At 40.2% G+C, this 143,208-nt stretch overlaps 2 protein-coding genes across 3 annotated transcripts; both read left to right on the top strand.

Moving 5' to 3' along the window:
- Positions 1-24,347: 24,347 nt before the first annotated feature.
- On the top strand, positions 24,348-58,066 carry NFX1 (nuclear transcription factor, X-box binding 1). The gene is made up of 24 exons (XM_054384856.1): positions 24,348-24,372; positions 31,233-32,279; positions 36,191-36,352; positions 38,293-38,370; positions 39,259-39,364; positions 39,940-40,011; positions 41,156-41,295; positions 42,291-42,390; positions 42,493-42,710; positions 43,345-43,442; positions 44,897-44,927; positions 45,935-46,017; positions 46,897-47,005; positions 47,641-47,760; positions 48,430-48,509; positions 48,798-49,028; positions 49,330-49,403; positions 49,679-49,780; positions 51,161-51,202; positions 51,475-51,573; positions 52,770-52,836; positions 54,558-54,703; positions 56,857-56,958; positions 57,931-58,066. The coding sequence occupies exons 1-24, from the start codon at positions 24,348-24,350 to the stop codon at positions 58,004-58,006; spliced, it is 3,408 nt and encodes a 1,135-aa protein (XP_054240831.1). The 3' UTR covers positions 58,007-58,066.
- A 16,488-nt stretch (positions 58,067-74,554) lies between these two features.
- Positions 74,555-137,782, top strand: LOC128969780 (solute carrier family 12 member 7-like). 2 transcript variants are annotated; one of them, XM_054384697.1, is made up of 27 exons: positions 74,555-74,691; positions 88,160-88,164; positions 90,874-90,968; positions 93,741-93,863; positions 96,402-96,548; positions 97,198-97,252; positions 99,254-99,384; positions 100,989-101,230; positions 103,248-103,459; positions 107,100-107,267; positions 108,729-108,827; positions 109,497-109,554; positions 111,496-111,670; positions 114,348-114,466; positions 116,144-116,242; positions 117,666-117,785; positions 119,754-119,858; positions 121,497-121,665; positions 124,260-124,455; positions 124,900-125,069; positions 125,815-125,946; positions 127,727-127,834; positions 130,436-130,552; positions 133,427-133,608; positions 134,538-134,552; positions 137,060-137,193; positions 137,691-137,782. In XM_054384697.1, exons 1-27 carry the CDS (start codon positions 74,555-74,557, stop codon positions 137,780-137,782), a joined length of 3,405 nt encoding a protein of 1,134 aa, XP_054240672.1. The 2 variants fall into 2 exon arrangements, with proteins under 2 accessions (XP_054240672.1, XP_054240673.1); XM_054384698.1 differs by lacking the exon at positions 88,160-88,164 and having other exon boundaries at positions 74,555-74,660.
- The last annotated feature ends 5,426 nt before the right edge of the window (positions 137,783-143,208 follow it).

Below are 143,208 nucleotides of genomic sequence, written 5' to 3'. Positions count from 1 at the left end.
GTTTCACAGTGTGTATCCATATCCACCACACTGTCTGCTCCTACACAACTGACTGCCAAAGTATTCTCATTGTAAGAGTCTGCATCTAGGACGTGTGATTTAATAGACGCCTGAGGTTCTTTATCTACTGGCTGCTCATGCACATATGGAATTTTCACATCAATTTTGTGTCCATGTTCCCTCTCAGGGCAGTCCAGTTCTCTGTGCATGTTGTCACTTGCAGCAGACAGGATCTCAGCATGCTCTTCCAAGATCTCTGAAGAACAGTTAAGCGCTCTAACACGATTTTCATCTCCTTTGGTTTCCCATGTATGGGAAGCAGCATTTTCTGTGACATTGGTTTCAACAAAACTAACGACTTTCTGAAGACTGACATTTAGATCAGAAGGCATGGTGGATTCCAAACCAATTCCCACTTGCACAGCAGAATCTATTTCTTCAGTATTTATACAGCCCATTTCCAAGTCCCCTTGAGTAGAAAAAGCCAAGTTACTATTAAAATCCATGTCAGAAGTAGGCGAGCAGATGATTTCTGGAATATTTTTCTTCTCATCGTTCTCTTCCCAGTTAAATGAACTGGAACAAGTCTCAGTCACCAACTCCTCACTTTGTTCATTTAATACCCCTTTTATTTCATCACATTTAACATTTTCAGTTACCAGGAAGTAATTCAAAGGTTTTGCAAACTCTGTTGGAGAAGCAAGACTACTTTCTACTAAGACAGACTCAACAGCATCCACTCTTTCTAACAGCTCACTGCTTTCCTCTCCAAAACTTTCTGGACTAACTTTAAATTCAGTCTCTTGAGACTCAAGCTCTCTAAAGTTTTGAGGTTTGGACAACCCACATTCTAATGTACTACACAGATTTTCAGGTTGTTTTATTTCACCTTTTATTGCCATAACATCCAACACAGAGGATTCACACGTAGCTACACTGCTTTCTGCATCAGTAATGCTTGCCATCTTTGGCAGTGCAAGTATACTTTCCAATTCTGACTTCTCTTGTGATAAATTACTACCATTTTCTTCCAGATGTGGTTTGCCTTTTAAATATCCCCTTTCATTTATATCTACTAATTGTGCATTTTCTGCACTATGGAGTAGCTCTGATGATTCATCTATTTCTAGAACACATTCTCCATTGAATTTTATGGCTAGTTCAATAGTCTCAGGTCTGGTTGCATTCATGTCTTCAATTTTGATGTGTTCATCATCTTTTGTAAAGGCTGACAAAGTAGTCCACTCCATACCTACACTTTTGTCTATGTCGTCCATAGACAACGAATTTCTGATTTCTTCAACAGCAGATAAAGGTAAAGAATGTCTAGAGACTTGAACTGTCTCTGGTTCATACTCTGTGTCTTCCCCATCTTTTGTGGTTTGCATACACTGTTCCTCCAGTATCTCTTCACTGTTGTGTTTTATTTCAGAGCACTTAGAGTGTGCAAAGAGCTCAACAGATCCAGTGTTTGCCTCAGTTTCTGTAATTATTCCCTCCCCATCATGCTGTATCATAACATCTTCAGGACACTCCACTTCACAGAAGGATTTTGAACTACTGAAATCAGACAATACCCTTTCAGAGAGTTCTCTCTCATTATTTGCTTCCACCTGTATCACAGCTGTTATTTCCTCTCCACTTACCGCTTGTCTTATGTTTTCCCCTATGTCACTTGCTTTGGTTACGTTTTTTGATTCATTTTCAACCACTTCATTCTGTATCAACACATCAGATTTCTCCTTAGAATGTTCTCTTTGAAGCACAGTGTATTGCTCAGGTGGCAAATGAGTAACATTTTGGGGAACAGATACTGCCCTGGGAGTTTTGGTCTCTCCTGATAATCCATCTCTTCCTGCTGTCATTAATACACCATGCTTTTCATGTGTACCCTCATAATCAACAGCTCCAATTAAGATTGCATTCTCTTCTGTTTGCTCTACCTCACTACATCTTTCCATCTGATTCTGAGGGTTGAAGTTGTGTAACGTAAATTCAGCTGAAGAACCTTCCTCTTCACTGTGCATATCCCCACTGTCTCCTTTCTGGTTTTCAATGGCTTCCAATTCATGTTCTCTTGCTTCAGTTAGGTTTCTCTTCTCAGTTTCCATGTTCTCAGAATTCTCCTCCGTGTTGGTTTCCATCTTTGCAATTAAAGTAGTCGCACCAGTTTGCTTTGTTTCAGCATCACTCTCCTGCTTGCTTGACATCTTTACATTCCACCTCAGGTGATGTGAGATGTCTGCATCAAGACCACGCTCACATGATTTGCTCTGTCTGTTATACTCCTCACTGAGGCTGAATACATTACAACTCTGAGGCCCCACTTGGTCTTGTAAAATATCCTCTACTGCAGAAGCACTGCAATCAATTTCTTCATCACTGGAACATGTGACTTCTCCAAACAATATATCCTTTAATGAAAAATACAAAGTTAATATTCCACAGCTTGGTACCAGATTTACTATCTATTTCTCTCAAAAATGGTGGCCCTGACCTTCAGTGGTTTTGACAAATTAAGGCAGACCAACAGAATTACATCCTCCTTCATCACTGTTCTGCATAGCAAATGGAAAGTATCTCTGTGAAAATTCAGAGACTTCTTTACCTACCTACTTGTATTCTAAGATTACTGAAAAACAACACTTAAGTAGGCTACCCTTGACTTTCAAGCTGTGGAAGTTTGCTATGAAAGCCACATTTATACCCAGCATCAGTTTAAACAAGGGTGATTTTGCTTTCAATATACTTCTGAAAATTATGTTTTGCCCCCTGTTGCAGGCAGTATGCTAGAAGGTAAAAATTCTATCTATATAGTTCTGAACAGTCAGAGACCCTTTCAGTGCATGAGTCACTAATGCTGACACTCAAAAAATAGAAAAGCCCAGGAATATCAAATAATTATTTTTACAGTAATTATATGGCCCAATTAGTGCCAAGTCAGACATCCTGAAACTCACCTGTGTAGTTAGTGGTGAAAGTTGTATGGGTGACAGCAGAGCAGGGAGAGGCCTGGCCCAATTCAGTATATCCATCACAATTCCACCTGGCCCCTTTTGTTCCTGATCGGAGCAGTCTGAACTGCTGTGTGCCCCATCTGTCTGTATCATTGCATCTACAGTTTTATCCTCACCACCATGCAGACATTCTTCAGTAGTCCTCTTCTCAACACAGTCACCTCCAAAAGGCTCAGTACTCCTTTCACGTTGCACAGCTGTAACAGAATTTTGCTTTCCAGCACCTTCCAGTGAAGAATACCAAGGCAGCATTGTGCCATCACACTTCCTGATCTTCTGCTGAATTTGTGCAGGATCTAAGACACAAAAATATTGTTAAGAATTTTTCCCCCTCACATTTTTCTGTAATATCATAGTAATAAGAATGCATTACCATCCTTTCAAATGTTCCCATAGACTAAGGACAGGCTGGATAATGCTTTGAGCAACCTGGTCTAACAGGAGGTTTCCCTGCCCTTGGCAGGGAGGTTGGAACTACATGATCTCAAAGGTCCCTTCCAACCCAAACCATTCTATGAATCTATGAATATCACTTTCAGAAATACTTACAGAGGTCACAAGCTGATATTCACAAACAATTCTTTTCTTTTTTCACATAAAAGGCATATGTACATGCAAAGAGCTCCCCTCCCAATAACTTTTAGACTTGGATCGTTAAGACAGTTTCGCCTAATTTTCCTTATCAGGAAGGGCCACACTGAGTAGGACTGAAGGTCCATACAGCTCAATGATTTAAGTTTTAGCTTAGCAGATGATGTTCAGGAAATGTAGACAAGCATGTGGTGACATTCCCCAGGCCACAGTTTTTATCTTAAAGCAACCTTCATCTTTGAGTCAGCAGCTGAACTTGCAGGCCAGTTACAGTTACACTGTGGTCAATACAATTACACTATAATGGCAGGATGAGGGAGTTCTAGAAACTGTATTCCTAGTTTTATGATTTGAAACCTACATGCTTTTGTCCAATTATACAAAATTTTGTCTTAAATGATATAATTTAGTTAAAACAGAACCCATCAAACTACCTCCCCCCCCCCCTTCTTAGAAGAGAGGTTCCCCCTGCAATATGCCACCTATGTACAGTGTTTGAACCACCAAGACAACAGAAGACACTGAGCAGTGATAACCCTTCCAAAGATAATGTCATCTCTTTTTATATACACAGGCAATCATTTCTTGGGCACACAGACAAAACACATTGCCCCAAGAAAGACTAAACAGTAGGAAAGGAATTTAAATACTGATTACAACTGCACTAGATATTTTTAACAGTGAAAAGATTGCCCACTTTTCTGAAATTTAAATGCTATGATTTAATAAAGAGGAAAGATGACCGCCAACAACACAGCAGAAAACATCAATCCCTCAGTATGCCACATTAGTATTTCACACATGACATTTGTATGTGTGATCTGTTTATAGGGTTCACAGACTGCTGGACACAGAATTAGCAGTATTCAAGCAAGAGACCAAGGCTGTTCTGTGTACCTAGTCAAGTACCATCCTACAGCACAAAGAAGAGAACATGCACAAAATGGATTTGAGCAGAGGATGTACTGGTTTAACTGGCACAATTTGCATTCTGTTAGAAAAATGAAAAAAACAATAGCATACTTCATCATTGCTCTTAGTATTTATCCACAGCTAGAACTTGCAGAGATACTCCTGAAGCAACATCAATGGTATTATATAAATACTAATTGAATTCCATAGCTGAAAGCAGCCTCCAGAGATCACCTCTAAGCACCTTCTGATACGTTAGCAGAGTAGGAGTTAGTAAAAATACTGATCAAAACTCCTTGTTTTCCAAGATCCATCGCAGGGACTTCATGTAGCAGTTCCATGTCAAAAACTCAACTGCTGCAACAGATGTGAGGTGGAGGGAGAAACCTTTCAGCCTAAAGGGTCTTACTGCCTTATATTCCTCAAAGGTAAATAAGCTCTGATGCCTCCTTTGGCCAGAGCAGAATCTTTCAAGCTTGAAGCTCAGACACTGTTTTATAACACTATTTACAAGCCACAGTCACATAGAGTTTCCAGGATGTTCTACAGGTTGTCACAATCTAGTTGAAGACGTCCCTGCTTACTGCAGGGGCTTGGACTAGATGAGCTTCAAAAGGTGCCTCCCAACCCAAACCATTTAGTGGTTCTGTAATTTTCTATTATTCAGGCAGATAGTAATGAAGAAATGCTTCTTAAATATTACAATCCAACTACGTTACCATGCATTTGTTTCAGACGAAGAAGAGCACTCACATCTCATAATTCACATCATACACCGCAGATTTTATGATGCTTTATAATAATGTTAAAGGTATAAACATGAGAGGTTGAGCTTGATGATCTCTGGAGCTCCCTTCCAACCCTTAACATCCTGTGATCCTGTGAGGTGAGTTTTGTCTATTAAAAACAGCCAAATCAGCTGACAGCAGAAGAATTCGTTTTCTCAATTGCAGCAGTAGATTACAACAGGTTTTATTTAGAAGAGTATTCCAGTTTACTTGACTGTTCAAACCAATATTTGCAGTTATTTCCAAACATTCTCATCACACTTGTATTTGACCAGGCAAGCCATAAAGACTTCATTCTGTCCAAAAAGTGTTATGCAAACAATGCCCAGCCTGATGATATTCCAGTAAGATGAAATTCATGCACTTGCATATTAATAAATTCATAATTACTGGAACCTACCTTCTGTAACAGCCAGTCTTCTTTTTTCAGGCCACGTCTTATCCTGAAGAGGAACTGGAGAAAACATGCACCAATATTTATTTTTTCATCAGAAAGAGACAGTTTCAAGAAAATGTCAAGACACTGCATGCCATCTCACCCCAGACAGGATCATTTTCCTGATTCTTTCTTTTTCCTGTTGCACTGTCAATGCACATCCAGAGTTCTTCTAACAGAAGTTTTATTTTTTCTGTAAAAATAAATATTGTTATAAATTGAAGAAGACATCAAATGCACAGTTAAGAATTTATGTTCATTTTTGCTCAGAACACAGACCACAAAATAAAATTAAAAAATACTCACAAGAAACATTAAGACAAAGCCTTTTAACTTCAGGGAAAGACAAATGCTAGATGCCAGTGAGAGAATAAATCCTGTGCTGGCCAAAGTCACACAGCAGACTAAAGGAACAGTTGCAGAATGCTTTGTCATAGCAGCCCCCAGAGTAAGGTGTAAAAGCACATGTGAATGCAACAGCAGTGAGATTAAATAGGTTTCTAAACCAAATCAGGTGACATGAACATACATGGGGGAGGATATCTTTTAGTAAGAAAGTACAATCACATTCTTTCTTTAATCCCACTCAGTATAACTTATCTTAGTCTAACCATGGAGCAATAGCGCATGAAATGTATCGGAATTAATTATCAGGCCACAACATTAGTAAACATTATCTGGAGTCCTAATAGCACCATTGCTAAGTGATACCAAACAACATAGTTCCAGAACCAGAAGGGCAGGTTGATGGTGAGAAACAGTTCAAAAACTCAATACACAGCACTTCACCTACATCTGCCAAAACTATCATCACATCCAACAATAGGAACTGAGACTACTGGTTTTGTGCCAATTCTCTAAGCAAAAAATCACAGCAAACTGCTACTACTTTATAAAGAGACATCTTAAAAAAACCCCAAAAACTCAGCATGTAAGAGGAAAATCTGCTATTAACAGCACTAACTCAGCCTCATAAGCAATAGAGCCCTGCTGCTATTTGAATTCGAGCTCGGATCTTAGTTTTCCCACTTTCCCATTAACTAAAAATCAAAGGATGAAAACTGGCACAAATTCAGTACAATCCAAAGGCAGCAAGAACATGCCAAAACACAGAAGAACTGACAAGGTCTACTTTTCCCAGAAGAGCTTAATTTTTGGCAACAAACTTTATACACAAATATTGCAAAGCAAGAAATAGAGCAGGGAAGATCCTCTTTTGCCTGAAAACTGCCTTCAGAATTTCTAACCATTTCAGAAGTAATATCAGCATGGAAAAAAAAAATTGCTTGAAGTTTGGATTCAGTCTGGAGAAAGTTTAGAAGGAGTGTGCTCCACTGCATAATTAGATTCATGTAATTTGTAGCAGGTATTTTACATCTTTAGAGATAAATAAAGTCAATAAGGAAAAACGAAATGATCTGGATTTCACAGAATCACAGAATGTTAGGGGTTAGAAGGGACCTCCAAAGATCATGGAGTCCAACCCCCCTGCCCAGAGCAGGATCACCTAGAATAGGTCACCCAGGAATGCATCAAGGCAGGTTTTGAATGTCTCCAGAGAAGGAGACTCCACAACCTCTCTGGGCCCCCTCTTCCAGCATTTTGTCACCCTCTCAGTGAAAAAGCTTTTCCTTATGCTCATCTGGAAACTCCTGTGCTCCAGCTTGCACCCATTGCCCCTTGTCCTATCACTGGACATCACTGAGAAGAGCCTTTCCACTTGATTTAGAGAGCCTCACATAAAATCGTGGCAGCTCACACTCCCGTCTTGTGTCTTCACTCTGCATGATTCCTTTAGAGTTTCACTGAGCTTCAAAGCCAATGTGACTATTTTTCTCAGTGTTTGGATTCTGTTTTATGATGGCACATTGACTGACTCCACACACACAGGGCTAACTTTTAATTCATACTTTTAATGAATCTAGTATATTCCTCACTGCAAAACTGAGAACAGTCATCTATAACATTCGTCCTTCAGTATATTTGCATCAACCACATCTGCCCCTAAAGCATTTCTGTCAGTATACTCTTTCCAGAAATGCACCTCCAGAAGAGTTGCAATAAACTCGTAACAGTTGGTTCTGCACACAGGAAAGTCTTGTAAAACATCTTACCTTTGTCTATATCTGTTTTAAGATCTTCACTTGAACTCTGGGTCTCCGCATGCTTAACTATTGGAAAGAGGAGAGGGAGAAGAGGAAGTGGTTCAGATGGATCAATACCACACCCAAACCTGAAGGCAAAGGTGAACAGTTACCTTTTCTGCACTTCTCCTGAAGTACACCATCAAGTTTTCCCTGTTAAAATAAAATAGTATTAATTCTTCATGCCATCATTAGTTTGTAGAGCATCTACTCTCAATTAGCATAAAATCTAAATCAATGTTTCAAAGGTCATACTTCAGATGGAACTCCTCCATCTCTTAAAATGAATTGCTATGTTTAGTTAATATCTACAACAAATGTCATTTTACTATTTCAGTATTTCTATTACTACTAGCTTACTTTCTCTTTTCCCCAGAAATGCTAAGAGAAGCTTCACCCAAAAGACCAGAAGTCTTACTTGTGCTTTTTTTAGCTCTTTTTCAAGCCTTTTCTTTTCAGTTTTCAGTTGTCTGAAGTCCTGTGTATGCTTTGTTGCAGCCTCTTCAAGAGAACCAAAATTTAAATTAGAAATTGCAATGTAAGAGACAGCTAATTTATGCACTGTTGGTCACCAGTTTGCAAATCAAATTACTAGGAAAAAAAAAGATAGTGTGAAATAAAATTCTACTAAATCTATTAAAGTTATAAGTTTGGCTTATTAAAAGATATGTATACAAGCATGTTGTCTTCCACTGCATAATGACTATTCTGAACTAGTGAAATAGATGACATTTCTCATCTAAATGCAAGGATGAAGATAGGTCATACTGAAATAGGATTGTAATGTAGAACAATATACACCAAGTAAAAAAAGGGAGTAGGATTAGAAATGAGTTGTTACGTTTTTTCATGTGTTTTATTCTCTTTATTACCACAGGGCTCCAGTTCAGAGATGACAACACCACAGTCAACTGCATTAGTATCACAGAATGGTAGGGGTTAGAAAGGACCTCTGGAGAGCACCTAGTCCACCCACCCTGCTAAAGCAGGGTCATGCAGAGCGAGTTGTGCAGGACCGTGTCCAGGCAGGTTTTTAAAGTCTCCAGAGAAGGAGACTCCATAAACCCTTTGAGCACCCTGCTCCAGGGCTCCAGCACCCTCAACATGAACAAGTTTGTCCTTCAGTCCAAGTGAAGCCTCCTGTATTCTAGTTTGTACCCATTGCCCCTTGACCTGTCACTGGCCATCACTGAGAAGAGCCGAGCCTCATCCTCATGACCTCCACCCTTAAGATATTTGTATGCATCTGTAAGATTCCCTCTCAGTCTTCTCTTTTTCAGGCTAAACAGCCCCAGGTGTCTCAGCCTCTCCTTGTAACAGAGATGCTCCAGTTCCCTAATCATCCTCCTGGCCCTCTGTTGGACTGTCTTCAGTATTTCCCTGTCCCTCTTGACAGGGGAGCCCAGCACTGGACACACTTTCAATCCCTACTTGCCTGGTGTGTTCTCTTTATTCCTGCCCATCTGCAGTCTTCCCAAGTGTCTGTGAGAACTTAAGAGATAAACTGCTCTTCTCTGCTTATTAGTCTTCAGTGCTAGCCACATCTTTTCTACATCTTTGGGATGACTTTCATGACTGGAGTGCTGTAGTGGTTGCCTGGACAGGCTGGGCAGACTCCATCTTTTGAGGGTTTCATAACAAGAAGTTCCCTCCAACCTCATTTTCATCATGTGCCTAAAATACTGGACAGACATAATTTTGCAGGAGGGATGATGTAATCCAGAGACTAAGCACCACACATAGGATTACCCAGCCTTGCTGCTTGGGACCTCGGAGTTAGAAAGTTGCCATTCTTCAGACAAAAAAAGCAATCAAGATATGGAGCCAGAGAAGAGTACAGTGACACAATGTAGAAAGTTACCTTCAAGTTTTTTCACTTTTGTTTCCAGTTTCTTTCTCCTGTTAAAAAGAAGGCATTAGTACATCATTTCTGTACATAATTATGTTGCACACACACACAAAAATAACAGCTAAGCATTTCAGAGAAAACATGCTTCCTAGCCCCAGCACCTGTGAGCCCAATGTGTCCCTGAATGTTGCCAAGGTTTTCACACATACAGCTGCACCTGTTTGCTCATAAGAGAGTCAGTCTACTAATACAGCTTCAACTACAGCTTGGAGTTACAAACACCACCCAAGAAAACTGACTTCTGTTTTTTGCATTTCTCTGACGTAATGTAAACAAGTTAATTTTACTCCTTAGAAACAAGCAAGCCTTGCTTATAATCAATAAGACCTAATCAATGAGATAATTAGGAATAGCCTTCAGGATCACTTATCCTGCAAGAGCTTTTTCTTAAGGATATCCAGGTGTTTACTAAAGACAAACCAAATTAGGCATCTGGAGCAAAGTCTGACCTCAGCATTTTCAACCCTACCTTAAATGCATGACATATGCAGAAATGGGAAAAAAACCCTAAACTAACACTTCTAACACTTTCTTCTGTTAAATCTTGGTATCCTTCTATGACAAAGTTTGATACAATATCTACTACCATTCTTTCGTCTACTCCCTGTTCTAAGAATCCATAAGCATAAAAAAATTAGCAAAATGGAAAGCATAACTAGGTAAGGTACACAGCCAAGTTCTAAAAGAGGTAAAAGGAGGGAAAGAAAGGCTGTGAAAAAGAAGCATCACTCACACAGCATCACTGTTTACTATTTCTTCTTTAATTTTAACATATTCCAGTTGACTCTCCCGATAAATCTTGAGAGAACTCTGTGGAGAAGGAAAGCACAGTTAAAATCTGTCCTTAGTCTGGGGAAAAAAATAAATTAAAAAAATGGCAAGCATTTTACCTTTACTAATGCAAACAGTGCACAGCCAAAAAAAGAGTATTTAATGAGAAAACAAGCAAGTTGAAAAGTCAGGTTATTCTTCTTGACGTTTATAACAAACAAGTATCTATTTATCTTTTGATTATGTCTCCAGCACCTATCTGGACAGGAACTCAAAGCTGAAGTCAAGAGCACAATCATTATACACAAGACATATAATCTGCTTCTATGGCAAAGTGCCATCAGGACCTCAGCTATGAATACTTCCTGAGGAAAAAGAATTTAAAAAACAGTTCCAACACAGAAGAAAAACTATGTACAGAGACAAGACAATGGTTCATCTCCTGCTTGGTACTGGCATGAAAAAACTACAAAAAAGAAGATTGGGTGTTTTTTCCAGAAATAATAGTAAAATACTAGAAAATATATGTATTTAGGTGATTTGAACAGTCAAAATCTTTTCTTCCATAGACTAAATCTCAGCTAAGGGATGAGAGAGATTGCTAAACAAAAAAACAAAAGTCAGATAATCCGATCAAAAAATCATAGGAACAACAGAAGCCTGAGCTTTTTGCCTATCTGAAATCTGCTGCAATTTCATTTTTTTTAGCCCAAAACCAGAGCTGCCTGCTCCAGCAAGCTGGAAATGACAAGGCTCATTAAAGCTTGCTTGATTAAAACGGGCATAAAATAAACACATTTCTTTCAACAGAAGTGAAAGTTATTTAAACCTTACGAGCGTACCTTTTTCTCTTCCAACTCTGCTTTCAGGGAACCCAACTCTTCCTGGCACTTTTCCAGAGGCAGGATTTTCTGTAGCATCTGCTCCACTTGGCAACGAAGAGCAGAGATCTCTCTGAAATACAAAGTGTAATTAAAAACAAGTTGCCAGAAAACACATGTGCTTTCAAACTCAGTGTTCTAATTTGTCTGGCACGTGTCTGAGTACTTTGCTTGCCCTTATGGAAAAATGCTGTGAGAGATAGCAAAAAAATTTTAATAGTTTAAGTGTTCTTGTTTTTCCATCCAATGTTTTGCATTCAAAGAAAATTCAAGATCTGATTGGAAAACATTGTGATTGGAAAACACTGAACTGAGCCAAAAGCTAGATGCAAACAGTGCCACCCAGGAGTACTGTCCAGATGCTGACACTGCAAAAGAAGAGCAGAGCTCACTTGCAGGATTTCTCAGCAGGCAAGGTGGAGTCTGCAAGATTCATATGCTACCTCTTCCTCTTTAATCAAGCAGAGTAAGTAAGGGCACACAAAGCCACAACTCTGAGACAAAATGCTTCATACAAATGTGGCTGCCCCTTACATTTAACTACCACCAAAAGACGAGCTCTGCATCTCCACTTGGTCACTTTAGACTCTTGTGTGAGACAGGGCCAGGAAAGACAGGTTTTGTAGGAGGACAGATCAAGGGTATCTCTGCTGCCAATGGATTCAGAAGGATGGTAAAAGAAAGGACCACATTAAAAGCTCAGCCTAGACCCAGGGGTGCTGCTGTTAGGTCAGACTCCTAAAGCTGCCCAAGACACAGAGAACACAGAGCACCCAGCATCTTTAGCAAATAGTTTAAATCAAACTTACCGTTCAGCAAATTGAAGCTGTAGAGTCTTGTTAAGGTAGAAAGTAAAATCAGTTTATAAATGTCCACTTGCAAAGAACCATCCAGTAAAGACTTTCACCCAAGATGACATAGGGCTTGCAGAACAAAGTGTTTAACTGAAACATTCCAATGTGTTTGAAGTGAACAAACAGAGCTTCTGCCACACATAAAAACTGGAGTCATTCTCAGCAACACAGACTTCAAATAGTGCATATTAAGCCTTGTATGAGAAACAGCTGGATCTTAAGTTGACAGTTTTACTTCCAAAGCCCTATTTCCCTTAGAAGGCCTTTCCAGTCTGTTCTTTACTACAGTTATCATCTCTTAACTTAAAAGCCTCAAGCCCTCTTATAGGAAATTCTGTACGAACACCAAGAGAAAAACAAGTAAGAAGACTTTTTTTTTAAGAACACCAATAGTTAAGCAAAGGATATCTGTGCATTTCTGTTGATACTCTGTCAGCAAGCGACTGCAAAAGAAAGAAAAAGAAGAGACATTACTCATTTTCTCACCCAATTTTGACAATGTCTTAGGGTACTTTTCCTTTAGCTTCGTAAATAAGTACAGAAGGTATAAGGTTGGTTTGCATTTTCTGACAGTAGTCAATACAGCCTTTTTGTTTCATTAAGGTGTCTGAACTGCAAATCGAGCCGCTTTAAAATAGAAAAAACCCAACCAAACTAGCAATGCCATGAGTTTGTAGCCAATTACTGCAGCTATAAAAAAGAAAGAAAAAAAGACAAACCCAAGGAACACTTAAAGAACATAATATACATATAATGAAAAAATATACACACAATCACAAAATCGTATCTTAGTTCTCAAAGGATGTTTTCCTATGACAGAACACATGTAAGAAAAATAGTTCAAAAGACCCTAAAAGGCTTTAGTCTTTACACTGTTCTTCTAGCAGCCATAAGAGGGTAACACCTACTCTGATCCAAGGTGCACAGTGGGCCACAGGTCAGCACCATGGAAAGCTATCATCTCCTTTCCTCAAATGCTCTGTTTATTAAGATTGAGAGAAGAAAAGACAAGGAAGAGAAACACCGCAGCAATGCAGAGACAGCTGTATTACTGTTGCTTGCAACAGTAAAGAATAATCAAGTAAAGTAAAAAGAAAGAAAAGGGCTGAGCTGCAAGTAGTTAAAAGAGAGGTAATCAGCACAAGAAACACACACACTGGCAGAGCGAGGAGACAAAATTTGGAAGTAGGAAATGGGATCTGTGGGCACAGAGTAGAGGAGCTTTGAAGGAAAGGATCTCAGCTAAGACAATAAGGGCTTTCTTAAACACTTTTTGGAAACCAGAATGCAGGACTGGAATTTAGTGTTGCTAAGGCCAGATTTGACACATTATGTGGGAAAGGGTACATGAGAAAAAACCCCACATTATAATTAGAAGACTTAGCAAGGATATTAGGCCATAGTATGGAGGTATACATTATGTATCTCAGTACATTATTTCATGGAATCAATTCTATGCTGATAGTTATTGAGAAGAAGGGGAAGCAATCACAGAAGAGAAAGTAAACCACAAGAAGCACTTTAGAACCTTACTGTTCTGACTGATGTTCAGCCTCACTTTTCATGCTCCAATAGTTAATCTCAAAAGCATTTCACACCTTAATGCTCGGACTAGATTCTGTTGAAAAGGTTTGTATACACCTGTGCCTGACTTTTAGTTCTCATATTACAGTCTTCACAACATAGAAAATGAAATAAATCTCCTCAAAGAGCTGCTTCTGCTAGTATTGATAATAATAAACATGCTGCTACAGCTACACAACATAGCTCTGTTTTACTACCATTACACACACGAGGTTTCAGGACATAAACTAAAGAATTCTTGCAGTCTAGACTTAGGATCTGTTCCTGAAGACATTGTTTTAATTTTCAGGAAGAATTAGTTTTGTGCATTAACAAGTACCTACGTTCCACAAAAAGTATTTGCTGCATTGCTTTAAGAACTTAAAAGCAATAAACCCCAAAACAAACCCCACCACTTTTGCAATTGTACTTACTCTCCATCAATCATTTTTTGCTTCAGTGCAATTAATGCTGCTACATATTCATTTATATTCTGTAAGGAAAAGTCTCAAATTGGTAAAGAAGTTTCACCCCAAAAAACAGTACTCTATCCTGTAAATAACATCTAAATTGATTGTTAATGTTCTACACAACATGACAAACAATCTGTCTTCTTTTTTTCACTTCTTTTGGTGAACAACCTAACTGGCCAACGCTGTATTCACACAGAGAATGCAGGGTCCACAAGGAAGTATTGCTTACTTGGACGAGGCTTTACTGCAAAAGTTCTTCAAACTTTGTCATACTAAAATACCCATAACATTTTTTTCTCTCAAAATCAAATTAAGATGTGGCAGAATATTAACAACAAAGGGCTTCCAGCTCATCTATGCCTAGGGATTGCCCAGATTCTCAATCCACGCCCATTCCAAGTGTCTGAAGACCTCCTCCGCTCTCTGAACTCTCCGCAGGCCCTTCCCCTCGTCTAAAAGGAAAACAAACCCTGTCCGAAGCGCTGCGCGGAAGAACTATCGCTGGCTGAAGCGCGCTGACGAGAGGCAGTGGATGGTGACACTCCTGTCACCATGCCGAAATAAACTCGAAAGGATACGCCCAGAAATTCACTAGCAGATCCCGCCGGGCACGCCGCAGAGACACGGGCAACCGCTCCGCACCTCGCCAGCCTCATCTTACAGAGCCCGCTCGCCACATTCGCTACCTGAGCTCCCGCTGCAGCGGGAGCGGTAACTGCAGCACCCGGCGCTCCCCGCCCGCTAGCGGCCCGGCATCCTTCAACCAAAACCCCCGCCCCGTCTGCTCTGGCGCTACAGAGCCGGCGGCCCGTTGCTACCTGCTGGAGAACGCCGCAGTTGGCGCAGGCCGCCACGGCGGCGGCAGTCCCGGCCGGCGGCGGCGGCGTCTCTCCAGGCATCATAGTGCCCGCCGCGCCCCGCCGCCCGGCAGCGACGTCCCCGGCACGCGCGGCCCGTCGCCGACAACGGCGCGGAGGCGCGGCCCGCTGCGTCACGCGGCGCGCCGCCGCTCGGCAAAGCCCTGCTCGCCCTCACCAGGGTGGCCCCGGCGCTGCCTGCCTGGCGGCAGCGGACGGAACGGCGGGAAGTGCGCTCTGTGCGGGCCTAGCGTTGAGCGCGGTCGGTGACTGCCCTCAGAGCTGATGGAAAGGAGTGGCCGCCCCCGTATCTGCCACGCTTTTCTTTCCCGAGCGCCGTGATGGTTATGTTTCAAGCGCGGGTGGTTTCGGTGCAGGCGGCGATTGGCGGGGACGGGTCCGCGCGCTGAATGGCCCCGCGTTCTCTCTCTGCGGCCTGCGGGGCCACCCAGATCCCTGCAGCCGGAGCGACCGCACTGCGGTGCGCCGAGTCCTGCTACTCTCTGTCCGCTCCGCCACTGGCTGCTGACGAGCCGGAGGTGCTGTCCAGACACGACCATACTTAGCTGTTCTCTGATACACGTAAGCCCAAGTGCAGAGTTCTGCACTTCGTGCACAACAACCTCATGAACGCTCCAGGCTTGGAGCTGGCAGAGACCCAGGGGTGTTGATCAACAGCTGGATGGATATCAGCCAGTGTGTGCCTAGGTGGCCACGAAGGCCGACAGCATCCTGGCCTGGATCAGCAATAGTTTGGCCAGCAGGAGTAGGGCAGTGGTCGTGCCCCTGCACTCAGCACTGGTGAGGTTGCATCTCGAATACCAGATCCAGTTTTGGGGCCCTTGCTCCAAGAGGGACGTTGAGGTGCTGGAACTGGTCCAGAGGAGGGCAACAAAGCTGGTGAGGGGTCTGGAGAACAGGTGAGGAGCAGCTGAGGGAGATGGGGTAGTTCATTTTGGAGAAAAGGAGGCCGAGGGGAGACCTTTTGGCTCTACAAATCTCCCAGAGGAGGCTGGAGCCAGGTGGGGCTTGGTCTCTTCTCCCTAGTGATAAGTGATAGGATGAGAGGAAATGGGCTCCAGTTGCACCAAGGGAGGTTTAGTTTGGACATAAGAAGAAATTTTAAACTGAAAGAGCTCTCAAATCCTGGAACAGGCTCTCCAGGGAGGTGGTTGAATCCTGATCCCTGGAGGCATTTAGAAGAGGCTAAGATGTGATGATGAGGGACATGTCTTAGCCCTAGACTTCATAGAGTTGATAGTTTGAATCAATGATCTTAAAGGTCTTCTCCAACCTAAATGATTCTATGATTCTGTAAATTCTTTTCTATGATTTTAGATGATCAGTCACAGTAAAGGAATTTGAGACAGAATGCCTTTTTTTATTTAATTCTTTGCTTTTTCAGGTTTTTCTTCTAGAGTAAGACAAATCCAGACACACCAGTTGAATGGTACATTCAGCTGCAGGCTTGTCTGCTGGCTTATTACTGCATAGCATTCAGAGTCCTGAAAATAAATATATAGGATTTTGTTTCAAGTGAATACTACAGGACATCACAATGGAATGTGGATGAGACAACTCCTAGTTCAGGGTAAAAATGATGTATCATATTTTTATCTCCTTTTCAGGCTTTCTCCTTTAACCTGTTTCCTGGGTGCTCTGTTTATATTCAGTATTGCAATATCTCTTTCTTAGATCTTTTTTTCCTATTTTTTTCTCACTGATTTGTCAGATGTTGGAAGGCAGCTCTGTTGCTGTAGGCTGCTCATCAGTTCAGAGGTACAGTTTCTTCTGATAATGAAAATAACTCCAAGAGAGTCTTTGGTTCTTTGTTCTGTTGCCATGACATCAAAGATTTTTTTTCTGTATTATTCCTGAGGTATCATTCTTAGTGCCTCATCTCAATACTGGGAGAACATCCAGGTGATAAATTACCTGGCATGTTCCTCCTGTATAGTACTGTGTGCAGTGAATTCTTTTACCTGTTTGCCTCTGGTATTTGAATGATAAGTGGGAGAAGGAGGACAGTGTACTGTTTGCAAGGACCTATCCTATTGAAATCCACCATGTTTAAATTTTAAGATCTTTCTTAAAACAACCCTTTTAACTTATTGTATTAAATTGAGTCGAATTTTGGTGGAATCCTTTTGTATTCTTTTCCTTGAAATGATATAGAGTAGGGAAGGTTGACTAGAAATGACAGGGCTGTGAGTCCTGAGTGCTCCCAGACCCACTGCATGTCAGCTGTACATGCAGCAGATGCACCTGGAGCCACCACCTTGTGCTGATTACTGCAAGTGTCATGAGCTGGGTGTGTTAGATGACAAAGACAAACACGGCAAGCCCACTGTGTTGGATTTTGCATGGGCACTAGAGATGTTTTGTGTTCACACTGGGCATCTCAGCAGCACATAATACTGTTCATCAAGATTTTCCAGATAGAACTATGGATGCTCATAAACTTTGTAACAAGATATAGTTTACACTTAAAAAGCTAAATTCTTCTTCTTTTAAAATAGAGTGTCTTCTACATGCAAATCAGAAGTTAGTTGTCAGGAGTCCTTTAGCATAAAGGCATTTGTCCTAATTGCCAGCATATCTTTCTAATGTGCCTTGCACTTCTTTCTTTCCTGACCTTCATGTCCTGGTTGAGGTTAGACCAGCACTGATTCTCTTCAGTGATTTTACTTTCAGCTCAGTCTCTTCTCAGTAATAACACTTTCTGAAGTCAACGTCAAGTTTTCACAGGCAGTGTCTGCTTCTAGTGGTGATAATGCTGACATTAGGATTGGGTGGAGACCAAGGGCACTGCTAAGTCTTGTTATCACACTGCAGGTGCAGAAAGTAAAAGGCCACACATAAGGAGCAAGGGACAAAAGGCTAATCCTAAACTGACCAACAAGGGATGCACCTGAAGGGCACCCTCCTTTCCTGGTGCCAGGTCAATGTGGCAGTCATGAGTAATGTGACTGTTTTCTGCCTCCTCCTCACAGACATCCACAGGATCCCTGTATTTACCTGGCAGCATAGAGAGGTGGGGAGCAGAAGCAGAGATGCAGTCCTGGCATCTGGCAAGACAGAGCTGCAGGGTAGGAATATTCATCTGAGGCTTTGCTGTGGTGCCTTACACAAAAACATGGGTGTCCAGACCAACCCGCATGGGCTGCTGAGATGGGGAAGACAAACCAGAGGAAATCTCATTGCAGACTTTTGCCCTCAGGATCTGGGTACTCCTTCACTGCAGGCAAACACTAGAAGCCTAATTGCCAGTTAATGAGAAGGTTGCACTTCTGTCATGCTGTGGACTGGACATAGTTTGCAGGGCATCAACAGCTGATTGCAGAGATGATGTGCAGGGGAAGATCATGTATTGCTCTGTGCCAGTCACAGCCAGTGCCAGATAATTCTGATATCACACCCCAAGACTCCAGAGGAGCACGTGGCACATCACACATATTTAAGAAACAGCATCACCCACTTACAAAGGAAAAGTGGAAAAGACACTGAGAAGAAGCAGAGGAGACAAGAATGATCTGTAGAAGGAGACCTTGTTTAGGACACAGCTGAAGATGTGCTCAGCTGTCCTGAAGGGGAAACCTGAAGGGGACACCTGAAGGGGACTGTGGCCCATATATGAGCCACCAGAATAAAGGAAAATGAATAAGAAGTGAGGAGCAGCAGAAAGAAACCATTACACAAATTACTGCAACCTCTTGTGCTGCCCAAAGGAATGAATTCAAGTCTGTAGAGGACATTAAGGACTTACTCTTCCTAGTAGTTTTCCATAGCCAATCCATGAATGGAACTGTCTAGTCAGCAACCACCTGGCTTCCCAGCTGGAGCTGGCAATCACAGCCACTGCTGCACATTGATGGTCCCCAAAGATACCACTTTAAATCAAATAGGCATCAGGGTTCTGGAAAACAGTCATTGCATTTCTTGCAGAGGTGTCTCAATCATGGGCCACCCTGGAAGCCAGGAGATCATGACTGCAGGACAGCCAGTATCTTTACAGCCAAGGCTACATGCCTAGTAAACGCCTGGCCTTTCACCTGAACCCCACTTGGCAAAGCTGGGGGCAGGGTTCACTCTGGGCACAAGCCATGTTAAAGAACCCTGCAGGGCTCTTGTCCTGTCTCTGTTTCCTGGCCAGGGCTTGGATATTAGCTTGGTGCTGTAGGGAGGTGTTTGGGCTAGCCCCTGCAGAGCCTGAGAGCCTGATCCCTGTGATTACCAACTCAAGAGTTCAAGGAGCCTTCACCTCTCAGGCAGGAGTGGGGACTGTTCCACAGGGGAAGACAAGCTAGGACTGACCTAATACCAGGCAGGGGCAATGCACTCACCAGTCAAGGTGCAGTTCTACAGTAGCCAAGCAGGGCTGGTGACAGTAACAGACTTAATCAGCAGTCCAGTGATCATCAAAGGCAAGGTGGCAAGTCAGATCTGAAGTCAGTCTTAAAATCCAGGAGACAGTACAAGTGACAGAAGTGGATACAAGTATGCCCATGTTACACCTATGATATAGCTCAGGCAAGAATCAAGGACACAGCTCTGAAATTAAATGGAGCTCCTGGGCTCCTGGGGCAGAATATGTGGGTGGAAGTCCCAGGTGAGACTGGTCAGGGCAAGTAAAGTCTATTGGTGCACCCACAGCCTTAATTTTCCTGTGTGGTCCTTTGGGATGGACACTCAGACATTTCAAAACAGACTAACCATTCTGTTACCAGTATCATATTACTAGTATTGCTACCCTACCCTTATGGTTTCTTTCAGCTCCTAACTTCCTTGGATCATCAGGGTTAGGGTGTGTTAGGTCAAATGAAGCTTAATCTTGACATTTTACCTTCTTTCAGTACTGCCTGGCCAGGACTGCAGATGATCTTTGATTTTACATCAAGTGTTAAAAATGCCTCGCTCTGTGCTGCTCTAGATTTTATCATCTCACCCACACTCTTTTCCAGAAGGTTTATCCAAGTCATTCATTGTAAAGAAGCCGTTGCATCCTTATGAGTCTTCTTTCCTTGCCCTTTTTCTGAACCTTTCACAGTTCCTTTGTACTCTTTTTGAGATGGAGGACCCAGATTTGTGCACAGTATTTATCTATTTATCCATAATCTTGATGTTTCTTTTGTTGGTTTTGCTTCTTTCACGCTACTGGGCAGAGAGAAGACATTTCCATACAACTGCCTGTTAAAACTGTTGCATCTTCTTGGGGCTCTTCATTTAAAATGGTCAGAATTCTAGAGTCTATCTCCCTTAGCCACAAGCCTGTTGACTCCTGTAAGTTTCACTAGGACTGTGAAGCAGTTCTTCCTTTACGGAAGCCATTCTGACTCATCCTATTACAGCACCATTATGCATATGCTCACCAATTCTAATCTATTTTACAGTTCCTGTTAATGTGCCTGCAACAGACATCAGGTCTGTACATCTCTAGATGTCTTACAGCATCCTTTTAAAAAACTGATTTTACAGCTGACACATTGCTGCTACCAGAGCAGTTTTATACTAGAGGCTGCACAGGACAGTGTGTAGTTCAACCTTGAATTCTTCTAGAAATGCGAGTTATATACCATCTGGTTCTTGACATTTGTTACTATTAACTTTGCCTTTGTTCCATAACCTGTATGTTCCATACTGAATCTCTGAAGACACAACCTGTCTGTCCCCTCATGAAGAAGAGCTGCCTTGGGAACCTCATCCCACTCTGCTGTAGTGAACACAGATGTTAAGAATTTAGATTTTCTGTTATTTTCTCTGTATCCTTCTTTACATTTCTTTTAATTTTCCTGGAGCTGCAGACTGCCTGGAAGGCTTCCAGAGCCTGAAGTGTTTGGAAAGGGATTTATTATTAGATTTTATGCCTTATGCAAGTTGTTCCTCAAACCCCTTCGGCCTGTCTCATTCTGTGATTTACTTTTCATCTGTCACATGTTTGGATTCTATTTTCAATTTTAGATCCAAATTTAGCTTCTAGAAGGATCCTTCTGAAAAGTTGTCACCAGCAACAGGCTTCCTTGTCCCTGCTGCTTAACCATGGCAGGTTCCTTTTTCCTTATGTATGCATATTAGGCATTTGCCCTGACCCTCCAGAATATAATCCTTAAAGTCTCCATGTAACCCTCAAAGTCATAATTACTTTATCTACCCCTCCATCTTTAACAAGGTTCTTCATATTTAGGTAGTTTCCTTTTTTTTTTTTTAATGAAAACACATATTGGTGAACTTTTTTTTTTTGCTTGTCTCTGAGGGCTTTATGTAGGGAAGGAAAGGAAAAAAAGAGACAGAATGTTGCTATGTGCTGCAATGTATTGTGCCCAGAGCACCTTACAACTCTTCCCTTGCCTTCTGGAGGAGTACACAGCACTGTATTAAACCACTGCTTCTGGATGTAGGAATTACAACCTCAATAGCATTTGGGAACACATTTGGGCTTCATTGAAAATCAGGCACTCCAGGAAATCATTTGCATGGAAGGGTATCGAGTTTATGCAACTGACTGGATGTGGTCCATTCTGTCTTCCTCACCAGAACCTCAGCATCATGGTAACCTTGCTCTCTTCATGTCCAAGCATCTCCTTAGCAGTCAGTGACCCATGATGGGCTGACTACTGCTTCAAAATGACTATCCTGTGATGCCAGCTCAGGAGTGAACATGTTTCTATTAGTGCTTTTATCTTCTTTGGCTTGCTGGCGTTGATAGTTATAGCAAGGGATTCCCTTCCTTCCTCCCTACCTAATCTTCCTTAACCCTTGGAGGCAAAGCTCTTTACTAGCATCCCTGCTGCAGATCAGAGAGATCTGTGACTCTAATGAAGAACTGTACAGATTTAGTCAATGGCATTTGTGCAACAGCACATACAGCTGCAAATCCCTATAGTGCTTTCCATGCCACAACTGGTTTTTTTTGGCAGCAGCAAAAATAAAGTTGAGAATACTGAAGTGGTAGTGTGGTAGAGTTCATGTAAAGCAGTGTATAGTAGTTCTATGTGAATGTTATGGTTGTATCTCTACAGAAGAGAAGCCTACAGAAACCAGGCAGCAGGTAAAACCATGCATCGCTTCTGAAAGGATGCCACTGCCACATACATTTCATTGCAACCTCAGATGATCACAGCATTTCCATACAGCAAAGCACTTCACACTCAAAATCCAAATGTAGCACCTTCATAAGGCTGTTGCCATACCAGTTTGCAAGCTTCCTTTGCAGCAGAGGCAGGTGTCTGGGGTGCATTAGGAACAGCACTAGCACTAACAGCTAGTGTTTCTGCAGTAAGCATGGTGGTTCCCTAAGGGCTTTGAAGTCCACCAGGAGGGAAGGAACTATACAGCAAATGGAACTTTGATCTGAGAATTTCACCAGGAGAGTGTGGAGGCCAGAATTCAGAGGCTGTGTGCAGCAGTGTTCTTGAGGTGCTGTTCTTCATTTGCAGTTGCTATGGAACTATGAACTCTGCAGTGTCTGAAAAAATCTGCAGCTCTTCGAGGACTCTGGAGCCACAATGCAGCAATAAAAGCACAGAACTATTCTATAGATGTACTGTAACCATGGCACTGCAAACCTCTGCAGAGAGGTGTGAATCATACAATGGTGAAACACTGGTGCTGAAACCCGCAGTATGACAGTGTGCAGTTCTATGGAGTATTTGTAGCTGGAGCATAAGATCTGTCTGCAGCACCAGCTGCAGTATGGGAATCTTTGTGTGGGCTTTCTAACAGAAGCTTAAATTCTAGCACTCATTTGAGACAAGGATAGGGCTCAGCACCTACATCAAGCAGTGCATGCAGGATGCAATAGATAGCCTGATGACACATCCACACTTTCCACCTTGTGCCTAGTGAAATCACCTCTTTTAAGCACTGAAACAGAGTGATGAGATGCCCTGTGCCCACTCTTCTGCTCTTGGCCTGCTTAGCCAGGCTTTGAAATGCAGCTAATAATGGCAAGCCCATTTCAGAGAAAGGCTGTGGCAGGCCAGATGATTGCCAAGCAAATGCCAAATTTATTGCCAGTGCTAGCCTTTCTTTGTTGCTGGTAGTTTTCCTTTCTGCCCCCTTTGCAGTACTGGTTTCCCACATACTCCAGCAGCATTGGATATGGCCCTGCACCACATCTGAACACAGAGAACAGTGGGGGTTGGAAGAGACCTCTGAAGATCATCTAGTCCAAATTCCCTGCCAGAGCAGAATCATCCAGAGCAAATCATAGAGGAACACGTTGAATGCCTCCAGAGATGGAGACTCCACATGCCTCTCTGTTCCAGTACCATGCCACGCTCAAAGTGAAGTTTTTCCTTATGTTGACATGGAACCTCTTGGGTTCCAGTTTGTGTCCATTGCCCCTTGTCCTGTCACTGGTACCCCTGAGAAGAGTCTGGCTCCAATCTCCTGACGCTCGCTGTGTATCTATTGATCAGCATTAACGAGATCTCCCCTCAGCCTGCTCTTCTCCAGGCTAAACACCCCCTGCTCTCTCAGCCTTGCTTCCTAAGGCAGATGTTCCAGTCTCCTCATCATCTTTCTAAGTTTCCATTGGACTGTCTCCAGTATTTCCCTGTCCCTGTCCCCAGAACTGTGCCCAGAACTCCAGATATGGTCTCACTAGGGCAGAGTAGATAGGGAGAAGAACCTCACCTGCTGGACACATCCTTAATGCACTCCAGGATGTCATTTGCCTTCTTGCCCACAAGGGCACATTGCTGGCTCATGGGAGCTTGTTGCTGGGTCACCGCGAACTTGTCCCCCAGCACGCCCCGGTCCTTTTCCACAGAGCTGCTTTCCAGCAGGTCACCCCCTCACCTGTACTGCTGCAGGGGGTTATTCCCACACTCGCCCCGGCTGAACTCCACGAGTTTTCTGCCCGGCCAGCTCTCCAGCCCGGCCAGGTCTCGCTGAGTGGCATCACTGGGGGCATCGCTGACGGGGTCTCAGCCTGGCAGTCACTCCCCCCGGTTCGGTACCGGCAGAACACCGGCTGAGGGCGCTCAGCGCCCCGCCTGGAGCGGAGCCCCCGGAGCAGGGCACTCAACCCCGCCCTCGCTCTCCAGAGCGGCTGCGCGCGCGAAGCCGGAGGCCGCCGGGGCTCTGGCTGAGCGCGTGCGCGCGAGAAGGCGGAGGGCGCGGGGCGGGGGTAAGGCTGCGCTGCGCTGGCATGGCGGAGGCGCGGCCGGGCGCAGGTGAGTGCGGCCGCTGTGCTGGGGAGCGGGGAGCCGAGGGCCGCGGATAGGGGCTGGTGGGGCCTGGAGAGGGAGACAAAGCATCGCTCGGTGCCCGTGACGTGGGGCCAAGGGCCGCTCTGTGGCGGTTGCGGCTAAGCTCTGGCGTGTGGAGGGGCGCGGGCTGCGGCACCACCTGTTGCCGCTGCCCTACCCCCTCCCGCCGCAACTTCGTGGCGCCTGTGGCGCTCAAAATGGCTGGGCCTGCGTCTGCCGCAGGGCGGGCTGGACAGGGAAACTTACCCTGAGGAGGGAGCTGCGAGCTTCCGCTGTGTGACAGGCGAAAGGGAACGCCAGGGAAAGTACAAAGAACCGGCTGGCTTCTGGAGAACTTGCTGCTCTCTCACTCCCTGTGCCCGGGAAACTCAGCAGAGAGAGGCGCTGGCAGCACAGGGCGGCCCTACCTGTCGCAGCCCCACGGGCGTGTCGCGGGGTCTCACTGGGCTCTGGGAGCAGGGATCAGGGCGTGTAGGAGGTGACTGTCAAGAGCAGGTGCTTCCTGCCCAGAGTGGTCCAGGCAAAGGCTCACAGATAGAGAGCCGCTTAGGGACCCGACCTGTCGTGGAGGTGAACGCTGCGAGTACAAGAAAATATTTTTTCTCTCGTTTGTTTTCCCTTACTTGCTTTCAGAATGGAAGTTCAGATTAATTTTCATTTTACTGGCTGCAGCTGCTGAGGAGGAGGTGGAATAGCCTTTCATGATCCATATTCCAGCCTCACATATGATGATTTGTCATGTACTACAGTCCTTTAAAGATAGAATAACCCTTATGTAATTGTGCCTTGAGCATGTAACTAGAAATAACACTGTTGCCCAGAGACATTCATGATATTTAGTGTTTCCATGATGTCTCTTGATTTTTATTGCAGTCTGGATAGAATTCTCGGGTTGCTTGATGAGTTAACTCATTTAATTGTTTATAAAGTCATTAGATTTCACCCAGGAGGAATCCTGGACTTTTGTGGCTGGAGTGAAGAAGAAGATATGACTCTTTACTTTTGATTAACTGATGTCAATTCAGATTAACTATTTAGTCTTTATCCTAAATACTCCTCTGTCTTTTCTATTCTGTTCTCGGCAGCCTGGCTGCCATGATGGAAAAGGTATTTGAGTTCATTTTTTGATGGGGGTGCAAATGGGAAGCTGCCTTGTGGGAAGGGATATGCCATAAGACACAGTTCAGAAAGCAGAGACTGATAGTTTCAGTAAAGAGAAGCTGGTGCAGGCAAATGCCCATTTACCTTCTGTGCTGTCAGGTTGTGAGTCAGCTCTTGTCCTGAAACCTTTTATACGGTATATATGTATTGGAATAAAGGGTCTTATGGATATGCTTAGCTGAAAATATCTTTACTGAAAAGCTATAGATTAATCTGGAGGGTACACTGTTCGTACATCTGCTTTATAATACTTAAGATAACACAGATACAGTCATGTTACATTAAGTTTTAGAATTCATTCCTTGCTATGGTATCACTATGCTACCAAGAACCATCTTGTAGATAAATTTCAAGTTGTGCTTTAGCAGTGTTAGGATGGGAACTGTCTTTTTGCCCTGCAGCTTCATGGACAGAGCGAGTGTGTTGTTTTTGAGAACTTAAATGTGAAAGATATTTCTGCTCTCAGGGTACATCAGGGGAACCAGCTGAGATTGAAGAATTTACAGTTTTGGGTCATGGCAGATGTGCAGCCCATCCAGGGTATTTTGCCAATACTGAATGAGACCCAGAGAATAAGAGAATGTAAGAAACAGGGAAATTGTAGACTGATTATTCACATTGAGGCACTTTTCTAGCTTGCAGCTCTGTGCACCTAGAAGGGACAGGTGGTATTTGTCTTTAATAGCCATTAATGGATTTTTTTTCTTCCATCAGTAGCAGTTACTGTTGAATGTACTTTTGTTTTTTTGCCTTTACAATGACAGCTGGGCCATTATACATGGTACAATGCATCATTAAATTGAAGATATCACAGAGTTGCTGTGAAGCATTAGGCCTACTGTAAAGGTGAACAGAAAAGTGGAAACTTACATTTTTTCATCTTATGCAAAATTTATTCTGTAGTAGATATGTAGGATGGTGAAGCTACTTGTGGTAAAGTTATATTTTTTCCCTACTTTCATATTTCTCCTATGTCATCATGAAATAGGTTAGCTAAAGCCTCATGTCTTGTTCAAAAGGTGGATGTGCTGAATTTAAACAATAGCATAAAAAGACAAAAGCATAGCACCATGCACTACAGGGGGCTAACTAGCTGGAAAGCAGCTCTGCAAACAGGGCCCTTGGGGCACTTGGTGGGCTGCAGACCATGAGTCAGCAGTGCACCCTCTCCACAAGGAAGGCCAGCTGTATCCTAGACTGCATTAGGAGTGTTTCCACTTTGTCAAGGGAGGTGCCTTTTGCCCACTGCCCAGCACTGGTGAGGCCACCTGGATGACTGTCCAGTTCTGGGCTTCCAGTGCAGTGAGGACATGGAGTGAATGAAGCTAAGGGTTATGAAGATGATTAAGGGATTGGGGCTTTCCTTGTACGAAGAGAATCAGAGATAGCTGGGACTGTTCAGTCTGGAGAAGAAGTCTCAGTGGTCTTCACGGTGTCTACAATTACCTAATGGGAGGAAGTAAAGAATATGGACTTAGATTCTTCTCAGTGACATTAAGTGAAAGGACAGCAGACAAAAGGTACAAATTGAAATGCATGAAGTTCCTTCTCAACAGAAGAAAAAGCCTTTTTACTGCAAGGAGAGTTGTGCAGGTTGCTCAGGCTGTAGCAAGTTTGCCCTTAGAGGTATGAAAACCCAGGTGGTCACAGTCATGGGCAACTCTAGCCTACCCTGTATGAGCAGAGTCCCTTCCAACCTCAGCCATTCTGTGATTCTATGGTAATGATGATTTTGTTCGTTAAATCTTTCTCTAATAATATCTTAGTTGTGGGAAGAGAGCATATCTTTTATTAGATGAGGCTGTTACAGTGAGAATAAACAATACATTTTGGGCATGCGGATTAGGTTACACGAAAATGGGTTGCACTGCTTGTGTCTTTAAGCCTGAAACAGTGTAAGTCCTGCTTAGGAAGAAATCCAACATTTTGTGAATATGTTCTAAGATGCTGTCGTTGAATATATAAAGTGATCAGAGAAGACAGAAAAGATCAAGTTTCATTTTCTGAAAGGAAGGATTTTAAATCTTCCACTGTTTCCAAAGCTTCCAATGTAGTTGTGAACTGGCAGGGCTCATTGAGAGGGCTTTAAACTAGATATGAAGTGGGAAGGTCAAAAAACCATATGGACTAAAGATGACCTTAGAAATGGCATAACAATGGAGGGGCTGAAACCATTAGCCCAGCTGAAGAGCCTCTGAACTTCATCATGGGCCCAGCTCAAATGCCTTTGTGCAAATGCACACAGCATGAGCAATAAACAAGAGGAGCTGGAGATGCTGTCATGCCTGCAGAGTTACAATCTGATTGGCATCATGGACACATGGTGGAGTGAATCCTACGATTGGTGCGTTTGACTAGAAGAATATCATAGAATGGTCTGGACTGGAAAGGATATCCAAATGTCATCTAGTCTGACCTCCCTGCAGTCAGCAAGGACATCCTCAACTGGACCAGGTTGCCCTTAGCAGGAAAGGACTGTCCTGGATCCTTTCCTGTGTGGCTTGCCCTAGGTGATCCTGCTTTGGCAAGGAGATTGGACTCCATCTCTAGAGGTCCCTTCCAACCCCTAACATTCTGAGTCCAACTCCTGACTCCATGGAGTGCAAACTAGAAGTAAAACAGATATCTTAAGAGCATTCTCCATGTGCTTCTTAAACACTGAAAGGCTTGGGGCCATGACCACTTCCTGTGAGAGGCTTTTTCCAGAGCTTCGCTGCCCTCTTATTGAAGAACTTTTTCTTAATACTGCCCAATCTGAACTTCCCTCCGTACAGCTTTAAGCCATTCCCTCATGTCTTATCACTGCCCACCAGGGAGAAGAGATCAGCACCTCCCTCTCCATCCCCCTTCTTGAGACAGCTGTAGACAGCAGTGAGTTCACACCTTAGTCTGTTCTTCTCCAAGCTAGTATTCTCAGCTGCTTGTCCTAAGTCATGTCTTTTAGTCCTTTCACCATCTTGATAGCCTTCTTTTGAACACTTCCTATTACTTTTATTTCCTTCTCAGATTGTGGAGCCCCAAATTGCACACAGTACACTGTTTTTGATTGAATTTATGTGTAACTGACCAATAAGTGGTCAATTAATAAATGCTTATGCAGTCAGACTGGTACTAATCAGTTGTTTATTTAGTTCCAGTTTTGTATTGATTTGAAGCTGTAGAAAGAAAATCAGAGTTCTTCATACCTATGAAATGGATCCTATTCATGGGTGATATTAAAAGTCCTCATGAATTACTCATATTTTGGAGGTGCTTTTAAATGTCTGAATCCTGGTTTCCCATCTGTTTCTTCAAACTTAATAGATGATGTGGAAAGTGCTTTCAGAAATAGCACTTCAGTAGCTACATTCCATTTATAATTTGTGCATACATTTTACATACCACATCTTGTAACAGAAGAAACAATGCTCTTTAATAATAGACTGTGCTTAGCAGAGGCAAAATGTGTGATTTTTGCAGCACATTTCTATTAAACATTAAGAAGCCATTTGTTTTACCTTGGTATATCTATCCATCAGACTTTAAACCAGCTAATAGATTGTTTCAAACAAGATTTGTTTACAATTGCAATATTGCATCTTGTTTCTCAAACCAAAATATGTGACACTGTTTTAAGTGATCTACATTTGAATGGCTGCTGTTTACATTGTAATGTAAGAGGATTACAATTTATGTTTGTAATACTTTCTCTTAGTGGTGGATTAGAAACTGAAAATCCTATCCAACCTGAAAGGGAGTGTGATTGTAGAGAATAAAAAGGACAACTTTATCTTTTGAATTCTTTGCATAGGATACATGTGCTAAGGTGAGAAAAATAGAAAGCTTTCAGGGAAGCTTCTTCCAGATGTGTAAGCCTAGTATTTTGTCTGCAGTCCTAGTGATAGAAACTGTAAGGGACCTTACAACAATCATCTAGTCCAACTGCCTGACCACTTCAGGGGTGACCAAAGTTGAAGCATGGTATTAAGGGTGTTGTCCAAGTGCCTCTTAAACACTGACTGTCCCTCTAGGAAAATTGTTCCAGGGCTAGACCACCCTCTGAGTAAAGCAATGTTTCCTCACATCAAGTCTGAAACCTCTGCTGACAGATGCAGCTTTGAGCCATTTCCACACAACCTGGCACTGGGTACCAGGGAGAAGAGAATCAGCACCTCCCTCTCCACTTGCTCTCCCACTGATTTAGATTGATTCTTAACTGAATCCACAGCTGTTTTGAAAGACCTCTGTCTGCTGTTCTGATTCTGTTCTCTCAAAATGAGGTTAGTATTGCAGCTTACAAAGAAAAAAACCAGCACTTTGTATTTGCCATTTATATCTAGTGTAAGAATAACATATAATATGGAGCAATGTTGTAATATATAATTACTATATATTATAGTATAGGCTGTTGATAATGTACTGTATAATAACATCTCTTAATATATTGAATGTCAATAAAGCAAAGAAAGTGATTTCAACTGACTTTAAAAACAAGTATGAATTAGATTGTGGTTAATAACATCTTTAAATATAATTTAAAATTTCTAACTTTTAGTAGGCTTAAAGCTTCAATTGCATAAAATTGTATGGTTTTTTTCTTTAGCCACCAAATCCCTTATAGTAGTTATAACCATTCCTAAAAAATCAATTTCCCAACCAAAAAATAAAAAAACTCTTCCATTTGAAAGCGAATGAAATTTGCTGGGGAAAAAAAAATAGCTAGTGTTCTCATTTGTTCTTCCCTTCAAATGTGAATTTCCACAATTCTTATCGAGAACTTAAAATAATAGGTAGTTGAGATACCCAGATAGCATTAGCCTTATGGAGAGTTTCTTATGTTCATAGCCCAAGTGCTTTGTTTGAATTGTCCTGAACTAGGAATAATCTGCACATACCCTACCATTAGAGGTACCCTACCTAACCTGAGCGCTACCTTCATCAGATTTCACAAGTCTCTTGTCTTTTTTACACCACTGTGTAAGAAGTAACCAATCTGCCCCAGCCTGCTAAACTCTTCCTGCAAATTCCTGTTACAGCGAGGCCTCCCTGGCACATTGTGATAGGTGACTGAGCAACATAGTATCTGCAATAGTATCTGCAACATCTACCTCTTTCTTTTATCTAGAGACATAGAAATGACAGGAGACGGCTCAGGTAGAAGCATGGTTCATGTTGATGGCCTCTTAGCAGAAAAATAATATTGCAAAGCTGCTGTGGGTAATCCCTCTACCATTTCATATGACACTATGTAGAATAGGGTAACCTGAGTTCGTTTTTCATTGCTACTTTTTGGCTGATGGATTTTAATTTATATACAACCTGCCATGTTTAAATCTCAAATGTAGACTTTGTATTTAAGGGACCCCTTTTTCTTCAGGTTTGTGTGTGTATGTAAAACTTCAGCACCTTTTAAACAGTTGTCCTCACACTTGCATGTCTTGCATGTGTACAGTGCTACTTCAGAGATTTTTTTTTTTTTCTTCACTCAGAATCATCACAACCTTTGTCTTCAAGACTGCAAGAGACAGTGACTTCCACAGAGCACTGCATGATTCCACTCTAGTTTCTGGAAACTTGTTTGCAATTGTTCTGTCTGATGTGGCATTAATTGAACTTCTGGGCCTTTGCTGGAAATAAATATTTATTATTTAATGGTCTTTACCTGTGTTTTTTTCACTTTTTAGGTGCATTGAATTTCAATCCTGATGCTGATTCCATTCCAGGAGAAAGACAACCTACAGATGTAAGTTGGGTAAATAAAGAGAGGAAAGACTCTAAAAGCAATCAGAATAGAAGTAATTTACAGTTTCCTAGTCTGCCTTCTGAAAGAAGCACAGATTATGAAAGCTCTTCCACAAAGCATCACAGTCTTCGTAATTCAGACGGTCAGTATGGGAATTCTGAAGACTTCCACCAATATTTTGGTACCAGTAAAAGTTTGAAGAATCGCAACTTGCAAAGCCAGAGATGGCACAGATCAAGAAATGATAGCACATGTACTAGAAGTAAGGTGAGGCAAAGTACTGCTGATGCTGCTGCAGGTCCAGGAATTTCAGATGCTGCAGTAGTACCTGGAAGAAGAGCACCTCCAAGAGGATATAATGACTTTCTCTCCTCAGAGAGTGACAGGGAGGTACCTAATGCAGATAGCAGAGGAGCAAAGCCAAAGAAAACACATCTGATGTATGCATCTGGAAGAGGTTTCAAGGAGAAGGGAAAGCAGGTTCATGACCGGGAAAAGAGAGTGTGCTCCAAACAGAAAGTAGAGCTGTTTGAAAATGTTCAGTCTTTTGATTTGACTCAGTCTGACTCTTCAGAATCGTCTGTTGGGAAGGCATTCTGTGATGCACCTGTTGGAAGTGGGGATGAGCAGAAAGGCTACAATTATGTAAACAAAAGATATCCCCGGAAGCCTGTGTGGAATAAGCCCCCAGCAGAAAAGGAGTGTCAGAAAAGACATGATTCTCACCGTACTAAAAATGTAAAAGTAGGCAAGAAGTCTTCTCTTGCATATAGTCCGAAAGAGAAGAATGAAAGGAAGAAAGAACTCTCTGTTCACAAAAATGATGAAAGCTTGACAGGTGAAGTCAGGCATCAGTTGTCCGATTCTGTCAGATGTAATGGAAGAAAGTTCTTGTTAAAGGGGGATCAGGCACCTGCACTGCATTTCAGCTGGACCCAATACTGGAAAAAGCAAAGTGATGTACCAAAAAACAAGGAAACTCATACAGGTAAATTTTCTAGATTCTGCTGTACTAAGGGTGTAATCTTTAGTGTTTTAAACCACCTTCACATTTGACTAGCTGCAGAGGTTTATCACTTTAACATTAGGTCAGTATCAGTTTCAGGGGGTAGAACTGAATGTGAATGTGTGGTTTCTGAATGGGGAGGTGTTCTGTAAACACACTACGCAAGAACAGATTTTGTTGAAAGTGTGTGTTTGTTTTGTTGGCTTTGTTTTACTCCCAAGCTGCAAATGATCAGGCACCATGTTAAAACATGTATGTTTTGGAAGTGGGAGTAAAATTCTGAACAATGGGACTTCTTAGAATCATAGAAGGGTTTGAGTTGGAAGGGATCTTAAAGATGATCTAGTTCCAACTCCCCTTGCCTTGCCCCCACAGGCAAGGACAACACCTTCCTAGACCAGGTTGCTCAAAGACTCATCTAGCCTGGTCTTAAATACTTGCAGTGATGAGGTGTCCACAACCACCTGTACAGCAAAGAACTTCTGAATGTCCAATCTAAATCTACCCTGCTGTAGTTTAAAACCATTGCCCCTTGTGTTGTCAGCATAGGCCCTTATGAAAAGTCCTTTCCCAGCTTTCCTATAGGCTCCTATGAGGTACTGGAAGGCTGCTATGAGGTCTCCCTTTCTCTTCTCCAGGCTGAACAGACTCAGTTCCCTCAGCCCATCCCCGTAAGGGAGGTGCTCCAGCCCTCTGATCATCTTTGTGACCTCACACAGAATCCTTTGGACTCTCTCCAACTGATCTGTATTCTTGCATTAATGGCACCATAACTGGGTGCAGTATTCCAGATGGGGTCTCAGAAGAGCAGAATAGAGGAGCAAAATCACCTCCCTTGTCCTGCTGACTGTGCAACTTTTGATGCAGCCCAGGACACGGTTGGCTTTTTGGGCTGCCAGTGCACACTGTCAGCTAATGTCAAGTGCCTCAGCAGCCTGCACGCCCAAGTTCTCCTCTGCAGGGCTGCTCTCGATCCATTCGTCACCCAGCCTGGATTTGTGGGCTTTGTTGAGGTCCCACCTCTTAAGCTTGTCCAAGTCCCTCTGGATGCCAGGCCTTCCCTCTGGTGCATGAACTGTGCCACACAGCTTCATGTCATCCACAAACTTACTGAGGGTGCCTCAATCCCACTCCCTGTGTTGCCAACAACGATGCTAAACAGCACTGGTCCCAACAGTGACCCCTGAGGGATGCCACTCATCACTGGTCTCCATTTGGACATTGAGTTTTTATCACAACTCTTTGAGAGTAGCCATCCACCCAGTTCCTTATCCAGCAAGTGGTCCATCTATCAAATTCTTCCACTTTAGAGACTAGGATGTTACATGGGACAGTGTCAAATGCCCTCAGTGAAGCTATGTTGGTTGCCCCCAACCACATCTTCATTTTCCATGTGCCCTAGCAGAGTCTTCAGGAGGATCTGCTCCATTATCTTGCCAGGCACAGAGGTGAGACTGACTGGCCTGTAGTTCCTCAGGTCTTCCTTATCTCCATTTTTTAAAATGGTGGGTTATGTTTCCCCTTTTCCAGTCAGTGGGAAGGTCACCAGACTGGAGAGGTACAGTCCTAAAAATGATTTTTGCAGAATAAAATCTTCTCATGTTTTATGTAGAAATAGGAAAATACCAGATAAAGGAACCATATTCTCCTCCTAGCTGGATTTTTTTTCTTGTTTTTTGCAATGGCAGTCTCAAAAGGTAATTAGAAATAGAGAAAGTCTCTGGACACTCTTTTTGGAAGTTGAGAATAGAAATGTGCCATTGACAGTGCAAAGCAGACCCACAGGTTTTGACTGAGTGAATTTTGTGCCAACTCATGCCATTAGGGACTTAAAACATTAAATGGAAATCAGCTGACTCTCTTCAGAGCCATAGTGCTCGTTTCTGTTTTTAGACAACCTAGGTAGATTTTTCTTAATGTTTTAGATAAATTTAAATATGCACTGAGAAAATAGTCTCATGTCATTTGTAGCACCCAGAAGTAGTTGTCCTCTTTTGTATTCTCCTGCCACCTAAAATGGTAGGTAGGCTAGATCCTCTTATCTTAACCATGGTATTGAGTTTTCTGAAGATTTTGCTTCTAAACTTTCTTCTCTTTTGAAGCTGAGAAAGTAGTAGTAGTGTATCAGGAAACATAACATAGCCCTAGTCTGAGGCATAGTTCCCTTAGGAGAAACTCAAGGATCGAAATCCTCCTTGATCTTTTCTAGCTTAAATACCTTAACTTGCATTGTGAACCTAGAGCTCGCAATCTCACCACTACTGCGAAGCTACTACTACTAAACCACATCCCTCAGCCCCATGTCCATTCATTTTTTAAACACCTCTAGGGATAGGATAGTGAATTCGCCTTCCTGGGCAGCCTGTTCCAATGTCTGAGAACCCATTCTGTGAAGAAACTTTTCCTAATATCCAACTTGAACCTCACTTGGCACAACTTGAGGCTGTTTTCTCTTGTCAGGCCTGTCACATGTTGCAAGTGAGAACAGACCACCTCCCACCTCACTCCAGTCTGCTTTGAGGTCATTGTAGGGGATGATGAGGTCTCCCCTCTGCCTCCTCTTCTGAAGACTAAGCAACTCCAATTCCCTCAGCCATTTCTTGTAGGACTTGTGTTGAAGGCCCTTTGCCATCTTAGTTGCTCTTCTTTGGACATACTCCAGCATCTCAATGTCTCTTTTGTGGTGAGGGGCCCAAAAATTAACACAGTGTTTGAGGTGTGACCTCATCAGTGCTGAGCAGAGGGGAACAATCCCATCCCTAGACTTGCTGTCCACAGTATTATTGATATAAGCCAGGATGCCACTGGCTTTCTTGGCTACTGGAGCGCACAGCTGGCCACCATTCAACTCTCCTAGGTCCATTTCTGACAGGTGGCTCTCCAGCCCCAGGTCTACTTGCAAGTGTCCCTGCTGACTGCAAGAGGGTTGAACTAGATGAATTTTAAAGGTCCCTTCTGAGGCAAACTATTCTATGATTCTGTTGAAGAGGACAAACATTAACACTTCTGGGTTTCTAGACATCCATGGGCTTGCTTTTAGTTGTGTGTGGTAGAAGCACATTTTGAATTGATAGCAATTTTTCCTTTATTTTAATTTTCTGTGTGCCCTTCACAGGGAGTTCTAGCTTCCCTAGCATTGTACCCTCTGAAAATGGTACATTTACACTTGTAAGGAAGATACTGTAGAATTGTATGGATGTAGCTCTAACAGTGTTTTTAAGGTGTATGAGTTAAATCTGGCAGAGCTGATGTTATGTGGTGCTGTTGTTACAGTTGCACATCTGTGTTGGGGTGGTTTTGTTTTCCCTGTGGAGTTCTTGCTTGAAGTACTTTACCAAGTACTTTCATAGGGCTCAAAAGGCCCTGCACCATCATTGTACTATTGTACTATCATTTTACAGTAATTCCACTCATAAAGCAGTCATTTCATGAGGGTTTGTTGCTGTAATCCATGTACTTCACTGTTAATGCTTCCTGTGTGGCCTTCTAGGGATATTTGAGGATGGGAATTAGATTTAATTTTGGCTGAAAGTTCTGCAGTTAAGAGCTTTAAGCTTTTTGTTTTAAACTTTATGCGAAGATAAAATCTCAAACTTCTACCAAGCTTCAAACTATTCCCTAATTTTTAAAATAAAAACGATTGCTGTTCATCAACAGTAATTATTGTTGCTGCTTCTGTGGAAAGCTCATGTGCCCTCTTCCTGCTGTGAAACTAGAGAAATGCATACCAAGTGTCAAACTGGAATCTTCCAGGAGTAAATTAATACCTTGCTTGTAGCTACAGAAGCAAAATAAGTTCTGTTCTAATTTAAATTAAATCTTGGCGTTTAATCTGAGTGTTGTTTCTCAGGTAGGTGATGTCTCCTGTACAAGTAATGTATTTTTATTTGCAGGGTCATTGATTGAACAGCTGACCACAGAGAAGTATGAGTGCATGGTATGCTGTGAGGTGGTCCGGATAGTAGCCCCAGTGTGGAGCTGTCAGAATTGTTACCATGTGTTCCACCTGAATTGCATTAAGAAGTGGGCACGATCACCAGCTTCGCAAGCTGAAGGTTGGTATTCTCTCTTGCATGCACTTTCCTAAACACACATTATAGCTAAGTTCATTTCTTATGTTGGAAAACTACTTACAAATAGTGTCTGAGGTAACGAGTAAGCTGTAGATAAAGCAAGTTTTAAATAAAATATTGTTCTTTTCAAGGTTCTTTGGTTGCCTTATATTATCCACCTGACTCTTTTGATCTTTAGTAATCTGGTGAAAACTAATTTCCAAGTGTGGATATATAAGTTAAAGATCAGTTAAATCTGTGCACCAAGATGCAAAGCTATTATTACACAGAAAAAACTCTCATCTGTCATCTCTGTTTGGCTGAACAGTCAAGCAGAAGCAGCACTTCAAGCATTACTTGACTGCTTTTTATTCAACCACTTCTTAGTTCTGTTCTCAGATAAAGGACTTGGAAATCAGTCAGTTATGCCATGTGGTGAAATGGCATTCAGAGAAGATGGAAAGCTTTTTCCTTTGTCATGAGCTTAAGTGGTTTCAGATTCTTTGTGTTATACCACTTTTGGAAACTCTTCTACCACTGCATTCTGCCATTTGAATGCTCTGGTGTAAATGAAGGCTGAATTGCAGCCTCTCTGCTGTGTTCAGCTGTGTGATGTAGACACTCAGAAGACTGTAATGTTAATCTTGAAGTAGGTTTTTTTTTTTGTTGTTGTTTTTTTTTTTTAATTTTGAGTGTTCACCATTCTTTGTGTGTCTCTGAGGAAATACAGTCTGTCAGCTACTTCCAGATGTTTGAGAGAAGTTCTTAGAATTTGTAAATCTCTTGCAGAAAGGATCTCTTGCAGAAATCTTGGATTTCTGAAGATGGATATACAGACTTTGGGTAGGGGCTGGTCATGTTTCATCCTGACAGTAGAAAGGAAAATAGGAATATCAGCACAAGATTTGAAGGCACTAGAGTGTTTGGTAAGGGAAGAGTTTTCTGAGTGACACTGAGATCATGAGCCAAACTCAGTTTCTCACAATTTTTTGTCATCACAGCATTGTATCAGAGGAATCTTGAATACAAAGTCTTCTTGCACTGTACAGCATCTCTCTTCTCCGAGATTCCTTCAGAAGTGGTTTACTGAAGGTGTCTTCTTTCAGACACGTCTTTGCCTTCTGTCATCTTGATGGTCATCTGAAAAATTACTTTCAGCTTGTCCAAGCAAGGTGAAATAATCCAATGTCCTGGTTTTGCTGCGTCAGAATTGTAGGGCAGCTATGGGCTGCAGGCCATTAGCAGTTTGAAGTCAGCCAGAGCAGCTGACCTGAGTTGGCAAAAGGTGTTTCCCAGATCAGAAACATCATGCTCAGTATCAAGGGAGAAGTTTTCTGAGGACAGGGTCCTTCCTGCTTGGATTCCTAGTCTTGCTCTGGCTGCTTCTGTCCCTGTTCCCCTTCCTTGTGCATTGTGGTCTTTAAATAAACTAGATTATTCTGCTTTATTCTGGAAGTGAAGCAATGCTAAATTGGTCTTCCATAAAACACATAAGCTCATAATGTGAGAGGATAACAAAAAGGAAAATACAGATGGTCCTTAAGACTAGGTAATTATATTTTTCTCACCAGTTTTCCACACTTAATTAACACTTCTTTGTGCTCACATCCCCAGATGTGGTGTGGGGATGTGATGAAGGCTGTCCATATTCTAGTAGAATGTCTTATGACAGGGTATGTGTTAGTAGGAAAAAAGCAATTTTGCAATTTGTTCTTGCCCCCATATAAAGTTGGAGATTGGTCCAATGAAGCACCACTGCTGTGCTTATCTTGGTACTCTACAAAACATGTTTTTATTAATCTGCTTCCTCACCACTTCTGAGCTATTGAAAAAACTTAGTTTGGTTGCAACTGTGGTAAGAAACAAGGCAAAAGCACTTATTCTGCATTTACAAATATCTCCTTTATTTACTTCAAGTTGTTTTTATCTTTTTCAATCCACAGATGGCAACAGTGGGTGGAGATGTCCGGCTTGTCAGAATGCTTCTACACAAGTTCCTAAAATTTACACTTGTTTCTGTGGTGAGTTTCTTGCTTTTGCAGAGAAAACCAGTTTTGTTATTTTGATTAATTTTTAATTTGAATTCCAGTATTGCTGCTTACTTGCCTACATCCATAAAATGCGACCTTGCTTAAAACAGAGAATCACACATTTGCTTAAAACATTTAAAAAAAAAACAACCTGAAATATTAAATAGTAGGTGATAAATAGTTTCACTATGTAAAGATAGTGATTTTTATAGAATTATGATAGAATTGGGCTGCTGTCCTACAAGCTTTTCCTCTGTAGAAGGATTGAAATAACCTGCATGTGCTATGTCAGTATTTGTGGCAAGAAACAACAAAGTACTACAGAATTCAAGCATACAACTCTCTAAACCTTTGAATTGACACAGCAGTTTTGTCTTTTATGTTAATCAGGGACCCATAGAGGCTAAACAGGAAACCATATTCACAATTCTCAGACCTTTATATAGGTACATGTTTAATAAAGAGGTAAATGAAGGGAGCACAGCACTCTCTTAAGCTCTAAGTGTATGTCCACACATTTCTTGAACACCTCCAGGGAATGGAGGCAGCACAGGACTTTCCCCCTGTAGTTTATCAGGCTGCATAGTAGATAAGGAAATTCAAAGGGAGGGTAATTTTCTTATTTTTTCAATTTAATTTAAAATATCTGCTACTTAAATGCCTGCTGAGAGAATAGAAGAAAAGAATCTTCTAGAGCTTCATATTCAAATGACTCTTCTCAAGAAGTAGAGTGTATATCAGCACTGAAAATGGATAAAAACATAGAATATGTTTTTGTTTTTCAAAGACTACTGTTGCTATTAAAAATACAGATTTCTCTTTTTTTCCCAGTTTCAGTATTGGATTTAAAGCAGTGGTTTTGTTTTTGATGTGGTTTAGGTAAGGTGCACAATCCTGAGTGGAATAGAAATGAAATCCCACATAGCTGTGGGGAGCTTTGTGGAAAGAAGAGGCAGTGTTCAGACTGTCCACATCTTTGTAACATGTAAGTAAATGTTTATCAAAAGAATACTGTAATGATCTAGAGAGAATTTCTGAAGAATGTAGGTGTGTATTTTGTCTTGCTGTGGAATCAGCAACTCTGAGAGCAACTGTTGATACAAGCTTCTGGTGGTGCTTGTTGTGCTATTCCAAGCACTGCTTAGGGGGTTACACTGATACTTCATGTTACGTTAAGAGTAAGTTGAAGTGGGTCAGAGTGGATTAAGTTACTTGAGAATCACACCAGACCCTTGTGGCTGAAGAAAAATAATTGACTTAAAAGTTATGTGAAAAGATTTGGATCCTTTGTAAAGGGTTTAGCTTTATCAAGGATAACATTGAAAACGCTGCATACACTGAAGATAAGTTAATACTGAAGTCTTCAGCCTGTCTTTTTGAGTTTAATTTGAGTTTAGTCATAGAGGAGGAATGCTTTTATATCTTGCAGGAGTGCAGGTGGCTTCTATAATCTTCTAATAAATCACTGCAGACTGGGTTGTGATGGATTGTTTCTCTGGGAGTGCAGTAAAGCTAAAGTTAACTTAGCAATTTTGTTTTCATTTTTGACTTATTTTTAAGATTGTGCCATCCAGGACCTTGCCCTTCGTGCCCAGCCTTTGTGACAAAAACATGTGAATGTGGACAAACAAGGTAAGAATGCTTTTATTGTACAAACAAATGTTTATATAAGAATAGTATAAGTTTATATCATAACATTCTTCTTTATTATAGTTTATTAAAAGTTTACAGAACAAAGTTTATTCTGAGCTGTAACTTTTACTTGTGCACTAAAATAATTTGGAGAGTACTATGTTTTCTGAAAATGCAATTGCTTTTAGTGGTTTAAGAAAAGATAAAAATAGTGAAGAAGAGTTGTCTGTGTTAAAATCAGTTTGATACAAGCAGCTGACCTGTCTAAGCAGGCTGTGAGTTGATTTGTTTTTGAAATCCTATTGCAGTATTTTTTCTTTTTTTTTATTCTGTAGAAGACAGGAAATGAAGTAGAAAAAGGTTCACACTTTTTATGTATGAGTGGAATGTTCCATTCCAAAAGCAGTGTGTACATTTACCTGTTCCACAGTCAAGAGAAGTATAGTATATTCTAGATTTGAAGACTGTGTTTTTATGGTTGATGCATAAAGTGTCATTGTTAACAGCAAGACTGTCCTGCCTTTACATTTTATATATAAAACTTGCTTCTAAATAGCATTTTTTCATATGGTACTGTATTAGTAACCAAGATGTCTGGTATGGTACCTGTGACTCAGAGGTACATTTTACAGCCATTGTTTGAGGCCAGCCGGAGTGGAAAAAGAGGTTTTGTCCCTTTTTTTTTTTTTTTTAAATAAGTTGTAATTAAAGTCCTTTTATAGACTACTGATGCAGATAGATACTGCAGACTCTTAGTGTCCACATCCCTATCTTCATTCAGCTCTTCAGACAGGATCATTTAATTCTTCATTCTGGGAAGGATGTCTGTAATAGGAACATTTGCTCCTCTGGCATCATGCATAACCATGCATTATGTTCAAGTTACTGTGTCACGTTTTTATTCTTTCCATTTTCTTGAGAGAGAATTATGTAGGCTTAGTACTGTAGGAAGTGTCTCACTTTAATAGGGTGGGAAAAAGGGAAGCAGAGAGGAAAAGGAAGAATAAAGGGTTATTTGTTTAAAAAAAAAATCATTATTAAGTTATCCTTCCTTCAAAGCCTTGCTGAAAAAGTATTTTCCTGTTTAATCAAAGCTCTGTTGATATTAAGGTAGCTGACAGACTGTGATGTCATTTCTCGACAGTCATTCAGTTCGCTGTGGCCAATCAACAAAAATTCGTTGTTCTAATGTATGTGGAAACACTTTAAACTGTGGTAAGCACAACTGTACTCAAGTGTGCCATGCAGGAAAATGTTCACCTTGCCAATTAACAGTACAGCAGGGTAAGTATTGGAATGGCTTATTCCAGTCTATATTATGAAATCAAGAGGGTGGCAAAAAACATTACCAAGCATTTGAGTTTTACTTAATAAACCCCAAATTTATTGCTGGAATACTTAAATATGACTAGGAAGAATCCTGCCAAGATGACTAGGCTGTTGGAGTAGGTGCCCTGTTAGGACAGGGTAGTGGCACTGGATTTCATTAGCTTGAGGAGGCTGAGCAGTGGCCTTTCAGTAACTAATAGAAGGTAATCAAGAAGGCAGAGGCAGACTGTGCATTGGTGGAGGACAAGAGATGGTGAGCCAAAGCTGAAATGATGTAACCAGCTATGAGAAAAAGCTGTTCTTGGGAACTTGGAAGTTTTCAGGACCCATGTAAATGAAACACTGAGTAACTTGGTCTGATCTCATTGGAGACTGCTTTAAGAGTAAGAGCTTGGTCTAGCTGATAGCATAATGGCCCTTCTGTCCTGAATTGTCCTATGATCCTATTTAATCTTTTACTATAATTCTGAGACTTGCTTAATGATACGTGGAAGAAGTATTGAGAAAGTATAGGAAAGCACATTTCAACAAGCTACTCATGGTTTCTGTTTAAATTTTCTAAACTTGGTCTTGAATGGAAATAAACTTGTATATATACGTGTTCCAGTATACAAATATATTTTTGTTGAACGATTTATACAGAAAATAGGAAGTTAATTTTCTCAACTTTTAAGGTAGAAATTAATCAGTTGTGTATATTGCTTTAATAAGTAAGCTTTTTGTGCAGATATTACCACCTCTTTAGTTTTCATCTCCTTATTAAACCGAATAAACCAAGAATTATGGCTTCTGTAGGAGCTCTGCTGCTGAAATCTAAAGAGCAACTCCATTATTCTTCTAAAAACTGGCTAACAAATTTTCATATTTTGTCTTTATTTTGGTCTACTGTTGGAGGTGTTTGTCACTGATATTCTCTTACATTTTTTTCTGTGGAAATTGCTTTCTTCCAGTGTGCTATTGTGGAAGCAACTTTAAAGAAGTATTGTGTGGGACAAAGGAAGAATTCTCTGATGGATTTGGGAACTTTTCATGTCAGAATATATGTGGCAAGTAAGATCACTATAATTCAGATCTTCAAAAAGAAAAAGGTCATACTCTTGGATAATTCCCTTTTTTGTTGTTTGTTTTTGTTCCTTTGTTTTGTTTTTCCAGAAAATTAAATTGTGGGAGGCACAACTGTACCCAAGTATGCCATCCTCAACCTTGCCAGCTCTGTCCACGGCTTCCACAAGTAGTGTATCGCTGCCCCTGTGGTCAGACACCTCTCAGCAAATTACTGGAACTAGGATGTGTTGAACGTAAAATATGCACAGACCCTATCCCATCATGTGGAAAAACATGTGGCAAACCTCTTTCTTGTGGTAGCTATGGTAATTAGAACTTTCTGCATCAGAGAATTCAAATGATCTCATTGTTTAAAAAAAAAAAGGGAAAAAACGTTACCTTAACTGTTTCATTTCAAGAAATAAATATTTGATTAGTGATTTGGGGTTTAAATTGAGTGTAAAAGCTACTGCAGATCCTACAGTCTGGTTGATTGTTTATAATGGTACACTAAAACCAGGAAATATATTTGTTTAGGAAGCACTAATGCTAGTTAGCCTTTTAAATTCTGTTTACATGCACCATTCCTATATGGGTAGAGGAACAGACCTGTAGGAATTTCCAGAGAGTCTGATGCCTTTTCAAAGCCCACAGAGATCATCTGACTTTCATGTGGAGATAGGTAGAGATAAATGATTTTGTTCAAGTGCTTCCAGTACATGTTCATTTCCTGCTGTTGTAAGAGTGTCATAATGCAAGAAGTAGCTTGAGAAGCTTGCATGCAGAAGCAGTTTGACATTTCAGTGAAATTTTACGCACATTTAGTCCAAATTAGTTAATTTGTTTAGAAAGCCAGCTGCACATAAGCTTATTATCTTTAACCAGCGATGCTGCTAAAAAAATATGAAGTTCCAGGTCATGGATTTTAAATTGTTAATCTTTGTATTTTCTTTTTGCTAGAGTTAATTCATACATGTGAAAGCCTTTGCCATGAAGGAGAATGTAGACCATGTTCTCGCACATCAAATATTTACTGTAGGTGTGGCTTCAAAAAAAAGGTGAGTGTATAACACTTAGCCATGGAAACAAGTAATATTTGTTGGTTTAAAGCTCCAGAGAAAAAGGAGGTGAAGTATTTGAGGAAAAGAAAGCTAAGAAGTATAAGAGATGCTGTGCTCCTTAATGGCAAGAACCTCTATTGTATACTAATTGATACATGCTTGCTAAATTATACTGTGAAATGCTGATATGGGTTACTTTTGAAGGCAGTTTTTGGACGTGTTTTGCAGAGTTGAATCAGAATTCTTTTTGTTTAAACTGGCTGCAAAGTTCTGTATTATCCTGCCCTGTTCATAAAGCTCAAGTTGTGTAAGCTGAGAAAAGAGTATACTAACATAAAAGCTAACTAAAACTTTATAGTAATAGATTGTAGATTTGTTGTATAATTTTATTTTTTTCGGAGAGAATATGAAGTTTTTGCTGGTCCTGATTCTTAGGTTCATACAATGGTTTGGGCTGGAAGGGATCTCCAAAGGTCATCTAGTCCAATACCCTGCAGTTAACAGGAACATCCTCCACTAGATCAAGTTGCTCAGAGCCTTGTCAAGCCTGGCCTTTAGTATCTCCAGGGATGGGACCTCAACTACCTCCCTGGGCAACCTGTTGCAGTGTCCCACCACCTTCATGGTGCAGAAAGTGTTCCTAACATCCAATCTACGTCTACTCTTCTCTAATTTCAAACAGTTGCCCCTTGTTCTATGACTACAGGCCTTTAGTAAGCAGTCCTTCTCCAGTCTTCTTCTCAGCAATTATTATATAAAAATTAGTATATGTTTAAACTATGCTACTTCAAGGCAATCACTGCTTTGAAATCCTTGACTACTATCATGATGATTTTTCTGACCTGTTGTATATCCTCTATAAGTAGAGATGGCTTCTGAATATGTAAGTCTCCAAGTCTATAAAAACGGCTGAGACTTTGCTTGAGATTGGAACTTTTTCTCCTACAAGTTTGCTTGAGGGTAGTTATGGGGTAGAAGACATCACATTATCTTTTATTTTGAGGCCTGAAACAGAGTAGTGAGGTTTGTGCAGAGTAGGGAGTTAATGCAGCTTCTCAGACACCACAAAACTGCTTTCTTGAAAAAGTATGAGCGAACTACACTGATAACTTGCATCAGTCTGGGAAACTGTGATGCTCAGCAATTACCACTCAGTGTAAAGTCCTGATAGCTGAAGGTTCAGATGTAGTTGATCAACAATGTTTTGGTTTTTTTTCATCTGTCACTGGAACAGGTTGCCTAGGAAGATCATGGATGCCTCCTCCCTGGAGAGGTGTTCGAGGCCAGATTGGATGATTTTTTCCAAATTTGTTTCACTTCTATATCCGGAAGTGTTATACACCTGGAAACAGTGCTGTGTCTTTCTGCATCATGGAACTAGATGCTTTCTAGCTAAATTAAGTTTCAGTTGTTTCGTGTTTTAACCTAATGGATCCCTGTTTGCTTTCTAGGAAGTCCCATGTGCTCTCCTCAGAAATAAAGGTACGGTGTTATCTTACCTATATAATACAAACTTGTTTTAAAAGTGATCCACAGCTCATAGTAATTTTGGATTATGTTGGCAAAGTTAGCAAACATCCATTCAGTACTGCTTCTTTTATCCATATGTCTGTACCAAGTTGATAATTTTTTGAGATGATGCTTCTTTGGGGAAGAGTTTTATAATAAACCTCTTTCATTTCTATCCATCTTTTGCATAAGTAAAGGCTTCTTCAGTATTTGATCTCTAAGATTCCAAACAACTTGTCTGTTTAAATTTGAGCAGTTTCTTGTGCTACCTGCCATATTCACTGGGTCATTCCCCTGCATATCTTTGGGTCAATTTGCACAGCTCACATACAAAATAGTACTTCTGCTCTGCTTTTGACCAGGTGCCTGGAAAAGTACAAGTTTTGATTCTGTTTCACAGTTGTATGTTGCTGGTCTTTGCATCTGAGCTTGGTGGAGAGTTCCCATTCTTAGTATTCTGGATGTAACAACTCAAAATTCACTTCAGTGAATTGTTTACTTGATGGACCTCTGTCATACTCAGGTGCTTACTTACAAGATACATAAGGAAGTAGTGTACATATTTCCTAATTTGAACTTTTGTCTATGAAGGCTTAGTTTTTCAGAATCCAGAAGTTACCTTTGGACAGTGATAAGGATGTTCTTTTTTAGCACCAGTTGCATGAGCATATCAGCAGTAGTTGTATTTGACTGATTTTTACTGTTTTACCAGTTTGAGCAGTCTTAAATTGGATGTTTGTAGTACTCCATTGTGTCAGGATATCCTATTTTCTGTGATCTGCAAGTAATTAAAAGTTTCCTTGCTGACTTAGTCTTTCCCAGACCATGCTCTGGAACAGCCTTAGCATAATACTGTGATCACAGCTTTTGTTGTCAGCATAACCAAAGACATAAAAGTTATGACTGATTTTTTTTTTTTTTGGGTGGGGTTTTTGTTTGTTTGTTGTGATGGTGGTGTGTTGTGTTTTTTTTTTTAATAGCTGCTATTACATTCATGTGTGACAAGCGATGCAACAAGAAAAGATCATGTGGACGACACAAGTGTAATGAGGTTTGCTGTGTGGTAAGTTAATGTGTGGTTTTATGAAGCTGCTTGCTGGGATGTGTGTTTAGTTTTGGCTGAGATATTGAAAGACTTTTTTATTGTTATTGTTGCTTTTATATCTTTCCATTTTTGAAGACAGGGTAAGAGAGCTGGGGTTGCTCAGCCTGGAGAAGAGAAGGCTCTGGGGAGACCTTATAGTGGCTTTCCAGTACCTAAAAAGACCCTAAAAGAAAGCTGGAGAAGGACTTTTTTCTGCAAGGGCCTTTAGTGATAGGACAAGGGGTAATGGCTTTAAACTGAAAGAGGGTAGATTTGGATTACATACAAGGAAGAAATTCTTCTCTTTGTGAGTGGTGAGGCACTGAAACAGATTGCCTAGAAGATGTGGAAGCTCATCCCTGCAGGTGTTCAAGGCCAGGTTAAATGAAGCTTTCAACAGGAGGTGTCCTTGCCCATGGCAGGGATGTTGGAACTAGATGATCTTTAAGATCCTTTCCAACCCAAACAATTCTATGATTTTCAGTCACTATTTGCAGTATTGGTCATGTTTAAAGTTGGTGTGTTGATTTTTGCAACATTTGTTTTATGGGTGTCATTACAAATGTAAAACTAAGTTCCAACCTAAATGCAATTAAATCACTGTAAAGATGCATTTTGTCAATGCAGTATTCCTGGGAGAATGAGGAGGGAATCCAAGTAGCATAAGCTATGATGTAGGTATGTCTGCACCAGGAGTCTTAAAAACTGCATCTATACAGTGATGGTAAAACTGGACAGATCAGGTCTAAGCTATATTTTGCACTATACAGTTTTGTCAATTCCTGTATTTTAGAGGAGAAAAATAAAACTAACAGGGTTTATAGTTTAATCCTGCTTTTCTTTTTTGCCTTCCTCTAGGACACAGAACATAAGTGTTCTTTGGTTTGTGGTCGTAAGCTCAACTGTGGGCTTCACAGATGTGAGGAGCCCTGTCATCGGGGCAGTTGTCAAACCTGCTGGCAGACAAGTGAGTTATATGCAAGAGCACCTTAGTTCTTATGCATTACAGAATTTATTCACTGACCTGGTCAGAGTTGGACAGACTGTGATCCAAATGGACCAGAGTTGGTAGAATATGCGGTTGATTTGAGTGGTATGTTTTTTTCCTGAATGAAAGTTATTTCATTTTAGATGAGTTTACAAAGTGCTGAATTTTAATAGTTAAATTTAAGTTACAGTGAAATGGATTATGTACGTTGAGCCAGCAATCACTTAAAATATCTGAGGAAACATGCAAGAAATAAAAACAATTTAGAGAATTTCTCAGTTGAAGAAACTCTTGTTTAACAATGTCATAACTGTTAAAGGGATTGAAGCGTTTAGCAGAATCTGTTTACCTGCTTTTTTTTTTTTGAAAGTTGGGATGAAAAAGCCCTTAATTAGTTCTTCAGCTTGTATCCATCCTTCCACTTATTGTTTGCTAACAAAGTTTGAAAGCTTTCTTTAAATCTACCTTCATTAAATCCTAAACTTGCAAATTCTAGGTTTATTTTTGCATCTACAATAAAACTGTGAAGGGGGAGCATTTCTAGAATGGAATGTAAATACATGGAGAAGTGCAGATACACGTAGCCATTGGAATATGTTCGATTTGTTTTTCAGGTTTTGATGAGTTAACTTGTTATTGTGGTGAATCTGTGATTTATCCCCCTGTCCCCTGTGGCACTCAGCCACCAGAGTGTAAAAAAACATGCACCAGGCCACATGACTGTGATCATCCAGGTAAGTCAGGCAATTCGGTTTTGCTTGTTGGTTTTTGTTTTGGTTTGGTTCTGCTTGGGTTTTCAAATGAAAATGTAGAAAGATATAAATAGATGTGTTTGAAAATAAAGTTCCTCTTTTATTAGATGTTTTATAGTTAGTTGTGAATATTTCCAAAAGTTTACACTTCAAAGCCAACCAATTAAAAAGTTGCCGTGAATACTAGTAGTGATAACTTCTGACTGGGAAAAGTACTGAATTTTTTCTGAATATTATTAATAGTCACAGCACATTAAATGCTATATTCCAAAGATTACCCTACTATTGCAAAGGAGCACTTAATATAGTGAACAGTTGGTTTCTACATTCCTTGGCATTACATTGGCTGATCAACAAAAGATTTAGCACAGGTCAAACAGATATGCTTTCTGAAAAACTGTCTGATAGTATAACCCTTCTCAGAAGTTAGGAAATACCTAGTTCAGAAAATACAGAAAAATACTTGCCTGAAAAATCTGCCATTGTAATTTTAGAAGTGTTTTAAAGAACAGATTCTGTGCATGAAGCATCATACTTCCTGTAAATTGTGTCATTCTGAAATGCAAGCCCATGTTCAATAATCTTTGTTTCCTGTAATGCATTTGATTGAAGTATGCTAGTAAAACTGCTTTTGTATTTCTGTGGCTGCAGTGTACCATTCATGTCACAGTGAGGAGAAATGTCCACCTTGCACCTATCTCACTCAGAAATGGTGTATGGGCAAGCACGAAGTAAGTTTGGTTACTAAATGTTTTTGAATATTAAATAAAGTTCTGTGACTGTAGGCCTCTGGAACAGAATGTGTTACTGGAGCTGCATTTAATGGGATTAAATAAGAAAAAGGTATCTTTATGGCATATGTGTTCAGACCAGCTGCTGAATTTGATGATGATATAAAGAAAAATCCAGTCTTTGTCCCAAGATATTTTAGTATTACAATTTTTTTGTGGACAGTGCCAAATGAAGGTGTAGAACTACTTTGAGATTTGCATGTTAAAATTTTTCTTCCCCTGCTCCAGCTGCGAAGTAACATTCCTTGTCATCTCACTGACATTTCCTGTGGACTTCGCTGCAATCAAATGTTAAAATGTGGAATGCACAAATGCAAAAGAATCTGTCATAAAGGAGAATGTCTTATAGATGAAGAGTGTAAACAGCCATGCATTATTCCACGGCTATATTGTAATCATCCCTGTATGGCTCCTTGTCATCCTTCCTCACCCTGCCCGACAACATCCTGCTGTGCAAAGGTAGGTAACCAGCGAGAGCTCACTGCAAAGTCAATTGTAGGGTTCTGTTACCAGCAGGTAACAGTTGTGACAAAAAAATGACATATTTAGATATGGAGAACATGATATTTTTCCCTTAAACTTATAATACTGATTTAAAACAAATAAAAAAAAAATCCCAAAACCTACTCATTATTTAATTAGCTACTATTCCGCTAAAATGAGACTTTTTAGAGGAATGTATTTATTTACCTGCCTCACATCTCTCCATTGCCATATGACAGAAAGCTTAGGAAAGCTGCTCTCTTGTGTGATTCAACAGGTTGATCTTCAATGTGAATGTGGAAGAAGGAAGGAGAGAATGATTTGCTCTGAAGCATCTAATACATATCAAAGGTTTGTACTGTAATTCTTTACATGTCTTACTGGACTGACTTTGTGGTTTGATTCAGTTTCAGGCTTGACTAAATACACCCCATTCACAAGTGTTTTCAGACTTTGTACTTCCACATACAGTTTCTTTCTTTTTTTTTTCTGTATGCCCCTGAGCTTTTATACCATGAGAAAATTGTCTGTCTTCTTCCACTTGGAGGTTTAAATGTGCAACTTCATACAGGTTTTCAAAGGTTTATTTGTTGCCTCAAATGAAATCTAACATTCTTCTTTTTCAGAATAGCTGCTATATCTATAGCCACAAAGTTAACAGATTTACAGCTTGGAGATTCAGTGGAAATCAGTAGACTTATTACAAAGAAAGAAATGAAGCAGGCCAGGTAAGGAGATAGATTTCAAATTATCTAGAACATGCTTAGTATTGTGAGGAAAATGCTATCCAAAATATAAGGACTTCAGGTATCCTCACTCTAGCTAAAAGAGTGTTTTACAGTTCCTTAGCAGCTCATGTTTTTTGCTTTACTGTAGAAATATTTCTCTGGCATTGTCTGGTGTGTCTTGTGATTATGTATGGAACAATATAATTGTGGTTTCCAAGTTTCTTTTTACCCAGAAAAACTTCTCAGAAAAGGCATAGGAAACTCTTAAGATTTCTGGACAATATAACTTTTCACTATGATCTTCTGTTTCAGCATCAAGTGTTCCCTCCTAGATGATTAATATGACACGTTTTCTTTCTAGTCATCATCTTACTGTTTGTAATAATTTTCTATTACCTTTCTTAGATTACTTATATTTGTACCTCAGTTTGATTGGCACTTAGTGTTGTCCTGCTGGCTGGAAGTGCAACTCTGCTTTTACATCATAAAAACTACTTGTGACTTAAGTTTGCTGGGTTTCTTTCTCTTGATGTTCCTCAGAATTGGACTAGCCTGTTTTTTTTGTTGTTGTTGTTGTTTTGGGGTTTTTTTGTTTGTTTGGTTGGGTTTTGGTTGGTGTTTGTGTTTGTTTGTTTTTACTTTTAATATAAGTTCTTGAAGAAATTGCCAAATTTCTCCATCATACTTCTCTCAAACTTCGACTCCCTGAACTCTTTGTCCTTCAAGTCCCTAATTTCTGATTTTAGTTGTTTTTCTGTTACCATCTCTCCTCTCTTAATTGTGAATTGAATTATTATAGTCAGATACATGTGTTTAAAATCTAGTTTTTCTTTTACATTGCATAAAGTTAAACCAGTGATATTTCCCATCCAGTTGCTTTCTGACTTACTGTTTCAAAAGCTAATAGTAGCAATGCTAATAATTTTGTTCTATTTGTTTAATGCCTACAAAATTGGATCATCTCATTAAATCCTTTTCTACACTGAAGTAATTTTAACTCTGAATGTATGGGCAAGATGAACTAACACTAGCAATGATGCATCGGAGCACCTGTGCATTGCAGTCCCCAGCTTTGTCCTAGTTGAGTCAGTGTCATACTTTAGAAGGGAGGGAAGAACAAGGTGAAAGCAGGGGAGCTGCACTCTAAATCTCTGCTTTACCCAGATTGAGCCTCAGCTACTTTGTTTCCCTTTGTATCACACTATGAACTAGATATAAATATACTCAACAGCATGAAGCCAACTTCAGCTTGTCTAAAAAGTCAGTTTAAAGAACCCAATGATTGGGCAGAGGGAAGGATGTGAGAGTGTGGGGTGGTAGAAGAAAGGGGATGACTTTTTCAACTACTGATTCTAATTGTCTTTTTCTTTCATAATTCAGGTTGCAGTGTGATGAAGAATGCTTAGCTCTTCAGAGAAACAGGTGGGCAATAAACTTGCTTGCTTTTTTTCTTAGGCACCACTAGTTCGCAGAGTTAAGGCTATGTGGGGAAAAAAAAATCTTGTCCTGTATGACCTAGAGAACTGATAAATACGGAGTAGTTCTAAATATATAGACTGTAGTTTTTGTGAGCTGTATTAATAACCCATATCTTAGTCTTCAGCACGTTTGGGAGGCTGGGGGAATTTGCATGATGGTTTTTCGTTTGGTTGTGGCTTTATGTTTCGGGTTTTCCTTCCTACCCTCAAATGCAGACGTCTTGCTGAGGCTCTTGAAATAGATGATAATTCTGATCCTTTTAACATCCGTTCTTCTGGACCAAAGTACAGTGACCTTTTAAAAGAGGATGCAAGGTATGTGTTCTAATGATGTGTCACATGTAGGTAAACAGTGTTGAGAACAAGATGGGAAGTGCAGAGTTTACCCTTGCGAAAATGCCCATGTTCCCTTGTCTCTCCAGCCTTGGCAGTAGGTGATAATTGAAGCAAAGGAGGTGTTGTGCACTTCTCAAGACCTCCAAATGAGAACCTGGAAAGTAAAAAGCACCTGGCAGGTTGCTTTGTTCTGTAATAGAACCTGATGTAGAATGGAAACATCATTTTCCGCTGTTCTTCTCACTATAAAGCAGTACCTGAACTCACATTTCCATTGGTTTCAAACCTGCATCTCAGTGTTCCTTGTGGACTTTTCAACGCAAAGGCAGAATTGATACCTAAGGAATGAAATCCACACTCATAGCCTGACATTTTGTCTCAAGTCTATTTTTTTGCCTTGCTGCTTTTTTTTTAAAAAAAATAAAGACGTGGAGTAACCCACTTGATTGGTACAGGGCTAAACCTATGCAGGTGCTGCCTGCAAAGAGGTCTGCTAGACTGAAGCATCTAAAAATGAGGCAATGGAAAGTCAAGGTCATAGTGAAAGCATCCCACTAGTAAGTAGTGACAGACATTTTAAATGATGCTTAGATGATGCCATCCAAGATGGTGTCATTCACAGCTAAAAGTACAAGTTTGTGTTAGTCCTCAAGTGCACATTGAGTTACTGGGTTTCATTTATCTAGTCTTAAAGACAAATTTGTTAATCCCTATATTAACACTGTGGTGCTAGATGAGTTGAAGACCAAAGTCAGTGCACTTTTCCTGTCTCTTGGAAAAGAGCCCCACTCTGTTTACCCAATCCTCAGTTTTGTGCCTAATCATCTATTATAATTAAGTGAAAGGCTTTAAGGACAAGTAATTTAAAAACATTAAAATCACAACTTTTAAAATCTACATTACACATTTGAAAAATGTAGAACTTTATTGTCAGGCAGTAGAGTTATATTAATAAAATTTATGCTGGGTTGAATGGAAAATAACGCATGTTTTTCGTAATTGTGATGACATACTCATGCTTTTTAATGAAATAATCTATAAAACAAAGTGCTCTCCCTTCTGCTTCAGTCAGTTGAGTTCTTTAGTCCTGTTGTTGTTGAAAATAATGTTACAAAAGATTAAGGTGTTGCATCTCTGTACACAATATTGCCTTATTTACTTTGCTGTTCTTGCAGGAAGGACTTAAAATTTGTCAGTGACATTGAGAAGGAAATGAGAATGCTTGTGGAAGCTGTGAATAAGGTCAGTATTGAGATATTCTGTATGTCTTAGAAGAAACAGTTTTGTTTTGTTTAGTTTAGGGTGAGATCGATGTTACCAAACTTTGCTATTAGTTATGAGTTGACACTGGATCTGTTTGTGCTCCAGTAGAGATTTAAATAGAACAGAATATTTAGGAGACATTGTAGTTCAGGATTGCTTTGGTGATAACCAAGCCATGCATAAAGATTCAAGCAGTGCTAGGCTTTAATGCAGCAATGGTTTATCATTAATTTTTGGATTTCCATTAATTATCAATTATCGTTATTAATCATCAAAAATTATGTTTAGAGGTTCAGACTTTGAGGAGGAAAGACTAGTCTTTTCTGATCCCTGTGGTGGAACTTGCTTGTAGGTTTATGGATGCCTTCCTGCATTTGCCAGCTTGTGAGGTAGTCCTTCTCCTTCTATAAATAGGCTCAAATTTAGCCATGGTTGTTATCATCCTCTTGGCTTGCTGCTGCACCAGGCCTGACCCAGTTTGTGTGTCCTGGTCTCTCAGTGCCCTTAAATGTACAGGGCCCTTAAATCCCCTGTCCCCTGTATAGGCTGGCATTTCTCTAGAAACCCCTGAGTCAGACTTACTCTGCTTCTGGTAGTTTGTGTTCCCCTTGAACCATGTCTGTATACCCACAGACCTAGAAGACTTTGTTGGTGATGACCAAGGCAAAGGTAGAAGCAGTGTCTTGAGTCCCTCAAGTACTGAGTGTGTTATCCTTATCTGCATTTGCTGTTCAGAGTCACCCAACCCATTATGTAGTGATCAGTGTCGAAACAAGCATTATCAGTCTGGTAACCAAAATGAAAACACATTTTGGTTTTACTTAATGTCATGGGTTGAATTCAAATTCACTGCTGTTATTCACAACCACCCTGCCTCATGCCGACGTCAAAATGAAAGTGCTGGCTGCAGCAGAGTATTGTGGGGCTTGAAGTTCAGATTGTAACATGGGAGGCTTCCTGTTGCAGTTGCTGGTTTTGGATGCTGGCTCTTTTCTGCTGAGATGGCATCTGAACAGGGAGGGATGGGGGAATAGCTCCCTGGCTTGGAATTTTAGCTCACTTGCTGCTGCTTCCTTCTGTGCTTTTCCTGCAAATAGGCTGAGGTAATTGTTGGATATTATCTCATTTTTTTCAGTAAACTCTTATCTGAACTCTTTATCTGAACCCAGAGTTTTTTACGTGTTACTTTTTCCTCACTTTGGTGTTGGGGCGAAAACACAGGTAGATGAACCTGTTCTCAGGGTTTAGCCTGTTACACTTAATGGCCTCAATAGATGTTTTATTATGTGGAAGATTTTTCTTTGGTGTAGAGGGAAGTGATAAATTTAATACTTTCTTAGCTCTATATGTGCAATGCAAAGGTAGTCTGAAAAATCTGATTCACAATTAGCAGGTCTTTTTGAAAACAAGAAAAATCATTTTATGTGACTTCTTTGGGATGTAAGTAGATGGATACATTCAGGATTTTTATTTCAGACTTAAAAGACGTGTGTGTGTACTTTGAGGTGGTGCATGCAGCAGAGAACATGTAATTTAAATTTTAAGAAATACATGGATCTTTTTTGATAAGTTGCCTGTCAATACTGAGGCATTAGATATTTGTGGTCTTCTCTTCATCCTGGTACCCTTCCGAAGGAAAACTTTACCATTTTTTTTCTTTTTTTTTTTTTCTTTTTTTAAACCTTTTGTTTTGAATTCAGGGCAAGCATACAAAGAAGAGCCACTGTTACCCGCCCATGAACAGAGACCACCGCAGAATAATCCATGAATTAGCTCAGGTTTATGGCATTGAAAGCGTGAGCTATGACAACGAACCAAAGCGTAATGTTGTCATCACCGCAGTGAAGTACGTCATCGTTACTTCGGTCAAGTCTATTAACTATAGATTAAGAAATTGGATGTGCAATGTGACATAACTTCCAGTAGAAAAGTTTTTAAGTCAACAATTTCATAGGCTTTTATTTTCACGAGTCAAGTAGGTTAGATAAGAAATGAAAAACGAGAAAGAAAAAAAGCTAAGATTTGCAAAGCTGTTTTCTGTTCGTCTTAGCAGTCTTTCGTCTTTTTGCCATCACCTAGATTTGATGGGAGTATCAGGAATAAGAAATGTGATAAAATTTTATTAAAGCTTATTGCTGCATTAGGAAGTCACACCTAAATTTGCACCTTCTTTGAAAATATCTGGTATTGGAACTTACTTGTTCTCCATCTATCTCAGCCTGCAACAGGGTATGTACTCCCTCTTTATTCAATGCACAAAGAGGGAGCTGGAGTTACTACATATTGAAGAGATTTATAATCAAAGTTAGAAATATTTGGAGAAGACCCACAGAAAGAAGTTGATAATAAAGAAATGAAAGGAATATAGCTGGGGGGAAAATCAGGGTAATTTCACTGCAGACATAGTTTGGGAAGACTTCCAATACCTTGTGATCGACACAGAGTCACAGAATCGTTTAGATTGGAAAAGACTCTTAGATCATCAAGTCCAACCCTTAACCCAGCACTGCCAGATTGCCATAAATAAACCATGTCCCTCAGCACCACATTTACACAGCTATTAAACCCTTCCAGGGATGGGGACTCTACTGCTTCCCTGGACTGCCTGTTCCAGTGCTTGACAAGTCTTCTGGTGAAGAAATTTTTCCTAATGTCCAATATAGGCTATTCAGATAGAAATAGGAAAGCAATCCAGTTTAATGTACCAGAAGTAGTTTGTTCTTCAAATGTCAGTAGTGTGGGTTTAGAGGAAAATGCAAAAAGGATAAGAAATTGACCTTGACAACGTTTAGTTTAATTTATTTGGCTAATTTGCCCCCAAAAAAGTTCAAACAAGAAACTGTGAAGGGAAAAGATGCTGAACGTGGAAGGTTTTCAAGTCCTGGATCTAAATCATAACAGTGACTGGAAGTTGAAATAAAGCATATTTGCTCTTGAAAGTGGCCCATAAATTTATAGGAAATTTTAAGACAGTGTACTAGAGAGAGAGTGTGTTTGGTAATTATTTGGACACCTAATTTATTTATTTTTTAGTTGAAATTAGATGCCTTCTTGGAGCAATCTTTCCAGAGTTGTTTTCCACAGTGCAGCCTTTGGGCAGGGACTGCCACGCTGAAGCTGAGTGTGATTCACAGCCAATATGAATCGATATGCCTAAAATATATTTATATGTGCTAGAGTATAATGTTCTCCTGTGTTGGAGAAAATACTGCCCAGTGTCCAGAGCCACAGTGTGGCCCTTGCATTGCAGATGGGACAGGCACAAGTGGGCACAACCACATTGTGTGGTTCTGATTGTATAATAGATTGTAACTGGTATGGAGGGCAGTAAGACCTGATTTTTTTGGTGGTTGTTGTTCTCCTAATACATAATGTTATTTCTGTCATATTTATTTTCACCTGGGCTGGCTGACAAGGGAGAAGCAGTGTCACTGTGTTGTTTCTGGGAAAGTGCTGCCTTGAGTGCAGAGTGGTTAAGAAGTTTAACATGACTTGCTGATGGAGTTGAAGAATGTTTCCAAAACATTAGATAGCAGCTTGTGCAAACACGGTGAATTGTGTTCACGTGATGCTGAGTTAAGTTATTTAGTTGCTTTTGATCTTGTATCTGTTCTATGAAAGAACAGATCTGTGTTGCTCTGGAATGCAAGGGCTTAATTTTTGGTATTTAAACAGATGATCATGTTGTGTGCTTCTGAGTAGAGAGTTGTGCAGCTCACATACAGAGAGGAAAGAGTCTGGGCACCCACACTCACATGTTTATAGACAGCCTTCAAGAGATATTTTAGAATACTGGACACATTGCTCTTGGTAATCAAAATAGCCTTTGCACACTGTTGGTCTCTGGTTGGAAAATTAACTATTTGAATAGATGATCTAAGTATACAGGTATGAACTCTGGCACCAGAACTGCTACTTGTAAGTGTAACTCTTTTGCCCTGACTTTCTGATGAATGTAATGCCCTACTGAATTAAATAATCTTTCTTTTATTTCTCTAGAGGGAAATCTATTTGTCCAAGCAATACCTTGACTTCTGTGCTAGATAAAGAAATGCAGAGCAGGCCTCCACCTCCTATTCCTCATTACAAACAAACAGATAAGTAAGAAACAGTATTCTTCAATATAATAGTCCCTGTTTGTTTTCCCAACCCACACACAGCTTTAGAGCTTGCAGCCTCTTCTGTGGCTTTCCACAGAAGTAAAACTTGTATGGAGTGCTAAGGAAATGTAGGGTTTTTGTGGTCTAGGGAGAGCAATATAACAAATATTGTGGACTTCTTACCTAGTCTTTATTAAAAATTAGAAAATTGGGAAGAGATGTCTCCTTTGGAGGTTTTGGGATGATTTTTGCCTTTAACTGTTCTGTGTAAAAGGGTAATATGGTAGTATTCCTTGTGAATGTGAATTCAATGTGAATTTTAAAAAGGTTGTTATTCTTTATTTCCACTTCTGTGGGATTCCTGTCTTCAGTAAACCTCATGAAAGAAGGTTATATGGCAAAATTAAGTAAAATAAGAGCTTTAGGCATTTATCTTTAAATACTTGAAGTGAAATTGCTTTAGAAGTGCTTAATTCTACAGAATCTTCTGACAGATCTTATACTGTCTCATAGAAAAAAACTTTCTAGTGTGAATTTGACATTACTGTATTTTTTTTTTGTTACTCCTCCATTTAAAAGCAAGCAGATTTATCATCAGCTCACTTGTACAGTATTTCTTCTGTTCTTTCTTTTAAAAAAGCACACTGAACATCTAGTCTTCAGTATTATCTTTGTAATAAATATTACCAGTACCTGGTATTTTCTGGTAAAACTCCAAAACAAATTCTATTAATTCAGCCACACATTGATGTACACTCATTTAATAAAGTAGATTTTTTTTTTCCCCCAGTAACCAGTTAGGAAAAGCTTTCTAGAACACAGGGATGCTTCCATTAATACATAATGTAGCACTGCATGCTCTCTATCAGTGCAGCGTGCACAAGTGCATTGAGATGATGTGGGAGCTTGTGATTGCAGTATGCTTTGTGTTTTTCATGTGGGTGAGTAACATCTAATGTTCTTACAATTTCAGGAGCAGTGGAAACGGTGGTTTATCCAAGCCATTAAAAGAAGAGCCAGTTATTGACTACTTCGATGTCCAGGACTGAAGTGATTGGTGTAGAATTATGCTATAGAAACTTAGAGGTGAAGATACCAACTTATTGTGTGAGGTGCTTTCTGACTACCTGTCAAGTGATCAGTTGTTCTGCTTATTCATGATGTAAGATCTAAAGTCAGATTGATTGTGATACTTCAGAAAGCTAGGGAGTTTTACAGTTTATCTAACTGCAGAATAACTGCAGTAGTTTAGCTTTTTAAACCTGGTTTGGTGCAATTTTTTATCTGATGTGCTGTTAGAATGATGTAGATTTCCATTGATGCCTTTAAAGTGAGAGAACTGGTAAAGATATATTTTTGGGAATAGTAAGAACAATGATAAGTCTTAGAAGATTTATTTTGACATATCTCATGCAACTTAAAATAGACAAATATTCTGTGTTGAAAACACTGACAATATTCTTCAAAGTATTTTCATATTTTATTAATTCACTTTTGTGCTAATGTGATAAACTTGGGAGTGTGAATTACTCTTCTACATGGAAGGAAATACCAGACTGAATCCAAGTATGAATATATGTACTGAATGCCCATGAAGAGCACAGAATTCCTTTGGTATCTGAAGAGTCAGGATTTGAGGGTGGTAGGGAATTAAGACTTATTTTTGTGTTTTTGATGTGTAAAAACTGAAACAATCAAAAAAATCAAACAAAAAAAAAGGAAGACCAACACCCCCCAAAAAATACTAAAAAAAAAAACCCCAAACACATCCTAAGAAAATGACAATTACTTTGTTGAAGACCTTGAACAAAATCCAACTTTATATATCATTTTGATGTTCTGTTTGGTTTCATTTGTGTTTAGGTATTTTGGCTTGATGGTCTTCTGGGGTTTCTTTTTGCATGGTTTTATTGGGGGTTTATAATTCTTTTCTGTACTGTGCAAGTTTACAATGAATGCATGAAGCTTGATTCAAGTGTGCTATGAATTTGGAACAGTATTTGTAAAATTCATGAGGCCAGCTAAGTTGCTTGGCAATGGAGGATCTCTGTTGTATGGGAAATGCCATGAACAAAATGGGACAATGGTTTAAACAGTGAAAGACACCAGAGTGGTCTCATAGACATTGAATTGTTTCCAGATTAAGGCAAGCAAGTAGCTTTCTGGGAAAGGAGATTGCAGGTCTGATCAGAAGAGGTGGCACAGCTCTGAACTTGAATAGTTATCTGTTCCCTTGAGGAGAAGACTTTTTGAAGTAGTGACTTTAGTAACTGACACTAATTGTGGCTACATGTAGTACTAGAGGGGAGTCCCCTGTACAGCATCAGAGGCTGCTGCTAACAGTGGCTTAGTGTAACAAAGAAAGTTATAGCAGAAGACCTGTCATCTGTTGTTTATTTTTCAGCCAGCTCACTACAGTGCAGTGTGAGATTTGTTGCCAAGAAAATGGAAGGCAGTTCTCCATGCTTAGATTCACTTAACTATCATAGCCTTAACTGCAAAGCATTCCCTGGCTGCATTTCATCTTGAACAGCTGGTGAAGCTTAAAAGAATGAGCAACAAATATTACAGACAAATCTATGCCCCAAAGTGTCCTGAAAGTTAAAGTGCACGCTAGTATTGCCTGGTATTTTTGTATGCAGTCTTAAAAAATTGCAATCTTAAACCTTCCTAAACATTTGAAACACGTACACTTCAGGTGAAAAACAATCATCAGAAGAATTCTCAACCCTTAAGAGCGTTCAGGCTTCTAATTTGCATGTAGTGCTTTAAATTCGTGATACCTTTCTTGTTTAATTTTGTGAACAGAAATGAAAAATAATATAGCTTAATAAATTTGCCCTTAATTTCTTAAAGAAATCAATGTTTGATTCTACAAGGTGTGCTGCTTTGCTAAGTTCAGTTGAAGAAATACATGGCTGGGCATCTTTCCAGGGATGTATTTCTTCAGTCTCTTCATTATGAGGTGTGTACTCCAGTGTGTGCAGACCGGATCTCAGTGTGGCTAGGCAAAGGCTAATTCTGGGTTTGAAGCTCAGAGCTATGTTCATATAATGCCGTTTTGCAAGCAGATAACACTTCTTAGGGGGCAGGTACATGGTTATACTGCAAGGGGAAGTTTGCAATGGGAGCTTACACACACCTCTGGCAAACTGGGAGTATGAAGTTAGGTGCATGTCCTCTGCAGCACACACTGTTCGTATACCATAGGTAAACCTAACATGACAGAAAACCTAAGTGATTTTGCTGATAATAAATTTAATACAGCTGAAGCCTATTAACTTTCACACAGTTTCACATGAATCTGAAATGTCACTTTCACACCTCTGATTTGAAATCTAAAATTTGAAAGGCTTTAGTAGCACTATATTTAGCTCATAAAAATGTGAACCTTGGTGAGATGCACTTCAGCAGTCAATTATTCTGCCAGTGTTTTTAATAAGAAAACCCAGGTAATCTTCTCAAGATGGGAATAATTGCTACTAAGTCTGCTCATACTGAGAAGGGGTAATCTCATTGCCAACCCTCTTAACTATGTGTGTTCAGTGCTTTTCTAGATCTGTATGTTATGCATCTCTGAGTCATGGCTGGTGGAATGTATCGCTAGTTATGAAGCCAGGCACAAGTACAGAAACATTTATTTTTGAAATGCATTTTAATAACTTGGTTAAAAATGTGATACCGTTTACCTGAGAAAGTAATAGCAAAAAAGAAAGTATTGATGTCTGACCAGGACATGGTGACATAGCCTTAAGAAGGAACTTAGCAAAGTTTAACAGCGGTGCTTTCCTCTCTGTTCTGGTTTGCTTTTGCTGCAGTATAGCTGTGACTTTCATATGGAATCGTACTAAAGGCTGTAATTTTGATATCTATGATAACTTATCTTCATGTTGCACGTGTGCCTCATGGAAAAAAACATTCAAATAGCTATTTTGTAAGTCTGAGCTGGCCTTTTATCTAGTACAAAAATGAGTGGGTGGAAGAAATCCACTTGTCAGTGAAGTCCATGGCAAAAATCCTACTGACATCACTGGAATCCAAGTCTTAAGCTTCAGTGTGCTAGATGTTTTCCACGGCTCCACGAAGAATATTGTTCCTTGTAAATTTATTTGAAGAGAGTATCCTGCAATAAGCATCTTTTGAAATAAACTGTGATGTCAGTTGGAATTCATGCAACTTCATGAAGTGCTTTTCAAATGGTGCATAAAGTAGGCTGTGCTATTACCTATCTATATTGTTTAACATATTTAAAGTGCTCTGAATATTCAGTGCTTGGGTTTAACCTACAATTGTATCAGATGTGTAATAGATTTCGATACCACTGTTTCTGTGGCAGTTTTGTACAGTATGCTGCATAACGAAATGAGCAAAGTAAAACTGTTCTAAAACACTTAAGTTATTTGTTGAAAGTTTTATATTTGACTTGATTTTTATCAAGTTACTGGTATAAAATTACTTTCTTTACTTCTTTTCCCGAAATAAATCTACATTGAACGTTCAGTGCTTTGGAATTGTTTGCAAGCTTTATCTTGGGATTCCAAAGTTCGAAGGCTGAGATATTACAGAGAGAAAAAATAAATTTAGATAGAAGTTTGGAGAATCCTTTTCCTCACGTTTTGAAATACGAGGTGTGATTTGAAGGGATTTTTAAATGAGCGCTATAAGGAGAAGGAAGCAAGTAAAGAGGGAGTCCCCAGGAAACAGAGTAAGGATTATCTGCTGTCTTACTGGTATTCAGATGTACAGGAGAGATGATTGTCTGAATAGAAATGTACATAATGTACATTTTTCCTTACCAGAAAATCCCTCTACTGTGTCAGCCTAAATGCTACTTGGCAATAAAATGTAGGATTTTAACTTATTGTCCCTTTGTTGTTTGCCCACTCTTCAGTTGTAATGGTGACTTGTAAAGGGTGGGGGTAGAGGGGGAAGTTCAGACTAATGTCACTTAAAATTCCCTGTGGGCATTAGATTAATAAATGCAGGATGACAAATATTATGGAGAGGGTGGTGAAAACTTTTGTCAACGTGGTTCAGTATACGACAGGGAGACTCAAAATGCAAACATCAGAAATTTGGAATTTTTTTAACTGCTTCCTTCTGTAACTTTTCTAATAAGTAATGCATTTGCAATGGTAAAAGCCACAAAAATGAAGAACAGCAGCAGAAAATTACAGTGTCTTGACCTGATATTCCAGGTGGAGTGCATGGCAGTTCAGAGAAATTCAAGACATGATCTGAGATTGAAGAATTCTTGGAATACAGCTGAAAACTTTTTGTCTTACTGTCTCAACCGCCAGTGAGTTTGGACTCTCTTTTCCAGATATTTTGGAGTATGAAGATGGCATGTTGCAGGTATCTAAATATTACAAACCAGGTCCCAGTTGGAAATCTCTGCCTGAAAAAAATACTTGTACTTCAGGTCAGGATTGTCATTGACTAGAAAGTGACCAAATGTCATCATTATCAGTGTGTGCAAATTGCAGCAGAGGGAAAAAGTAATTTTTGCTTTCTGTTCACTTATCCATGTTTGGAAATAGTCATTTAAGTCATTACATGGTCACCATAGTCCCCCTGTTAGGGTTTAAAAAAAAAAAAAGCTTAGACAGATAATGTTGAATGCTGAGCATTTTAGACTTTGTAGATGCAAAATTGCTAGCAGAAGCCTTAGGATTTAACAAATGCTATTCTCATCCCTTACTAAGATGCTGAAATTGTAAGATCGTTGATGTACAATTTTTTGTTATTTTACCATGTGTCACAGTGCTGGAGACACTAGGAAGGGTATTGTAGAAAACTGTATTTTGAATGCTCTTGAGCTCTAGACCAAGTTTCTTAGGCTTTGACCATAAGCTCGGAGTGTGCTCTGGTGGCCAAGAAGGTCAGTGGTATTCTGGGGTGCATCAAGAAGAGTGTGACCAGCAGGTCGAAGAAGATTCTCTTTCCCCTCTCCTCTGCCCCAGTGAGGCCGTATCTTGAGCACTGTGAGCAGTTCTGGGCTCCCCTCTACTGAAGAGAGTCCAGCAGAGGCTACTGAGAGGAGTGGAACGTCTTTGTGAGAAAGGAGGAAAGGTTGAGAGACCTGAGGCTGTTTGGCCTGGAGAACAGCCTGAGAGCAGATCTTCTCAATGCTCATCGAGAGCTAAAGGGTGTGGGGCAAGAGGATGGGGGCAGAGTTTTCAGTGGTGCCCAGTGACAGGACAAGGGACAGGAGGCACAACCTAGAACCCAGGAGGTTCCATCTGAACAGGAGCAGAACCTTTGTTGCTGTGAGGGTGCTGGAGCCCTGGAGCAGGCTGCCCAGAGAGGTGGAATCTCATTTTCTGGAGAGATTCCAAACCCAGTGGGTTGCTGATCCCAGGCAACCTGCTGTGGGTGCCCCTGCTTTAGCAGAGGGGCTGGACTGAATGATCTCCAGAGGTGCCTTCCAACCATCACCACACTGGGATTTGTTAATTTTGAGATATTTGGAAGAAGGAGAGCACCAGGCAGTGTTCCTATGCTCCTCCCAGGTTACCTGTCCCTGCTTCCACTGCCTGTGCAGTTCCTTCTTGCTCTTTAGTTTCTCCAGCAGGTTCCAACTCAGCCATACTCGTCTCTTGCCTTCTTAACCTGAGTTCTTACACAAGAAAAGGAGAGAGGAAATTAGAGGCTGTGGTGAAAATTGAGTAGTGGGATTTGTTAGATGGTTGCTTATCAAACAAAGCAGGCAGGAAGGTACATTCTGTCTATTCAGGGCATCTAGAGAGCTTATCTTTTTTTAACAAGCAATTTAAAAACTTTGAGAATTTATTGCCTACCCAGTAAGTCAGATACTTCTTAATAGATATTAGTAAGTGCTGCTTCAGGAAGCAATAATTAAAATCTTCAGTCAGTGCATTAGTTCCTGGGGTAAGTGCTGATTTAGGTTCATGCTTAAATTCAGTAAGTTGGCATCAAATAAATAGGTGCCAAAGTTCCTAATTAAAGTGCTTGCCTGTGTGACTGCTTAGGACCTCAGTGACTTCAACCAAAGGCTTATGTAATTCTGAATCTATTGAAGTAGGCAAGCAATGAAACCACTGGAGCCCATTGCATAGACAGCAGCTTTGTGTAAAAAGAGCTGGGGGGCAGGAGCAGCCAGGATTACAGGCTGTTAGGGGTTGGAAGGGACCTTCGAAGATCGAGTCCAACTCCTCTCCCAGAGCAGGACCATAGAATCTAGCACAGGTCCCACAGAAACACATCCAGGTGGGTCTTGAAGGTCTCTGAAGAAGGAGACTCCACAACCTCTCTGGGTAGCTTGTTCCAGTGCTCTGTGACCTCACAGTGATGAAGTTCTTCCTCATGTTGAGGGGGAACCTCTTGTGCTGTAGTGAGTGAGCAGTGCACCCCAGGGGCAAGGGCAGACAGCTGTGTATGGTGCTGTGGATCATTCAGCATTTGAGATGGCTTCTGTAGTACTGGGTCCAGCTGTGGGTTCACCAGTATGAGCCAGACTTGACTGAGCTGAGTCAAACACAGAACCACAAAACTGGTCAAGAGGGGCTGAAAGCACTGAATTTGTTCAGCCTCAAAGAAAGAAGAGTAAGAAGAGATCTTACTGCTGTCCACAACCACCAATACCCTTGGGAAACGAAGCTGATCTAGGCATTTTGAGAGGGTGGGCAGACCATTCTGGTGGCACACAGGGACACAATTGCTTGACATAAGAATGGGAGATGTAGGCAAACGTGAAACATCAAAGAAGTAGGTGGATTATGCCTGAAGTTCACAATGACATCAAACCTCACAAGTGAACAAGTTTTGCGTGTTAGACAACGGGGGGAAACAAAGAAGATCTGCTCCACCAAGCTCTTTACATGGTGTTTGTTACACTTTCAAAAGGCAATGTTGGTGAAACCTCTCTCTGCTGCCAAATGTGGAGTGGACCTTCAATCAGAATTTGACCTGCTTTAAAGAGTAAGCAAAGTCACAAGAGGAGTGGATGGGAATGCCAATACACTGAAGGCTCAGGAGCCTTGGGAAGTTCATTTCAAAGTGGACACCTCAGTTCTTGGGACAGATTAGCCCAGGAGTGTACAGACATGCTTGCTGGGTTAAGTACCAGAAGGCTTTCTGGTTTTAAGGTGGACAGGGAGTCAAGTTATAGCATGGAGTTATAACCTATCAAGGGATAGGAAAAGCAAGAAATCACTCTGCTCTATTATAGCTTCCCATGTGAAGGGGAAGTTTTGTTCATCCTGAAGACCAACAAGTATCAAAGAGACCAGTGAGTTCTGAATAATCACCACCCATCCTTTAATTATAGGTATCAATTCCACTCTGTCCTTGCAGAGCAGCCAGAGATGACAGAATAGATAGTCTGTTGTGCTCTGTGAGATGCTGTTTCTTTGGCTTGGCATCTGCAATGGTATGTTCCTTTGCTTGTAGAGCATAGCTTACAAAATGTAACATTTTGACTGCTACTGCTAAACCCCATGTGATTTTAATCTATTGAGACTTAAATTCTAAGCCAGGCACAGTGTTCAACAGCTTGTGCAGTTTTTAAAGCAGATGGGCCCAGTGCTAGGAGAAGCAAATTCAAAATACTGCTTGTGTCACACATTGTCCTAATGACTTTCTATTTGTTGCACACCACAGTAGGACTGTGGCTGGACTTCTGGCATTTACAAGACAGCAGATTCCTGCTAGCAGAAGAGAAGACAGCTGTATTGTTTGAATACACAGGGAGCCCCAGGACAAATTCCTCACTCTTAGTGCTGGAATAAGAGAACAGAGATGGTGGCACTCAACCAACAGTCCTGCAACATGCTTTAGTTTTGCTGCCAAGGGTAGTAATGCTAAGTGGAGAACATGCTGCCACAGTGGTCTGAAATAGCTGGACTGTCACAGAAGGAGAACCATAGGTTGGACTGAAGTCTTCATGAGATACTCTTGGGCAGTCTGAATCTAAAGGACTTCTTGCAAAAGAATGACCTGGGGCCATGATCTGAATTTCAAGATAAGTTTCTCACTGAGAATGTGAGTTGTAGGGAAGCACCCTTTACCCACAGTTTGGGGGGAGCTCACAGCAGCTTGTAAGACTAGTAAGAGTTGGGTTGGAAGCTTATGTCTCCTTATCTTACGTTGATGTTGCAAATCATGGAATAGAATCATGGAGTCACTGAAGTTGTAAAAGACCTCTAACATCATCAAGTCCAACTGTCAACCCAACATCACCATGCCCCCTAAACCATGTCCTGAAGTGCCATGTCTATGCATTTTTTTTAACACCCTCAGGGATGGTGACTTCACCACCTCTCTGGGCAGGCAGCCTGTTCTACTGCCTGACCACTCTTTCAGGAAATAAATTTTTGCTGATAACAATCTAAACCTCCCCTGGCACAACTCAAGGCCATTTCCTCTTGTCCTGTCACTAGTTACCTGGCAGGAGAGACCGACCCCTGCCCCACTACAATCTCCTTTCAGGTAGTTGTAAAGTGTGGAAGGTCTCCCCTCAGCCTCCTCCAGACTAAACAACCCCAGTTCCCTCAGCCACTCCTCACCAGACTTGTTCTACAGACCCTTCACTAGTTTCATTCCTCTTCTCTGGATCTGCTCTAGCACCTCAATGTCCTTCTTCAAGTGAGGGGACCAAAACTGAACCCAGTACTCAAGGTGCAGCCTCACCAGCACCCAGTATGGGGGATCGCTTCCCTGGTCCTGCTGGTCACACCGTTTGTGATACAGGCCAGGATGCTGTTGGTTTTCCTGGCCACCAGAGTACACTGCTGGCTTATCTCAACCAGTACCCCCAGATCCTTTTCTGCTGGGCACTTTCAAGCCATGCTTCCCTAAGCATGTAGTATTGCATGGGGTTTTTGTGGCCCAAGTGCAGGACCCAGCACTTGGATTAAAATGAAAAGCATAAGACTAAAAATGAAATAAAGATTATACTGTTAGGCCAAAATTAATGTGGAAGCAGTAAGATCCAGTTTTGGGGATGTGGTCTACAGCCATATTGTCACAGAGACCACAGCTCTGGCTGAAAGTAAAAAAAAAAAAAAAAAAAAGAAAAAGAAAAGAAAAAACCCCCACAAAATACAGTTGGGTGTTTTGCAGAGCTGAAGACAGTGTCTGTTATTTGATAGAGAGGAGTAGCAGGCAAGGTGGAGGGCATAAAAGTGCTGATATTGCAGGTAATTCTTGGCCCAATAAAATTGAAACCACTTAGGGCAAAGACTGCTCATTAGTAAAGGAAAGTGTTTATGCCAAGCACAAATTCTGCAAGGTCAAAGTGCTCTTCTGAGCCTGCTGAACAGTGAACACGTTCTGCTCAGGAAGAAGAGAATCCTCTTGAAGGAACATCCTTGATACTGCATTCACCTTATAGAACAAGGGGCTTTGTGAACAAGTTCACAAAGAGGATATCTACCAGGAGGAGCCACTGGCAGCACAGCCAAGTTCTGGGGAGGCATTTGAAAGCATAGTGTTATCTCTACGTCTAATTCATCCAGGGAAGTAGAGCAGGAGCCATTCATGGAGAATATTCAGCAGTGGTAACGGCACATCCAGAGGCAATACATAGAAGCACAGAGGTTTGTTAATTTAGGCCAGAAAATGTTTATTTTAACCACTCATGCCAACTCTTTGAACCCGGTGATTATGGTCAGCTCCATCCTGAAGCTGTCAGCATGCACAACTCTATATACTTCCACTATTAATTTAAGCAGGACTTACGAATGGTGAGGGACCTCAATGGTGGACAATTGTTTCTTGATGCAAAAGAGCTGCCTCACAGATGGGGGTGGTCTGTGCACATGAAGGTCATACTGAGTGAGATCACCTTTCCTGAAGACTGTATGTTCTATATGCAATGGCTTTCTTTCTGAGGGGAAAAAAAATAATAAAGCAAACAGTCACCATAGGTGATACCCTTTCTCCTTTCACACAAACTTATCACAAGATTAAGGATGTCAGAAAGTTATTTAGGGCAAGCAAGTCTGGTGCTGTGTTTGTACAGTCACATACAGCACTGTATGTATTGCCAGTACTATGTGTTGCACAACTGTACAGTTGACAGGTATGCAAGAGTAAGGTGCCCCAGCTGCAGACAGGTGTGCAAGCCTGGGAATGATTTCTGAAGCACAAGGTCCTGGCTATTAAGAACCAAATTATTTATTTGGTTATGACTTTGTGAGAATCACAGACTGACATGGGTTGGAAGGGACCTCTAGAGATCATCCAGTCCAACCCCTCTCCTAAAGATCATACAAGTCTGGCCTGGAGACTACATGCAAAGAGAGAGGAGTATGTCTGTGTGGAGTTGTTAGGGAACAATGGCATGCAGCAGACTGCTCAAGAAATAAGATGGCATGCTAGAGAACACACTAACAGAAAGAGGAAGCAGCAGTCACACAGGTGGATGGGGGCAGTGAACCCCTCTGGTTGCACCCATAGTCTATGGACCATGGCAGAGGGGGTGGAACTAGATGATCCTTGAAGTCCCTTCCAACCCTAACAATTCTATGATTCTGTCTTTACTGTTTGGTTTTGATAATTCAATCCTGTGAAGAAGTCATATAAAGAAACAAGTTCCAGATCTTGAGATAAAGGTCAAATGATACTGAGCTGATGAAGAGGTTTCAGTCTTGTGAAAAAGTGGTGAAATCTCTGTATTTCCAGAGGAAGGGCATAGTTGTAACCCTGCACTGAACTCCAGAGGAACCATGTAACAGTCACAGCTGCAACTCTTTCCTCTTTCCTGCCCTCAGATCAAAGGCTTCATCTATTCCTTGGCTTTTCCAGGTCTCCCATTCTCTCAGCTAGACAGGAACCTGGTCAGTCAAGCTCAAACACATTGTATACAATTGTGATGAAAGGTTCTTCCTAGTCTCTTCCTGTGTAATCACTCTCATGGGCAGTTTATTCCACCTATGTTCCATTTTTCTTCTGTCTAATTGTGAGGACAGGTCTTCTTCACAAAGTCTGCATTTATAGGGGGGTCTTGTAGCAGCTTCTGAGCTAATTAATTTCTGACTTCTTTCTCTGATATGAATTGCTGCATATTTCTCTGGCTTCAACAGGAGAAACAATCAGCTCTGGCTAATGAAGTATTTGCTCTCCTTGTTCTAATCCTATAGGAATTTCATCAAGATTCACGTATCAGGGTGTATACATATATATACATATGTTTTATAAACTATTACATACAGATAGCAGGTAATAAGTACTACAGTAATAGTTATTTTATATATTTCAGTCTTTAATATTAAAAAGAAAAATGTATTCTTACAGGCAGCAAAATTTCTGGTGCAACTCAAATCAGGACTTGGAGACAACTGTTCTAAATGCAACTAGCATTTCTTAGTTAGCTTGCAGCATGCAGTCTCTAGATAAGTGTGGTCAAAGTCCACATAGCACGCACAACCTAGCCTATTTTCCTGGAATCTACCATGGCTGCATTTGTCACCCAATTACATTTAAGCTTGAAAGAAAAAAAACCCTAAACAAATCTTCTCTAAAACCTGGCTCTTAATTCCATGCTCTTTGCTCACCAAAAGATGTCATTTCAACAGCAGTTGCCTCTCTGCTTCAAACCTGGGTGAAAAAATGCATTAGGTTCTTTGTTGGAAAGGTGCTGTTTCATCTTTTAATTCCTCAGGCTACTCTGATAGGCACTGTCCAACTGTGCTCCACAATATGGGAATGCTGAGTCATGACTGGGAAAAAAAAATTCACAGAGAATATGTATACTCAACTACTGTGAAAATCATTATTTTAAAAAAAGCAGTAAATCTAATACAACTAGGATTTTTTTTCATTCTTTTAGTTGAACACAATTATAAAAAGGGAATAAAATAAAGTTACTTAGAATTTCAGCATGACAAGGTGCATTATGATTTTAATCGAGAATCAAATTTGAAGCTGTAATTGTAGCCTTTGCAGTAAGTTAAGAAAAGGCCTCATTTAGGTCAGACAGCTTATCAGTCTTTCCTGATACAGAAAAGATACTTGCTCTCTTTATTGAGAAATAATTGGGCAGTTTTTTGCTACAGCTCATAGAACTGTTTCCATCTTTGTTTTACAAACTTCCAACAGTGGAAAGAAAGGTAGCACCTGAGGAAAACTGCTAGGAAACTGCTTCTAGTTGAAATACTAAGAGGTGACCTTAGCAGAGTCCTCTTGGATACAAACAACACAATAAATTGACAGATATGTTTGTATGTTTTCAGCTTGACTTTTATGACAGATGTTAGCAGAGAAGCATAAGGGGGAAAAAAGGAAGATAGAGAAACTATAACATCTGAGGGATTTAATTTAATCATTTTGGAAGCAATTCTTAAATATTTATTTATTTTATCATCTAGTCATTTACAATGTACAGAAGATGTGAAATGTGTGGATTTACTGTGTCACTCCTAACCATGCCTGTGAAATCTCTCTCTATAGGGGAAATACTCCCAACTGATGGTGATGGAGAAGTTACGAGAGAAAATAACGTTCAGCTAAGATGAATCCTTGATACTGGCTTGGTTTGTTTTGTGTTTTTGTGGGTTTGTTTGGGGTTTTTGTTGTTTTGTTTGGTGTTTTTTGTGGGTTTTGTGTTGTGTTTTTTTTTAACATAAATTGACATAATTTATGGAGGAGCTCATTCTGACAAATGCTCCAATGTTTTAAAAGGCCAATTACATTTAAAAAATTAGCTACATTAAGATTGTCTTCCTTGGCATCTAATATAACACATGGAAGGAATTCAGGTGCCTGTGTCCAAGGTGGCAATTGAGAAGACATACTTTCCTTCTAACACTCAAGTGTCTTGCTTGATTCTATCAATATCTGATTTTCAATTTGCAAAACCTCCTTAATGCTGGCGTTTGAGCAGCTTCACACATAAAGGATCAGGCAGTTTGCAGAGATATGCTGCAATTCAGACAAAGCAGAAAAACACACCCAATTTTGCCCGTGTCGTCTGAGGGGCCTTCAACTAGCAGACACGTTGAAGAAGATGGCATATAACAGTCAAAAGCTGGTTAAATTAAAAACAGAAGAAGTGCCTACTTTTGGCATAGGAATCTGTTATTTAGATTACTCCTCTAGGCGGATTCTAAACATTTCTTGCTTGAGGGATTTCAAGTATTCTATTCCCATTTCTCAAAATAATATCCTTAATGAGTATGCAAGAAGCTACTCCCTACCCTTCCTACTGAAACCACAGCACTGCCCAGCAGAGAAGTCATTCTTCTGAGGAGTGTGTATCAGGGAACCAGACAATGCTGCTGCTCAGTGATGAGGGATTCTCACTGGGCAGAAGGGACCCCCAGCATAGAGCTGATCTTAGTTTCCCTTCGGAAGAAGAGCAACGTGACTGGATTTTTTCTGCCAAGTATGTTGTCAGCAGAATGCTAAAAGACAGTTAAAGCAAAGCAGTATTAAAGCAAAAGTTATATTAACTACAGTTGTATTATCTTAATGGTTTTACCTGCCATTCATCTGACAAAAAATTGCTCTTCAAAGGACTCTTGACATTTTTCTAATATGCTTCAATGTTCTCCTCACTTACTGGGTGTTACGAAATATATTTCACAATTGATTTAAACCACGGCAATGATTAACCTGCAATGCTAATGTTGCAAGTCAGTATCACTGTGTCTGAGAGCAGATACCATTGACAGGGTGGCGAGGCTATTAATTTTGGCAGAGGATGAGTTCAGGAGGCACAGCTGTTTTAAACACTTCCATGAGGAGTGAAGTTTTCTCTCACCCAGTGCAGTGGTTTAGCAATGGCAAAGAGGAATATGTGTATGTGAAAGCTATGCTAGTGTACTAAGTAAACATGTTGGTGTTCTTACTTTCATCCTAGAGAGAGGTTTGCACTGCACATTTTTTTAGTCAGCAAGAGTAGTTTATCTTGCCACTTCTGTAAATAACTCCAGCTACCACATAACGTGCAGTCAGAAAAGCCTCCTATGCATATTCTAAGGATGCATCTCAGTGGTTTTGGCATCTTTTCCGCACTGCAATCTCTCTGCTCAAGGTACACATGAAACGCTACATCAAGTGGACAAGGAACAAAATCATCCTAGTGCTATAATGAACCGAACTGCTGCCTTTTGAAAGAACAAACCCTATTTGGAGGGATCAATATTTAATGCAGAGATCAAAGAAACACACAGCTTTCCATTAGGAATTTTGGTGTTTTCTCAAAAACCCTGTCTGCTTCCAAACATGTCAAAGTGGCATGCCAAACAAGCTAAAAGACATAAAACCATAGCTTTCTGCTTTTCATTTCTGAAATGAAGTAAAACCAAGCAAACCCAACAAATTATACCTTTGCACATTAATGATTGCAGGAACTTAACTGTCCAAGGAGGCAGCAGTGTCCTAACCCACTCATCCATGCAAGCTGAGCATGAATCAACAACTATTAACAGCTTCACAGCGTTGTAGCAAAGAGATTAAAATTTTCAAGAGGCACTGCATGCGTTAATGTCTCTTGAGAAGAAATGCAGAATGAAAAAGGCAGTGAGATGGGCTGAGGAGACACTGTGTTCTTGTGTTGAAGCAAGCACAGAGAAGGATGGGAAAGTTAAGTGTGCAAGTGATACTGAACAATGCAACAAGGAAGAACAGAAATGGGAGCTCACAGAGTGCTGTTTTATGCACTGTAACAGTGGCTTGGCTGTTTGCACAGAGAAGGATGGCTCTCATTCTCTTCTATCACCACAAAAGATGAGATCTGTTACCATTAATATTCCTTTGGTTTCTCCTATATGGCATGGCAAACCACAGGAGCTGGGTCCCTACAACATACAACACGGACAAAGAGAGGCCAAAGCAGAAGAGAGAGCACATGCAGAGGCTGAAGGCAATAGATAATATATGAAGCTTTCTAGTTCCCTTCTATTTTTCTTGTTTTGTTAAAAAGCACATTCTGTTGTGCCTAGTTAATGTGGGCTAGTGGCTGCATTTGTAGGGAACTGGAAAGAAGTAGTTTGTGAAGGACCTCTAGAGGTCATTTAGTGCTGCCTCTTATACTAAAGACAAATTTCAAGGGTATATCAAGTTACTCAGGGCCTCATTCAGACAAGCCTCAAGGAACAGGCAGGACTGCCTGCTCACTTCAGGAGAGAGAAGCCAAGCACAGTAACAGAGCTAGCAGGGCAGGAGCTTCACCAGCCAGGGCTAGTTCCACAGTACTTGAGTGAGAGAAGCAGACCAGGCTTTGCATCAACAAAGCCTATAGTGAGGCATAGCTATGATGGAACTGGAGGCAAGAACACCTATGGCATTGATCAGGCTGGGACAGAAGGTCCCAGCCTCCTTAAGTGGAGCTTGGCCCAGTGGCAGATGGTGTGCAGGTAGAAATGTCTCAGATAGGGCTGGTCAGTGCAATTAAGACCTATTTGTGCACTTAGGGTCCTGAGAGCAAGTTTTAGATCTCTCTAAGAATGGAGAAGGAATGGAAGAAATAGCTGTCTTTGCTAAGTTTCTTCATAAGCGATGATACTAAACTGGAATAAGACCATTCTCCAAAAAGAGAGGCATCTCAGCTATGCTGGTTGTAACAGATTAATCTGAAGTCTCAACAGCAATTTGTCTAATGTGGTCTTTTCAACAATCCTGTTGGGCAATTCAGCAGCTTTATATGGCATTCTTGAAGTTAAAACACACCATCTGGTTTCTGTGCATCCATTTCTGACTGTCAGTACTAGTCCTTGGAATAATCAAACCCTCTTACCATCTGGGGAGTTTCTCAGGTAATGACTTCTTGTCTGCCTGCTGTATCTCCTACTTTGGAAACTTTGTTGACCTGTCTCAGCTATTGCCCAGAAAGGCAGAATCCCTATTCCAGCCTCCAGTGTCAGAGAGGTCCATGTGAAAAACACTGCACCGAGTAAGGCCATACACATTTTTACTTTTCTGTTTAATCCGCCTGATATTCGCCACCAATCAGACAATAGGCAGATTATCATACAGTACACCGAAGCCACAAGTGTAAGAAATGCTGCCATCTGTTATAGCACCTTAGGAGTCTACCCAGCTTCAAGGACTAAAAGGCACCATACGCTATCACCATGTAAACTTGTGACAAGATAGTGTAGCCCAACTTAGTTTGAGGATTTCTTGGGGGTGTGACAGTGGAAGGGGAAGCACTGAGCACCCGGTATTCACCCCCCAAACCCACTTCTATTGACAAAAGCATTGCCTTCCTAGAGGTCCGCCTGGCTGTACCCGGTTCAGTCAGGGTGCATCTGGTTCAGTAGGGGGTGTAGCTAGTTCAGACAGGGTGTACTGGGTTCGATCAGGGATGTAGCTGGATCAGTTAGGGTGTACCTGGTTCAGTCGGGGATGTAACCGGTTCAGTCGGGGATGTACCTGATTCAGTCGGGGGTGTAGCTGGTTCCATCGGGGTGTACCTGCGGTGTTCCCATCCCGCCGAGAAGCCGTCTCGCCCCTGCCTCTCGCTTGGCAGCGGCGGCAGGCGGGGGCGGGCGCGGGCGGCGGCCAGCCCTGAGCCACCGCCCCCCGCTGCGTGAGGAAATGGCGCTCACGTGAGGGAGGCGGCAGCGCTTCGCTCACCCTGCCCGCTGCCCGGGAAGCAGGCGCCGGCGGGTCCTGGGGCCGTCCGCGCCATGCCGACCAGCTTCACGGTGGTGCCGGTCGAGGCGCAGGGCGAGGAGCGGGATGGGCAGCGTCAGGAGGAAGAGCACGAAGAGGACGAGAGGGACCAGGGCTCTGGTGAGAGAGGGGAGAGGGGAGCGGAGGGGCAGCGCCTGGGGGCAGCACCGGCGCTTTGTGTGGCGGAGCGGGACTGCCGCGCAGGGACGGCTCGCCTGCCCCTGCGGCGCAGGGCTCCTGGAGCTGGTGGAGGGGCCGCTTCACCTCTCTGTGGCGGGCGCCGCCGGGGTTACCTGTCCAGGTGGAAAAGTGCGCTTTGGGAGAGGGCGAGAGTCCGGCATCGGGGGCGCCGAAGGCTTGTTTCGCTTTGCTTCCGTAAGCCGGTCCCGACGGCTGGGAGGAGGAAGTGCTCCGGGGGCCAGGGGAGTCGAGCAGCCCTGAGACGGGCGCGGCGTCGAGGGCCCCCGCTGGCTGGGGGAGCGGCCGTAACCGATGCCGCCGGCGGTGCCAAAGGCGAGCACAGAGACCACAGAGTCGTCTTGTTGGGAAAGACCTTTGAGGTCATTGAGTCCAACCGTTAAGCTCTGTTCAAAAGCGGGTGGGTTCCTGCCTCAGCTCCCTTAGAGACATAGGGCAGAGGGAAGACTCGGACTGGCGAGGAGCACCTAGGCTGCTCCAGGTGTTTGGCCGTGTGCTTCTGCGCCAGCCGCCTAGGCTTGCGTACAGTAAGTGTTCGCTACCTGGTGGCGTGGTGTTGTGTGCCTCGCCCCTGGAGCCGCCCGGAGGAGCAGGATGAAGCCTGAGGTGGAGCCTGGTCTTGGCGAATAAGGGGTCTGTAAGGCAGCGTCTTCTGCGGCAGGATGAGTGGTGTTTTCACAAGTGGCGGTGGTGGAGTGAGTACTATTCTCCCTTGAATCATAAGGCGCTCCTAGGAAAGTAGTAACTCGTTTGTGCTTTGGCTGAGAAGCCTGTAACACTTCCTGAAGCGTGCTGCAGCGGCAAGACCAAGTATGGTGTGGGAAGCGCCGCGGGCGCTCAGAGCTAGCAGGATCCTGCACGTTATCTTAGACACGGTCTAACAGTCAATACTCATTCCGAATGCTGCTGTTTTTTTTTTTTTAAATGTTGGGGGATCGCAGGTGAAAAGATGGGGTTTTGCAAAAGGCAGTTCCTCCTAATGGCGGCTTCTGTCATTTGTGGTAAAGATCACAGATAAATAAGGCTACAACTACGCAGTGTGGGATGTGAATGCAATGAGATGAAAACAAATGTTTGACCAACTTAATATATTTACTTATATATTTACTTGTTTTTTGTCTTTTCATAAAGATTCTGTAGGAAGATGATCCAGTAAAATGCCAGTCTGAGAAAGCTGGATTGTTTTGTCCTGGAGCTTTCTCCCCTCAAACCTAGCCATAAGGGTTATATGCTACATGTGGTAAGAGTTTGTTTCCTGTGCTAGGTGTGTAACAGCAGTGTTAATCTGGATAGTTTTTCTTACAGTAGAAGAGCTAGTCGAAGGCACAGAGTGTGATATTTGGTCAGATGGCATCTCAAAATACTGAATATGCATACAAGCATAGTTAGGAGTTGTTAAATCATGTGGATATATGAAGCTTCTGGAAGGCTTGAAATATTTGAAAATCTTGGAAGGGTGAGGAGAAGGGTGGAGCTGGCACTCTTGTAGTGGCTTATTTCTAACCTCTGGGCTAGTAATTTAGGAGAAAAACCCAAACAACAGAAAGCCAACAAAAACTCTTCATTCAATTAGGTAGAATTTATGTGGACTAGCAGTTACATTTGTGAAATATATTTAAGTCTTCTGTTCCAGATCTATATCGCTTAGGCAAATGAATTTGTGTATGACATATAATGTACTTGTATCATAGGGAGTAGAGAGGAAAGCCCTGAAAAGAGAAGGCATTGACTTGAAGATACAGTCAAAGAGCTTCAACTTCATTAATAAATTAAAGTAAATATTGTTCTTAGATATAGAGGTTTGGGAAGTGAAAGACGTGCTTTAATGTTGCCTCGGGTATTATTTGGATGTTTGTGGTATGTAAACCTGTAATGCTTAGAATTAAGTTAATGGTATGTAGTGCAGTAATTCTCCTTGGTTCAGTCTTCTGAAAACTCGAAGAGTTCTAAAATAGTAGTACAGCTAAAGGCTGTTGTTAGTTAAGCACATCCGGCAGCCTGCTGCTTGAAGGGTGAGTGGTTGCCTTTCTCCCTGCTCCAGCCTTGACAAGAAGGGTAGTGAGCAAAACATTTCCTACCCTCCTCTCCCCCTCATCGTTGGCGTTGGTGCTTATCAGGCACTTCACTGGGTGGGCTGTTTCTGCATGCTAAACTGGTAGAAAGCTGAACTGCAGAGGGAAATACATGCCTTCCCCGTTTTGGAGTTGAAGGTGAGAAAGTGCTGCAAAAAGTCTGAGGATGACTAGAGTTGTCAGAGTGGGAGGGGTGTAAAGCTAAGTGCAAAAATGGAAGTTAAGAGAGAGAACGAGAACTTCCCCTTTGGCTCACCCATACTTGCATAGCTCAACATAAAATTTTGTTCCAATTGTTCAGGAATCTAGGATTTTATCAGTTCAGAATTATTTGACTTAAAACTCAAGCCAGACAATTGTTTTGGAATTTCCTTGACTGCACTAATACCTTGCTTAAATGAACAAAACCCAACAAAAACCGCCCACCAAACTCACAGCACTGCTTTTGGATGGAAGTTGGATGTAGGATGTGTAGCCATTAGATCACCAGTAAAGCAGTTCTGCTATCTTGTTAGCGAGGCACTTATCAATTATTCTGTGTATTTATCTCCTTTCCTGAATGTTTTATCTGATACTCACCTGTGTCATAATGGAGTAAACTGGTATGTTCCTACTCTATGCTCTTCATTCCATCACAATCATCTGAAATTCTAGAGTCTTGCGTTTTCTGGTTATGCAACACCCTCATTTGTGAAGGAGTCTTGGGTGAGTGACTGTTTGGGTGGATTACAGCACTGGCCAGAGCAGTACTGGGAAGTGGAAATTTACAGTGGAAATTAATGCTTGGATTGAACAACATAGCTGAGGGTTGAAGCGTACTGACTCAAACATGGGCAAAGTAGCAGAAGGCCTGTGTGCCTGTGCAGAAGCATATGTGCTTGTGTATTTTAATGTGCTTGTAATAAACTATAAGGGAAGCATAGCCAGGAAATAGCAGCTGGTTAAAGAAGAGGAGAAAACAGGAGTCTGTTGTAGGCAGTCATGGATAAAGTTTTATGATAAATTCTGGCTTTAATTTGTGTAAATTTTTTTGTTGTTGTTGTTTTTTCTTCATGCATCAGTAGTGACTGCCTATTAGATAGGTAGACCTGTAAGACTTTGCAGAGTTTGTCAGATCCCTATTTCATTAGCAGCTCTGCATGCCAGGTGTTTCAAAGCAGAACTAGTATTTCTAGCATCCCATAGCAGTCTTTACCTAGCTGCAACCATGTGCCAGTAGTATGCAGTGTGTCCAGTGCTGGTGAAAGGCTGGGTCTAGGGATATTCATGGGAAGAAGAGTTGTCAGATATGATACTGTGTTCCATGTGCTCTTTCACACTCCAACAACTTGTGGTCATAAAAATCACAGAATAACAGAAGCATTCAGGTTGGAAAAGACCTTCAGGATCACCGAGTCCAACTGATAACCCTACTCTACAAGGTTGACCCCCTGAACTGTATCCCCAAGCACCACATCTAAATGACCTTTAAACGCATCCAGGGTTGGTGACTCAACCACCTCCCTGGGCAGCCCATTCCAATGCCTGACCACTCTTGCTGGGAAAAATGCCCTTTCAGGTAGTTGTAGAGGGTGATGAGGTCTCCCCTCAGCCTCCTTTTTTTCAAACTAAACAGCCCCAGCTCCTTCAGTTGCTCTTCATAAGATTTACTCTTCAGGCTTTTCACTAGCTTTGTTGTTTTCCTCTGTGCTCTCTCCAGTGAGCCTTCTGTGAAACTGGATGAGTTTCTCAGTTTCTGGTGAGTTTAGAATGAGTTCTAAATTTGTTTGTAGTCTAAATATACTCAGTGAATTCCTCTTCCATTCTCTTGTGCAGTCAGGAATTCATGTATGGTTTTGGCACCTCAGACACTGTGGCCTATCCACTGCTCTAAGGCAGATTACCTCGTTTGTTTGTTTTCTGATCCAGTCATCAGATTAAAGGCATCAAATCACAGCAACACTTCTCAGGTCCCTCTCCAGATCACTCAAGACTTTTGTAAATCTTACCTTATCATAACCCTATCACCAGTTATCTAAACTGAAGTCTCTTACTTAGCTGTTCTCTACATGGAAGTGATTTCATGCTTACTGTTCTACATTCTGTCTGAACTTTTTCCCACTTCTGTTAATTTTGAAATGAGGGAATTTCTGGGTTAGCACATAATTAAGTTGTGAAGAAATACTGATTAAAAAAGAAGACTGGAATTCCCCCCTCTGTTTTCATACCTGATGTTCAGGCAGAGGTTTGAAAAGGGATTATTGAATTGATACTTTGGTTATGATTGTTTCATAAAAACATCTCATTTGTGAGAGCTAATGATCTATTGGTGCCCAGCTGTTTTAGGATTGTTTTCCTTCATGTATATATGTATCTACTCTTAATTCTATGTGGAACTTCGCCTGTTGATTCTAGCCTAAATAGCTTGAAATAGTTTCAAACTGTCACTTCATGGTAGGTGTTTTTGTTGTTGTTGGTTTGGCTGTTGGGATGGGGGGGGGGTGGGTGTGGGTTTTTCGTTTGGTTGGGTTTTTTTTGTTACTGGGTTTTATTAATGTGTGGAACAGCATGCATCCCAACAGAGCATCAGTGACCATCTAGATGTCAGAGTCAACCAAGTTTCTCTTCTATTTTCTTACTCAGTTATTTGCCTACAGCATATCTAATATCTTTTCTAGTGTTCCATGTATGCTTTATTTCCTTAAGTATGTTCAGAGGATGGCTTCAGCAGAAGTCTTCTGGAGATCTTGGCAGACTGTATAAATTAGGTTTCTATTACCCCAAGACCTTTTAGGCATGTGAGAATTTCCCATTCCAGAAGCCACATCTCTTGTCCTCCCTTGCAGCCCCCATGTCATACTATATAATACAGTGTTGGAACGGAGAGAGTGATTGCTGTTGCAAATGCACACATCCAACATTTAATCACAGGCATGGGAGTTACACGGATTTTCTTCTGACAGATGTTGGCTGTCCAGGTCAACTCCTGGTGTATGCCAAGCAAGGTCTACCAAGGTGCTTTAACTTTAATTCTTTTTCCCTGTTTAATATAGCTGCATGTGTCATAGCTGCAGGGGAAATGGGGGTAAGTAGAGAAGGCAGAGTTAAGGATAATTAAATAACTTCACAGTGGAGTAAGTGGGCACTTAGCCTTTTGTAAGTATTTGAACATTTCTTTTGCACTGTTGGATTTTTTGACCTTTTTTGAGAAGGAGAGGATCTTGCTGCCTGAAAATTATTATTTTTACTCCACTGTGTTGGTGTCATGTGACTGAAATGCGAACATTCTCCTATTGCACTTACTTGTCTAAGAGCTAAATGTAAATAATTCTAGCCATAAAATGACTTTAGAGTATTCCAGGAGAAAGTGACATCAAATATGGTAATATCAGCCTTCATAGTTTTAACTTCTCTGGTGCTGTAATGAAAATATTAGTGTCATTTTTTTCATCTCTTATTAGTATTTTTTTTTTCTTTTGGTGATAATGCTTTTGCAGCCATCATAGTATTGTGAGTAAACGTCTTCTGGTGTAATTTGGTTTTACTGATTTGCATAACAAATTTGCTTGTAACTTTTTTAAATGTTAAAATTATAAGATAACTGTTGTTGTGTTAAAAGATCACAGTTAAGCATTGTAAAATGACCTTTGATAAGAGAAATTGTTACTGTGTAGCAGGTCTTTAGCTGCTGCTGGGGAAAGGTATTTCTATTCTCTCCAGTTCTACTTGCTCATGAACTGTTTTAGAAGCTAAACAGGCAGGAAACTAGCTGTGACAGAAAACCAGTTATTTTTAAGAAGTTATTTTAAGAGGCTTTATTTCCTTGAAACAACTCCTTGCAGAACAGTATTGTTCCACCCTCACTTCAACATGGAAAACCCCCACTCTTGGCAGCCTTGACCTGATTAATTTTCCTCATATCTTTGCACTATGTTGTTACTTGAAAAATAGTTACTAACACATGGGGAATTCAACTAATATTTCTCTTTTTATTTACTCTCTGGACCAATGACCTACAGAATGCAATCACAATAGATTTATTTTCTCAGTCTGGGTAGAAGTATTAAAGCTTGAGGGTTACCTCCCTTAAAGTGTTTATTGACTAAGATGAGTTCTACCAGTTTAAGTGGACTCTGTACCAATTTTACTTTTCTACACAATCCTTTTGTGGCTTATGCAGTATTTTTTTACATAACCAGGTAATGTTTCTATTCATACTTAATTTGATGTAGCAGTTGAATGAGGAGCACTTCTGGTACACTGAATTGTCATGTCTCAGTGAACTTTCCATACAGTAGCTAGTAGGATTTTAATGCTGCTGTAATAGTGTAGCTTATCCTGTTGAGTTTCTATTTACCTTCCTCTACCCCAAGCTAATAAGATTATTTCATGTTTGGTATGTGTTTTCCTTGACTCTTTCTACCTTTGAGAGTCATGACAGCAAAGAAGAATTTGGTGGAGAAAGTGTTATCGCTCTTGACAATGCTTGTGAACATTTTTCCTTCCCTGCAGAAAGGCAAATACAGGATTAAGTGCATTGGCCTGATCTGGTGAGGTTTTGGTAGTGAGTGGGGTGCAGGGGTGGCTCCTCTAAGTTTTGCCTGAAGTGGCCCTTATGTCAGACAGAGCTGGCTCCAAGACAGGCCATCTCCAAGGCAGACCTGCCGCTGGCCAAAGGTGAGCCCATTGCTGATGTTGATAAGAAAGTTGCCTGCCAAAGAGGTCCTGGGGATGTTGATTGACAGCCAGCTGAATATGAACCAATGTGTGTCCAGGTGGCCAAGAGCATCCTGGCCTGGATCAGCAATGGTGTGACTAGCAGGGGCAGGGAAGTGATCATGCCCGTGTAGTCAGCACTGGTGAGGCCACTCCTTGAATACTGGGTTCTGATTTAGACCCCTCACCACAAGAAGGACATTGAGATGTGGGAGCATGTCCAGAGAAGAGCAATGAAGCTGAAGTGTTTGGAGAACAGGTTTGGTGAAGAGCAGCTAGAGGACTTGGGGTTGTTTCTCCTGGAGAAGATGAGGCTGGAGGGAGACCTCATTGCTCTCTACAACTCTCTGAAGGGAGGTTTGAGTGAAGTGGGGGTTGGTGTCTTCTCTCAAGTATCAGGTGACAGGACAGGAGGAAAGAGTTTGAAATTGCACTGGGGAGGTTTGGGTTGGATATTAGGAAAAATTTCTTTCTTGCAGGAGTGGTCAGGCATTGGAACAGGCTGCCCAGGGAGGTGGTGGGGTCGCCATCCCTGGAGGTGCACAAGAAACGTGTGGGCATGGCACTTTGGGACATGGTTTAATGACCATGGTGGTGTTAGGCTGATGGCTGGACTCAGTCTTAGAGGTCTTTTCCAACTGAAAGAATTCTATGTGTTTATGGAATGAAAAACTTGTTCTGTTTCTTGTCTTCTGACAAGGGACACTTGAGCATGAAACTTTAAAATTGAAAGTGTCTTCCTACAAGTTTACTTTTTGAAGACAATAAAAACTTTTAGCAGATTAATTCCAGGCTTGAATGTTTCTCTTCTTGCACATTTTATTTCTAGCTTCAGAAAGGAAAAGTTTAGAACATCCTTGAAAATATCAGAGCTTCACTTTGTTACCAGTAGAACAAGATAAACAACCTGATTAGTGCCATTGAATAGGTTTAGATTGGATCTTAGGAAGAAATTCTTCACTACAAGGATGGCAAGACTGTGGGATGGATTGTCCAGAGAAGCTGTATGTGTCCTCTCCCTGGAGATGCTCAAGGCCAGGTTGGATGGGGCCTTGAGTAACCTGCTTAGTTGAGAGGCATCCTGGCCCATGGCAGGGAGGTTGGATTAGGTGATGTATAAGGTCTCTTCCAGCCTAAGCTGTTCTGTGATTCTATGATCATCATCTTAGGGGCCTAGTAAGCACCAGAGCTGGTTCGAGGAAGGAGGAACTTTGGCAAATGGACTTGAAAGGAGCCTTCAACCCTTTCACAGCTTTCCCACAGTTGAACATGCTTGTGGTGTAGCTGTTAGGATCTCAGAGGAAATCAGATTTCTAATGCAGTTCAAAGATTTGACCACAGGACCTGGTCTGTTCTGAACACTGAAGTCCCCTTGACAGAATTGAAGCAATGCATATGAGGTTTTTAAGGCTGATGTAGAATGTGTGAAATATTTAATGCATGTACTAGAAAACAGTGATGTGTCTAATTTGAAAGAGAATTAAAAAAAATTATGCAGTCAGTCTTAAAGAGGGACCCTTTTAGAATTTCAAAATACCTTGTTTTTAAAGAGTGCTTGCAAGGTAACTAGAACTATATTTTAAAATGTTGATCTGCTGCATCTTAAGTACGATTAATACAAGCACTTCCTATCAGTGCTTAGTAACTGTACTTTTGGTTAACTCCCTTAAGATCTATCGTGTGTTTGATGCATAAAATTGGCTTTTTTTTTTAAATAGATCTTGGGCATAGGTCAGTTTTACTTGTTGATGTATTCCAGTCTGCATGTTTTTCCATCAAACTCCATTGAAGAGAGCTTGATGTGTGTTTGTTGTTAGGCAAAGATGTGGGATGTTCTCGTACGGTGACCCTGCCCATTTCACTAAGCACGGTGTTTATTGCTGACGGAAATCCTCCAGCTTAATTCCCTTTAGAGAGGTCTGTGGCTGTGCCCTGTAGTTTGACTGTGTCATGTGCATGCTTCACACCACATGAAGCCTTAATGACTTGTTTCGGGATTAATCCAATACTAGTAAGAAACAGGATTTAAGGTCTTACACAAAGCTGGGAGGAAGCAACTGTCAGTTTCCTGCTTCGATTCTTGATACGTGAAGAATCAGCAGAGGGGAATGACTTGATTTGTTTTCCTTAATCATGAGTGAACACGATTATGAAGGAAGTGGACAAAATCCAAGTGAGTCTCTCTGGGAAAAAAAAGACAATAATGTGATTTTAATGTCTCTGCTGAAATACCAGGTTCTGTGCTTCCAGGAATGTTATATAAAGAACTTATACAGAGCTTTTGCTGTGTGTTTTTATTAGAAGTAGGCTGTGCTTGGACTGTAATAGTAGACTAAGTAAAGAAAAAATTAAAATTTAGTGGTGTTGATGAGGGTAGTGATGGATGTAGTATTAAAATCCTCAGTTATGTAAGGGGGTTTATGAGGAGCTTAAGTACACCTTGTTCTGCTTTACAAGACAGCATACATAAATTGTACTAGTCATTGATTAAAAATAATGCAAGAAAATGGTGATATAGTAACAGTGTTTAGATATTTCTTTACTTAAAAAAAAAAAACAAACCAGTAACCTGCAACTTTGGAGTAGATTGCACTGATTTCTTAAACCCATGTGATGCAAAAATTCAGAGGCAAGGTGTGATCACACAAGGTTGTTGATGACTTTCAATAGCTTGAATTAAAACAAGTGGTGGCTTTTGAAAACTTGTGTTTGTTAGAAATATTCCTTAGAGCTCGTTAAGAAGAAATGAAGAAATGAGATTTTTAAGATTGTCTGAATCTTCTTTAGTTGGCCTGCCAGTCAAAAATTTGAATATGTAGGAAATGAATATACATGATAGAGAAGTTTTTGCTACAGACAGCATTACTGGATGTGACACTTCAGTACATCAGTTTAAGTGAGTTTTAAATTTTACATGGTTATACCTTCTTTATATTAACACTGAATGGTTGTTTACCCTTGTGCAATCTTACGTTCAGATTCTCAGTTTGCAGTGGGTTGTTCTTAATGTGACCAAATACTAACTTAAAAGCATATAAAAAGAGCCTGCTTCTGTGTTTCATACAGATGTTCAACTCTTACAGCAGGACAGGAAACACAGGTGCTGGCTTTTTTGGACAAAATGTGTTTGAATGCAAGGCAAATGGGAACTTTTCTTGAACATGAACAACAATGATAGATATATTGTGGGACAGCAAGGAAAGGATTTAAGGGTCAGACTGGAATAGAATGATATGAGCTTTGTTTAATACTGCAGTAAAGAGGGCTATCCTGATCCTTGGACTAGAGGTGATTGATTATACTTCTGTAAATAGCATGAGTGAGCTGTGGTAGAAGGCTATATTTGGTTTGTGAAGTTAATTTTTTTTTTTTTTGGCATAACTGAAACTGTAGAGAATCAGAATGTTTCCCTAAAAAATATTAAAGGTTAGAAAATTGTTTTACAAACTTAACTGTTTCAGTTTTTCCGAAGGAAGCTTGAGGTGGTTTGGTGGTAAGTGTAGTTACCATCACAGGTAGAAAATACTAAGTGCAAGTGGTTCAATTTAGAGGGCATACTAGGGTGTTATAGCTGAAAGTTTGAAAAGAGCCAAACTTAAATAGATATAAGGAACAATTTGTTTGAGAGAATTCCAGTAATTTAAAAAAAAATCTGAATCTTAATAAAAATCCATAGGCTTTTTTACTTTCAGTTCTGAAAACTGAAATTTCATCAACTTTCAGGTGTTTTGTTTTGTTTTGTTTTGTTTTTTTTCTCCAAAGGGCATAATGCAGAAATTAAATTCTGCAACCTATGGAAAGACAGCGAAATAGAGTAGAGGGTCTAATATTTTGGTCCTTAATCTCTTGAATAGTCATCCTAGTGCAACTTTAGGATCACTTAAATGATCATTTCCTTCTACCCCAGAACCCTGCTCTGTTTTTCCCTCAGACAGAAGATCTTCCACACGTTTGGTTTTTTGTTTTGTTTTTTTCACCTGTTTGTTGTTGGTATTTTCATGCTCTACTTGCTTTGATTGAGGATGTGTGGGGGTGAGAGGAAGGAAAGCCAACCACTGTAATTCTAGGATTTAGTGATAGTTGGGTCAGTGCTCAGGAAGTGGTTTTCCTTACACTAATTGCTTATTCCTGTACCGCGGTGTCTCTAGTGACAGCACAGACATTTGTGTAGTGAACGCACAAAGCAACTGGATTAAAAGTTGCAGCAAGGGTGAAAACAGAAGCATAGAATGTTCTGGGTTGGAAGGAACCTCTGAAGGTCTAGTCCACCCCCCTGTGCAGTAAGTAGGGGCATCCTCAAGCAATTCAGGCTGCCCAGAGCTCTGTCCAGCCTCATCTTGAATATCTCCAGGGATGGGGCCTCAACTACCTCCCGTGGCAACCTGGTGCATGGTTCCACTACTCTTATGGTTTAAAAAACAACCAAAAAGGCATAGGTCCTCTTTCACAACTTGCTATTAAGCACACACCACTGTTGCATTTATGATAAGTAGTTCTGTTTGTGAGGAACAGTGTGATGCAGGGACACAAATGGGTTGGTAGTAAGTCTGTGAGAGGAATGAGAAGATCACTTCAAAGGTGGCTTCTGCCTGTTTCAGCTATGCTTTTGGGTTCTGTCATGCACTGCATAAAATTGATCAGCTTCATTTTTTAACTTGTAAAATACCTTTAAAGTGTTCTACCTGTCAGTATTTGTCTCGTGTCTCTGATCAACACTTAGGATTGTGATTTGCAGACATATTTCTGATGTTAGTTTTGTTTAGTGTTTAAAAACGTGAGTGAGAAAGCATCTGGTGGCGTTGGCAGCTCTGACCTTGAGGCTAGCACAACTCTGGGACAGTTTGTGGTAACTTGTGTGAGCTACACTGCACTGGCAGTTGCAGGGCTGAGGTAGATGGGAGTGCATATTGTGATCATCTGCATGAACACTGAATACTACCTCCTGAATTTGAGGTACCTCCTACTTTCTCTGCTTGCAGCTGTTTATCTCGTGTAGGAAAGAAACCTAACTTGTTGCAGCTAATTTCCATGTGAATATAGCTACACCCATCACAGTGCTTGAGTATCTGACTGAAAATGCCAGACAGGTGTCTGGGAAACATATGGCTTTAGTTTGTCTGCTGACCCATCAATATGCACAAAGTTGTGCTAGGATATTCATAGCAGATGAAAAGTATTAGTAACAATGATTTTTATAGTAGGGGTGGGGGGAGCAGACTTGGTTGCTGGAGCTTAGTCTGTGATCACCTCATGTTGGGTTGAATGGAGTGCCCCACCAACAGGTGAGGCTTTGTGCATATATCATAAGACAGAGGAAACATACCACAGTCGAGCCCGGGGAAGATTTTTTTGTGTGTTTGATTTTTACCATTCTTATGTATCTTTTAACACTAGTGGCGTTCCAAAATACTGGCTCATACGGACTACTAATTTTTGTGAGTGAGCCCTTATAACTTAATTTCAGAAATCAAGCAACAGTTACTATAGATTTTTGGAGTACTTCAGTTGCAGCAACCTTACTTGAATTCTGGAAGCTATGTGCAGCTCAGAGGAATGTCTAAAACTACATTAGAGGCTATTGTTTTTTTATGGTATGTTTAACCCACCTCCACACCCAGGAAGAGTTTGAGTTGACACAGTTTCAAAGAAGCCTGAGGGAAAGACAATTTCCTTTTCAAGCCCTGGAACAGGCTGCCAGAGAAACGACTGAGTCACCTGCCTGGAAGGATTTAGAAGATGTGGTGCTGAGGGACATTTAGTGATGGTCTTGCTTGTGTTAGGATAATGGTTGAACTTGGAATCTTTTAGGTTAGAAAAGATCTTTAAGATCAATGATTTTAGTTATGTTTAAGCTTCAGAATTCAAGGGAATAGGGTTAAAAACCAAAGCTGTAAATAGCCTGAGATTTGCTAGTGGAATGAAGTACCTGTTTTTATATTCCATGTGACCTCAGTGGAAGCAACTGGAGTAGTTTGGGTGTGGGTTTCTTCGATTTGCTCCATTGCATCTGATGCACCAGAGATGTTTGCAGCATTTGTGGAAAGCATAAGTCCTGTCTTTTTCTAATAAATCCTTTTTTTTGAAGAAGAGATGAGGAAAACATTGGGACAGTGCTTATTTCATTAACTTTGCCATAGCTGTGGACTGTGTGATGAGATTCTGATGGTGTAATACTTCTCAATTTGAGTTGCATGCCATAAGGCACGTTGTATTTCTGTGCATGTTGAATGACCACACTCCCCAGGTGATGTTTTTAATTTACAGTCAATATGATTTTGTTGACAACAATACTGACAGCCCAAAGGAGCCTGTTCAAAGGTATTGATAATTGTTGGGTTAGTCATGAAACTGCAAATGAGAGCGCTCGTCAGTACATTCTTCTGGTCACTTTTTCAGCATTGAGTCTCTTTTGAATAGAGCTAACACAGAGAAAGCTGGTCATGTCAAACAGAATAAAAATGCTGTACTAAACATTCACAAAATATGAAAAGAGAAAACTGTAATCAACAGGAGACTTTGCAGAGTCTGGTAGTAATGGGCTGTTTTCAAGACTATTGTTAGAAAGCTTTAAAAATCACAGGATGTCAGGGGTTGGAAAGGATCCAGAGATGAAGTCCAACCCCCCCCTTGCCAGAGCAGGACCACACAATCTAGCTCAGGTCACAGAGGAACGCATCCAGACGGGTCTTGAAAGTCTCCAGAGAAAGGAGACTCCAACCCCTCTGGGGAGCCTATTCCAGTGGTCTGTGACCCTTACAGTAAAGAAGTTCCCCCTTGTGTTGAGGTGGAACCTCCTGTGCTGCAGCTTACATCCATTGCTCCTTGTCCTATCACAGGGAGCAAGTGAGAAGAGCCTGTCTCCTCCCTCCTGACACTCAGCCCTCAGATATTTATAAACATTTATTAAATCCCCTCTAAGTCTTCTCCTCTCCAGACTAAAAAGCCCCAGGTCCCTCAGCCTCTCCTCATAAGGCAGTGCTCCAGTTCCTTAATCATCCTCATAGCCTTCTGCTGGACCCTCTCCAGCAGGTCCCTGTCCCTCCTAAACTGGGGAGCCCAAAACTGAACGCAGTACTCAAGATGAGGTCTCACCAGGGCAGAGTAGAGGGGGAGGAGAACCTCCCTCGATCTGCTGGATACATTCATTTTAATACACCCCAGGATCCTATTGGCCTTCTTGGCCACAAGGGCACATTGCTGTCCCGTGGGTAACTTGTTATCTACCAGGACTCCCATAAAAGAGTTAGAATATTGATAGGAAACATTAGAAAAGGTTTTGAAGAATAGGAAAGCAGAGTTCTGTCTTCCTATTTGAGGTCTGTGTATCAGTGTGTTGGTTCAAACTATCACAGTCTGTTAGGTGTGTTTGAAAAAACTTTTGTTGCAGACATTGGGTTCTGAGCTTTTTTTTTTATATTGGACAAACACAAAGGGAGACTTCACTGTTACTCTACCTACAGTTTTACAGTGCTGTTATGCTGATTTTTTTTTTTTTTTTTTTTTTTTACGTCCAGAGCTGGTAAGACAAAACCATAATCTTTAACCTTGGAATTGTGACTATTGAGTCACTGTATTCATTTGGCTACCCTTTTGATATTTTGATTAGTTTAATGATACCCACTGAGGAAGTAACTCCAGTGATACTATACTCTGCATGAATGCAAAACAATATTTGAAATTCTCTGGGTCACTTTTGATGACTAATCCTCTTTGAAAGGTTTGCAAATACCCTAAAGGGAGTAGTAATAATTAGATAGTAAGTTCAGCTACCAGCTGTCAGTAGATGAGAAAATCAGCAGATGTGTGGTCTTTGACATCAAGAAACCTTATTTTTTATTTTAATGTGGGAATGTAGCTTTTAATGAATGCTATGTAAAACATTTACCAAAAATGATGTGGTCATTTCAAGGAATGGAGCTAAAAGAGAAACATTATTCCAGAAGTCCTGGACAAAGTGCATTGTCTTAATGAAGAAATTCTAAGTGCTTGTATGCTTTAGCAAGATAATGAGAAGAATCAGCAGGTGATTGCTTGGGGACAGAGTTGCTTTTGTTGTCTGTGGAAAAACTAATTGAACCTTTCTCTAAGTATGATGGAGCCAATTAAAGGATAAATGCCAATCTTGTGCCAAACCAGATGTTCCATGAACTCTGAAACAATTTGAGGTGCTGCTCTTTGAGTGCTCCTTTTGCTGACCTTGCATTGAGCATTTTTGAAGGAGGGGGACCTAGCCAGACTGTAGGACTTGAAGCAATGGGCAACAAATTATGAACTGTAGAGAAACAGAAGAGTGAAAGCTTGGTAATATGGATAGGAGGAGATAAAGTGGATAAGAACAGTAGTTGTGGGTGAATTCCATCACAGTTCTTCTCTTGGTTGTGAGAAGAGCCCTAATGGGCAGTAGTTATCTTTTTGAGTCTCACAGTAGTGTGTGGCTTCCATGTCAGATACTGATAAGTATACTGATGCCATGGGAGCTATGGAGAGTGGTAGGAAGTTCGTTAGGAGTGTAGTCACTCATCTGCTTGAGGAACTGAGATCTATTTCTGTCTTTACTACAACTGAGGTAATGCTTTATGCTGAGACTGCTGTCCATGTTTGCAAGAGCTTTGTTCTGAGACTTCATGTGTCGAGGGGGCCTGGCAGGGGCAGGGTGGAAGGGGACGTAGGCAAAAGAGTACTTGTTTGGAAACACCAATGTTGTGACAGTGTCAGGACATAACTCCTGTATTGCATGAGCTGGGAAGCAGTGATGCAGTGTTTTTTTGAGAGGTGTGCAGGTCAGGGGATTAATGAGATTTATCTTCTGATGGGATTTGTGTTTCAATGAATAGAGGAAGTATAGCATGTCATGGAAGAGTACCCACAACCTTTGCAAGATAATTCCTTTTACACTGGCTTTTTCATATGTTCCTGCCTTGACTACTAGAGATTTTTTTGAGGGAGTCAAAGTAAGGAAAAGGTATGTGGGGTGGTTGTTCTGGGTTTTTTTTTGGTTGGTTAGGTTTTTTTGTTTGTGTTCTTTCTTATTGCTCAGAAGGTTTATGTGAAGCTCTATTATTGAGTGCTATTAAGTAAACCAGAAAGATGGGTCAGGGAAGAGGGGAGAAATCAGTGTATGTATCAAAGAACAATAACTAATAGTGAAGAGGCAGAACACTATACAAAGGTTAGACTGTTCAAGTAAATGTAACTTCCTTAAATGGGGATGTTGGATCCATGTGTCCGTGACGAAGGCAACAATGTTTGGCAGCCACCTCCAGAATTACCTAGAACCAGTTTTAAACCAGTATTTCCTGACTATTTCTGTGATAGTGTACCTTGTGGGTTTAACCTTTTGTTTCTAATTGTTGCCCTTTTCCCACTAGGAGATGGGGTCGCCAGGGAAAGTAGTCCCTTTATTAACAGTGCAGAGATGGACAGAGGAAACGTGTATGAAGGGAAGAATATGGCTCTCTTTGAGGTAAGTTCAATATCCCCAAAACACATTTCACCTCCAACTGAAGTGAAATGATCAAAACAAGCCAACCCCAGTTTTCTGTCTCTTGAAATTTAGTGTGTGTGGGAAATCATGTTAGCAGCTCTTCAGTATTTTAGTTCTTGCTAACATTCGACTTCAGTGGATTTGAATTATGTTACAAAAGGCTAAGATTTATTCCCCCTGCCCTCCTTTGTTTTTTAGCATATCTGTACAGGCAAGAAGAGTAAATTTTTGTATGTGCTGATGTGAAGATCTGAAAGAAGTTTTGTATTTAAAATTGTTGGGCTAGAATCTAGAAATTGCTAGCAAAAGCTGCTGGGAGTTAAATCTAGTGGTTTTAACAAAGCAGTATCCAATTTTAAAAGGATTAGCAATACTATTATGTTGAACAGGGGAAGTTAAAGACCTCATGAAGCAGTGAAACTAAACCAATCTGACCACAACTTACTTACAGTGTAGAGCATGCCATAGCTATTTTATTTTCTGATCATAGTATGCTAGGTGTTGGAAGGGACCTCCAGAGATCTAGTCTACCACCCCTGCAAAGCAGGATCACTTAGAGCAGGACACACAGGAACATATCCAGGTGGGTTTTGAAGATCTCTGGAAAAGGAGACTCCATAACCTCTCTGGGCAGCCTGCTCCAGGGCAGGTCAGCCCCTAAGCTGTGCCAATGTATGATGTTGTTCATTAGATTTCTCTTTGCCCAGCTCTCCAGTCTGTCCAGATCCTGTTCAATGGCAGCACAGCCTTTGGCATGTCAGCCACTCCTCCCACTTTGGTATCATCACCAAATTTGCTGAGGGTGCACTCTGTCTCTTCATCCAGGTCACTGATGAGTATGTTGAACAGGACTGGACCCAGCACTGACCCCTGGGGAACACCACTAGCTACAGGTCACCAACTAGAGTGTGCTGTTGATCATGACCCTCTGGGCTCTGTTGTTCAGCCAGTTCTTGATCCATCTCACTGTCCGCTCTTCTAAGCCACATTTCCTGAACTCTCCCACAAGATCTTACGGGACAGTGTTAAAAGCCTTGCTGAAGTCAAGAAAAACAACATCCACTGCTCTCCCTGCATCTACCCAGGGCTGAACCAGGGTGGGAAGTTTTCTTTTTACATGCTTGACCCTCGCCCCAGGGAGGCAGCAGATACAAGCATCTACTTTATAATGTGTGTTCAGTTCACTGAATGATTGCAGTCATTTACAGGAGAAAAAAAAGTATACTGATATGGTACATTTAAGTGCTGCTTTTGCAATGAAATAGTACTTCTAGGAAAGTTTAACCTAAGTTCTTCTGCTACAGCAGTATCAACTACTCTTATGTTGCTTGCTGTTTGCTGGAAGCATCTTGCTTATTGCTTTGTTTGCTTGGCCATCTTGCTGCTGTGTTCTACCCACTAGTTTATTTTTCTCCTCTTTGGTTTCTCTTTTTTGCTTTCAAATACCTTTGCCCACAGGACGTGAACGTTCAGTTCCTTTTTTCTGCATGACCCAAATAAAGTGTGTTTACTCTTTTTCACTAAGTATTAGAGAAGATTGTGCTAAGGATCAAAATAATGTTGGTCATTAATTCTTTGTCATGTATGTGATTACCTGATACTTTTTTCAGAGAAACTATGGTAATGGGTTTCTGTCCTTCAAGCTCTACTCCACTGAGCAGTGTCCATAACATACTGTTCAAACTAGCTGTTGTATTACTCAGTGTTGTTAAATTGACCATAGCTGCTTTTTGTCCTTAATCTTCTTTGAACATGTGCTTGTATCAGTTTCTTTCAATAGTGGCTGACATTAAATCCATAGCTGTTGGTACAATGACTGTCTTTCACGTATCTCAGATTATAGACTGCTGTTGCAGTGTTGCCTTGAAAGCCTTTTAGTGACTTTATCACCATTGCTGTTGTAGAGGTGAATCTTTCTTGTAGTAAACATGTTTCATAGTGTTTCCTACAAAGTTATTCATCTCATGTTTTCATCTGACGTGTTTAATTTGTGTTTGTATAAACTGTTACCAAGAAGCATGGCTGTTGTAACCATGATTATCATGACCTAATGCCTCAGGCAGAGATGCCTTAGTTCATGCCTTTCCATTGGCAATCCTGATCTTCCTTCCTTCCAGTATTTGAATTTGCACACATGAATGAATGATCTGGTTGGAATCCTTTTAGTGTATTTCCCCTGGATTTTTTGTTTCAGCATGCTTTTGTTTTGCATCAGATATTTGGCTAAAGAAAGATGGTTTAACTTTTGTCAAATGATATTACATGTGTGCAATTAAATATGATATGCATATTTCAACAAATTAATACTTCTAAAGTAGTGTGCAAAATATGTAAGCTTGCAACAATAGACTTCAGTGTGATCTCTGAGTGTTTTGGTGCTCGAGGGAATTACATGAGGCCACTCTCTAGATAAAAGCAAGATGCTGGACTTGACCCTAAAAACTGTCTTGTGACAAGAATAGATTCTTATCTCTATCACCTTTTGCTAGGTTTCCTTTACAATGTGCAGTTTGTACAGCTAGAATGCAAGACAGAGTTTAAAAAAGTGGAATAAATATTGCAAGATAGCCATGTGTTTTCTAGAAAAGATTTAGAACTCTTCCTGGTTGAAAGCTAACTAGTATTTTGTCGTGTTAATTTTTGGGTTTTGGTGAATCAGGACTGACATGTTGAGTGTGCATTTGAAATAGTATCATAGAACTATGACTTAAAAACAATATAATAAAACCTGTATTCTTAAAATCCCAACAGGAAGAAATGGATAGCAATCCCATGGTGTCATCTCTTCTTAATAAACTAGCAAACTACACTAACCTAACTCAAGGTGTGGTGGAACATGAAGCAGATGAAGACAGCAAGCGAAAGGAAGTCAAGGTATTTAAACTTCTAATAAGTTGTGGAAACAAAGCTAGCCATAGAGAGGAGCATTTTTCAACCTAAAAAGAAAATATGTGGATGCCTAAAACCAGGAGCAAGTGTTGTAATGCTGTATTTAAAACCACTTTGCAGTAGGAAGTGTATTAGTTCACTGTTTCTGTTAGCATTGTTTTAGCAGGATGTTGCTGTAAGGGCAGTAGTGCCCCCAGTTTGCTCTTTCTTTCCTTCTGTCCTTGTATGAGCCTTGGCACCTTTTTTCTCTACCTCTAGTGAGGATACAGTATGATTTCCTTCGATTTTTTTTTTTTTTTTTTTTTTTTACTGGTTTGTTAATACACTTTAGTTGGCTGGGTTTTTTTTAACCTATGTTTGAAATTTAAGCAACACTTGTGATGAAACAGATCATTCCTTCAAAGCATATTTGCTCTTGTTAACATGGTAGCAGTTCTTATGAGTAGCTTTCACATTTCTCTGTGTTGGAGTAAGTATTTTTAAAACTTAATGGACATATTTCAAGAAAACATTCTGTTGCTTACATAAGAAATATGATTGAAGGGTGTGGAGTAAGGAAAGGCAAAAGCTATTTGGCACGTCCCTAAACACACTTGCTAGAGGATGGCAGCTTCAATGACTGTGTACTGGATACCCGAAGTGTCTCTGAAGAAATGGGAAGTCTGCAGCAGTTGGAGTCTGCAATTAGATTTTGGACTGATCCCCCTGCAAGCAGGGAACTGTTTCAGAAAGAAAGCTTGGATCAAAAATATGTGACCTGAGCAAGTCAAAAAACTTGCAGTCAAGGAGGGGTGGTGATCTGGAAGTGTTTGAACATGATGACTGAAATAAAGAAACTTAGGGTAGGTGCTGGGAAAAGGAGAGCATACTGTGAGTCCATTTGTATAGGGAAAGGGGTGCTGCTGTGGAGTTTTTATGCTGAGCTGTGGAGAAAGGAGGAGAAGCACATAAGAATGAGTAAAAGAAACATAGCAGAAGATGCAGATGGAAAAAAGGTGCTTGAAAGTAAGGTCAGAACTGGAGCTCATTCAGCTGAAAGGGAGATTTATGGTGGAACTGTTTGCATGAGGACTTGACGAATACAGGAAGTTAGTAACAGGACAATGGGCAAGGGTGAGAAATGAGATTTGTCTTAGGGTTCTGCTTATCCTGCAATTGTTTGTGTGGGGTGTTTTTTGTTTGTGAGTTTGGGTTTTTGTGGTGTTTTTGTTTGGTTTTGCTGTGTGGTTTTTTTTTTATTGTCTTCTTGTGCTTATTCTTTATTTGTGAAGGTACAGCCTGAGATGTAGAAACCCCAACACTGATCGACTGACTTGATCCTTACTGTGATCCCTGTCTTCTATCCAGCTGCTGTTTAATGCAGCACAGGGTTAGTCCCTTTGGAGCTGATCAGCCAAATGAACACCATGTCCTCACGTGTACTTAACCTTGTTTGAGCACCATATGCTGGCCTGAAAACACAATTTCTGTGCATGTGTCTTTTCAGTTCCATGTCTGGAATTAAGTGATGGCTCAACAGTAGCCTGGCAGAGGAACATTTTTAGTGGTATAATTGAGACAGTAGCATTGATGTTGTGCATGGATATTGCCCAAGATGCTAAAAATACTATAGTCTAGTGGTTTCCATGATTCCTTTAAGTACTTAAACTTTAGTGTTTTCTTAATTTTAACTTCTAAAGCACCAATGCTTGTTTGCTCGCATATTTAAATGGACTGCCCCTTTTCACAACCTGAGTTGTAATTTAAGAACTTCTGTATCTGGAAGCTTACTGTATGTAACTATTGCTTCTAAGGTGAGTGCTTCAAGGCCTGACTTCTTCAGAACTGTAGGAGGCTGGATTTTTAGTGATGAAGACTGAGTGTATTTGTGTAGGTCTTGACCCATGATGATCACCTGCAAACAGAGTACAAACAAATATACTACGTTGTGGCAGGTTTTACAGCTTTTGCAAAACCAAATTGTAGTCAGCTCTGCATTTCTTCTGGCTTTGCCATAATGCCTTGTCTGTCTTTTTTTCTTTTTTTTTTTTTTTTAAATAACATTTTTGTGGACCAGCTGCAGGGCAGTTGGTGATCAGCTTCTTGGAGATGATACTCTATATTTTTGATTATGGCAGCAGTTTCTCTTCAACAGTAATCTGTAACTGATATTTCAGAAGGAAGTTTCATAGAATCAGTCAGGGTTGGAAGGGACCACAAGGGTCATCTAGTTCCAAGCCCCCTGCTGTGGGGGAGTTTGTAAAGCTTTTAAATCAACAGATCAAGTGGTGTCCTACCCCTATGAATATTTAATCTGAACTCCCATGCATCAAGAGGGTTTGCTGTCACAAATAGTTTTCTGTCTTTCAGGAGTCATTCTGAATGAATAGCCTAACAATATTTGCAAAGCTGGGCACTCTCGAGCTACCCTTCGGTTTCATTTGACATTTGTTCATGGAGTCTTTGTGATAAGTGTTTCTGTAAGGAAATGCTTAGGGACTTAAGTTTAGTGCAGAGGAGTTAATGTTGTGACTTCATTTCCAGGTTCCACGTATGGGCACTTTTATTGGTGTGTACTTGCCCTGCTTGCAAAATATCTTGGGAGTCATCCTTTTCCTACGTTTAACGTGGATTGTGGGAACAGCTGGAGTTCTGGAGTCTTTCATCATTGTGTTCATGTGCTGTGCTTGTGTAAGTTAATCTTTTTTTACTGTTGGCAAATCTCTGATACAGCATTACTGCAGCCTTCTAGTTTGAGTAGCAGAGAAAGATTTCTCCATACTGATAAAATATCAGCACAATTGAGATGCATGGGAAAAGCCATTCTAGCCTATTCAGAATCTCTTGAGTTGATTAAGCTTTTGCTTGAAGTATTTGTTATATGGATTTTACTAAATCAGCTTCTGGCAAGTATTTCATGTTTTTTATTGGGATCTGCTTTCCAGAACCAAGTGAAGTATAGGCTACAAATCAATCCACAACATTATGTCCATAAATTAATATTTTGGAATGTGAGACAACTAGAACATCACATTGTCATAACAATAACACTTGATTAGTTTGTCACTTTAATTGGAGTGTGTTATTTTGAGTATATCCAGAGGTCTGTATTCTCTTAGTTTGTCTTAAAGACTGTCTCAGACTGAATCTTCCACTGAAGAATTTAGTGCTTAATTTACATGGATATCTCTAACCAAAGATGTGATCATTTTTGGTTGCTGCAACGACGTTGGGAGTGGAATGTTTAAAAATCCAGCTTGCCCTAGATCCTTTTATCTTGCCCTGTCTTTCTGAAAAAATTTGTGGCATTTTAAATTCTCTCTATTTCATCTCTCCACAGACCATGCTAACAGCAATTTCCATGAGTGCAATAGCAACAAATGGTGTAGTTCCAGGTAATGAAGAATTTTATCATAAATAGCAAATAGTAAAACGATGGAAGTTTAAAGCTGGGATAAATTTTACTGTAGTCTGAGATATCAGAAGTAATGTTTTTGTCAAGAGCACATTTTCTTTTAACTGGTATATAAATGACTTTTAAGATGAGATACTGTTTTGACCAGACCTTCTGGGAATTTTGAGCTGTAGCACACTTGTCATTGACTATTTGATTCTGTTTGAATGAAAGATGTTAACATTTTAAACTATGGAGGATTCATGTTCATGCAAAGCAGAATTTTTGTGCAAACTTACAAATAGCACTGCTGACTGGGGGGGTGGGGTATGTTTTCCAACTGAATTTGTCCAGATTCCATTTCTAAGTACTGAAATTAGTTATATTGCTTTCTGCAAGAACAGCAGCCAGCCTGCTGGTAGAAATCTTTTTCTATATAAGTGCTCAAAGTTATACTCATCTCCTTAATTTTTCAGGATAAATAGATGAAGCTGATTTCTTCAGGTGCGCAATCAGTTAGCCTTCGATGCTCCTATTCTTTCCAGTTTCTCAGCTAATTAATTCCAAAAACCTTTAGGAACCTCTGAACAATAAACTTAATGAAGTTAAAATGATTTTTAGTCTTAGTGCTTCCCTAGTTTAGTAAAAGTTTCCTGAATTGATACTTAAGTGGTTAGGCAAAAGTAAATGCTAAACCTGTGCAGGATGTAGAATGGCTGCATTTCATGGGTAGAGTACCATATAGGAAATGTAAATAAAGTAGAAAATAGTTTCGAATACTTCAGTTATGAAATCTAGTTATTCTAATCACTGCCCAGATAACTAAAAATATTCTGCTTTTTTTTCCCTCTCCTCATATTTTTAAAACTCAGTGTAAAGGTTTTGCTTAGCACCTGAGTGTCACAAATCTTTGGAAGTTGGCAGTTCTTATGATACTTTTTTTTTTTAATGGTGGTGCCAGTTTCTTGGATAAATGTTGCTTGAAGTTCAAAACCAGAGATAGGAAGCTAGGAGTAAGAGAGACCACCTGAGCAACAGGGTCTTCTCTCTTGTTATATGCAGCAGCATTGTAGTTAGTAAAAGAACTGGTAATGCATAATAAATTTTGTCAATGTCTTGTTTGTTCATGTTGAAGTTGCTTCAGACTGCCCTTTGACTGGAAGTGTATTTCTTATTTGTGTACTAATTTTGCACAAGGCTTGTGTATCTTGATTTAAAACAGATCACTTTCTGTCTGCTCGCTCTTCCTCAGTTGTCATGAGTGGGACAGATGTGAGTTTAAGAAAAGATAGAGGGAGGGACAAAAGAGGAGCAGGCCTTAAAGGGGTTGGGGGAATTCTAGATAGAGGTAGACAGCTTGAAACTTTAGAGCCTTGTTGCAAGGGAAGTGGTACAGTGAAAATGGAGGTGGGTGTCTTATGACTTAAAGATGCTGCATGTATATAGGAAATATGAGCAAGAACTGAAAAATTCAAGGGCAGAATCAATAATGTATGAGTAGAAAAGAAAAAGCAATCCCTCCCTTGCACTTTTTAAATGGTACTGAAAAAAATGCCTGTAGTAAAAGTGGTAATGGTTACATATATAGAAAAGAACAAGAGTGTTGTATTAGTGAGACAAATTCTATTTTGTCCCTATTTCCAATAAATTACTCTGCAATTTTATTATTTGATAGTTTCTAACCCCAAGTTGCTCACAAAAGATTGATTCACATCTATTTGTACCTGCATATCCTTTTCATAATTTACTTTTAGATTATTTTCAAGTTGTGGATTTTTTTCCCCTCTTTTTTTTTTTTTTTTTTTTTCCTTAGTTGTTTCCCAGCAAATATACATGGGGATATTCACTTTGGGGGCATTGAGTACAGTTCTGGTGTGGATGTTTCCCTGGAGATGCAGGCAGTACTTATTTTGATTGTTGATTGAATGATTCAAATTTTTGTGCTCTACTGCTATCCTTCATCTAAAGGGCTGGAGTCTTTTTGGTTTTGTTAAATTCACAGCTGGAGGCTCTTACTACATGATTTCAAGATCTTTGGGGCCAGAGTTTGGTGGAGCAGTGGGACTTTGTTTCTACTTGGGCACAACTTTTGCAGGAGCGATGTACATTCTTGGTACCATTGAAATTTTATTGGTAAGTACTAGTTTCTCTTAATGTTAATTGTTTGGGTTGTTTTGAGAGACTGAGGAATGCACTTGCCCTAAAATACATTTTAATTTGGTGATTTCTGAAAATTTTTCCAGAATTGTTTTGATACTAATATCTCCAGTATGTTAGTATTTACTCATGCCTGTGACTTTGAAAAAGTTCAGAGAATTCTGATCAGCAGTACAAAAATTAAGGCTGTTTTGATGTAAGTTTGCTTTACTTAGTTACCAAATTCTACTTGTTTTCTACACTTGGTAATTTCTACCAGATGTAATGTACCTTGCACTTTATATGACATGCTTTGCATACCAGATGTTCTATTAGTTATGCCTGTGCTGCTGTACACCTACAGAGTGACAAGGAAAAATTAATTTTAGTACAACTTACCTATAATTCTGTGATTAAAAGTATAGGACTGGAGGGGGAAAATAAATGGTAAGTATGTCAGTAGCTTCTTTCAGAAAAGAACATCAGATCAACAGGTAGACTTTGAAGGTAGTGTTTAGATTTAATTTGGTAGTGATAAGATGAGGGGGGGAATGGACTGAAGCTTGAGGACAGCAGATTTAGACTGGATGTTAGAAATTCTTTACAGTGAGACACTGGAACAGGTTTCCCAGGGAGGTTGTGGAGGTGTTTAAGACCAGGTTGGATGAGACCTTGAGCAACCTTGTCTAGGGGAAAATGTCCCTGTCTGTGGCCAGAGGGTTGGAACTAGATGGTCTTTAAGGTCATTTCCAGCCTAAACCATTCTATGACTCTATGAACTGCAGATCACGGTTTTTTGGTAAAGGTGTTAGAAGGAGTAAAAATATCTTTATCGTATAGTACAGACATTTTTTTCACCTGCATTTATCAGTGTAAGTCCTATAAGCTGTGCCTCCAACTTCTTTGCAGACAGAATCCAGATCAAAATCACAGGAAGAGATACGTAAGAGGATCCTGTTTGAAATCTCAGTGTTCTAAATTGTCTGGTTTAGCACAGGACTAAGCTTTGTCATGGGAACCTTAATTGTGCTGTTGCAACTCCAGATTAAAAATTAAAATAAACTTGCCATTAAACATTTTTTTTTTCAAGGTATGGTGTTTAAGGTGTCTTCATTTGATATTTTTTTAAACTACTTTTATTAATGCTTTTGAGTCACCATATTTTATTTCAATACATGGAGTTATTAATCAGCAAATGCTTCAAATTAGTGGAAAGATTTGTCTGGTTTGAGCTGAGTGAGCTATTTTTTGGGTTTGTTACTTTTAATTTTTGTCAATAGCTCTCATCCCTTCATGTCCTTAGTAGTTTTTTTCCTGTCTGTCAGAGACTTGAATTTGAGGAGTGAAAACTCTTGAAGGGGAGAGAAGAAGCTGGATGAGAAGCAGTATCTCGTTCTCAAAACTACTTTTTCTTCATCCTCCAGTTCCCCCTTCCTTTTCCCTCTATGCTTTTCTAAATGTCCACATCACTGGCTGAACTGGTTTGTGAAGGAGTAAAACTGATACTGTAGTAGAATTTTAGGTTTTTGAAGCTCAATCGAATAGTTTCTTGCAAATACCTTTTTTACCACATGTCTGATAGTTTGCCCTATCTCTTGCAGACCTACATTTCTCCAAGCGCTGCTATATTTAAAGCAGAAGAGGTTAGTGAAGAAACAGAGGCTATGCTGAACAACATGAGAGTTTATGGAACTTGTATTATCATTCTGATGGCCATAGTAGTTTTTGTGGGAGTAAAGTATGTCAACAAACTTGCCCTGGTCTTCCTTGCCTGTGTGATTCTTTCCATCATTGCCATATATGCTGGAGTTATTAAGACTGCTTTTGACCCGCCTGACTTCCCGTAAGTGCAATATCTTTAGAGTGGATTATTTTAAAACAAACAAACAAAAAAACACATTTGGAGGAAGGGCATAGCTGTTGTAACCATCTCATGTTTTAAGGTCAAGTTCAAAATACAAGCACAGTGACTTCAAAGGTAGGTTTTATGTGGTATAGGCATTTATGTGCTCATTTGCTACTGAATCTTTCATTGTTTGAGATATGATACTCTGGACAATGTGTTCTGCTACTTAAAGTTATTGACTATTATTCCATCCACAGCTAAAGAACAGGAAGGTGCTTTTTGCTGATAGTAAATATAGCTGATTTTTTTTAAACAAATTAAAATCTATAGAACAAAATAAATTTAATAAAATATGGCGATGAACCATAGCTATGAAAAGCTTTCAGACTTTATCATGAGGAGGGTTTTGTAACTTCCATTTCTCTCTACTTAAAATGTAGACATTGCAGTGTTAAATTGTGAAGGCTTTCTGCTGTGCTATTACTGCTACACATGGCATGTTGCTTCTCAACACCTTTAGCTTGTATTTTTTCTTGGCTCACCAAGAGCAGCTGCTTCTGCATAATTTTAATTGTGTGAGTTGCATTTTTGTGAGTCTTTCTATAAGAAGAGAAAAAGAATAATAGTGCTTGGCAGATTAGCAGAATAGCCTGGTAACTTTTGTTATGAAGTGCCATCTGTTTTGTAGGATATGTGTGATTGTCTTGGGGAGGGGTGTGTGTAATAAAACTGCTAGGTTGTTTTCCAATAGATTTTAGCCAGTCTGCCTCAAAACAAGAAGCTTGAGTGAGTTTTCTTATTATGGTGAAGCTGATGTAGTGGTGAGCTGGTCACCATAAAGGCCAGTTTCCACTTAGTGATGCTAACCCAACTAACTAGCTAACTTCCATCAGGTTTGTGCCATTGTATAGATGTTAAACAGTTTACCTCATGGTTTCCCATTTGAATCAGCACACATACTGCTGTAGGGTCCACAAATCAATAGCAATTTAGAAGTAAAATGAGCAAGACAAGTGGCAGGTTTTTTTTTTCTCTTAATCACCAGTGCTCTCTTAAATCTGCTCAGCTTCCATGTGATGGTGTATGCTGGTGTCCTGTACTCAGGGAGTCTGCTCTTAATTGCTATCAAGAACAGTCTATTGCACTAGGACAGGCTTCTGTTTGACTCAGCACACTTGTTCTAATGCCAAATTGTATCTTTGTACTGTTTATCAGCTTTGTAACTGAGCTTCAGACATATCAGATGTGTACTATGCTCTTACATGATTAACACAAATGTTTTATGTGATTTTTTTTTTTTTTCCTTCTGTTGCCTTCATAAATGTTAGATACATTTCATTCTTAAGCAAGCCTGGCAAAGATTACTCCTAAGCATCTTTTATGTAGAAGTGCTCCTAGATCCTTCCTAGTCTCTCCTGTTATGAATTCATGTTTTGGAAAGTGTTCTGAGTTTTATAGTTTTCTTTTGTTTTGGAGTCTTTGAATTGCTTCCTGCTGTGTGGTTTTTTTTCATTTATACTCCCATCAATGTGTTTAAATTTTGCTGTTTAGCCCTCCTGGCTTATTTCCTACCCCTTGGATTTTAATATTTTTGAGGGCCGTGTTAAATATTTGTTAGAAAAGGGCATGACATGCTTGCTTGATCTTACTGTTATATTTTCTTGGTCAGGCTCATTGTATTAAATATAATTTAATTTCATTTCTTTCTTGGGGGACTGACTGAATCACAGTCTCTTTAGTGGCTAAGCTGCTTGTTTTGATTGTATATTCCAAGGAATAAATCATAAGGCAAAGTAGCTGATTAATATCTTAAAGTAGAAATGTATAATCACTCTTTTAAGTATGATTATTGATAGTTTTATATGCAGAGGCTATTTTCTGTTTTAGTGGATGAGTATAGGGCATAATATGGATACTATAACATGTTTCTGAAGAAGTCCAATGGACAGAAAATGTCTTAATGATCAAGACTATATTGAAGGATCACAGTTGGCTTTGTTTGTTTTGTTTGTAGCATCTGTCTGCTTGGAAACCGTACCCTGTCAAAACGCAGCTTTGATGTGTGTGCCAAATTAACTGAGAGCAATAATGAAACCAAGACTACAGCTCTTTGGAGCCTCTTCTGTGATAGTCCTTTGCTTAATGCTACCTGTGATGACTACTTTAATCTCAATAACGTAACAGAAATTCAAGGAATTCCAGGAATAATGAGTGGAGTTCTGTCTGGTAAGTTGGAAACCACAGCCATTTGAACGTTTTTGAAGGTTATTCCTTTGGCCTGTAGCTGTTCAGTAATCATAGATAATCATAGAATGGTTTGAGTTGGAAGGGACCTTGAACATCTAGTTCCAACCCCTCTGCCATGGGCAGGACATCTCCTAGACCAAGTGGCTCAAGGCTTCATCCAACTGGTCTGCCATCCCTTTACCTTGACTAGGACGGAGCCTGTGCAGGCCTGAGAAAGGATACCTTGACCACAGCCTCCTTAGTCTTCCATAAACCCAGAGTTTTAGAGATCCTTGGCCTCTGCAGTAAATCCCTACAGCAGGCTGACTTTGGCCACAACATGCTTGCAGCCCATCCTGGAGTACTGCTTTTCCCCAGTAGACTAGCAGGGTTTCGATATGCTTCTGGTCAGGGTACAGCCCTTCTGTCCTCAGGTCTAGCCTGTCACTGTTTCTTTCGCTCTAATCTGCTTGTGTGCAACATTGCTACCTGGAGCAACTGCTATAAAGTTTCTATCTAGTTTTAAAAGCTTAGTATTTAATGCTTTAATTGCATCATTGGAGTTTTATAAGCCATTCTTTCAAAAGCCATTGTTCTATTAAAAAAAAAAAAAAGGCAGGAAAGTGTTCATCACAGCTGACTTTTTAAAAACTTGGTTTGCTCCTTTATATGCCAAATGCGCTTACTTCAGTAAGCTCTTTGTTAACACATTCTCAAACTGCCCTTGAGGAGAAGCTCGTTATAAGGGGTGCACTGAGGAATGAAGTCATGTGGCTTGTCCAATGTGATGATGGATTTGGAGAAAAAGAGTCTTTCTAGCTTCCAGTCTAGAATTTGGACAGGAGATGTTCTAGCAAGTGTGCAGGTTTTCTGTTTATGTTCCTGTACAGTTGTGGCAGCTTGGGATTGCAGTTGCACTGGGTCATAAGGTTCGTTTTGAATAGGTGATGGATTGGATTGTATGCAAAGAATATTTCTGGGGACAAAAAAAAAAAAATCAATGTTTTGATACTTCTTTCCTACTCCTCCTTAAAATAAGGTTTGATGAATGTAAACATGCAGCTCTGCACAGGAAAGTAAGCAGTCATTACTGCTGTAGTAGTTCAGTTTAAAGTATCACTTATAAAGTGTATGAATACATAAAAACACACTAAATGAGGCAATAGGCTTCTCTGAATTTAAATTTTTGTGCTTAAAAAATAAAAATCAGTTTCCTAAATGAGAAATGAAGTTCTTTACAGCTGAATTGTTTGTTACAACAAATGTGACTTAGCTTGTTCTGTGCATTTTGTAACTTACCACATGCTTATTTGCAGTGAATGTAGCACGAAACATTTTTCTTGAACCTTTTCACCTTCAGAAGACCTCTGTGTGCTCTAATTTTTTGCTATGGTGTAAGCTTTGAATTGCTGTTTTGTTTTTGCATGTTTCAGCTGAGTACTCCTTTGTCTTTTGGGAAAATGTACTTTGATTCTGCTCGCTAATTAGTATTGCCTTGAACTAGCAGTGGTGTGTAAAAGTGCATTTCACTGTTCTGTTACCTCTTGATGCGGAGATCTCTAACAACCACTCACTGAGTGCAGTATGTTTTTTCTGTGTTGCAATGGGTTTTGCTTTTACAGTTTTGAGTATCTGAGTACCACCTGTATACCAGTTTGAGTCTACTGGAGAGCACTGGTTACATCCTGCTACCAATCCTTGTGGAAGCTTATTGGTCGCTTTCCTGAATTATTAAAATTGCATTTACATTAATTTAGTTGTTTTCTGTCTCTGAAACTCTTCTGGTGTGTTTATCTGTGTGAGAAGTTTTGAAGTTTTTCTTATCCTATGATTGCTATAGGTTCCTTGGGTGAGGAATCTGTCAGAAATGTGGGAAATGCAAGTGGACCTAATGAAGTGGATCACCTTAATTTAAGTTTTCCTCAAAGAACTTGAATGCTTTCAACAACTTTTCTTTTACAAAAGCTATGCTGAGACTTGCCAAGTTCCTCAAAACTCAAAGGGGGGAAAAAACCCTGTGAAATGATGCTGGCTTTGTCAGAACTCAAAAATAGCACCCATGTGTTTGCTGTTTCTGTCTGTTGCTCTTACTTTCAATGAATGTTCATGTGCAGATGCTACCTGTGAACTTTTAGTTTCCTGATCTCTCTGAAACTCTCTTTAGGAAGTTGGCCTCATGTTTGTCATGTTTCAGTCCTTGGTTAGCAGTAAAATTTCAGGTCAACACAGTTAGCTCAGGTGTTTCGCTGTTCTTGCAGGTTTCAGGCTAAGTGCTGATTTTTTTCTACTTTGGGCAAAATGTGCTGTAGTTCTTCTTACCGATTGTTGCTTTGAACCAGCACTGCTGTGTAAAGGTGCATTTAAGCTGTCCTAGAGCCGTGTAGTGCTAAGAACACATTGAGTGGATCACATGTGCTGCTTTCTGATTGCAAGCACACATTCTGATGCCTAATGTGAACTTGAACTTGACTGACAACAATTTCTCAAGGATTTTCCTCTACTGATGGTCTGTGTCATGGTTTGTGTGAAGACATTGCAGCTGCAGACTCTGCACTTGCAGGTTTGTTTAGCTGTGACCGGGAGTACTCAGATATCATGCCTGAGCATCTCAGGAAGCATGTGTGGAGTCCTTGTACTGTTTACTGAGCACTTGTACAAGTTAAGTGTGCATTTGTTAGGCACCTTCCTTGACTGTTGTGCCAACAGTAAATCATTCTACGAAGAGTTGACCAAACATGCCCATGAATAATAACAAGTCCCTAGCAGTAGCAGTGGTAGTAATTAACTCTTTCTTTTATGGCTTTGGTTTTACCTCTGGCTCACTTTGTTCCTCTTCATTTCAATGAACCCTCTATCTTGGGACATTTATAGAAATGCAGTCTCCTCCTGTGCTCAAGGTAACCTCTTGCTATTATGAAGAAAACTAAGGATATTGTATTTCATTCCCTTAAGTTGTACTGGATGATGGAAATTGGCTATGAGATCATCATCCTGGAAGTCCACAGGAATTGTTTTCTGTTCTGTGGTGTAAAAATCCTTTGGCTCTGATAAGGAGGGAGAATGTCTACTTTGTTTCTCAACACATGATAGGACAGCTTGTCTCACTGTAAAATAAGAATCAGTATTGGCTGTTCTCACCATCTTCTCAAGGGATACAAGCAGTGTTTCCATAAATGTAAGCTTTCAGAAGCTGCTGACCTGTCGATCTTCACCAAGCAAGCATCCTGAGTTTGGGAATCTGAGCTGCATTCTGCACATTTTTGCTTGCTTCAGGTTTTTTGTTTGTGGGGTTTTTTTTGTTTGTTTGATTTTTGCTGGCTTTTTGTTTGGTTGGTTTTCTGTGGGTTTTTGTTTGGGGATTTTTTGGGTTGGTTGGTTTGTTTTTCTTTTCAGTTCTCTTCTGGAGTCTGCTTACTCTGCTTTTGTCACCATGTAGAACACCTTCAGCTGAGTCCTGAACTGTTGTCCAGGGTTATTCAGTAGAGTACTGAAGTTACTGCTAAGAAGCATTTTTCCTTTTGACCTGCTGTTTTTTGACTTGATGGAGAAGCATCGTGATTCTTGCTTCAAAAGATTGTCACTACTTTAAATCCTTGAACAGAGAGTTGAGACTGATTCTTGGGTCTTTCCCCACTTGTAGATAATCTATGGAGTGCCTATTCAGAAAAAGGATCAATAGTTGAGAAAAAAGACCATCCATCAGTTGCTGGATCAGAAGAGACAAAAATGAGTGGACTCCCTTATGTTTTTACAGACATCATGACCTACTTCACAATGCTTGTAGGGATTTATTTCCCATCTGTGACAGGTAGATGCAACTGCTTTTCTTGAGTGTGGATGTGTACTTACAGCTGAAAAAAATATTTTTTTTTTGGTAATATGTGACTGATTGTTGATGATATAAAGTCTGTATGTCCAAGTTTTACGTACCTCAAACCTTCTGGTGCTAGAGAGATATAGCTGGTTATTGTAGGGGGTTATAGGACTCAAACAAGAAATTGGTTTGGTGCTGTTTTCTACTCATGGAAGGAAAACAAAAGCTCCATGTGTTACTAAATGTCTAACCAAAATAAGATGCATGCATGAGGGAACAGTTGTGTATTAAGGTGATTCAGGCATTCAAGTCATGAACTGCTTTTGATTTGTGTAAATGTCCAAAACTTGTCTTGCAGCTGTACCTAATAGACCTTTTTTTTGTACAGCTTCAAGGTTAGATTAGCTGTGCAGTCTTTTGGTAGGTCATATATGACTGAAGTAAGCAGAAACATTTTTCTTTAAAAGTCACAGTCAGACAATTGTGATGTAAAGCAACAAAACAGACCTGGGATAAGAAGTTGCAGCAGTGTTTGCTATAAGAATATCCCATGGAGGTGTCCCTTTGTATTCTTCTATCACATTGTTTCCATTTCAGTACTTCACGCTTTTATCAGCACATTGTGGTACGGGAGTTTGTGCCTAGGTTTTCATGGACTTTGGCAGTGCTTTTGCACTGGAACATCTTGATGTTAGCTTCCATGTTTTTGCCTCCAACAGTGGGCAGGGCAACCTAGGAAAGAGGGCAGTTTATTTTGTTTTTCCCTTCTGTCACAGCATGTACTAGAAAGTATTTTTGTGCTCTTGTTTGATTCAGAGGGGGATGTGCACGTGTGATTTCATCAACGTTTTTGTGCTTCCTGCCTGTTCCTCTCTATTTTGTTTCCATATTTATCTGATATACTTTATTAATTTGCTTGCCTGTCTTATAATGCATGCATAATAATAGTTTAGCAGTAAGATAGGTAATAGCTCTATTTAGGTGACAGTGCAGTTGGTCACACTGCCTGAAATGGGTAAATCATTAGTTTATAACATTCAACCACAACATTTTGCTACTCCTGTATTTCATGATTATTTTTAAAACTAAGAAGGTATATTTCAAAAGCATGGTTTGTCTGGTTCTGGTTATTTGGTGTTTGGGTTTTTTCTTTTTTTTGGTGGTTGTTGTTATTGTGGGGTTTTTTTGGGGGGTTTTTGTTTGTTTGGGTGTTTTTCCTCCTCCTTTCCTAAATTATCTGGAATTTATTCAGTCAACCATGGATGGTAACATAAGCTTCTGAATACAATATGTAATTTGAGGATTTCTGCAGGATTATAATACATTTCTGTAGCCTGTTCCGTTGGTAATGACACTTTAAATTAGGCTTAAATTAAAATGTGTTTATTCTGTTAGCTGTTTTCATGAAGCTAGTGTTAACTGGTTTTATGACACATAAATTTGTTCTCTCTGAAGGTATTATGGCAGGTTCAAACAGATCTGGAGATCTTAAGGATGCTCAGAAATCTATTCCTACTGGAACAATTTTGGCCATTGCAACTACATCTTTTATTTGTATCCTTTATGCTGTGACCTCTCTTTCCTGGTGTGCATTCTGTAGGTGTAACAGTGTAGGTTTTGCACTGAAACATTATTAGAATTGCCTGAGTATAAAATGAATGAAATCTAAACTGAAAAGAAATATTTGTTGAAACCCAAATATTATTAAAATCTCAAATTTTGTTTGCGTTTATAAATATATATAGATATATTCTATATTCTATTAGTGCTTTGAATTCCATGATACAATTGGTGGTTTTAATTAAGCGATGCAGAGATTTTTAGCATCGTGCTTCAGCTGGCAGATTGCTTTGCTCTTAATCTTGGGTATAATCAGTGAAAGTCTTAAAGCAAACCAATAATAGAAACTGATAGTCCTTCAATACCTAGAAGACACACATGCTTATATATAAGAGAAACTGTCTGTTCTGTTGCATGATGTATGACCTGGTTACCCTCAGTATTTCATGAACTAACTGTACATCAAATGCAGTTGTAGAGACCATAAACTAAAATGGAGCATGAAAGAATTAAAAAAGAATCCACAGAACAACCAAACCAGCACAACCTATCCTATTTCATTATCACGGACACTTTGATTTTTCATCCCTGGGTGAAAAATGATGTGCTTTCTCTTTCTGTATGATTATTTATAGCTTATTTTTCCTTCACTCTCAGTAACAGATCTTTCCTGTATAGTGTTGTTTGGTGCCTGTATAGAAGGAGTGATATTAAGAGATAAGTAAGTCATGTTCAATTTCTTATTCACAGGAAGTGTGTCTGATCATGGGTTATATTCATAGGACTTAATAGTGGCTCCTCTGGGCAATGTCCATGTGATCTGTTTTTCTTTGGTTAAAACTGGAAGGAAAGTCTTATCAGTTAAACTGGAGATGACTGCAAAATAAAATGTTCTCAAAAGAAAAATCATTGCTGGTCTCTGTGGAGCTGATAGGTGAGGGCAAAGAGAGTAGTACTACTTTTGGAAAAGTAACATGCTTCTGAGGAGCAGAGACAGGACAATATTTTTGACAGTTATGTGACAAGGAAGAGTTCCTGAAGGAGACTGCAATGCAGCATCAGGCATATAGTTTCCATGGGATGTGCCATTATTTTGCTTGTTTTCAAATGATCAGCAGTTGTGTCAGTTTTTGCCCACATAAGTGCTTGAGGATATTTGAGGTACAGTATGAAGCACAAAGGTAATAAATGTAACAGAGATAGGCATGAACCCAGATCTCCAGGTTTTGATACGTTTCTCTCCTAGGAAAAGTTGAGGTGGCTAAAATGAATCTGTTGGCAAGTTTCCTTGATGGTGTCTGGGTCTCTTTTCACTGCTTTTGATGATGAAGCAGTGGCATTGAGCCGTTGTTTAGAAGGTTATGGAGATGATGCTGACACAGCTTATTTCAAAACACAGTCTTCAGTCTAGAAGCAAACCTTTAGTTGAAAGCTAGGTTCTAACCAAAGCCAATAAAAGAAGCAGCAAGGGATTAATTTTACTTTTAAAATGATCAGTGTATCAGTGAAAATCTCTGATTTCTCTTTCTTCAAAGTATGTATACAAACTGAATCAAGCTGATGCTTCAGAAATAATGAACTCTGAATTATCAATGAATGCAGAGCCAGTATCTACTAAATCCAAATTTTGGAAAACACCATATTTGAAATTTACTGGTGGGGGAAGGTGTGGTGTGGTATTTTTGCAAGCCCTGAGTGCAGGTGATCTGTCTCTAGAGCATGATGTGTTGTAGCAAGAGCATCAAATCCATGTTCTTGCATCTGTACTGCTGCCAGTTCTTGTGTAGTTGAAATGCAATGTTAACAGTAAAATGCACAGGTTTAAATCTGATTTAAAGACTGGTTTTTGGGGTAGTTCTCCTGAATTGTCACATCTGCCATGGGAAAAAGTGGGTTGTACACCCTTCAGTGTTTATTTTTCAGCTTCTCACATTGAGTAGAAACAATGTTTAACTGAAATACAGGCATTAGAATTTGAATTAGGAATGAGCGTGGAGCTGTTTAAGTACAAACATAGAAGGATAATACTGGGTTTTTTCCTCTGTATTTTTAAAGAGTATGGTTTCTTTTTCTGTCTGTTGAAAGTAAGATGTAGCCGTGTTTCCAAGCTTGGGCATATGCAAGAATTTGAACACAGGCTTGTTATTTTGACCCAATTACTATGTTGTTTTTGACCCTGTTTAAGAGCAAGTCTGAGAAGAGATAAGGCATTTAATTTTTCTTTGTAGCTTTTAATTTGCTCTTACCATGTTCACTTAAAAATTGCAGCAGGTAGCAAGGCAGTCAAAAGGCATGCAGATAACTTGAGATGGTTGTGTCTAATAGTTTCTGTATTGTCCATATGTCAGCATCACACCATTAAAAGGAGAGGCCAATACTTTGCTTTGCAAATCTCTCGATTATGCCCCAGGGTATACCTATATTACTTGTAGAACAGGCTTCTGCAGTCTAGTACCTAGTAGTTACAAGGATCTAAAACATGCACACGTACAAACTTAGCTGTTGCTGTTAATTCTGTAATACATTGGTTGGGAAATCCTATAGTACATATTGTGACATGGGGTTTGTTGTTGAAAAGTGCTTGAAGCCATAGTAAAAGTCATTTTAATGCTTAATGGTTTTTTTTTTTTCCCCTTTCTCTCTCTCCCTCCCCTTTTCTAAGGTTTGGAGAAGCAGTTAATGGAAATCTAGTGGTTGGTACTCTGGCCTGGCCTTCCCCATGGGTTATTGTGATTGGTTCATTCTTTTCAACGTGTGGTGCTGGTCTCCAGAGTCTCACCGGTGCACCCCGTCTGTTGCAGGCCATTGCAAGAGATGGCATTGTACCATTTATTCAAGTGAGATTTCAATTTTTTTTTCTTTAGACTGTATCAAATATGTCTTGTGCTTTGACAGGAGAGATATTTTTCCTATTTCTGTAGGACTGTGAGGAAAAGATTTGCAGCTCAGGTTTATCAGTGTACAATAATAGATCAAGCCATCGTAGGACAAGGTTTGAACTTTGTCCTGCACGCCTGGGCAATGCAACTCAATTATTTTTGTCTTTACATGTAAAAGTTAGTGGTTCAGAACTGAGAATGTAAGTCTTCTGTGAATGCAAATAAATGAAGAAATAACTAACAACTGAATGTCTTAACTCCAGGCTGTGTTTATGATTTGTACGTATGAATATAGTTGGGTTTTTTTAATTTCACTATGGAACTGCATGATGCTTGTTGTTATATCAGACATACAATTAAAATTTGTATTAATTTTTGTAAGCTAAATTAAGTCAACAAAGATGACTCTGAACATTAAGATTGTTCCAATATCCCTGTGTGTGTTTTAAAAGTAACTCATTTTTCTCAAAGAAGTGAGTAAGGGAGGTAGAAAACAGAAGATAGATTTTATAGAAGGTATTTAACACAATTCTTAGGCTGCATCTGCAAAAGCTAGATTGGAGTTCAGAATAAATAAACTTGAAAAAATATGATGTGTAGAGAGCAAAGCTATGATTTCTGTGATGGAGTTTGCAGTTGGCAGTTTGAGGTGAACTTCTAACGAGTAGCCAGCACAGCACAATGATAAAATACCAAAACCAGCTTCAAGAATGAAAATCAGGATTGTGTCTAAGTAAATGAATATTTGGGGAACAGAGTTGTTGAATTTAGCACATAAAGGAATTGGAGGTAGCCCAGGCACTGAAGGGGGAGAAACAGATATAAAGGATATGTGGGAAGGAGAAAATAAGGAGATGACTTCTGAAGAGGGGGAAGGAGTGCACAAGGAATGGGTCAGAGATGGTTGGAATAGCTGAGAAGCAAAGTGGAAGATATGATGCTAGTGGCTTTGTGGGGGGGGAATGGTTACATTTGTGTGTGGGAGGGGTTGGGTTGGTTTTCTTTAAAAGTAGGTCATACTGCTGTTGCCAGCTTTTTTTCCTGTCTTTAATCACTTCATTCCATTCTCCTGCTGCTGCTTTCCTGCTCTGTCTGCTAAATCCTAGTTTCAGTATGGATGTATCCTTAATATTTTGTCCTAGGTCTTCCCCTTTAGCCCAAGAAAAGGGAAAAGTGGTCACTGGAAATTTATGCTGGTGTTGCTGGTAGGAGCCAGAGCCAGAAGGGTTAATGAATCAAGAAGCAAACAAGATAAAATGACAGCAATTGCCTGTATGTTCTGCCAGCAGTGCTTACAGCAATAATGCTGCCAGCAGGAAATGCAACTGCCCTGTCTCATATTCTGCTGTCTTGAGCTGCTCTGCCCATACAGTCTTGGCAGCTTGCTCATTGGAAAGCTATACTGCTGTTCCCTCTGTTTAAGAGCAGCTTTTTTACCAGTGTTGGAGAAAGATGATGAGGATATGCAAGAACATCAAACGTGCAGCTGCTTTGTTTGACAGTTGAGCAGTGATGTGTTCCCTGACTGGCAGGACCTTGATCTGTAACTGGAAGTAAATATACTAAGTATGCTGGTGTGGGGGGACAGAGTCTTGATGGAATTTAACTTTTGACTGGGAAGGGGTTATAATGCAGTGAATTTGTGTATGTTGGGCTGTTTTGAGAGAGACAAATGAAAAAACTTCACTTGAATCTGAAGTAAAAATTTGATACTTGGTGAGAGCATGGTTCTGGTTAATCAGGGTTGGATTCAGAAGGAGTTGAGGAATCAGAAGGAAAAATTCTATATGGTTTAGAAAGTGAGGGGAAGAGAATCCAGGAGAAGCAGGATATCTGAAGAAGGATGTCTGAAGAGGGATTTGGGACTTGAGAAATGCTTGCAGTTTTGGAGTGATACAGCTGCTACAGGGACAATGAAGGAATGGAGTCCAAAGCAGCTTAGTAAAAAGGAAAGGGTATGACATACTTAAGAAGACAAAAACCAAACAGACTTGAAACATGAGCAGAGAAAATGGCTTTTTGATATAAGGGAAGGAAGACTGATGTATTACAGGAGCTAAGGGAAAAAGATGATACGGAGAATGAATGAGGGGAAGAACCTAGATGTTTGGAAAGAAGGATGTTGTGAAAAATGGGAGGGAGGGTTAAGTCTTTCTAATTGCATGGAAGAGATTAAATGTGGCTGGAACTTTAGCTGAAGCATTTTGCTTCACCAGTATAGCTGGATAGAATTATCTCCAAGAAGAGATTACCACATGCAAAATGATTTTTAGTAGGGTTTTGTGCAGGATCATAGGCTTACCTAAATCCTCTCTAAAGGTCAATATTTAAGTTTGCAAGTGCTGAGCTGGTGTCTGTTTGTTTTTTTTTTTTTTTCCTTACAAAAAATGCCCTCAAGTACATTAGCTTTTTATAGAGTAACCATGTGGATTTTAAGTCACTTTAGATTAAAACAGCAACTGCAATAGTACTTCAACATTATGTAAATGCATGGGTTTGCAATTTTGTTTGACTTTTTGTAGTACAGATTACTCCACTTTTCTTCTTGGTTCCAGTTAGTTTACAATCTGCACATATTTCATAGCTGTAATGAACAACTTTGCCTGACCCTTACTGTTTCCATGAATTGGTCTAGGTATTTGGTCATGGAAAAGCAAATGGAGAACCAACATGGGCTTTGCTTCTCACTGCTGGTATTTGTGAAATAGGAATTTTGATAGCTTCCCTGGACAGTGTAGCACCAATTCTTTCAATGTAAGTATCAATGTGGTGGTTTGTGATTTTTAAATTAAATAGTATCTTTTAAATTGGTTAATCTTTATTTATTTTTAAAGGCATTCTAGGCTTTGCTTTCTCCTAAGTTTTATTTCTATTTGATGTTGGAGATAATAGGAAAGAACAAAATATTTTGGCTGGAGCTAATTTCTAGGCATGAAACCTCTCTCTGTGACAGCTCTTGAACGTATTTATACTAGCATTGAACTTTTAAAAACCTGGACATTGAAATAAATTCCTGCTATTTTATCTGAAGTATATCTAATGGAGACAGGCAAAACAATTCTGCAGGGTAGGAACTGAAGTTTATTTTACTGATTTGGTCTTGGAAATTTATCCTATGTCTTATGGGTTGACCCTGGTAGGCAGCTCAGGAAGCGCTCAGTGCCCCTTAGCATGCTGGGGGAGAGAATTGGAAGGGTAAAGTAAGAAAACTCATGGATTGAAATAGAGAGTTTAATAGGTAAGGCAGCAGCTGTGTGCACAGGCAAAGCCAAACAAAGAATTCCTTTGTTATTGATAGGCAGATGTTTAGTCATTTCCAGGAAGGCAGGGCTTCACGTGTTACTGTCACTTGGGAAAACAAACACCATTAGATCCAAATGGTCTCCCTTCCTTCCTCCTTCAGCTCTCATTGCTGAGCATGATGCCATACAGTATTGAATATCCCTTTGGTCAGTTGTGCTCACCTGTGCCAACTGTGCCTCTCCAGGAGTGTTTGCTGGTGAGGTAGCAAGAAAAATAGATAAGGTCTTATCTTAGAATCATTGCAATTGGGAAAGACCTTTAAGATCAAGTCCAACCATTATGTAACTGTAAACTACCAAGTCTGGTGCTAAACCATGTCCTTCATTACCACATCTCTGCTTCTTTTCAACCGCTTCGCTGAGGAGCCTAAGGTTCGAGAACCCTTCCAGTCGAGAAATTTCTTGTAATATCCAACCTAAACCTCTCCTAGTGCAACTGGAGGCCATTTGCTCTCATCCTATCACTTGTTAAGGGGAGACTGACCCCAGCCTGGCTCCAGCCTCCTTTCAGGGAGTTGTAGAGAGCAATGAGGTGTCTCCTCAGCCTCCTCTTCTCCAGACTAAACAACCCCAGTTCCCTCAATTGCTCCTCTCCAGACCCTTCCTTGCCCTTCTTGGGACACACTCCAGCATCTCAATGTCCTTCTTGCAGTGAGAGCCCCCAGACTGGCCATGCTGTGTAAGTAATGCTCATCCCTGAGTTATCAACACTGTTTGGGTTGCAAATCCAGAGCATAGCACCATAAGAGCTACTGTCAAGAAAATCAACTCTGTCCCAGCCAACACCAGGATGCCACGATTGTCAGTTGCTTGCTGTGTTTTCTCTGAAATCTTTGTCTGAGGCTCCATGTTATGCTAATGCTTTGTTTTGAGGCTTAACATTCTACAAGAATTAATTTAGAATCATAGAATTGTTAGGGTTGGCAGGGACCTCAAGGATCATCTAGTTCCAACCCCCTGCCATGGGCAAGGACACCTCACACTGGATCTTGTGTTCTATTTGCTACTATGAATACAGTATACAAATTCTTAACCCTTTTTTTGTTTAGCCTTAGAATGGAAAGCTGTCCAGTTAAATTCCCATTAGAAAATGTTCTCTCTTTTTATTTTAATTCCTTTTTCTCAACAGGTTTTTTCTTATGTGCTACATGTTTGTCAATCTGGCTTGTGCCGTTCAGACGCTTCTACGGACTCCCAACTGGAGACCTCGTTTCAAGTATTACCATTGGTAGGGAATATTCCATCATTCACAAGAATTAAAACTAACTACACAGCACAGAGCTGGGTTGTTTTTTTTTTTCTTGCAGTAGTAAACCAATATCTGCTCTGACTTAAATTAATTGGCTCATACAGAGAGTAACAGAAGCATTTGTTTTCACGTGTTGAAATAGCTGTGATCACAAAAACGTAGAGTGCTTGGGAAGGGGCTTGGGGATGACACTGAGTATTGCATATAAGCCAAGAGAGCTTCTGAGTGTGTGAAAAAGAAGGTGGAAAACTAAACTGTCTTTTAAAGATGAGCAGAACTAATAAAATGTTCAGGAAGGCTGATTGGTTTTCCTTTTAGTTATGAAAAAAAACCAAACTAAACCAAACAAACGGAAAAACAAACCCAAAACCAACCCCTCCACCAAACAAAATAACCAAAGAAACACTCAAAACTTGCACAGGAAAACAAAATCTCATTTAATGTACATCAGTTGCTTGGTTTTTTTAATGATCTGATTACTGTTTTTAAAATGTCATGCTTTGGACACTCTAGTTGATAACACAGGCAGACAGATGGCTACTTGATAAAGTCAGTAAAGGTCAATTATACAAAAAATCTTGAGTGCATATTTTTGTTTAGGTTTTTTAAAATGACTTAAAAGTTCAAAGATGTCAAACCAAGACTGGGAATCTTCCTGACACTTTTTTTTTTTTACTACGTGTTAAAAATACACATTCTATTGAGAAATTTTAGTACTAACATGCATTTGGAGACTAAAGATTTCAGGAGATAAGCTGCCCCCATTCAAAAATTAGAGAATTGCTAAATATTTTTCCTTTTAAGGACTTGAGTGAAAATGAAATGTCACAGGACTAACCCAGAAAAACCTTTTTGAATATGCCTAGCAGAGACTTGCTGGTTTGGCACCTCAACATCCAAACACAGCACTGTCTTGTGTCTCAGCCTGTCACTGCAAGCACCTGGTAGTAATTGCAACAGCAAGAAGGAAAATGGAGGAGCACTGCCTCCTTCCATGTGGACTGCTGGTGTTGGTTGGTTGGGATTTGAGGGGGAAGGTGTTTGTGGGGGCTTTGTTGCTGTTTTCTATGGGGTGCTTTGTTTTCTTGTTTGTTTGTTTTGGGTTGGTTTGGGTTTTTTTTTAATTACATTGGGTTTTTTGAGGTACTGATAGTTTCACAACTGTAGTAAATTATTGTATCTAGTTATGTTATTTGTCACACACGGGTTCAGAATGTAATTTTTTTAATAATATAAACTGCAGTTGGGAAAAATTAACTTTATAAACTAGCTATGAAATGGTCTTTAAAGAAGAGAGACCTTTCTGGAAGTTAAGTTAAATAATTAGAAAGAATAAATAAATTGACTTTGTAGAATATTTGCATGCCTATTTAAAAAAATGGAAAAAAATGGTTTCTTTTAGGACTCTCTCATTCCTGGGGATGAGTTTATGTCTTGCCTTGATGTTCATTTGCTCTTGGTACTATGCTTTGATTGCCATGCTAATCGCAGGATGTATATACAAATACATAGAATATAGAGGGTAAGACCATATATCTTATTTATTCTATATTTAATATCTTTTAATATTCAGCAAAAATCTTTGGTATGAAATAGGTACAACTGAAGTAATAGAGTATTCCTTGAAACAAGGTAAGATCACGTTACTGTTAAGGATCCTAGGTTTTTGAGGTTCTAATTTCTCTGGAAGCTCTGTTCCAGACTTCTTGATAGCTGAAAGTAATAAAAATAATAAGGCTGGGAAATTCTCATTTGAGGAGAGATTATGGTATAAAGTCTTGGTACTTCAGGAACATTGCATTTTAATATCAAGCAGCATCAACTGATTTTTTAGGGGTATAATTTAGCACTTAATAGAATGATTCACACTGAACAATCCAGAGCACCTGCTGAAAATTATCTGTTTTCCCAAGGCTTAGATAACCTTTGAATTGCAGCATACTTTGCATTGTGTGCATTTGACAAGGGACACATAGAGCCAGACCTGTAAGAAATACTGTTCAAGCAGGAAACTTAGAGTTCTTCTAAAATATAGTAATAAAAACAACAGGCATACAAAAAAAAAAAAAAAAAAAAAAAAGCACACCAAAACACCCACACAACCAAAACAACTCTTCCTAAACAACATATACAAACACTCAAGGTGACTGTGAACCAGTAATGTGTGTGTGCTTTCCATTCTATAGAGAGAGATCTCATGCTGAAAGATCGTAGTCAACAATAGTAAGATGTCATATATATATATATATAAAAGAAAAATACATATTAATATATAGTAATAGTAAGGTAGTGAAACAGGAAATTGAAGTGAGGCCTCTTGTTTTGATCAGTGATTAAGCACAGATCTTAAGTGGGTCAGGTGCTATAAACTGTTCCACTTTATGGGTTCACCACCTTTTAATATCTCCATTTCCAGATCAGGTGCTTTCCTGAATTGCAACAGCTCTAACCCAGTAAATGAGAAAACCATTTACTTTTTTGGGTGTTTGTGGTGGTTTTTTTTTTTTTTTTTGTTTTGTTTTGTTTTGTTTTTTTTAGCCAAGAAATCAGATTAGATGGTGATGGTTGGGGTTTTTTGTTTTGGTTTTTTGTCAGAAGCATGACTTCTTTTTCTCCCTGTCATTACAAATGCCTGTTTGGCAGTGGGGAGAAACTCACCCTGAAAAGTTCTAAGAACTGCTGTCTGGAGAAAACCTGAGGTTTTATTTTAATTTTTGGATAGTGAAGTGAAAAGCTTATGCAGTCATGCCGTCAGGGTGCATTTTGATTGTCACATTGTTTTTTAAGAGGTTTTTAATTGGCTTATTGCATCTACATTGGAAAAGAAGGCTAGAGGTAGTAAATTTCACTGAGGATTCATGAATGGAAATAAGAGGGAGGGAGATGGACCCCACTAGGGGTATTAGAATTCCTGCAAAGTAAAATGTGTTAGCCTAGCAGTTCATTCTTATTTGGTTGGCCACCTGGCATATAGAATTTTGTTTGTGTTGGGAGAGAGAGGAGTGGAAAGTGTCGGGAGGTTGCAAATGGTCAGGAGGGCAGATAAAAGTTCTAGGCTTATTTTGGAGAGAAGCAGGGAAGGAAAGGAAGTCGAGGAAGCTGTAGTGGTGATGTTGGTGCACAGTCAAACTTTATTCTGCTTCTTTAAATCCTGTTCCTTTACAGTAGCCTTCACTTATTTCTTTTATTACTTGCAAGCAATTTGAGTAGCTCTCATGATTACAAACAAAACCTTTTGAAGTATGAAAATAATCAACCATAGTAAATATTAGGAAATAACAAATACCTCTCTTGAAGGGACCATGAGACTACTTTATCTTGGTTAGCTTTCATTCTTGATTTCAATCTACAAGACAAGGGTGTTTTTTCATGCATCCATGCAAACAAGAAGTTGGTGTTTTTGTGCTTACTATCCCTTACCTGAGAAAATACACTTAACTTGTTTAAATATATGAGGCTCTGTTAATTGAATCTCTTCTGCATCCTAAAGAGCGGAAAAAGAATGGGGTGATGGAATCCGAGGGCTGTCTCTGAATGCAGCTCGCTATGCTTTGCTTCGTGTTGAAGATGGTCCTCCTCACACCAAGAACTGGAGGTAAGTGCATTCCAAGGCCACATAATTTTTGAAGTGTTCTTGGGAGTACTACTGGTACTGGTAAAGCTAATGGCCAAAGTGAAGTTCACCATCAAAATAATGCTTTAACTTGGACGTGGCAGTGATGTCATTGGAACAATTATTATATTACTGTAACAGAATGCAGCACTCTGAGGGTCACAGAGCACTGGAACAGGCTCCCCAGAAAGGTTTGGAGCCTCTTTCTCCAGAGACTTTCAAGACCCATCAGGATGCATTCCTGTGTGACCTGTGCTAGATTCTGTTCCTGCTCTGGCAGGGGGGTTGGACTGGATGACCTCTGGAGTCCCTTCCAAACCCTAACATCCTGTGATGCTGTGAACTCATCTCAGAGGCACCCACGTAATGCAGTGTTACCTGAGAGCATTCCTGTTAAATGTCTGACATTGGCTCATTTCCAGATGAGTTATCCTTCTGCTGTGTAAATGTAACTGCCTGAACTCAACTGAAAATTACAAAATGATACCTTGGGGAAAATAAGCAGATTGGATATTGACTGAAGGATGCAATGCAGCCTCATCAAGTATGCAGCTGAAACTGAAGTGAGGGTGCTATCAGTATACTGAAGGGTATGATTGTCCCTTTGAAAGGACCTACACAGAGGGATGGGTCAACAAGAACATTGTGAAAATTTGGAAAGACAAGTTCAAAGTCAAGTACCTGGGACAGTCATGTCCAGCGCAGTGGCACAAGGCTGGGAAACTGCTCTGGTGAAAAAGCAGTAGGTTCCCAGTAGGCAGTAAGCCAGCAATGTGCCTTTGCAGGCAGGTATTAGCAGGAGCATAGCTAATGTATTGGGAAAGTATTCCTCTTGGCTCAGCACCCATTAGAACACATCTAGAATATTTTATCCAGTTTTAGGCACCTGGTTTTACTAAAGACATCAATAAGCTAGAGTGGGTTCAGCTATAAATGCTCTTGGGGCACAGGAAATATGTCTTACTTGTGGAGAAGCTGAGGAAGCTATGCATCTTCATCTCAGAGGAGGCTTAAAGGGGACCTAAAAGTTGATAGAACTAATTGATAAACATCTAATACATAAAAGAAGGCTACTGAGAGAATGCAGTTCCCTATTAGCAGTCTATGGCAGGAGAAGGAGAGAACATGATAAAACGGAGAAAATACAAGATTCTGACAATTAAGCATTGAAAGAGGTTACCCAGAGGTGATAGTTCTGTCTCAAAATCCAACTGGATGGAGCTGTCAACAATCTGGTGTGCATCCAATGTTTAACCACTTCACAAAGGAGATTTCACTGGATGACCTTGGAAGGGAGATAAGTTATATTCAATAATTTTATTGGTAAAAGTATTATTTATGGTATTTCTTCAGAATGATGGTATGGTGGCTTCTATAGATATTCTGTATCTGAAGTGTTGTTGCTATTGCCAATTATGCTCTTTAAGGTCCCTTCAAATTATTCTAAGATTCTGTGACTTCCTTGCTTTGGTAGTTGAATGTTTTCCATTGAATTAAGATCTTAATCTGCATTTTATTAACTGTTAACTTTAATTTCCCCCTTCTTTCATGCTTTTCTGTACGTCTAAATATGTGTTTAACTGAAACTACTTGGCTTTTTGTTGTTTTGTTTTTTGGCAGACCTCAAGTTTTGGTCTTGTTAAACTTGGATAGTGAGCAGTTGGTGAAACACCCTAGATTGCTTTCTTTCACTTCTCAGTTGAAAGCTGGTAAAGGGCTGACAATTGTGGGCTCTGTGCTTCAAGGAATCTACTTGGATAAATGTACAGAAACTCAGAAGGCTGAAGAGGTATGTAAAAGACAACTTACAGACATTTGTAGCTTCTATTAGTATTGCAATGCTAAGTCTGGATAACTGGTATCTTGAATTGAACCAGACTGTTGTGAAATCCTGAATAAAACATCAATTTTCATTGATTGTGCTAATAGTAACTTTATATAAAGAACAGATTGTTGTGTAGCAAAATGTTTTGTGAAATTTCCCAATAAGATGAGAAAATGCTGATACTTCTAAGCTTTTAATTTGGTTGAACCTTGAGAGTCCTAGGCTCATAATCCTTATGTTCTTGAAAAGCCAACTCATAGATTTTTAACAAATTGCATTTTAAAGAAAACAGATTTAATTAAAAATAAATAACATTCATCTAACAAATGCATATGTTTGACCTAATATAATGTATACATCCAGAAAATGAAGTTATGGTTCTAGAAATACATAGCAGAGCTAGGATTAGGAGCAGTCTTTACTGGGATACTATTCTGTTTCATCACTCAAAGCAGCATCCATCTTTAGATCCATTCTTTTTCTTTTATCCTTATTTCATATCTCCAGGGAAGGTAGGGCCAGGTAGAAAATAAATTTGAGAGGTGGAACAGGAATGAATTTAAGGGAGACCCACTCTCCAAGGTTCTCTAGAAAGTCAGACCTGGTGTTAAGCTTGGTTTTAAAATGGAAATGAAGACAAATTGTGCAAGTTTGAGCCTTTGGAGACATCATTGGTTTTGGAAAAATGGAACTAGAAAATTGTCTCCAGGAGATTAGTATGAAATCAAGGTTTCTCTTGTGTTTCTTTTTAAAAGAAGAAAACCATCATCTATCTAAACTATGTCCTTACATATATCGTTTGCACACAGAATTGTTAGATTTGATACCAAATTCTCTGAAGGCTTTTTTTTCCTCTACTAATTTTCTGATGTGAAGCCACACAGAGCCACTGCCAGGCTTTCTGTGACCAAATCTCACCCTGATGATTTTTGACAGGAATTTTGGGGTTTCCAGAAATCCAGTTTTTTGATGTGCTGGGTTTTCCTTCTGAAAGCATGCTGATCTCCCACACAACGCACTGATAATCAGTACCCAAGGTGCTGTTCCCTGGTCAACTTTGGTATAGTGTTGAATGCTACTTTTAAATTACTTGGTTGAGTCAGTGTTTAAATGAAGGGAAACCATGTTGAAGTTAGATTAAATCTCTCCTGCCCCTTTGGTCAGTTTATCTTGTCATCATTCAGCCAATGATTACAACTGTTTCCTGCACATCTTTTTTTTTTTTTTTTTTTTTTTTTTTTCCCCTCCATGTTGGGAGCCAATAAATGAAGAATTAGCTCCTTAATGAAAAAGCTGTTTAAGGAGCTGTGGCACTGTTGTTTTCCAAACACTTCCAATCCCAAAAAAGAAAGGACTTGTCATTCCAAACATATGATGCTTTTTCAATCAGCAGTTCTGACTTTTTCTGAACAGTGTTACTTCATTTATCTTTCTCAACATGGTTTTACCTGTATCTTTTTCATTGTTCTGTGGAAATAAAAGGCTGAATAATTTAAGTAATGAAAAGCTTGCAGTGGGTGATTTGTCATAGAATCACATTCACTGTTTTGGAATCAGCAACTTAGAATCATAGAATCAGTCAGGGTTGGAAGGGACCACAAGGATCATCCAGTTCCAACCCCCCTGCCATGGGCAGGGACACCTCACACTAGATCAGGCTGGCCAGAGCCTCATCCAGCCTGGCCTTAAACACCTCCAGGGATGGGGCCTCAACCACCTCCCTGGACAACCCATTCCAGGCTCTCACCACTCTCATGGGGAAGAACTTCTTCCTCACGTCCAGTCTGAATCTCCCCACTTCCAGCTTTATTCCATTCCCCCTAGTCCTGTCACTCCCTGATAGCCTAAAAAGTCCCTCCCCAGCTTTCTTGTAGCCCCCTTCAGATACTGGAAGGCCACAATAAGGTCACCTCGGAGCCTTCTCTTCTGCAGACTGAACAGCCCCAACTCTTTCAGTCTGTCCTCATAGGAGAGGAGCTCCAGCCCTCTGCTCATCCTGGTGGCCCTTCTCTGGACACCTTCCAGCATGTCCATATCCCTCTTGTAATAGGGGCTCCAGAACTGGATGCAGTACTCCAGGTGGGGTCTCACCAGAGCTGAGTAGAGGGGGAGAATCACCTCCCTTGACCTGCTGGCCACACTTCTCCTGATGCAGCCCAGGCTCTGGTTGGCTTTCTGGGCTGCAAGTGCACACTGACAGCTCATGTTGAGCTTCTCGTCCACCAGCACCCCCAAGTCCCTCTCCTCAGGGCTGCTTTCCAGCCAGTCCCTGCCCAGCCTGGATTTGTGCTTGGGATTGCCTCAACCCACATGCAGGACCCTGCACTTGGTCTTGTTGAACCTTATGAGGCTGGCTTGTGTCTACCTCTCCAGCCTGTCCAGGTCCCTCTGGATGGCATCCCTTCCCTCCAGTGTGTCTGCTGCACCACACAGCTTGGTGTCCTCTTAGTCACTGTGTCTAACCAGTATCAGTGTTTTGCTCTTGTGCTGTTACTTTTCACGATGATCATTACCAGCACTGATGATGCTACTTCCCATGTGTAATCTTCCTTTTGCAGAATGTGAAGGCCTTAATGGGAGTAGAAAAGACTAAAGGGTTTTGCCAGATTGTGGTGTCTCCTAGTTTCAGAGATGGAATATCCTATTTGATTCAGTCAGCTGGCCTAGGAGGGATGAAGCACAACACAGTCCTGATGGCATGGCCACAGTCATGGAAGCAAACAGAAAATCGTTTCTCATGGAAAAATTTTGTTGGTATGTATTCATTGATTTTTCTCCTATGCATTTTTAATGTGACTGTGGAATTAATGTATTTGCTGTGTGAAGGAAATGTGATGCTGAACATCCAGTGGACAGTTTGGATACTTCCTCACATCTGATTTGATGCAGAGTAGATTTTCTTAGTCTCTTCAGCCATGACTCCTCTTGAGTAGTGTGTGTTGTTTGGTTGGTTGTGAGTTTTTTGGTGTGATTTTGGTTTTGGTATTGGTGGGGGTTTTGTTTTGTTTAGTTGGTGGTGTTCTTTTTTCTTTTGAGCAGGTCAGTCACTAAACCCAGGATGTTCCTCTTTTGCCTCAGGAGAATCTGGGAGAATTTAAGCTTTGTAATTAAAAAACAAAACAAAACAAACCCAAAAACACCCAACCAAAAGCTGTGAATGAAAGCTGGGCTGATGAAATGTCATGTGTTCCCTTGCAGACACTGTTCGAGAAACAACAGCAGCTCAGCAGGCATTATTGGTGGCTAAAAACATTGACTTGTTCCCAACAAATCAAGAGCGTTTTACTGAAGGAAGCATAGATGTGTGGTGGATTGTTCATGATGGTGGTATGCTGATGTTACTGCCTTTCCTCCTTCGACAGCACAAGGCAAGGACAACAGAAAATGGGTAGATTTCATCCTCTAGAAATGAATTGGTTGTCATGCTTTTGAAGTCAATGCTGTTACAGTTTGAGAGCTGAAATCCTCCTCCCACACCGACAATAACCAGGCTAGCTCAGTCTGGAAGGAAATGAAGCTCTCATTTACAGGCAAAACTACAATCTGTGATGAAATGCAATGAATATGTATAAATATACAACATTCACAACATGTACAAATATGTACAATCAACAGAAAAACATAACAAAGCCCCTTGGGCCCCCCAGAAGAGAGGGGGCTGTGCTTTTCCCCCTGCCCCAGCCAGCAGGACTCCCCCCCAGGCCCCTCTGGCAGAAGACAGAGTCAAGAAGCAGAGAGGCTGTTAGACTTAGCTTGTCAAGGTCAGTATGTAGGGGTGAGTGTTATCTTCAGACAGAGAAGAAAAGAAGCAGGCAGACTGGGAGAAGACAGACTGTGAGGCTGCCCCACTGTCCCATATCTTGTTTTGAGTACTGACTCTTAAACATTTCTCTCTCTCTCTCCAATGGAAGTGTTTAGAATAATCATTATTTTGCTTTCTTACACCCAAGAGTGATTTATTTACGATGTTTCACTTTTCTCTGCTCGAACTTTGTGAGAAGAAAAATTAAAGGCAGTCTTAAAATCACCACAAATGCTCTTTCAGCCTGGTGGTTATGCACGGTGCTCACAATCACTGTGCTATGAATTGTCATCCTGTGTCTTTTCTGGCAGGTGTGGAGAAAGTGTAAAATGCGGATCTTCACTGTTGCTCAAATGGATGATAACAGCATTCAAATGAAGAAGGATCTTCAGATGTTCTTGTATCATCTTAGACTGAATGCTGAAGTGGAAGTTGTTGAAATGGTATGTTGCAGCGTTTTAAAATTAGTTTAGTTTTCTTTTAGGTGCAATTGAGGCTAAACTTGGGGAAAATGGATTTACCATTTCTGAAATTGGTGTTAACCCAAACATTAAAAGGGAAAATTATAGTCCCACCAAGAACAAGGTGGTTTTTAATGCAACATTTTACCATGTCACAATGCTACTGTATGTGCTAGTGAGTTGAAAGGTTTTGTGAAGTAATGCTGAGACATTTTGATTTGTTTATTGCCTACTTTATTTTTGAGGACTAATCTGTTTGACAGAGTTCACTCAGGAAGAAGCAAAGCTTGAACCTTTAGCACACAATGACATAGAGGGGTTAATCTAAGAATCCATGGCATCCAGCATGAGAGACAGTAAACAGGACTATCTCTCCAACTGCTACATGAATATCCTCGTGGAATAAGGAGGGTAGGCCCTTCTCTGAGAGTATTTCAGTTGGTTTTGGTGTTGCCAGCTTCTTGTGCCCTGAACAGCAACATGCAGAATACAGATTCACAAGTTGAACAGTGATTATAATAAATTTTGTAACTTTTTTTTTTTTTCCCTTTAAAATACTGATTATAAACTTCTGGAGAGAAAGGACTAAAGCTGTAGTCTATCTGGATCTGCTTTTTTGATAGCTAAGGGAAAACTACTTCCAGTGCTCAAAGGTGACTAGTGTAGTGTCCAGCATGTACAACACAAGCAGCTTTTTAAACTCATTCTGAAGTGGGATGAAGATGGGTCAGCTGGTTCAGAACTTCTACCACCAGTTCCTGCAACTGAACAAAAAAACCTATCCAAAAGATATATTGTCCTAATAGGCCATAAACCAAATTTTAAGAATCGTTTAGATTTCTCATTAAAAAAAAAGAAAAAAAAGAAAAATTTGGTTACTGTTTTGAGCTAGGAAGTAACATCAATTCTTTTGTTTTGCTTAGAGTACTGAATATAAAATATTAAAATACTGTGATGCATACAAGTGAAAGGCTATGAACGGAGTGCCATATAAAAAGCTCAGACTTGGTTGGAAGACAGTGTAAGGCACACAATTTTGGGCCATATTTCACCCTGAGTGTCTTCCAAAAGATGAGAGACACATTGAAGAGTCAGTTACAACATCTGCTATACATTTTTCTGTTGTGTTTTAGCTTTGAGCCCATGTGAGGATGTGTTTCTGTTTCAACATTTCTCCCTGCTGAAAGCACAAGGTGTTACTTTATGGCTCTCCACGGTTTTCAAGGAAACAAGTGTGCACACAGGCTGAGGAGGCAGCACTACAGACTCTTGGAACAGAGCAACAGAAAGTCTGTCCCAGGCACCTCAATTTAAATGAAAATCACATTGATACAGTAGGATAGTTCATTGTACAAGATTGCTCTTTGAAGATGAAGTTTTAAGAATCATACAGACACTCAGGTTGGACAAGACCCTCAGGATCACCAAGTTCAACTGATAACCCTACTCTACAAGTATCACCTCTGAACCATATCCCCAGGCACCACATCCAAATGACCTTTAAACACATCCAGGGCTGGTGACTCAACCACCTCCTTGAGCAGCACATTCCAATGCCTGATCACTCTTTCTGTGGAAAAAATGTTTCCTAATGTCCAGTCTAAGAATAAGGATAGAAATGGCTGATCAGTTGTATGCTTGGAACGCATGCCATAAATACATCCAAATCTGAATTAATACTGGAATTCATGTGGTATACTGTGTAAACATTTTCCTTTGAGTAGTGCTTTTCTGATATTTTTGATGTCCATCTCTTTTGCAGTTTGAAAATGACATTTCTGCCTTCACATATGAGAAGACACTTATGATGGAGCAGCGATCTCAGATGCTGAAACAGATGCAGTTATCCAAGAACGAAAGGGAAAGAGAGGTAGGGATTCTGGCTTGGCAAGGTGTTCTGTGAAAAGTCTGAAAGCAGTAGTTCTTGGCCATGGCTTCTGATCAGTTCAAACTAGTCAAAAGCTTTTATAACTGTATTCTACTGTCATGGGTTGAGTTGAAGCTGCTGATGTGTAGTCAATACCATGCTGCTGTCATGCCAGCTTCAAAATGAAAGCACTGGCTGGAGCAGAGTATCTTGGGGCTTGAAATTCAGATTGGAACATGAGAGGCTTCCTGTCCTGGTTGCTGTTTCCAGGTTTAGGGTGTTGGGTTTCCCCACTGGGCTGGCTACTGTGTGCTTGGATGGGGGAACAGTTTTATTGCAGGTTTCTGCTGTGTTTTTCTACAGATAGGCTAAGGTGATTGTGCATCTTATCTCACTGAATTCCCTACCTCAACCCAGAGGGCTTGGTTTGGGTTACTATCCCTCTGGTCTGTGTGGGTGGAGCAGGGCTTGTGAGGAGCAGGTGGTATTAACCCAGGACATCTATGTTGGTTTCCTTTTGGCAGGTTTGACTTGCAAAGTTGAAATAATACTGGAAAATAAAAACAACCCAAATTTTTTATTTGAACAAATGTTTAGAGGTTTTCTGTTCTTGTTTAGATTAAGGGAAATACTAAGCAGAAAAAATTGAGTGTCAGTGTGCAATATAGCCAGAGTATTTCCAAACTTGACATGTATCAGTAGCTAAGGGGTTTTTGTTTGTTTGTTTGACTGGGCTCATTAGCTTTGTTTGGGACTTAATCTTGTTCAATTCAAATTCTTTTAGTTTCTGCATTATTTTCCGTGTTTTATGTATCAACTAATTGTTGTTTCAGGAGCCAAATTTAGGCTGACTAACCTATAAGCCTGTGATACTCCAATAGGGGAGCAGCAAATGTAGTGTTCCCATCTTTTCTTTTTGGCTTGTGCTTCTACCCCATTGTTCCTGTTATCAGCACTTTTTTTTTTTTTAGTGAGAGCTTTGCTGTCACTTATATTCATTTCTCTCCCATGCCAAGTAAGAGATCTCTGTTGTGTTTCACTGCTCATAAAATTATTAGAATTATTTCTTCTGGCTTTTTTTGTCTACAGATGACTGTAACTCAGGTTATGCCTAAGCCTTTTTGTATTTTGCAGTCTGAAGTAAAATCCTTAGCATTTCCAAGAACATGTAGTACTTTTACTGCTTTCTCCAAGAATAAAAACCATATTCATCTCTTGTTTCTGATTAGGGTATCTTTAACCTATTTTGTTCTTGTATTTTCATCAGAAAATGTTGAGTTTATGCCTTTGCTGCTTCTCGAGCTACAAAGTTTTGTATATGCACTCAGTGTGCCAGGTCCTTTCTTAATCTTATCTTCTCTTAAATGAATTCCCTCCAGTTCTATGATGGCCTCCAAAACATTTCTGTCATTAGTATCACTAGTTCAACCTGGTGTTGCTGTTATTGTCAATGTCTGTCTCCAGACATTCAAATACAACCCTGATATTCCAGTTTGTAGTTGGTGCTGCTTGTGGTTTTGTTTCCTGTTAGCACCAGATCAGTATTTTAACCTCACTCTTTCACTTGTACCTCTCCAAGCAATGTTCAGACCTTCACAGAGAGGAGAATTTGGTTTTGTACAGTGTTCTTCTGATGTTTCCCTCAAAGGCATGCTGTTATTCCCTAAGGAATCACCCTCACTGTCCCCTGTTCTGTCATTTTTGAACATTGATCTTTGATCTCTCACCCCCAGGTGAACTGTGGCATGCGATAAAATTTTTTGTTTCCTTTTTTGAGAAACACAGTTGATGCTATTCAAGAGTAAATACAGCACACACCTGCCTGCAGTAAGATCTGCAGACTTGGGCACAACTGCCAAGTATTTATTTATTTGACTATGACAATAGCACTGCAAAGATGAAAGAAAATGTAAGAGCCTCTTTCACATTCTTCATGCCCTTCCTGGTGGTGGTGGTTGTTCTTCTCTGGCTAGTCCTGACTAATGTCTGTCTGACCAGGCAGTGATGATAGTGGAGCTGTGAGGCATCCATGCAACCACTTTGGGTTGCACAGAGCAAGTGCTCCTGTGCAGAATGCTGCTGTCAGTTAAGACTGGCAGAAATGTGAATGCATATAGGTGAGGAGGAAGTGAGGAGTTTCTGAATCACTGGGAAACAAATCCCTGCTTAGCATTAGAAAGCAACTTTCTCAACTGCTTACGTTTTTTTTTTTTTCATACTTTTGATTGTAACTGAATAAAATTAATTCATCTTAATCATCATGTGTATAGAAGAATATGAGCCTCACAAATAAGTGGCTGCTTGAGGTTCCCATGTAAATAAAAAGATTCCATTAACTTTATGGCTTCATAAATTTCTGTAGAGAGACTTCATAACTAACCACTAAATATCTCAAAAAGAGCCTCACAATGTATAGAAACAAATGACATGTTTGTGAAAACAAAGCAAGTTTATAACAAGCACAATACCAAATCATACCTATTCAAATGAAGACAACTTTTGGTTTGAATAATATGATCTGCTTTTTTTTCTGTAGATTTGGGCGGGGGGGGAGACACCATTTTGGGATGGGTGTTTTTGTTGTTGGTAACCTTTTTGTCCCAGATTCAGAGCATCACTGATGAGTCTCGAGGCTCAATCAGAAGAAAAAGCTTCTCCAGTCCACAGTCCCTTGGCCAAGATGCACAGGCACTGCTGACTAATGATTATCGAGAGGAGGAGGTAGTTGGACATAGTACTGGCAGGGTAGATTTTACTGTTTTCCTCCCCATTGCAACACTTGAAGTGGCACTACTGTGAACTGAACTACAAATGAACAGCTTGAGCATTCATTGCTAGGAAAGTTCTTCATGAATTGTCATTGTACTATTTTTGAAAATTCATGGTGTTACCCTGTATTTTTTTTTCTCTAGATGATGCTTCTGCAACCTGAATTGCTTCCTATTTTTCTCACACTTACTGTCCATAAAAGAAATGCATGATTCTGAGAGTGCCTGTTTTTCTTAAGAGCCAGAAGCAAAGGTATTTCTCTACCTTCTAGCTCTTAAAAATTCTTAATAGTGGGTGTTTCATCAATAAACATATTCCATGCTTTCACAGAGCATTGCTGTCCTTTATAGTTCCTATCCTGAAGTAATGAAGGTTTCATTGACCACATAGGTATGCTAAGGCTTTTGCATGAGATCTTTATGCTTATTGAAAAGCCATTATTAGCCCATAAATGTCATTACTATATTCTACATGGTGAATTTTGAAAGGAAATCAACTGACTCAGTCAGTGGTTATAGTGTGCACTTGAAGTGTTGCTCACACCTGAAGGTAATCTAGCCTAGTTTGTAGAAATGCTGTGTAGCTTTGTGTTTCCCTTTCCTTATCAACTATGAGAAGAACGTGTCATGTGTTGTGTGGTTAATTTGGTGTGAAAATAGCACTGACAAAAATGTGCTGTTCTTGTCTTTGAATTTTTTGTAACCATGTGCTGCAGGTTCAGAATTTCATTTTGCTGTCTTTTTAAAACATGAACTTTCTTCTGCTGAAGCATTGCACTGAATTCATCTTACAGTTGTTAGTTCATTAGATACTGCTGTATGACACTTCTATTCTCATGATGGAGCTGTAGTCACACTAACTTCTGATTCTTAGTCTTGACTAGTGATTTAATCTTCTGAGAAGGTATGAAGACCCTCAAATAGATCACAGCATCACAGGATGTTAGGGGTTGGAAGGGACCTCCGAAGATGAGTCCAACCCTCTGTTTATATGAATGTTAGAGCTGAATGGCTGGATTTGGGAATCCTCAAGCACAGGCACTTGGGAAATAATTTAGGAAACATAAGCCTTTAGGTATCTAAACTCAAGTACAATTACATTTTGAACCACTAGGGGAATCGCTCTCCAGAGATAGTAGTTTTCTAATCTGCTTTGATTTTAGTACACCTTTGATTGTGACCCCAATGAAACTGATTCTTCTGAGTGGACACAGCTGTGGAAGGATAGGACCATCACTAACAGGAAAAATGAAGGTTCCCAAATGGAACAGGAGCTCCAACTCATGATTTAACAAGTCTCTGAAGAGATTTCATAACTCTTAAAGACCTTAGAAAACCCCCAACCAAACACCAAACAAAAACAGAGGAACAAAAAAAAAAAAAATCCAACCAAACTCCAAAACAAACAAGAAAATAAAACAAAAAAGCCTCCTTAACACAGTCCCTAAAACAGAACACCCCAAAAGGCAAAAAAAAAAAATCTCCCCTCCCCAATACCAATTTACTGAAGAGTCTAGGGTCTTGTGTTTGATGGAAATACAGGAGTCTGTGGGCAAAGTATTATGAGGAAAAGTAAGTAAATGTGTTAAATATTTCTTCCTTCTTTCCACAAGAGGAGCAAGGGGAATGAGAAACAACATAGTGTGTGTGTGTAGGAACAACAATGTTGTGTTCTTGGAGTTGTGATTTGAGTTCTGCTATAAGGGAAGAGAAAGCCCCTTCACAGCTGAAGTGATTGGCTTTTGTTGTGTAACATGTACAACTGTGCTTGGATAATCTAATGGAATGCAGCTAGTCTTCCATTCAGTCAATCCAACTTTGTGTTACTGGGATCATGGAGGGTCCTGCTGGTAGCTAAACCGAAGGCATGCCATGAGATGAACAGTGTTTACAACAGTATCTGAGAAAGTAAATGTACCTGGTGAAGAATGGGAGCACTGCCTTTCAAGTGTTTCACTGCCAACCCCCCCCCCCAATTGTTAAAGTACTGTCTCACTGGATTCAGCCTCGTTTTAGTTCATACAAAAATAATGTCCCAGCCCAGATGGAATCCTGCAGGTATAAGCAGCTATGTTTTTACAAGCAGCTTTATTTCATGCTGGAGTGAAAAACAGTCTGGTGTTTGTTCAGAAAGTAAGGTTCATTTTTCTGTGTATTCTTGTTTTACACTGCAGTGAAACTCCTTTTCAAAGGAGTACTGGTTTGAGGCCAGACAGATCCTCTCTTGCCCCGAGAGGGACAAAAGAATGACACTCACACAAACGGATCGGAGAGTGGTGGAAAGTTTAAATGGAAAAGCAATTGGTGAAACTACAAAAAACTACAAGCATAGTGGCAAAGCTATCCTAAAGCATAGAGAGTCCCTTACACAACATCCAAAGACCTCCCAACCCTTCCCTTCTCCCCACCTGAGGGTATACCCAAAACCCCCAGGGCTCTTTCTTCCCCCCCCACTGCTAGGCTAGTCTCAGGCTGGCCAGGTCTGAGACTGCCCCTCCCTTTCTCCTCCTGGCATTAGGTCTAGACAAGCCTAAGAGGTCTTGAGATACTCCCCCACCATTACCCAACAGGGAAGCATCTCCCATGGGAGCAGGGAGGGAAGAAAGAGGAAGAGAATGACTCTGCAGATGGATGGATAGGGGGCAGGATTTATGGGTAGCAATACACTGCTTCATGTGTCTACCTCATTGGGTTGGACACTCAGGACACCAGAGGTATAGCTGATGTGGCAGTAACAGGAGGCACCCAGCCTGAACTGCCACAAACATGCAATCTACAAATGCTCTTTTTGGCTGTGTCTTGAAGTGATTGTTTATTTTCTGGCCAGGCTCAGCTGATCCATGACAGGAACACTGCTTCCCGCTCAACTCCAGCAGTCAAAGCGAGTGTGGCTGCTGCTGCACCAGAAAAAGTGCACATGACCTGGACTAAAGAGAAGTTTGTAGCTGAAAAGCATAAAAACAAAGATTCAAATGTGTCTGGCTTTAAAGATATTTTCAACATGAAGCCGTAAGTATCCATGTAGCCTTTGGAGTTTTGAATTGAATTGTATTGCCTTTGTTGGTTCTGGGTTTTGGTTTTTAAAGAGTTTCCTTCCATGCATCATACCTAAATGCCATCTTTGTGAAACTAGCATGGAGTTGGGTGGGGCAACATTGGCTGTAAAGAGTCATTCACAAGAATGTTGTGAATGAAGCTTCAGTAGGACAGAGTTCAAGCTGTAAACCATACTTCTGGATTGTATCAGTAAACATGCATGTTAAAATGCTTAATGGTGATTTGTTTTTCTCTCTTCCTGTTGGTGACAAATTACTGTATAGTACTTCCCTGCCCCTGTTTATTTGTTGGGCTGGAGGGAGTACCAAAGCAGCAGATAAGCTAAATGTCTTGAGAGAGTCTGACAAAAAGACATCAGCTTGTTTGCTTCCTCATGTTGTGTTTCAGGCACACACTCTCTTGTCTGAGTTCTGGAAGAATGCACTTAGAAGCATGACTTAGAGTTTCTGCACATGCCAAAAGTGAAGCTGTGGCTTCAAGGGAAATGTTAATATCCAAAGGAAGCATCTTCAATTTATGACTTGTAGACAGAGTTAGAAGGTACATTTAGAACGAGCATCTTCAAATCCTAAGGTGCTTTATAGGTTTGCTTTGAGCTCCAAGAAACAGTTTGCCTTCTGCAAATTCCAAACTTCACATTATGCTCTAAAACACCATTTTTGTTCTGGGCTACGTTATACTTTAAGTGTGGAAGGGTTGTTAATATCTTGGAAATATTTCCTATTACTTCCTTAGACTTGTGCAAGACAGATTTCAGATATTATTCTATGTGGTTGTGGGTGGAGATTACAGTTCAGACTTGTGATGCCTGTGTTCATGTTGTTGAATCAATGTACCTGATGGCATTTTTCTTCTGTGCATTTTGCTTTCCTTCTATTTAGAGAATGGGGGAATCTGTAAGTCTGAATTTCATTTTTCTTGAGCATCATAGGCAGTGTTCCATGGTTCTCGTGGTCTTGTATGTGTGTATCCGAAATTGTGATTTGCAGTGCATGTGTCTTTTATATTATTTCATATACTGTGACTTAGCATTTATCACTGAAAAACATTTACTGTGACCTGTTAATGATTTCTAATGATTTCTATTCGATGTATGTCACAGTGTGTATTTTTCTGTAAGAATGCAAAACTTGACAGTGCTCATCTGCACCAGTGTCATATTTAGTTCTCTAATAATTAATCACACAAAAATAGCCCTCATATAATATAACTACTTGGGCAATAAGGATTAATTTGTTCACAAAGTGAACTTCCAGATTTCATCAAATGCTGGTTCTTGCCTCTCTTCTACCAACCCATGCATGTGTAGAAATAAGATAAATTCAGATATCACAGAGTGTGACAGCATGCAAAAAATGGAACACCACTTTGTTCTTGGGTGGAACAGACCTGTGACTCCTGTGTCCTTTTTAAGCCCTTATTTTCCCCAGTTAATTTTAACATTTTGAGCTGGTTATGAAAACTTAGAGAGCTCCCTTTGTGTGCCCTGTATCTTTTCAGTTCTACCAGTCTTTTTTTATTCTTCTTTTTCTTCCCCCTCTTCTTCCTTCTTTCTTTCTTTCTTCCCCCTCTTCCTCCTTCCTTCTTTCTTTCTTTCTTCCTCCTCTTCCTCCTTCCTTCTTTCTTTCTTTCTTCCCCTCTTCCTCCTTCCTTCTTTCTTTCTTCCCCCTCTTCCTCCTTCCTTCTTTCTTTCTTCTTCCTCCTCTTCCTCCTTCCTTCTTTCTTTCTTTCTTCCCCCTCTTCCTCCTTCCTTCTTTCTTTCTTCCCCCTCTTCCTCCTTCCTTCTTTCTTTCTTTCTTCCCCCTCTTCCTCCTTCCTTCTTTCTTTCTTTCTTCCCCCTCTTCCTCCTTCCTTCTTTCTTTCTTTCTTCCCCTCTTCCTCCTTCTTTCTTTTCTTCCCCTCTTCCTCCTTCTTTCTTTCTTTCTTCCCCCTCTTCCTCCTTCTTTCTTTCTTTCTTCCCCCTCTTCCTCCTTCTTTCTTTCTTTCTTTCTTCCCCCTCTTCCTCCTTCTTTCTTTCTTTCTTTCTTCCCCCTCTTCCTCCTTCCTTCTTTCTTTCTTTCTTCCCCCTCTTCCTCCTTCTTTCTTTCTTTCTTTCTTCCCCCTCTTCCTCCTTCTTTCTTTCTTTCTTCCCCCTCTTCCTCCTTCTTTCTTTCTTTCTTTCTTCCCCCTCTTCCTCCTTCTTTCTTTCTTTCTTTCTTCCCCCTCTTCCTCCTTCTTTCTTTCTTTCGTTCTTCCCCCTCTTCCTCCTTCTTTCTTTCTTTCGTTCTTCCCCCTCTTCCTCCTTCTTTCTTTCTTTCGTTCTTCCCCCTCTTCCTCCTTCTTTCTTTCTTTCGTTCTTCCCCCTCTTCCTCCTCCTTTCTTTCTTTCGTTCTTCCCCCTCTTCCTCCTCCTTTCTTTCTTTCGTTCTTCCCCCTCTTCCTCCTCCTTTCTTTCTTTCGTTCTTCCCCCTCTTCCTCCTCCTTTCTTTCTTTCGTTCTTCCCCCTCTTCCTCCTCCTTTCTTTCTTTCGTTCTTCCCCCTCTTCCTCCTCCTTTCTTTCTTTCGTTCTTCCCCCTCTTCCTCCTCCTTTCTTTCTTTCGTTCTTCCCCCTCTTCCTCCTCCTTTCTTTCTTTCGTTCTTCCCCCTCTTCCTCCTCCTTTCTTTCTTTCGTTCTTCCCCCTCTTCCTCCTCCTTTCTTTCTTTCGTTCTTCCCCCTCTTCCTCCTCCTTTCTTTCTTTCGTTCTTCCCCCTCTTCCTCCTCCTTTCTTTCTTTCGTTCTTCCCCCTCTTCCTCCTCCTTTCTTTCTTTCGTTCTTCCCCCTCTTCCTCCTCCTTTCTTTCTTTCGTTCTTCCCCCTCTTCCTCCTCCTTTCTTTCTTTCGTTCTTCCCCCTCTTCCTCCTCCTTTCTTTCTTTCGTTCTTCCCCCTCTTCCTCCTCAGGAGGATAAGGGAAATCTCATATGGTATCACAAAATTACTGGAATCTTTCTATTGTATCCTTGTAAGCCCTTTGCTTGGAATTTCTTGTGCAAATCCAGTTACTTTTTAAATATAACTCAATAAACTGGATTCTTGGTGATTTTGACTTCATTTCTATTGAAAATAATTTTTTTGCCTCATCTTTTACAAAGAGAACTGATAATTGATAGATTTGTTCATCTTGTCAATCTGCTTAGAACTGTCTGACTTTGAGTTAAATGTTCTCCTCAAAGGGAAAAAAAAAAAACACCACCAAAACCCAACCATCTTTTAAACCTAGGTATTCCTTTCTTAAATTTTTGTGTACAACTCAACAATTGTCAAATTGAATGCATACAGCTACCACTGTCTGTGAAAAAGAGTTTATTCTTTGTGCATATAGATGAGATTTATAAATTCAGGTATCTAAGTATTGTGATAATGCTTCAAACATTTGTTTCTGTTCTAGGAATCAGTCAAATGTGAGAAGAATGCACACGGCTGTGAAGCTGAATGGAGTAGTGCTTAACAAATCACAGCATGCTCAGCTGGTTCTCCTGAATATGCCTGGACCCCCTAAAAACAGAAAAGGGGATGAAAACTGTATCCTGCATTGTCATATTTTCATATCTCTTGAAATTGGGAGTTTGATTTTTGTGATTGTGCTATTGTCTACTTGTTGATATGCTTATGCTTACCAATGGTTAAGTTTGCCCTCAGAAAAGGACTTGATTCCACAAACAATTTTAAGAAATGTTGAGGGTGTGTGGTGTTGGTTTTGTGTTGTGTGGTTTTTTGTTTTTTTGTTTTTTTTTTTACTGAATTCTTATAAAGCAACCCTCAGTTTTCAATTTCTTTTAACATCTCTAATTTATCTTTACTGTATGCCAGTAGGGCAGGACTAGAAATTTTCCCCAGATTAGGTCTTGTTTCCACTTGAGCAAGCAGGTAGATTACACAATGGGGAAGTAGAGGGTGACGCACAAAAACTCCTTGATGAAGTTACTGAACTTGATTTTTTTCATCATGTCAGACTCTTTGAGAGATCAGTGGTTGTTTTGTTTCTTTTTTGAATAAATTCCTTGACATTGATATTTCAGACATGGAGTTTTTGGAAGTTCTGACAGAAGGTCTGGATAGAGTTCTCCTGGTCCGAGGCAGCGGACGTGAAGTGATCACCATTTATTCATAACCTATTTGCATATTTTATTCAACAGCTTTCCCCCCCCAAAAAACTCCTCCTGCCCCCAAACACAAAACAGAGGGGAGGGGGGGGAAATACACCCCCACCAAAACAGAACAGCAGCAACAACAAAAGCAATGAACCAAAAAACACACGCATTGAAAAATCAAACCCAACAAACGAACACCAAACAAAGCCCCAAACCACAAACCCCCAAAACCAACCACAGACTTAATTATTTGCTGTAATTTGTGCAGCTTCATTAAGAATCCTAGTTCATTGAAAATCACCTGCAGGCAGAATTTTCTGATGATGCATTCTGGGTTTTTTTCTAGTAAAACCTTATATTTAGGTTATATTTTAAGATATAGGTTTATGTAGAAAATATTTCTGTAGTGAATTAATGGTGGCTGGGTTTAGGATATTTATATGTAACATATTCTGAAACTTCTTAAACTGTAGTGAAACACCAGGAAGGAAATAAGTGATGCAAGGGCATTTAAAAACAGATAGGTGAGCAATTTCTTATTTAAATGCAGAACAAAGATTAAAATCCATCAAAAGGGAAAGGTATTAGGAAAAGCTGGCTTCCTCCTTTACCAAAATGCTGCTTTGTTGCTTCTGTTTGGGCTAGTCCTAGTTCAGGAAACTTCCTTCAGAAATTTATACAACCACTGAAATTTGTATATTATGTGCATAAAGTGTTTCCCCAAAGTTCATTATTTGCCACACTTGTTTTAAATGATATTTCTCTATTTAAAATCCTTAGGTAGCTGAAACCTCCAGGTGGCAGTGAGTTGTAAATTGACAAGTTGTGTAGGGTAGGTGATTTTTGGTTTGTGTTTTTTTTTTTTTCCATGAGCTACTAGCAGTTATAGTCTATGGTACAATTCCAGTAGTGATACCTAAGAGCATCCAGCTCACAGGAAGTCTATGATGCAGTAACTCAACCTCATGGCAGATAGAATTGTAACAATTGATAAACCACAGCAAGTTGGTTAAAAAAGTGCAGTCTCTTGTTCTCAAATATGTATATTTTGAAAATGTTGTATGTATGTGCTGCTGTTTAAAATCTGCTTTTCTGAACTGAACAAGCTCTTAAGTGTTTTTCATTTGCAGCTGTTGAACCATTTAGTTTTGGTGCTCAACAGAAACTTTGTGCACCTGTTGGAACTCTGGCCCTTTTTGGATGCTTTAGTTTTGTAAATGTTGTTGAAGACATTGCTTGGGTAGAAGAATTGTTTTCCATAAGCATATATAAACTATTATTTATATAACACAGCATCTCTTGCTCAATCTGAGACTTGGCTCAAGGTTGGCACTTTTAACATTGCTCCCTCAGGCAAAGTGAAACAGAAGTTATAAATGGGCAAAAGCTGAAAGCAGCTATTACCTGTCCCTGTAGTTTGATGTAAGAGAGGGAGCACAAAGATACTCATCTGACCCAGTGAACTTCGGATAGCTCTTAAACACTGCTGAGCACACCACATAAGCACTTAGAATGGCATGCTACATACCAGAAGGTACCCTGACTGGAATCACTTGCATCTTCTGAAGATGCTTTGGGAGTCCGTTCAGGAGGATCAGAAACAGTATCAGCTTGTCTGCTCTTTTAGGTGACGTTTCCACTGGAAACTGAGGCAGTGTTCTTCCAGGGAGGCTTGTGCAGCTAGGACTGAAGTGGGGTTTCCATCCCACTTCATGTCCTCCCCATGGTCGTGTAAGAAAAACCACAGGGTAGACTGTGGTGTGTACGACCCAGATTCTCCCCCCTCAAAGGAGGAGAGCTCCTGTACCTCAGCTGAAACAGGGGCCCGTACAGGTGGGGAATGGAACATGTTCTTTCTGAGTTGATGGATCTCCTGGGACAGTTCCTTCACAGCTGCAACACAGGCTTGGACAGAGGAAGAGACTCCCCTTGCATTGCCTGGGCCTGCTACTCACTTCATCCACAGTTTGTCCTTGGCCATCTTTCAAAACCAGAGATAAAGGCCAAGTGATTACCTCTGGCTCTTCCTCTTGTTCCCTTGATGACCTTGATTCATCCTCCTCCTTTGCCAGAGGAGCTGCTTTCCTTGTATGTTTTTTCCATACAGGGGCAGCTGATCCTGGCTCATTATCTTGCTGCTTATTATGTCAAGCCTTTTGTCTCCTGCCTTGCTTTACTGTCCTGGTTAAGACAGCTGCTTTCACGCCCCAAGTTGGGTGCCAAAGTAGGACTGCCCTGGGTTAACACAGCCAACTCTCACAACGCAGAAATGAGGGAAAGTAACAGGAAAACAAACCAAAAAAAAAAAACCCACAACACATTCTGGGTTGAGAGACAGAGCTGTACTGGAAATGAGATAATAAAATGCACAACTACCCCCTAGCCTATTTGCAGAAAAGCACAGAAGCAGCAGCAGAAGCCAGGGACCTACTCTCCCACCCCCTGACCCACAGCCAGCCCAGCAGAAGAAGACCAACACCCCAAACCTGGAAACCAACAGCAGCAGCCAGAAGAGGATGACACTCATGTTACAATCTGAACTTCAAGCCACATCATACTTTGCTGCAGCCAGCACTGTTTTGAAGCTGGCAAGACAGCAGCATGGTACTGAGTATCAGCAGCAGATTCAACTCAACAATGACAACCCCATACAGTGATGTAATAATTTTAAGTAGCATTTTAGCTCAACATGATACTGGAAAGTGCAGAAAAATGTTCAGCAGGTCAGGAATCTTAATGCAAAAGCAGGATAATATTTTTTCACATACATGCTCAAGCCTTCTACAAAGATCTGTCTGCAGAAAACCGCAAGCCGTTAGCACATCAGTTTTATGTCTTGGAATATTATTTTTTTTTAACAAATACTTCCTCCTGAAATAAAGCAATTGGAATGAAGTCTAAAAGTAGAAAGTAAAGGCTGAAGCCAAGGAAGAATCTTACAGCACTTGAAAAATATTTGGGGGTAAGTGTAGGGGGGAGAAAAAAAAAAAACCAACCCACAATTCAGGTTTGAAACAATCCCAAAGTGCTCCTCTGGTTAATGTTATGGTTCCTCAAACACATCATTCCATAGCAAAGTCAAATTTTCCAAAGACACTTAAGAGGCTGAGGTTTAATACATGCAGCCATGTTGTGAAAGTCTAGAAAACAATCCTATCTCTCTCCTAAATCAATGTAAGAGGCTTATCTTGCATACCTGTACTGCTGAAGTTGGCATTGCTCAACTTCTGGTAGGCCAGAAAGAGAACACAAAGGGCATTATTCCTAAACCTGATCTTGAGTGCACTCAACTAACCTGAACAAGGTCTTGGCCCTTGTTCCATCCACAGGACTTCCAACACCTACTGTAATGGATTGTAACACCTCCTGTTAAAAAACAAAACAAAAAAGCTACACCTCAGACTGTATAATTTTGCTTTATATTGAAAAATAATTTACACCCCGAAGTATTTTTTCAAAGAGTGCATAACAGACAAGCTGGTAAAAAGCATGATAGTGGAGAAACAGGGTTAAAAGTAAAATCTGTGCTGCAGATGATAGTGGTAAATGATGCTGATACAGACTCATGAGCCACAGAACATTGATACATGTCAGAGAATCAGTGTTCTACACTGAGTTTTAAGAGACAAGTTTACTACTTTTAAAATTCATGCAAACCAAAGTGACTTTACTCATCATAACTTTCATTATATACATATAATGAATTTTTTTCTTTAAACAATGCTTTACGAAGAGCATTCAGCTGTAGATGTGCCTTTCTACAACTGAAAAGGCCAAATGTTACAACTCCTGTAAGTAGAATTAAAAAAAAAAATAAATCAAACCCCTCATGATAATTAGCTGAACTTCCCAGGTAATGAAACTGTGGTCCATTAAAGTATGAGTGGAGGAAAGTAGGAGAAAGGAAGAAATAAAATGAAACAAAATCCAACTAACCCGATCAGAAGTAAAATTCACTTAACATTTGAGAAAAAGGATTCCTCTGAGTCCCAAAGCAGAAAACAAAACAAAACAAAAATATTATGTCTTCCTGTGTTAAAATGTTTTGAAATTTTTTTTCCCAAATATTTTTTTTCTCCAGACTTTCTGTGTAAAGCTGGAAGTAGGAGATATTGCTTCTACTTTAAAAATAGGATATTGGTAAAAACCAGTGATTTATTTAATGCTCAAAACCAGCTCCTTGCCTGAGTACTGGTTAAAGCCTAGACCACTATGCTCTGTTACTTTTCCATATCATAATGGTACTGCTATTATTAGAATACATTCAGCAACTTTCACAGATATCAGCAGGAAAAGCTAAGTGCTTAACACCTCTAAATGCAAGTGCAGTTATTCTGGCACACAAATATTAATGTTGGAATTTAGTTTTAAACATCCTTCCCCCCCTTTGTTTTGTTTGTTTTGTTTTGGGATTTTTGTTTGTTTGTTTAGGTTTGTTTGGGTTTTGGGGGTTTTTGGGGGGGGGGGGTTTGGTTTGCTTGTTTTGTTTCGGGTTGGGTTTTTTTGTTTCTTTGGTTGGTGGGTTGGATTTGCTTTTACATAAAAGAATCCTGCATAATCCAAATTTCATGGCGCAATTACCATAGTGCAAAATATAGCATGTTCCCCTCCATGCTGACCCTGAGGGCAAGAAGAAATCATAGCCATAAACATTGGATGTGGTTGAGTGAAGGAACCTCCCCGCTATAAACATCAGTCCTCTTTTGATGGAGGGCTTGGGATGGGGACAGCTCCTTTTAACTTCTTCCTCTCAGGATGAAGCCACTGGCTTCAGAAGCCAGAGTGGCCCTGGGATGGTGAATGTAGCACCACAGGTAGATACAAGAAAAGTTCTTTAGCAGTCTAAATAACTGTAAATGGCCTACCACTGATGTTAAATTACATGCCATAAACTAAGCATCGTTTGCCATGTATTCCATTTACATTGTTGAGTGTGTTTAGGTCGCTGACAGCTACAGTCCACAAATTGTGTAACAATTTGAAATGGATGATAGTAATTTTCTCCAGCCTCTTGTGCTAGCAATGACATGGCATCCTAAAATTGTGTACCAGAAGGTGGAACTGTAAAACCACAGCAAGCCCTAACGCATGCTTGCAGCTGAAAAGAGCATCTCCAAGAGGAATCCTCACTCTACAAAACAAAGATCAGCAAAGGTGGGAAACTTGTATGTGGTTTCTATATATTGATCTTTTAAATACATAAATGTCTTTGAAAATATTCTTTTTTTTTTTTAATCTCGAGTAAGATGATAAACTTGGCTTAGAGCTGGTGTCATGAGGTGAGATTTTGTGTCCTGTAATACTGCAAACGTCAGGCTCGGTGATCGCTCTGGCTTAAAAAATCCATCAGTCCCTTAACGAGGAAGCAGGAGTAACTCACGCTCTCTAGTTTCAGGCTTTCCTTTTTAGTCACGCATTTGCCTCATGCCATGACGTGCTTCTCTTT

The sequence above is a fragment of the Indicator indicator genome, chromosome 11 (genome assembly GCF_027791375.1).
Source record: "Indicator indicator isolate 239-I01 chromosome 11, UM_Iind_1.1, whole genome shotgun sequence".
NCBI classification, from domain to species: Eukaryota; Metazoa; Chordata; class Aves; order Piciformes; family Indicatoridae; genus Indicator; species Indicator indicator.
This window is presented reverse-complemented; position numbering and strand designations above follow the sequence as displayed.

Bases quoted from the DNA above. Each gene is read 5' to 3' on its own strand.
- NFX1 (XM_054384856.1), top strand. From the start codon at position 24,348: ATGGCGGAGGCGCGGCCGGGCGCAG. The intron at 41,296-42,290 runs GTAAGTATTGGA...GCTTTCTTCCAG, and splicing joins CCAATTAACAGTACAGCAGG to TGTGCTATTGTGGAAGCAAC. The intron at 47,761-48,429 runs GTAAGTCAGGCA...CTGTGGCTGCAG, and splicing joins ACATGACTGTGATCATCCAG to TGTACCATTCATGTCACAGT.
- LOC128969780 (XM_054384697.1), top strand. From the start codon at position 74,555: ATGCCGACCAGCTTCACGGTGGTGCCGGTCGAGGCGCAGGGCGAGGAG. The intron at 116,243-117,665 runs GTAGGGAATATT...GGTTTCTTTTAG, and splicing joins CGTTTCAAGTATTACCATTG to GACTCTCTCATTCCTGGGGA. The intron at 137,194-137,690 runs GTATCCTGCATT...TTGATATTTCAG, and splicing joins CAGAAAAGGGGATGAAAACT to ACATGGAGTTTTTGGAAGTT.